The sequence below is a fragment of the Theropithecus gelada genome, chromosome 20 (genome assembly GCF_003255815.1).
Source record: "Theropithecus gelada isolate Dixy chromosome 20, Tgel_1.0, whole genome shotgun sequence".
NCBI lineage: Eukaryota > Metazoa > Chordata > Mammalia > Primates > Cercopithecidae > Theropithecus > Theropithecus gelada.
The window spans coordinates 13,217,546-13,361,724 of record NC_037688.1 but is presented as its reverse complement, the minus strand read 5'-3'; the positions used below and the strand labels follow the sequence as shown (position 1 = coordinate 13,361,724).

General features: G+C 38.9%; 2 protein-coding genes across 5 annotated transcripts; both read right to left on the bottom strand.

Moving 5' to 3' along the window:
- Positions 1 to 36,435: 36,435 nt before the first annotated feature.
- LPCAT2 (lysophosphatidylcholine acyltransferase 2) lies at positions 36,436 to 114,083 on the bottom strand. The gene is made up of 14 exons (XM_025369461.1): positions 112,544 to 114,083; positions 96,543 to 96,682; positions 93,301 to 93,518; positions 91,936 to 92,048; positions 89,929 to 89,989; positions 89,028 to 89,086; positions 87,432 to 87,466; positions 84,260 to 84,314; positions 76,031 to 76,113; positions 72,381 to 72,506; positions 70,848 to 71,001; positions 47,347 to 47,445; positions 42,518 to 42,653; positions 36,436 to 38,831 (listed from the first exon to the last, which is right to left on the bottom strand). Exons 1-14 carry the CDS (start codon positions 112,712 to 112,714, stop codon positions 38,647 to 38,649), a joined length of 1,635 nt encoding a protein of 544 aa, XP_025225246.1. The 5' UTR covers positions 112,715 to 114,083; the 3' UTR covers positions 36,436 to 38,646.
- Positions 114,084 to 115,635: 1,552 nt separating this feature from the next.
- Positions 115,636 to 142,881, bottom strand: MMP2 (matrix metallopeptidase 2). Of its 4 annotated transcripts, XM_025369456.1 has the most exons (14): positions 142,776 to 142,881; positions 142,421 to 142,663; positions 138,924 to 139,150; positions 137,904 to 138,052; positions 136,641 to 136,769; positions 136,291 to 136,464; positions 133,380 to 133,553; positions 132,270 to 132,443; positions 129,850 to 130,005; positions 128,219 to 128,354; positions 124,420 to 124,556; positions 123,022 to 123,181; positions 118,678 to 118,787; positions 115,636 to 116,536 (listed from the first exon to the last, which is right to left on the bottom strand). In XM_025369456.1, the coding sequence occupies exons 2-14, from the start codon at positions 142,571 to 142,573 to the stop codon at positions 116,433 to 116,435; spliced, it is 1,983 nt and encodes a 660-aa protein (XP_025225241.1). In that variant the 5' UTR covers positions 142,574 to 142,663; positions 142,776 to 142,881; the 3' UTR covers positions 115,636 to 116,432. The 4 variants fall into 4 exon arrangements, with proteins under 4 accessions (XP_025225241.1, XP_025225244.1, XP_025225243.1 ...); XM_025369459.1 differs by lacking the exons at positions 142,421 to 142,663; positions 142,776 to 142,881 and adding an exon at positions 141,998 to 142,055; XM_025369458.1 differs by lacking the exons at positions 142,421 to 142,663; positions 142,776 to 142,881 and adding an exon at positions 141,456 to 141,515.
- Positions 142,882 to 144,179: the final 1,298 nt, after the last annotated feature.

Here is a 144,179-nt window from a genome sequence, read left to right as displayed (position 1 = left end):
GGTTGCATCTCCCCTGATTCTTCCCTTGGAGTGGGCTGTCTGCATGCGCAGTAGCCTGCCAGCGCCTGGGAGGGGCTGCATGCTCAGTGAGTTTATTGAAGTTGCATGCATGCTCACTCGGGACTCTCTGCCCTTACTAGTCGATGGTTCCTATAAGGTCATATACCAGGTAAACTTTGCCATTTTGCCTCTTAGTATGTATGTTGGGTCCCCTCGCTCAACTCTTGAGATCTTATCAGAAGTTGCTAATCACCAGCTTCAGATGTTTTCTTTTTTTTTTTTTTTTTTTTTTTTTGAGACGGAGTCTCGCTCTGTCGCCCAGGCTGGAGTGCAGTGGCCAGATCTCAGCTCACTGCAAGCTCCGCCTCCCGGGTTCCCGCCATTCTCCCGCCTCAGCCTCCCGAGTAGCTGGGACCACAGGCGCCGCCACCTCGCCCGGCTAGTTTTTTGTATTTTTAGTAGAGACGGGGTTTCACCGGGTTAGCCAGGATGGTCTCGATCTCCTGACCTCGTGATCCGCCCGTCTCGGCCTCCCAAAGTGCTGGGATTACAGGCTTGAGCCACCGCGCCCGGCCTCAGATGTTTTCTATCTACTGGGAGACGGCTATTCCCTGGCATCAGCTGTGACTAAATATTATTTTAGAGAGTCAGTTTAACAACCACCTGACCATCACCTGATGGTCACCTGACATTCCTTTGTGGGGAAGGGGATGGCCCTTTCCTATCCTGTTTATGTCTGACTATCTACTATAACAGTTATACCCTCCTCTCTTTGGAATTGCAGCACAACGGACCAGCATTAACATTAAAACAGAGATCTTAACATTAACAACACATACTCTGTAGAAATAAGATAACTGAATTCCAACCTGACTCTAGACAGACATCTAGTATAGCATCACATGACAAATAGCAGGCCCTAAAAAAACAAGGTGCTGATTTCTGCCCCACCTTTTCATTCTTCAGGCTTCTCTCTGCTCTCACCAATGGCAGGACTTTGTTCATCATCGTATTCACCATATACCCCTAGCTGCTAGCACAGTGCCGGCACCAACCTACTTTGTTGACTGACTTGGCATTTAGGGTCTGACCCGATGTTGTGCTGTATAGTCAGGAGCGAGTGGGAAAGCATCCTTCTAATGTGCACACTGCCCAGTTGCCCCAAGAGTATGTGGGCATGCGCTTCTGCAGTAGAGGCCTGAGGATCTAAAGGGTTGTTGCTGAAGCTTGTTCAGCTCTATCTTAAGCTGGTGGCTTAAAACAACAGAAATGTATTATTCCACAGTTCTGGAAACTAGAAGTCTGAAATCAAGGTGTCATAAGGACCATGTTCCCTCTGAAACTTGCAGGGGAGGCTTTGTCACGTCTTCCAGCTTCTGGATTTGAAGCAATCCTTGGCGTTCTTGGCTATTTCCAAATAAGATCACATTTTAAGGTACTGGGGGGATAAGACTTCAACATATCTTTTAGGAGCCAGGGAGACAAAAGACGTTAGACTCATAACAAGTACCAAGGTCTCTTTTCAGAAACTGCCAACCATTGCTGCCTCCAAGCTGATGGCCAAAGGATGACTTCAATGACAAAATCAATTGAGACGCTGCCATGAATGACCCGAGCTAACTGGGTCTCTCAGCCCATGCTGGCTCACCCACAGGCCCACTAAGGGGCAAAGTGGGTGAAGCAGGATGCTGGCATGCTGGTGTGGCATTTCCTAATCCTGTTTCATCTGTACAATGTGACCCTGGTCAGGATGTGCTGACTCCATCAGACATACCAGTCCTATCTGGGTTGTAAGTGGTTAGGTATTATTAGCGTAGGTCCCAGAAAGCTGTCCTTTTCTCTTCCTTCCCTAAAGAAGTATCAGTATTGTGAGTTGCTCCAGATGTGGGCCAGAAGCTTTCTGGTTGCTTCTCCTGATAGGGCTCAGACTAAGGACCTTGAAACTCTGGTGATGTCCTAAGTGGGTGTGGTCTTTTCTTATGTGGCACAACCTTGGCCACAGACCAAATCCAGTCAGTTCAGATAATATGATGGAATTTAGATATTTTTATAGTACACTAGTTATAGTGAAAAAATGATAAGTTGATTCATATTGGAACGGATCTATTAGCGGATGTTGGGGATAAGTGAGAAGCTGTAACTTAGCTTTCCTTTGTAACTCAAGCGGGAAAAAATATATGGTTTGATTCAAACTTTAGAAAATAAGCTTGATATTTTTTCCAGTTTGGAGTTCTGGCTCACTTTGCTAAAGTATCCCATTTGACAAGACAAGAAAGCCTGCCTGTTCTGAGGAAGGTAATTTATACTCATCAGGAGTTGTCAACAGGCTGGTGAGAGCCTAGAATATAGTAAGCACTCAATCCACCCCCACCCCACACTGCCCCCATCCAAACTGAATTAAGAGCCCTCATTTATGCCAGGGATCAATCAGAGTGCATTCCTTCATTCCATTTCTTCCTGGCCATCGTTTGGAAGTGGTTTGGAAAATGAGTACACATCCTCCCAATCTCCTTGGTCCTACCTCTGTCTCCCTCCACACATCTGTAAAATGGGTATCCTAGAATATCTGAAGGACAACTTAGGCAAGATCTCTACTGAGCTCAGAGAACCTTGGAATAAAAAATATCACATTATATCCATTGGGGTCTCTGAATTTTCCAAAGCTCAGATAATAATGTCAGCTTCAAAGAAAATACTTTGCAGCCAGGCATGGTGACTCATGCCTGTAATCCCAGAACTTTGAGAGGCTGATGCGGGCAGATCATTTGAGGCTGTGAGCTTGAGACCAGTCTGGCCAACATGGCGAAACACTGTCTCTACTAGAAATACAAAAATTAGCTGGGTGTGGTGGTGCACGCCTGTAGTTCCAGCTACTTGGGAGGCTGAGGCATGAAAATCGCTTGAAGCTGGGAGGAAGAGGTTGCAGTGAGCTAAGAATGCATCACTCCATTCCAGCCTCAGTAACAGAGTGAGACTCTATCTTAAAAAAAAAAAAAAAAAAAAAAAAAAGAAAGGAAAAGAAAAGAAAGAAAAATACTTTGTATTTGCATAGGGTGTTATACTTCCCAAGGTTTTCTCTCACTCTATTTTATTTTATTTTATTTATTTTATAGAGGCAGCATCTCGCTATGTTGCCCAGGCTGGTCTTGATCTCCTGGACTGAAGCAATCCTCCTGCATCAGTCTGCTGAAATGCTGGGGTTATAGGCATGAGCCACCGTGCCTAGCCTCTCTCACCCTCATTCTCTCAGTTTCTTTCTGCCTCTGTTTCTTTGTCTCTCACCTGCACACAGGAGTGCACAGTCATACACACACAGAGAGACACACACATGAGTCTGGTCTGAACTGACCCTCACAAAATTTCAGTGACAGTATATAGATGAAGTAGTATCCCCATTTTGCAGATGAGGAAACTGAGTCCCAGGGAAGGTAAGGGACATGACAGTAAGTCTGTGGATTAACACAGGGACTAGAACCTACGTATCTTGACATTGGAGCTCTTTTCTCTGCGTTACAGGCTCACTTAGAAGAAGAACAGCTGAAGCACAGTGAAGGTGTGGAATGGGAATGGGGAAGGGTTAGGCTAGAGGGTCAGTGCCTAGATTTCTTCCCGAGCTGCTGCCCTCTGCAGCCTCTTCTGGGTGCAACACCTGACCTAAGGTGCATAGATATCCTGGCCCCAAGCCTGGCAGGCAAGCTCACTGGGAGTAAACAAGGCTTTTCCTCCCACCCCCACAACCCTCCCATCTCCCCTCACTGTCTCGTGATGCTGGCCCCATCCTGGAGCGCATGCGTCAGAGCTATCAGGGCACTGGGGCTGGGTAACCTCTACAGGAACTCATCCATAAACACACAAACAATGACTCAGGAAGTGCAAGCCTTTGATGTGGCTCAAGGGCCACCCTGTGAGCACGTGAGGCTCCCTTCAAGGTCATTTTACCCATGTGTGGCTTCACCAGTGTCCAAGAGCCCTCTCCCATCTAATTTCATCTGATCTCTCTCAGGTCCTGTGTGGTAGACAAAGCAATGATCATTATTTCCTTTTAGAGATGTGCAAACTGAGGCTGAGAGAGACTGAAGTGGCTCGGTGGTGGCGTGTAGGAATCAGAGCTGGCCGACAAGTTAGGGATCTTGGAATACTAAGACAACTGTGTCCTCAGAGCTGCGGGACCTCTGTCTGTATTCAGAGCTGGCTCCAAGCAGTTGTTCTGCCTCACAGGGCCTCACCTCCTTCATTTGTCAAAGAGAGTTACTGCTTCTTCCAGACATTGCTAGGATCCAAAAAGGTAGCTTCTTTATGATGCTACTTTGAAAACCATTAAATAACTAAAATGAAACAAACAAAACTTTTGGACCTCATGATTCCAACGATCTACTGAATCAATGACTGAATGAAAAAAAACTGGGGTATATTTATGGCTGTTATGAGTGAGCCCCAGCTAGAAAGCAAAATCATTCACTAAAAATGTCCTCTGAGGATCAGGGTGCCATAGAACATATCACAGGTCCAACTGTCTGGTTCCTTCTCTTCTGAGCCATTTGTGGATTATGTTTATATCTTCCCATAGCTGTTTTCCATTTGCCAGACTTCTTTATAATGTGCATGATGCAGACATTGTGGGCTAGTGATGGGGAAAGGGGCACTTTTGGGCAGTTTTAAAGGCAGCATCCGTACAGTTTTGGTTTCCATTTACATGTTACTTACATAATGAGTGCAACTGCCATTGGGAAAGTGACAGCACTCCTCTTTTAGGATTTCTATGTTTTGTTTTTCTTCTCCAGGAAACTTTCAGATTGAGAGTAGGTGGTTACTTCTTAGTCCAAAAATATCACAGCAGGGGTGGATAGGTAAGGTGAGGCCTACAAATGTGGCTGGATGTGGATGAGAAGGAAATGGAATTTGTAAAGATTAAACCAGTGCCATATGTATGATACAGTAAGAGATTAGCAAACCAATGTCTCATTTTGTTTCAGGTTGAATCTATTTACTGAAAAACACTTAAGTTTTACAGAAATTAGCTATACCAGGAATTTATTTTAGCCTTCCCAACCTTTCCATCCATTTTCTTTGAGCTTTCCTCTAGCCTATGCATCTGAAAGTTACCCCACATCCAGTGAAAAGTGACTTCAGCAGGCCCATCAGCTGTTCAGAAGGCCTGTGTTTACCTTTCAGAAGAAATTGATTTTTCCTAACAATTATGCCAAGAACAGAGATTTTGCTTCAGTTATCTCAATTTAATTTGTAGTGCCTTCTAGCCTGAAATGCTGACAAGCAGATGACTGACTCTAAGAAATCTAGAAAAATTTGCAAGTTTATATCACAAATGTTTTTCCACTGAATAAAACTTTGTGTGTGTATGTGAATAAAATACATTTGGGGAAACTTCTACTATAGAGAAGTGAATTAAAATTCAGCAATGCTAATTCAAGCAACCACCCTAGAAGGGGTTCTAGCCTTCTCCTAACTCCAGCTTCCCAAATTATCAATTAATCCACTTGAACCTTCTTCAACAGACACATATGCTCTATCTTTCTATGTGGCAAAAATGCATGCCACAGCCAAAAATGCCTGCAGCTGCCTACTGAGGAAGTAACTCTGAGAAACACAGAATCTCAGGGATAGAAGAAATACTAAAACTAGATGTTTTCTAGTGTAATCTTCTTAATTAACAGAGAAGACTTTCTTGCTTCATTTTCCTACTTTTGGCTACAGAGAGGAGGAGAGGGTCTTTTCCTTCTGTTTTGTTTTGTTTTGTTTTTTCCCCAATAGCAATAAGTGGTCTTTATTTTGAACCTGATTCATATAAAATATCCATAAAAATCAATGACATTTATGAGATTTTGAACATTGGATATGTGATATTAACAAAATGATGGTTACTAGTTTTAGTAAACTTTAAAATACTTTTTAAAAAGTATTTTAAAACCCTAAATTACTTTAAAAAGTATTTCATAATACTTTTTTTTTGAGTTCTTTTTTGGAGATTCTTTTTTTAAATTAATTAAGTTATTAATTTTATTGTACTTTAAGTTCTAGGGTACATGTGTACAATGTGCAAGTTTGTTACATATGTATACATGTGCCATGTTGGTGTGCTGCACCCATTAACTCATCATTTACATTAGGTATTTCTCTTAAGGCTATCCCTCCCCCCTCCCCCTACCCCACCACAGGCCATGGTGTGTGATGTTCCCCACCCTGCGTCCAGGTGTTCTCATTGTATAGTTCCCACCTATGAGTGAGAACATGCAGTGTCTGGTTTTCTCTCCTTGTCATAGTTTGCTCAGAATGATGGTTTCCAGCCTTATCCATGTCCCTACAAAGGACATGAACTTATCCTTTTTTATGGCTGCATAGTATTCCATGATGTACATGTGCCACATTTTCTTAATAATCCAGTCTATCATTAATGGACATTTAGGTTGGTTCCAAGTCTTTGCTATTGTGAATAGTGCCGCAACAAACATATGTGTGCAAGTGTCTATATACTAGCATGATTTATAATCCTTTGTGTATATACCCAGTAATGGGATGGCTGGGTCAAATGATATTTCTAGTTCTAGATCCTTGAGGAATCGCCACACTGTCTTCCACAATGGTTGAAGTAGTTTACACTCCCACTAACAGTGTAAAAGTGTTCCTATTTCTCCATATCCTCTGCAGCACCTATTGTTTCCTGACTTTTTAATGATTACCATTCTAACTGGGGTGAGATGATATCTCACTGTGGTTTTGATTTGCATTTCTCTGATGGCCAGTGACAATGATTATTTTTTCATGTGTCTGTTGGCTGCATAAATGGCTTCTTTGGAGAAGTGTATGTTTATATCCTTCACCCACTTTTTGATGGGATTGTTAGATTTTTTCTTGTAAATTTGTTTAAGTTCTTTGTAGATTCTGGATATTTTCCCTTTGTCAGATGGGTAGATTGCAAAATTTTTCTCCCATTCTGTAGGCTGCCTGTTTACTCTGATGGTAGTTTCTTTTGCTGTACAGAAGCTCTTTAGTTTAATTAGATCCCCTTTGTCTATTTTGGCTTTTTTTGCCATTGCTTTTGGTGTTTTAGTCATGAAGTCCTTGCCCATGCCTATGTCCTGAATGGTATTGATTAGGTTTTCTTCTAGGGTTTTCATAGTTTTAGGTCTAACATTTAAGTCTTTAATCTATCTTGAATTAATTTTTGTATAAGGTGTAAGGAAGGGATCCAGTTTCAGCTTTCTACATATGGCTAGCCAGTTTTCCCAGCACCATTTGTTATATAGGGAATCCTTTCCCCATTTCTTGTTTTTGTCAGGTTTGTCAAAGATCAGATGGTTGTAGATGTGTGGTATTATTTCTGAGGCCTCTGTTCTGTTCCATTGCTCTATATCTCTGTTTTGGTACCAGTACCATGCTGTTTGGTTACTGTAGCCTTGTAGTATAGTTTGAAGTCAGGTAGCATGGTGCCTCCAGCTTTGTTCTTTTTGCTTAGGATTGTCTTGGCAATGCGGGCTCTTTTTTGGTTCCATATGAACTTTAAAGTAGTTTTTCCAATTCTGTGAAGAAAGTCATTGGTAGCTTGATGGGGATGGTATTGAATCTATAAATTACCTTGGGCAGTATGGCCATTTTCACGACATTGATTCTTCCTATTCATGAGCATGGAATGTTCTTCCATTTGTTTGTGTCTTTATTTCATTGAGCAGTGATTTGTAGTTTGTAGTTCTCCTTGAAGAGGTTCTTCACATCCCTTGTAAGTTGGATTCCTAGGTATTTTATTCTCTTTGAAGCAATTGTGACTGGGAGTTCACTCATGATTTGGCTCTCTGTTTGTCTGTTATTGGTGTATAGGAATGCTTGTGATTTTTGCACACCGATTTTGTATCCTGAGACTTTGTTGAAGTTGCTTATCAGCTTAAGGAGATTTGGGGCTGAGACAAAGGGGTTTTCTAAATAAACAATCAAGTCATCTGCAAAGACGGACAATTTGACTTCCTCTTTTCCTAATTGAGTACCCTTTATTTCTTTCTCCTGCCTGATTGCTTTGGCCAGAACTTCCAACACTATGTTAATAGAAGTGGTGAGAAAGGGCATCCCTGTCTTGTGCCACTTTTCAAAGGGAATGCTCCCAGTTTTTGCCTGTTCAGTATGATATTGGCTGTGGGTTTGTCATAAACAGCTCTTATTATTTTGAGATACGTCCCATCAATACCTAGTTTATTGAGTGTTTTTAGCATTAAGGGCTGTTGAATTTTGTCAAAGCCCTTTTCTGCATCTATTGAGATAATCGTGGTTTTTGTCTTTGGTTCTGTTTATGTGATGGATTACATTTATTGATTTGCATATGTCAAACCAGCCTTGTGTCCCAGGGATGAAGCCAACTTGATCTTGGTGGACAAGCTTTTTGACTGCTGCTGGGTTTGGTTTGCCAGTATTTTACTGAGGATTTTCACATCGATGTTCATCAGGGATATTGGTCTAAAATTCACTTTTTTGTTGTTGTTGCATCTCTGCCGTGCTTTGGTATCAGGATGATGCTGCCCTCATAAAATGAGTTAGGGAGGATTCCCTCTTTTTCTATCAATTGGAATAGTTTCAGAAGGAATGGTACCAGCTCCTCTTTGTACCTCTGGTAGAATTACGCTGTGAATCCATCTGGTCCTGGACTTTTTTTGGTTGGTAGGCTATTAATTATTGCCTCGATTTCAGAACCTGTTATTGGTCTATTCAGAGATTCAACTTCTTCCTGGTTTAGTCTTGGGAGGGTGTATGTGTCCAGGAATGTATCCATTTCTTCTGGATTTTCTGGTTTATTTGCATAGAGGTGTTTATAGTATTCTCTGATGGTAGTTTGTATTTCTATGGAATTGGTGGTGGTATCCCCTTTATCATTTTTTATTGTGTCTATTTGATTCTTTTCTCTTTTCTTCTTTATTAGTCTTGCTAGTGGTCTATTTTGTTGATCTTTTCAAAAAACCAGCTCCTGGATTCGCTGAGTTTTTGAAGGTTTTTTTGTGTATCGATCTCCTTCAGTTCTGCTCTGATCTTAGTTATTTCTTGCCTTCTGCTAGCTTTTGAATTTGTTTACTCTTGCTTCTCTAGTTCTTTTAATTGTGATGTTAGGGTGTTGATTTTAGATCTTTCCTGCTTTCTCTTGTGGGCAGTTAGTGCTATAAATTTCCCTCTACACATTGCTTCAAATGTGTCCCAGGGATTCTGATATATTGTGTCTTTGTTCTCATTGGTTTCAAAGAACATCTTTATTTCTGCCTTCATTTTGTTTTTTACCCAGTAGTCATTCAGGAGCAGGTTGTTCAGTTTCCATGTAGTTGTGTGGTTTTGAGTGAGTTTCTTAATCCTGAGTTCTAATTTGATTGCACTGTGGTCTGAGAGACAGTTTGTTGTGATTTCTGCTCTTTTACATTTGCTGAGGAGTATTTTACTTCCAACTATGTGGTCAATTTTGGAATAAGTGCAATGTGGTGCTGAGAAGAATGTATATTCTGTTGACTTGGGGTGGAGAATTCTGGAGATGTCTATTAGGTCTGCTTGATGCACAGCTGAGTTCAAGTCCTGGGTATCCTTGTTAACTTTCTGTCTCGTTGATCTGTCTAATGTTGACAGTGGGGTGTTGAAGTCTCCCATTATTATTGTATGGGAGTCTAAGTGTCTTTGTAAGTCTGTAAGGACTTGCTTTATGAATCTGGGTGCTCCTGTATTGGGTGCATATAAATTTAGGATAGTTAGCTCTTCTTGTGGAATTGATCCCTTTACCATTGTGTAATGACCTTCTTTGTCTCTTTGGATCTTTGTTGGTTTAAAGTCTGTTTTATCAGAGACTAGCATTGCAACCCAAGCTTTTTTTTGTTTGTTTTCCATTTGCTTGGTAGATCTTCTTCCATTCCTTTATTTTGAACCTATGTGTGTCTCTGCATGTGAGTTGGGTCTCCTGAATATAGCACACTGATGGGTCTTGACTCTTTATCCAATTGGCCAGTCTGTGTTTTTTAATTGGTGCATTTAGCCCATTTACATTTAGGGTTAATATTGTTATGTGTGAATTTGATCCTGTCATTATGATATTAGCTGGTTATTTTGCTCATTAGCTGATGCATTTTCTTCCTAGCAGCGATGGTCTTTACAATTTGGGATTATTTTGCAGTGGCTGGTACCGCTTGTTCTTTTCCATGTTTAGTGCTTCCTTCAGGAGCTCTGGTAAGGCAGTCCTGGTGTTGACAAAATCTCTCAGCATTCACTTGTCTGTAAAGCATTTTATTTCTCCTTCATTTATGAAGCTTAGTTTGGCTGGATATGAAATTCTGGGTTGAAAATTCTTTTCTTTAAGAATGTTGAATATTAGCCCCCATTCCCTTCTGGCTTGTAGAGTTTCTGCTGAGAGATCTGCTGTTAGTCTGTTGGGCTTCCCTTTGTGGGTAACCTGACCTTTCTCTCTGACTGCCCTTAACATTTTTTCCTTCATTTCAACCTTGGTGAATCTGACAATTATGTGTCTTGGGGTTGCTCTTCTCAAGGAATATCTTTGTGGCATTCTCTGTATTTCCTGAATTTGAATGTTGGCCTGCCTTGCTAGGTTGAGGGAGTTCTCCTGGATAATATCCTGAAGAGTGTTTTCCAACTTGGTTCCATTCACCCCGTCACTTTCACGTACACTAATCAAACGTAGATTTGGTCTTTTCACATAGTCCCATATTTCTTGGAGGCTTTGTTCATTTCTTTTCACTCTTTTTTCTCTAAACTCCTCTTCTCATTTCATTTCATTCATTTGATCTTCAATCACTGATACCCTTTCTTCCACTTGATTGAGTTAGCTATTGAAGCTTGTGCATGTGTCATGTAGTTCTTGTGCCATGGTTTTCAGCTCCATTAGGTCATTTAAGGTGTTCTCTGTGCTGTTTATTCTAGTTAGCCATTCGTCTAATCTTTTTTCAAGGTTTTTAGCTTCTTTGCAATGGGTTTGAACATCCTGTTTTAGCTTGGAGAAGTTTGTTATTAGTGACCTTCTGAAACCTACTTCTGTCAACTCATCAAAGTCATTCTCCATCCAGCTTTGTTCCATTGCTGGCAAGGAGCTATGATCTTTTGGAGGAGAAGAGGCACTCTGGTTTTTAGAATTTTCAACTTTTTTGCTCTGGTTTCTCCCCATCTTTGTGGTTTTATCTACCTTTGGTCTTTGATGATGGTGACCTACAGATGGGGTTTTGGTGTGGATGTCCTTTTTGTTGATGTTGATGCTATTCCTTTCTGTTTGTTAGTTTTCCTTCTAACAGTCAGGACCCTCAGTTTCAGGTCTGTTGGAGTTTGCTGGAGGTCCACTCCAGACCCTGTTTGCCTGGGTATCACCAGCGGAGGCTGCAGAACAGCAAATATTGTTGCCTGATGCTTCCTCTGGAAGCTTCGTCTCAGAGGGGCACCTGGCTGTATGAGGTGTCAGTTGGCCCCTACTGGCAGATGTCTCCCAGTTAGACTACATGGGGGTCAGGGACCCACTTAAGGAGGCAGTCTGTCCATTCTCAGAGCTCAAACTCCATGCTGGGAGAACCACTGCTCCCTTCAGAGCTGTCAGACAGGGACGTTTAAGTCTGCAGAAGTTTTTACTGCCTTTTATTCAGCTATGCCCTGCCCCCAGAGATGGAGTATTCAGAAGCAGGCAGGCCTCATTGAGCTGCGGTGGGCTCCACCCAGTTCGAGCTTCCAGGCTGCCTTGTTTACCTACTCAAGCCTCAGCCATGGCGGACGCCCCTCCCCCCACCCAGGCTGCCACCTCGCAGATAGATGTCGGACTGCTGCGCTAGCAGTGAGCAAGTTTCCTTGGGCATGGGACCTGCCAAGCCAGCCACAGTATATAATCTCCTGGTGTTCCGTTTGCTAAGACCACTGGAAAAGTGCAGTATTAGGGTGGGAGTATCCTGATTTTCCAGGTACCATCTGTCATGACGTCCCTTGGCTAGGAAAGAGAAATCCCCCGACCCCTTGCACTTCCCCAGTGAGGCGACGCCCAGTCCTGCTTTGGCTCACCCTCTAAGGGCTGCACCCACTGTCCAACCAATCCCAGTGAGAGAACCAGGTACCTCAGTTGCAAATGCAGAAATCACCCGTCTTCTGCATCGATCATGCTGGGAGCTGCAGACCGGAGTTTTTCCTGTTTGGTCATTTTCCTTCTGTTCCTCTTTTTACTCACTTGATAAACTGATAACAGGCTAAAACTTGATATTCTTTGAACTACATCTTACTGGTGTGTCTGACCACAGGGGCTCCCTGTTAAGTGACATGGGTGTATGTGGGAGACACTGTTCTCTGTCACTTTCACACTGAGCTACTTAGGACTGGGCGCAAAGCCATTCTGTGGTTCTTTCAACTGCCAAAACAAGTGGATGCAGGCATTAGTTTTATATAAAATGGAAGGAGAATCAAGAAGATAATTCAAGTTTTAGGTTCTTACCTTGTCATGGTGGTACAGAGAGTTTGGCAGCCCAGACACTAAGGAATTAGGCATATACAGGAGCCAGAGAAAGAGATGTCACACACAAATCCTACAAGGAAAGGGCAGTGGTGGTTCCTCAGTGCCTAATAAACCTTGGTCTGACATCAGAGTAAAAAATGCAAATGTAGTACAATATCCTGGGGGCATTAATTACTTTAGGGCATCTTGCTGTTGCCCTGTTAGACAGTAATTTGTTAATCCTTAGGATTTCCTGACAAGATAAGGTTTGTATGCTCTTGCTGCCTTTAAGTTACAAAAAAGCTTCCAAGGTTCCTGGAAATGTTATCAATTGCAATATATTTTGAAACCAAGCATTATATATCAATCACACTTCTTGAGTTTCAAATTATAACTAACTACCATAGCACACAAGGCCCTTCACAACCAGGCTGCCATTTATCTCTCCATGCTTGACCTCATGCATTACTCTTAGGCTCTCATTTACTCCAAGTCGGACTAAACTGTGTGCAGTACTTAGACCACCAAGCCTCTGTGGATCCCTCCCTTGCTTGTATGTAGCCAATGCAAGCTTCCAGACTCAGTTTGGATATTGTTTCTTTTAGGAAAATATTCCAGGCCTCTCTCACAAGGCCAGACTTAGTAAAAACTGAGTATTTTTCTGGAGCACTCAGGGCTTATTTTAAATTCTAAATGACCTGAATTCTAAGGATCCCTGAAAGAAACCGATTGAACAGTCAAATTAGGGTAACTTATGGGGGATTTCAGAAAGGGTCTACTGCATAAAGATGTGTGCAAGATCCAGGGAAACCACATGGGATACAGTACTCTGGGACTAGTAACAGTGAAGGCCATTACTACCTTTAGGCCAGAAGGAGGAAGTGGTTATCAGAATTCTGATAGGACAGTAACATTTCATTTCCTTGAAATGAGCTGTGATCTTCAGCAAAGGGATGTAGTCAGCATAAGAACACTATAGGGAAAAATTAGGGTGATAAGTATTCTGACTTCATCCTCTTGCCATCCTCTGATCTCCTGCTAGGTCTCCACATGGGCTGAAACCAATAGGACATAAGAGAGCAAGGAAAATATTGCCTAAATAGCCTCCCAAGACTGAAAGCAGGCTGAGTATAATGGCAGATTACATACAGAGAAACAATAATAAAAATGACAGCTAACTTCGTATGCAAAACAATAGCAGCCAGAAGACAATGGAAATGGTATATTTAAAGTAGTGCCAAAAAGCCCTCTCAATCCAGAATTTTATATTTAGTAAAACTATGCTTCAGAATTAATGATTGAATAAAGAAATTTTCAAATCAACAAAGACAGAGACTTTCTCACATGCAGAACTGCATTACAAAACATGTTAAATGAAGTTCTGGAGGCTGAAGCGAAATGACAGTAGATGGTGACTCAAATCTATAGGAAGGAATAAAGAACATGAGTAATACTAAATAACTCGATAAATATAAAAGTCTGCATTTATTTTTTCCTCTAAATTTATTTAAAAGACATGTGACTTATTTTATTTTATTGAAGAAAAAACTAATCTGCTTATTGGCAACATAGTGTTTGGGAAGAAAACTTCAGGTTTAGAAACTCTAAGGACAAAGAACAGTGGGCACTAATGTGCATATGGAATGCTAGGCCAATATCCAAGTGGAAAAGTGGGATCCCTCAATCATGGACTGAAATGCAGAGACCCACACTGATCTCAAGGCAGTTATGATTTCCAAATTAAACAAGTATATGACATGATTCTTTGCAGCAAAAATTATAAAGAGTTGCTACACTTGTAATAATGTAGGTATATACATGCTAACAATTGCACAAATAATTAGAGTTATAAATGGAACTATAATGTTGAGAGTTCCTATATTGTACATGAATTACTGCAATACTGAGATTTTGATAAGTTGTATAATGTAAGCCCTACAGCAATCACCAAAGAATAATACAAAGAGGAATAGATAAAAATCCAATAGATGAGTTAAAATGAATCTTAAAGGCCATTCATTTAATCTAAATAAAGAAAAAATACACAAGAAAGAAAAGATGGCAAAATGGTATATTTTGTGTCAATAATTATAATAAATGTAAATAAACTAAGCACTCAAAAGGCAGAGAATGTCAATACTGGATACAAAAGCAAGACCCACTTATAGGATATCTAGAAAAGATATTCTTTAAATATATAGACATAAATAGGTTGAAAGTAAATGGTTTTGTGTGTTGGAGTCTAGTTCAGGAGCTCAGTCTAAAACAATGGCCTCCCACAAATTTTATTTAACATTTCCTAAATAAGCAATTAAATTTATGCATTTTTCTCTAAGCACTACTTTCATTGCTTTCCACAAATTTTGTATTTGCATTGTCATTCAGTTTCAAATATTTTCTAATTCCTCTTTTAATTTTCTCTTTGACTTTTGGCTTGTTTAGAAGTTAATTGTTTAACTGTAGAATAGTTGGAGTCACTTGTGTTGAGTACCACATAATCAAACTGAAATGTTAAAGAAGCAGGGAAATCTTCAAACAGACCAGTTATTTCTAAAAATAGGAGATTCACAGCAACCAATCAGAAAGACCAGTTAACCTGAGCTGGTATGATAATGAAATCCCTTGCTTTAACCTTTCCAAGGAAAGTTGCATGGAAGTAACCTGATTTTTACCAATTTGCCTTTTGTACTGCTCTGTTTCTTTGTTCCTGCTCAACCTACTTTATGAAAATAATCATTCAGCCATATTCAACAGAGCAATTTTCTATTTTTTTTTTAATAGATGGGGTGCTTCATGATTCGGGAATCACTAATAAAAGACAGTTAGATCTTTAAACTCAATTCATTGAAATTTTGTTTTTGGCAGAAATGAAATAATGCTTAAAAGTAATTGTCTTAAAATCCATGTTAAGTGGCTAGAAAAAATATGAGCAAATGAAAACCAAAACTTGAAGAAAGGTAATAAGAAAGATAAGAACACAAATCTATTGAAAAGAAAATAAGCAACAGTTATAATTCATAAAGTATAAGATATACTTTATAAATGTCAGCAATAAGAGAGAGTCTACCACTTAGATTCTGCAGATATCAAAGGAATAACACAGGAATACTATGAGCAACTTTATTGCAATAAAATAAAAAGCTTGGATGAAATAAACAAATTCCTTGAAAATCACAACCTATAAAATTAAAAATGATGACACCATCAAATGTTGGTAAGACTGTAGAGTGATCATGGCTCTTATCCATTGCTGATGGGAATGTAAATTGGCAAAGCTATTTTAGTTTCTTATAAAGGTAAACCTACAGTCACTTAATAACCTATCGATATTTCTAGGTATTTGCTCTAGAGAAGTATAAATGGAGGTCCACAAACACACGTGCACCCAACACAGGAGTGCCCAGGTTCACAAAACAAGTTCTTAGAGACCTACAAAGAGACTTAGACTACCACACAATAATAAGTTGGTACTGGTAGTATTAGATAGATCATTGAGGCAGAAAATTAATAAAGATATTAAGGTCCTGAACTCAACATTGGACCAAAGGGATCTGATAGACATCTACAGAACCCTCTATGCAAAAACAACAGAATATACATTCTTCTCATCACCACATGGCACATACTCTAATATCAACCACACTATCAGATATAAAACAATCCTCAACAAATGCAAAAGAACTGAAATCATACCAAGCACACTGTCAGACCACAGCACAATAAAAATAGAAATCAATAATTTAAAAATCAGTCAAAATTATTCAGTTACATAGAAATTAAACAACCTACTCCTAAATGACTGTAGGGTAAATAATGAAATTAAGGGAGAAATCAAGATGTTCTTTGAAACTAATAAGAAGAAAGATGCAACATACCAGAATCTCTGGGACACAGCTAAACGCAGTATTAAGAGGAAAATTTAGGCCGGGTGCGGTGGCTCACACCTGTAATCCCAGCACTTTGGGAGGCTGAGGCGGGTGGATCATGAGGTCAGGAGATCGAGACCATCCTGGCCAACACGGTGAAACCCCCTGTCTACTAAAAATACAAAAATTAGCTGGGTGTGGTAGTGTGTGCCTGTAGTCCCAGCTACTCAGGAGGCTAAGGCAAGAAAATCGCTTAAACCCAGGAGGCAGAGGTTGCAGTAAGCCAAGATCACACCAATACACTCCAGCTTGGGTGACAGAGGGAGACTCCATCTCGAGAGACAGAGAGAGAGAAAAAAAAGGAAAATTTATAGCACTAAATGCCCACATCAAAAAGTTAGAAAGATCTCAAATTAACAACCTAACATTACCATTATGACTAAAAGAAATAGAGAAAGAAGATCAAACCAACCCCAAAGCTAGCAGAAGGCAAGAAAACACCAAAATCAGAGCTGAATTGAAGGAGACCAAGACACGAAAAACCATTTAAAAGATAAACAAATCCAGGAATTTGTTTTTGGGAAAACAAAATAGTAAGATAGATAGGCTGACAGCTAGGCTAATAAAGACAAAAAGAGAGAAGATCCAAATAAACACAATCGGAAATGACAAAGGGGAATATTACCACTGACCCCACAGAAATGCAAGTAATCATTAGAGACTACTATGAACACCTCTATGCACACAAACTAGAAAACCTAGAAGAGATGGATAAGTTTTTGGACACATACACCCTCCCAAAACTGAACCATGAAGAAACTGATTCCCTACACATGTCAATAATGAACTCTGAAATGGAATCAGTAATAAATAGCCTACCAACCAAAAAAAGCCCAGGACCAGACAGATTCACTGCTGAATTCTACCAGATGCACAAAGAAGAGCGGGTACCATTCCTACTGAAACTATTCAAACAAATTGAGGAGGAGGGATTCCTCCCCAACTCATTCTATGAGGCCAGCATCATCCTAATACCAAAACCTGGCAGAGACACAAGAAAAAAAAAAGAAAATTTCAAGCCAATATCCTTGATGAATATTGATGCAAAAATCCTCAACAAAATACTGGCAAACTGAATCTGGCAGCACATCAAAAAGTGAATCCACTACAATCAAGTAGGCTTTATCCCTGGGATGCAAACTTGGTTCAACATATGCAAATCAATAAATGTGACTCATCATATAAACAAAACTAAGGACAAAAATTGTAAGACTATTTCAATAGATGCAGAAAAGACTTTTGACAAAATTCAACATTTCTTCATGTTATAAACCCTCAATAAACTAGGTATTGAAGGAACATACCTCAAAATAATAAGAGCCGTGTATGACAAATCCACAGCCAACATCATACTGAATGAACAAAAGCTGGAAGCGTTCCCCTGAAAAACTGGCAGAAGACAAGAATGTCCTCTCTCACCACTCCTATTCAACATAGTATTGGAAGTCCTGGCCAGAGCAATCAGGCAAGAGAAAGAAATAAAAGCCATGCAGATAGGATGAGAGGAAGTCAAATGATCCCTGTTTGCTGATGATATAATTCTATATATAGAAAATCCCATAGCCTTGGCCCAAAAGTTCCTTCAGCTGATAAGCAACTTCAGCAAAGTTTCAGGATACAAAATTAACATACAAAAACTTCCTACACACCAACAGCAGCCAAACTGAGAGCCAAATCAGAAACACAATCCCATTCGCAATTACAACAAAATGCATAAAATACCTATGAATACAGCTAACCGGAGAAGTGAAAGATCTCTATGATGAAAATTACAGAACACTGCTCAAAGAAATCAGAGATGACACAAACAAATGGAAAAACATTTAATGCTCATGGGTCAAAATAATCAATATCATTAAAATGGCCACACTGCCCAAAGCGATATACAAATTTAATATTATTCCTATCAAACTTCAATGACATTCTTCACAGAATAAGATAAAGCTATTCTAAAATTCTTATGAAACCAAAAAAAGAGCATGAATAGCCAAGGCAATCATAAATAAAAAGGACAAAACTGGAGGCACATTACCTGACTTCAGAGTATGCTGCAAGACTACAGTAATCAAAACAACATGGCAGTGGTACAAAAATAGACACATAGACCAATGGAACAGAGTAGGAAGTCCAGAACTAAAGCCACACACCTACAGCCATCTGATCTTTGACAAAGCTGACAAAAACAAGCAACAGGGAAAGGACTCCCTGTTCAATAAATGATGCTGGGATAACTGGCTAGCCATATGTAGAAGATTGGAACTGGACCCCTTCCTTACACCATCTACAAAAAACAATGCAAGGTGGATTAAAGACTTAAATGTAAAACCCAAAACTATAAAAACCCTGTAAGATAAGAAGTTAGGTGATACTGTCTGGACATAGGAACCGGCAAAGATTTCATGACGAAAATACCTAAAGCAATCACAAAAAAGCAAAAATTGACAAATGGGATACAATTAAACTTAAGAGCTTCTGCACAGCAAAGGAAACTATTAACAGAGCAAATAGACAACCTACAGAATAGGAGAAAATATTTGCAAACTATGCATCTGACAAAGGTCTAATATTGAGCATCTATAAGGAACTTACACAAATTTGCAAGAAGAAAAACAAGCAACTCCATTAAAAAGTGAGCGAAGGAAATGAGCAGACACTTCTCAAAAGAAGACATACATGCAGCCAACAAGCATATGAAAAAAAGTTCAACATCACTGATCATTAGAGAAATGCAAATCAAAATCACAATGAGATACCATCTCACACCAGTCAGAATGACTATTATTAAAAAGTCAAAAACTAACAGAAACTGGCAAGGTTGCAGAGAAAAATGAACACATGTACACTGTTGATAGGAGCGTAAATTAGTTCAGCCATTGTAGAAAGCAGTGTAGCAATTCCTCAAAGATCTAAAAACAGTGCTACCATTCAACCCAGCAATCCCATTACTATGTATATACCCAAAGGAATGTAAATCATACCATAAAGACGTGCACGTGTATGTTCATTGCAGCACTACTCACAATAGCAAAGATTATTAAAGGTAGATGGGATAATGAAAATGTGGTACACATACAACATGGAATACTATGCAGCCATAGAAAAGAATGAGATCATGTCCTTTGCAGGAAAATTAATGGAGCTGAAAGCCATCATCCTGAGCAAATTAACACAGGAACAGAAAACCAAATACTGCATGTTCTCACGTGTAAGTGGGAGCTAAATGATGAGAGCACGTGGACACAAAGAGGGGAACAACAGACCTGGGGCCTGCTTCAGGGTGGAGGGCAGAAGGGGGAAAGGATCAGAAAAAATAACTATTGGCCACTAGATTTAGTACCTGAGTGACGGAGTAATCTGTACAACAAACCCCAGTGACACGAGTTTACCTATTATAATAAACCTACACATGTACCCCTGAATCTAAAACAAAAGTTAAAAGAAAACACTTGTACATGAATGTTCAAAACAGATTCTCTGAATACTCTTATTCATAATAGGAAAAACTCAAAACAATTCAAATATCTATCATTAGGAAAACAGATAAACAAACTGAGATATATTCGTACAATATAATCCTACTCTGCAATAGTATTCATCAACATAGGTGAATCTCATAGATAATGCAAAGGAAGCTGGACACCAAAGGGTGCATATTTTATGTACTTAAAGCATGTACTGTATAATTTCATTTATATGAATTTCTAGAACAGGCAAAGCTAACTTGTAATGATAGAAATTAAAACAGTAGTTGTCTCTGTGGTGATGAGGATTATTGGCTGCAGATAGACTTTATGGAACTTTTTGAAATAAGAGTATGGTTTACATGAGTGTTTCCAGATAGATTTTTGCATTCCATTGTTTACATATTTTAATTAAAATAGCTACAAAAATAACAAAAATGCATGAACAAACTTTTCTCAGTCAGAAGTTTTATAATATTCCCTCTTCTTTGTGTATTTCCATTTCACAAGTTTTTGCTTTAAAATCTTTTATTTATCACCCTATCACGATATTCTTAGTTTTTGTGTAAATTAAGGCCATAAGCATTAAAATGTCTTCTGTATTGAATGTGTTGAATGGAATGTATTATATATTTTACTACTATCAAATACAAAAGCAAACTTTCATTGGAAGTGCATCTTTTTATGAGATGAGCAGGATTTCTTTCTAATTAGTTCATGCATCTGTTCATGAACATTGCTTATTGCTAAAAGGTCATGGTTTATCATTAGTACTATTCCTATTTTCATTTTTATAGATAAAAGCCCTGGAAAAAAATCATTCAAATATATAAAAGATGGGAATGGAAGAGTGTGTTATAAAAAATTTATTTGAATTACATTTATTTGCCAAAAATCATATAGTGATCAATTATCACAGATTATTTGTAATTATTCACCAGTTCATGAGTTGATTAGTCCTCCTCTAATTTTGTTGAAAACAATGAAAACCACCTGATTTACAAAAGTATTTGTTACCCAATTATTTGCCGATTATATTTTCCCACCTGTCACTATTTCAAATTGTTCCTTTGTTTCATGCTCAGGAAATTCTGACACCCCTGGATTAAAATATGACCTTAAGAGTCAGAATAGATGAGAAATATACCTTTTTCTCTGTAAAATATAGGAAATGTAAATGTAAAAGGGGTCTCCTTTGAAGCAAAGCAGATTAATTTTAAGAGGTCATTCTCCTTCTTATCTCTTCACCCCAACAAACTACATTGCTGTGAGTTTCATGAATAAACATTGCTTGTTCCTGAATATTTTGTTTCATCTGAAGAATGTGTTTCATAGTGTTGGCTTATGATTTTAAAAAATATTTCTCAATATGTGGTAGTGCCCATTTTTAGATGCTTAAAATTGTTTTTCTCTTAATTCATTTTTCTAGAAGTTTTAAAAACTGATCTTTTTATTTTGAGATAACTATAGATTCACAAGCAGTTGTAAGAAATAACACAGAGAGCTCCTGTGCATCCTTTATCCAGTTTCTCCGGTGGTAACATCTTGCAAAACTACAGTACAATATTACCACCAGATGACATTGATATAGTGAAGATACAGCACATTTCCATCACCAGGAGGGAGGAGTCCTCATTTTGTTTGTTATAGCCACTGCCACTTCCAACCCACTCCCATCCACACTACGCACCTTAGTCTCTGGAAACCACTAATTGGTTCTCCATTTCTGTAATTTTGTCATTTCAATAATGTTACGTAAGTGGAATCATGTAATATGTAAGTTTGGGGGATTGGCTGTTTTCACTTGGCATACTTCTCTAGAGGAGATTAAGTATGGTTTAAGGGGGTCTGTATGGGTACCAAGGAGTGGAGCTTTGATGATTAAATTTGTGTGTCAACTTGGCTAGGTCGAGGTATTCAAATGTTTGGTCAAATACCAGTGTGATGCAGCTGTAAGGACATTTTTTAGAGAAGATTAACATTTAAATCAGTAGACTTTGAGTAAAGCAAATTACCCTTGACAATGTGGGTAAGCCTCATTCAGTCACTTGAAGGCCTTAAGAGAAAAGAGACTGAGGTCCCCAAAGAACAGGGAATTCTGCTTCCAGGTTGTCTTTGGACTTCAACTGCAACATTAACTCTCCACTGGGTCTCCTTGCCAGCCAACATTGCAGATCTTGGACTTGCCAGCCTCCACAATTATGTGAGATCATTTCTTAAAATCTCTCTCTGTCTCTCTTTTCGTGTATCTATCTATCCATCTTCCTATTGATCCACTTATCTACTGGCTTTAATTCATTTTATATATTATATATATGTATGTATGTATATATATACACAGAGAGAGAGAGATACATATACATATATATTTTTGTATCTTTCCCACATGTTATTTTGATGTGTTTTGGGGGGTTTTGGTAAATATCTGCCATGGAATTCTAACTTGGCTAGATTTTAGTTAGAGTGTTTCTTGGTGCTTCAGTATGTGGTCAAATTTCATGTATGCTTGAGAACATATAGTCTCTAATTGTTGAGTGCAAAATTATATGTATTCTATGTATGTTCATTAGCTCCAATTTATTAATTAACTTGTTGTAATATTTTATAATCTTACTAACTAGTCTCTGCTTTATCTATCAATTACTGACAGAAATGTATTAAAATCTTTCTCTGTGATTATGGATTCTTCATTTTCCTGGTTAATTGTCACTTTTTCTTTGCATATATTTGATGTTAGATCATTAGATGCCTGTAGGTTTAGAATTATTGTATCTTCCTAGTGAATTATACCTTTTATCATCATATAATGACTTCTCTTTATCCTTCCTAATGTCTTTGAAGTTTACTTATTTTAATATAAACTTATATTTTGCATGGTATATTTTTCTCTTCTTTGATATTCAGCTTCTTTTTCTTTTTTTTTAATATTTATTTTAGTTTCAGAGTACATCTATAGATAAACTGCGTGTCACAGGGCTTTGGTCCATATACCATTTCATAACCCAGGTAATAAGCATAGTATCCAAAAGGCAGTTTTTTAAAATTCTTACCTTCCTACCACCCTCCACGCCCAAGTAGGCCCCAGTATCTATTGTTCCTTTCTTTGTGCCCATGTGTACTCAGTGTTTAGCTCCCACTTATAAGTGGGAACATGTAGTATTTGGTTTTCTGCTCCTGCATTTGTTCGCTTAGGATAATGACCTCCAGCTCCATCCATTATGCTGGAAAGGATGTTATTTTGCTCCTTCTTATAGCTGCATAGTATTCCGTGGTGTATGTATACCACATTTTCTTTATCCAGTCTACTGGATAATCAATTTAGGTTGATTCTTGTCTTTGCTATTGTGAATAGTGCTTCGGTGAACATACATGTGCATGTGTGTTTATGGCAGAGCAATTTATATTCCTTTGGGTACATATCCAATAATGAAATTGCTAGGTCAAATGGTAGTTCTGTTTTAAATTCTTTGAGAAATCACTAAATTGCTTTCCATAGTGGCTGAACTAATTTATGTTTCCACTAGCAGTGTATACGCATTCTCTTTTCTCTGCAGCCTTGCCAACATCTGTTATTTTTTGACTTTATTAATAGCCTTTCTGACTGGTATCAGATGGTATCTCACCATGCTTTTTATTTGTATTTCTCTAATGATTTGTGATGTTGAGCATTTTTTCATATGCTTGTTGGCTGTGTGTATGTCTTTTTTTTTTTTTGAAAAGTGTCTATTCATGTTCTTTGCCCATTTTTAATAGAGTTTTTTGATTTTTTCTTGTAAATTTAAGATTCTTACAGATTCTGGATATTAGACCTTTGTCAGATGCATAGTTTGAAAATATTTTCTCCCACTTTGTGGGTTGTCTGTTTATTGATAGTTTCTTTTGCTGGGCAGAAGCTCTTTAACTAGGTCCCATTTGTCAATTTTTGTTTTTGTTTAAATTGCGTTTGGTATCTTTCTCACAAAATTTTTACGAGGGCCTATATCTAGAATAGTATTTTTCTAGGTTTTCTTTAAGGGTTTTTTATAGTTTTAGGTTTTACATGTAAGCCATTAATCTATCTTGAGTTAATTTTGTAAATGGTGTAAAGAAGGGGGCCTATTTTAGTCTTCTGGATATGGCTAGCCAGTTATTTCATCAGCCATTTATTGAATAGGGAATCCTTTCCCCATTGCTTGTTTTTGTTGACTTTGTCGAAAATGAGGTGGTTGTGGTGTATGGCTTTATTTCTGGGCTCTCTACTCTGTTTCATTGGTCTATGGGTCTGTTTTTGTACCAGTACCATGCTGTTTTGGTTACTGTAGCCTTGTAGTATAGTTTGAAATTGGGTAATGTGTTGCCTCCAGCTTTGTTCTTTTGGCTTAGGATTGCTTTGGTTACTTGGGCTCTTTTTTTCTGGTTCTATAAAAATTGTAGAACAGTTTATTTTATAATTCTGTGAAGAATGTCATTGGTAGTTTAATAAGAATAGGACTGAATCTGCAAATTGCTTTGGGCAGTATGGCCATTTTAACAACATTGATTCTTCCTATTTATGAGCATGGAATATTTTTCCATTTGTTTGTGTCTATTTGTTGTGTCATCTCTGATTTCTTTGAGTAGGGTTTTGTAGTTCTCACAGAGAGATTTCACCTCCTTGGCTAGCTATATTCCTAAGCATTGTTTCTTTTTTGTGGCTATTGTGAATGGGGTTGTGTTCTTGATTTGACACTAGCTTCAACATTATTGGTGTATAGAAATGCTAGGGTTTTTTGCACATTAATTTTGTATCCAGAAACTTGGCTGAAGTTGTTTATCAGATCTGGGAGCTTTAGGGTAGAGACAATCAGGTTTCCTAGGTTTAAAATAATAGTGTCTACAAACACAGATAGTTTGACTTCCTCTCTTCCTATCTGCATGCTTTTTATTTCTTTCTATTGCCTGATTGCTCTGGCTAAGACTTCTAGTACTATGTTGAATAGGAATGGTGAGAATAGGAATCCTTGTCTTGTTTCAGTTCTTAAGGGGAATGCTTCAGCTTCTGCCCATTCCGTATGATGTTGGCTGTAAATAGTTCTTATTATTTTGAGGTATGTTTCTTTAATGCCTAATTTACTGAGGATTTTTAAATAAAGAAATGCTGAATATTATCAAAAACTTTTTCTGCATCTGTTGAGATAATCATGTGGTTTTGTTTTTATTTCTGTTCACGTGGTGGATCACATTTATTGATTTGCCTTTGTTGAACCAAACTTGCATCCCAGGGATAAAGCCTACTTGACTGTGGTGGAATAGCTCTTTGATGTACTGCTATATTCGGTTTGCTGGTGTTTTGTTCAGGATTTTTGCATCTTTGTTCATCAGACTTATTGCCTGAAGGTTTCTTTTTTTCCTCTCTTCGGCAGATTTTTGTATCAGGATGATGCTGGCCTCATAGAATGCATTAGGGAGGAGTGCCTCCTAATTCTTTTCTTTTCTTTTCTTTTTTTTTTAATAGTTTCAGTAGGAATGGTACCAGCTCTTCTTTATATGTCTGGTAGAGTTTGGCTATGAATCTGTTTTCACCTCAGTTTTTCTGGTTGGTAGACTTTTTATTACTGATTCAATTTTGGAACTCATTATTGGTCTGTTCAGGATTTCAATTTCTTCTTGATTCAGTCTTGAGAGGTGTGTTTCCAGGAATGTATCCATTTCTTATAGGTTCTCTATATGTGTGTGCATAGAGGTGTTTGTAATTATCTCTGGTGTTTTGTTGTTGTTTTTTTTTTTTTTTTTTTTGCATTTCTAGGAGTCAGTGGTAATGTCCCCTATGTCATTTCTGATTGTGTTCATTTGGATCTTTTTTTCTTTATTAGTCTAGCTAGCAGTCTAGCTATCTTATTTATCCTTTCAAATAACCAATTCTGGTTTCATCAATCTTTTGAATTTTTTTTGTGTGTCTCAATTTCATTCAGTTCAGCTTTGATTTTGGTTATTTCATGTCTTCTGCTAGCTTTGGGGTTGGCTTTCACTTGTTTTCCTAGTTCCTCAAGATGTGATATTAGGTTGTTAATGTGAGAAATTTCTAACTTTTTAATGTGGGTATTCAGTGCTATAAAGTTTCCTCTTAACCCTGCTTTAGCCATGTCCCAGATATTCTGGTATGCTGTATCTTTGTTTTCATTAGTTTCAAATAATTTCTTGAGTTCTGATTTAATTTCATTGTTTACTGAGAAGTCATCCAGGAGCCGGTTGTTTAATTTCCATGTAATTATAGGGTTTTAAGCAATCCTCTTGGTATTCATATCTATTTTTATTGTACTGTGATCTGAGAGTGTGGTTGGTATGATTTTGTTTTTCTTTGGATGTGCTGAGGATTGTTTTAGCCTGATTGTGTGGTTGATTTTAGAAGATGTGCTATGTGGTGATGATAAAAATGTATATTGTGTTGTTTTGGGGTGGAGAGTTCTTTGGAGGTCTATCAGATCCATTTGGCCCAATGTTGAGTTCAGGTCCTGAATATCTTTGTTAGTTTTCTGCCTCAATGATCACTGTAAGGGGGTGTTGAAGTCTCCTATTATTATTGTATGGTTTATCTAAGTCTCTTTGTAGGTCTCTAAGAACTTGTTTCATGAATCCGGATGCTCCTATTTTGGGTGCCCATATATTTAGGATAGTTGAGTCTTCTTGTTAAGTTGAACCCTTTACCACTATGTAATGCCCTTTTTTGTCTTTTTTTGACCATTGTTGGTTTAAAGTCTGTTTTGTCTGAAATTAGAATAGCAACCCCTATTTTTTTTTCCAGTTTGCTTGGTAGGATTTTCTCTATCCCTTTACTTTGAACCTATTGGTGTCAATGCATGTGAGATGGGTCTTCTGAAAACAGTATACAGTTGAGTCTTGCTTCTTTATCCAACTTGCCACTCTGTGCCTTTTAATTGGGGCATTTGGCCCATTTACATTCAAAGTTAATATTGATATGAGAAGATTTGATCTTGTCATTATGTTGCCAGCTAGTTATTATGCAGACTTGACTGTGTAGTTGCTTTATAGTGTCAACAGTCCATGTACTTAAGTGTGTTTCTGTGGTGGCTGGTAATGGTCTTTTGTTTCCATATTTAGCATTCCTCATGTAAGGACTTCTTGTAAGGTGTGTCTAGTGGCAACAAATTCTGTTAGCATTCACTTGTCTGAAAAGGATCTTATGTCTCCTTTGCTTACAAAGTTTAGATTGCTGAATGTAAAATTCTTGGTTGGAGTTTCTTTTCTTTAAGAATGCTGAATATAGGCCCACAATCTCTTTTGACTTATAGGGTTTCTTCTGATATTAAACTTTTCTTATATCTGTTACAAACTGCATAGCACTGGATTAACTTTAGCTATCTTGATAATTTAGTTTACATATTTAATCCATTTATATCAGTTTGCTTATTGGTTAATTTGGATTTATTTCAGTCATATTGTTTTTGTGATATTTACCTTGCTTCTTCCATGTTCTTGTCTCTTTTATGCACTAGTGGTTGCTTGATTTTTAATGAAATTAAAATTTTAAATTAAAATTCCCACAATAGTTTCCACATTTCACCAGCTGTTTCTGTTCTTTTCATGGTTCCCTTAAAATCTTAACACAGATAATTAATAAAATCTAAAGAAATCCAAATCTCAATCCTACTCCTGACTAAGGCTTTAAACCTGATCATAGTCCTCTCCTCTTTTATATGTTATGATTGTGTAGTATTTTAGTTCCACTTTGTTACTGATATTTATTCACTGTCCACTGTCTTCTCCTCTTCTTCCTCCTATTTCTTTTTCTTTACAGTCAATTTTTAAAAACGATTTATCTACCACTTATTTTATTTATCATTCTTCCTTGAATTTTGGTCTTTACATCAAGGTTCATTTTCTTTATTTTTGAAGTATATACTTAAGATGCTTCTTGAATAAATTATTTTTGTTACAAACTGTTTCTGTTTGTCTGAAAATAGCTTTATTTTACTCTCAATACTTAAAAATTATCTTAGTAGGATATACAATTCTAGGTCGACAGTTATTTTCTCTCAGCATTTTAAAGATACTATTCCACTGTCTTTTAGCTTTTGTGGTTGCTGCTGACAAATCTAGCAGTGCTACTGACAAGTTTGTTCCTTGGTAAGTAATATATTTACTTCTGGCTGCTTTAAAAATCTTCTTTTAGTTTCTGCAGTCCACTATGTTGAATTGAGGTACAGATTTCGTTTTATACATTTCCCTGGGGCTCATTACAGTTCTGAATCCAAGGGATTCACATTTGTTGACTCCAGAATAGTATTATCTATTAGTTCTTCAAACAATGCTTTTTTTTCCTCATTCTTACTACTCTCTTCTCAAATTCCAATGAAATCTGTGCCAATTATTCTTATTCTTGTATTTTTTTTAACCTTCTTTTCCTCATTTTTCTCTCTTTGCCTCTGTATGCTGCATTCTGGACAGTTTCTTCAAATCTATTATCAGTTTCCTAATTCTTTTGTAAAGCTGTGTCAGTATTTACAGTGTAACTAATCTATTTAGTGTAATATATAGTTCTATTTTCTAGATGCTCTATTTCTAGAAGCCTTTTTCAAATAGATCTGGTCTTTTTTATGGTACCATGTTCACTTCTCATAGTTTCATCATTTTATTAAACAGCCTTTAAAATCTTGCTTTAATTTTTATATTCAACAATTCTATAATCCAAAGATTCTGAGATTTTTCCCGATGTTTGTTTGTGCTGACTCTTGCCTTATCTCCTTGCATATTTCATAATTTTAGAACTTTGGTTTGGCTGGGCTTTACTTGGCAATCCATCACATGTTAGGTTGAAGATGTATCCTTCCAAAGATTTACATTTCTATCTAGTTGGTATCCCAGGGAATTCTTAATTTTCAGCATTGGGGATTCAGAGACCATATCAGTAAATTTCAAACTTTGAAAACATGTGAGGTCAGCTCTATATTTTAAAATGCTTGGGATGGAGGCAGTGAGGAAACTCTGCTTCCACCTATGATGGGATAGCTAGTACTTGGTTAGCCCTCTTGCTATAAAGTATTATTAAAATGAACAAAATATATGAAAACTATTTTCAGACTTCAGACAAGAGGCAATGCAGGACTATGATTCCCAAGAGAAGGAAAACAAATGAGGTGATATAATTACCACTCTGTTTTATTCTGTCTAGAAAATTTTCTGGACTGTTTTGTAGAGTGCAAGAGCCCAAACAGAATACAGAAGTGTCACTTAGCTAAGGAGACAGAGATTAGAGCCTGAGGAGGCTAAGTTGGTTGGAAAGTGTGGAGTATCGTACTGAGAAAAAGGAAGTTGGTTATAGATAGAGCTACAGAAATCTCTATAAGAAACCCCTTAAGTCTTTGGTTAACTATTGTTACAAACTGAATTGTGTCTTCATCCCCCTCACCTAAATTCATGTGTTGAAACCCTAGCCCTCAACGTGCCTGTCTGTGGAGACAGGGCCTTTAGAAAGGTAAGTTAAGGTTAAATGAGATCATAAGAGTTGTGCTCTAATGCAATAGGAATGGTGTCTTTATAAGAGAAACAGATACCAGAGTGCGCGCGCTCTCTCTCTCTCTCTCCAGACATGTATAGAGAGAAGAGATCATGTGAGGACACATGAGTAGGCAGCTGTCTATAAACCAGAAATCTTACCAGAAACCATCCTTAATAGCATCTTGATCTTGGACTTCTAACCACTAGAACAGTAAGAAAATAAATTTCTGGTTTGTTAAGCCTCCCAGTCTGTGTTATTTTGTTATGGCAGCCTAAGTAGACTAATATAGCTACTAAGCCACACATGCTCAGCGAAAGACTCCATGAGGCCAGATAAAGAACATCTATTGAAGAAACAAAAAAGTACTGAGGTAAGAATATCTACAAAGGAAGTTGTATATTGAATAACTACTGGAGCTCACATAAGGTTAGAACATAGAGCATAGAGCCAGAGCGTAGAGACTTTGTTGAATATCCAGGAGATTCAAAAGAGACCCTCAGAAAGGCTACACCTTAGGCACAAGGCTAATCTAATCCTAGAGTAAAGAATACTATGGCTCCTTTATTGTAAAACCTTAAAATAAGCCTAGAAAGAGCCAGGCTGATCTGCAAGTAAATTAACTACCTGGCAGAACAAAACTATACACTCGATTTAAGGATGACAGCCAAATCTAGACACTTAATAAAGTGGCATCCATAATGTCCAGGATATAACACAAAATTATCAGACATGTGAAGAAAAAGGAAATATGACCTATTACTAGGAGGAAAATCAGCTGATAGAAATAGAAACAGGAATAACAAAGACAGAATAGGAAATACGAATTTTAAAACTACATATAAATATATTCTAGAAATTTAGGAAATCTATGAACACAATGAGAGAATAGGAATTCTCATTAGCCAAATAGAAGCTAAGAAAAAAACTAAATAAAACTTCAATAAGCAAAAAAATGTGGTATCTGAAATGAAACATTTATACTGCAGTAGATACAATTGGTGAACTTGAAGAGCAACAAAAAATATGAAAACCAAAGCATACAGAAAAAGGAAGATGAAAAAAATTAACATAGACTCAGTGACCTATGGGGTAGTTCAAATGGTCTAACATATATGTAATTAGAGGAGAGAAATGAGAAAGATTAGGGGCAGAAAAATTATTTGAAAAAAAAATAGCTGAAAATTTTCCAAATTTCATGAAAACTCTAAACTTACAGATCCAAGCAATTCGATAAACCCCAAAAGCATAAAGAATATCACACTAAGGCAAATCATAATACAATTTTTCAAAACTAGTAATAAAGAAAAAAACATTAAAAGTAGCCTGATGATAAATTACATACAACAGAACTAGGAAGATAATTACTGTTAATTTATCATCAGAGACAATAAAAAGAAAAAGACAATGAAATCTGTAATGTACTAGAAGGAAAAAAAATCAACCTAGAATTCTGTATCCATCAAAAATATTCTACAAAAATGAAGCCAAATTAAAGACATATTTAGACAAAATAAAGTTGAGAGAGCTTATCAACAGAAGATTTGTGCTACAAGAACTCTTAAAGGAAGGTCCTCATGCTTAAGGAAAATGATGAAAAGTGGAACTACATAAAGAAATGAAGGGTGCCAGAAACAGTAAATATGTAGATAAATACAAAATACCTTTCTTTATCAAAGCCTTACTTTCTCTCAAGGGTAATTATTTATAACAAAAATAATTAAAGTGTCTTGTGGGGTTTAAAACACATAAATAACATATGACAATAGCACAAATAATAAGGTAGAGTAAAATGAAAGTATATTGTTGTAAGGTTCACATGCTATAGGTGAAAAAGTATACTATTATTTGAAAGTAGACTATATTACATTAAAGATACAGTTTAGATGTGAAAGATATTGTAAGCCTTGGAGCGACCATTAAAAATAGGTAATTATATCTAATAAGTCAAAAGAAAATATAAAGTGATAAAATGTCAAAAAAAAATGATTAATTCAAAAGAAGTCAGAAAAAGAAGAGAGAGTATCCTAGAACAGATGGAACAAACAAAACAAAAAGCAAGAACTAAGACTCTGTATGGTAGTAAACCTAACTGTATCAATAATTACATTAAATGTAGGTGGAGTAAATGCTCCAATTAAAAGACAGAAAGTGTCAGATAGAATAAAAAAATCAAGGCCTGAATGAGTCATAAAATGTTCATTTAAGAGATGTTTAAAAATATTTATTTAAAAAATAAGGACACAAGTTAATAGTAAAAGGATGAAAAAATATAAACCATGCAAACACTAATGATAAGAAAGTTGGCATGGTTGGAGTAGCTATGGTAACATTAGCAGCATTTATCAACATTATCAATATTTCATAATGATAAAAGGGTCAATTCATCAAGACAATGAAAATCATAAGTGATTATGAATCTAAGGGCAGGACATCAGACAAACTGACTGCTGATAAAACCATGGTTGCAGTTGACAATTTCAATATCCCCTTTTCAATAATTATAGAACAAGCGGACAAAACGTCAGTGAGGCTATAGAGGGTTTATATAGCATTACCAACTAACCGAACCTAATTTATATTTATTGAACATTACACTCAACAAATGCAGAATACATATTCCTTTCAAATGCACATGGGACATTCAACAAGACATACACAGACTGGGTCATAAAATGAGTTTTGAAACATTTTTTAATTGAAATTTTTTGAAAAATCAGAGATTCTTTCCCCCTGCTCCAACCAAGCACCCAGCCCAAGACGGAAAACTTTCCTCATTGTCTTTTTTGTCAGAAGATGGATTTTTCCAGTTCTTTCTTTTACTGAGCCTCTAACCCTTCATCTGTTTTTTCTCCTATGAGGTCTGAGTTTAACATTCCCACCTTATACAAAAAGCTTGTCTTTTGTCTTCCATAGCCAAAAAATACTAAGTCCCTTTGTTACTGAGATTGACAAATGTCTACAGGACAACTGTAACTTTTAGGCTTTTACACAGTTCTGGTTTTCAGCTGCTTTCCACTTTTGGCCATTGAGGAGTTCCCTCAGTATTTTGCATGTTCATCTTATGCATTTCAAAATACGTTTGTGATATTGTGTTCAGTATTCTAGGGGTTTTGTGCCCAGCAGGTTCTCAGGTTATCTAGTTTCCATGTTACTGGAAGTTAAAGCCTGTCAAACAATTGTTTGGTTATTTTAAGGGTTCAGGTTACTTTGGCTGAATCAAACAACCCTTTATTTAGAGTCAGGCAGACTTGGGTTTGAAATCTAGCTCTGGTATTCACCAGTTATGTAACTCTGAGCAAGTGATGAAACTTCTCTGAGCCTTAATTTACATATGAGTTTTAGAGATCATAAGTCTGGGTTTTCAAGTTTGTTGTAAGGATTGTCTCTAATCTTACACAATACAAGGCAGAATAAGCAAAAAAAAATTAATGTTATCATTATTCATTCATTCATCAAAGATCGAGTGTTTACTATGTGTCAGGCATACCTTCTATGTGCTAGGAATAACAGACAATAAATGTATAAACAAGTAAATAATTTCATGTAAGTTCAAGTGTAATAACAAAACAGGTAGTGGGATTGAGAATGTCTGTAGAAACATAATGGGCATTTCTAATTAGTGATTAGAGTTCCTACTGGATGATGTGACATTTGATTTAAAATCTGAACCAAGATGAAAACGTTCTGAAATTAGTGTGGTGATGGTTGTACAACTCTGTGAATATAGTAAAAACATTAAAATGTATGCCTTAAATGGATAAATTGTATGTATCTGAATTATATCTCAATGAAGCTGTTTGTTCAAAAGACTAAATGAAGAAGAGAAAGCCAGATAAAAATCCTGGGGAAGAACACTGTAGCTAAGAGAACAGCAGCACAAAACTCTGAGGCTAGAATAGGGCATTAGCCAGTTTGAAGAAAAGATTTGCTGGTAGGAGTTTAATGAGGGAGGAGATTGGAGACAGTTGAGATTTAGACTGTGGGTACGAGCCAGACTCAACACCCTATTTAAGGGTGACAGGGCTTTGTAGGCCATGTGGAATATTTTGATTTTTTTTCCAAAATGCAATGGGCCTTTGAAAAAAATTAAACTGGAGAAGTGATGTCTGGTTTATGCTTTGAAATAATCACTGTGCTTTCCATAAGGCAAGAGAATTAACAGGATAGAAAAAGCACAAACAGGAAGAAAAGGAAAGGAGATAATTCCACGGTAACTAGAATGAAGTCCTAGGTATCCTACTTTTGACTTAGTCCTCAGTTCCCTCAAACTCTACTTTTTTGATTATATTCTTATTTTGAGAACAGAGGTGTGACCAAAAGGGCCATGACAGCAGAAGGACTGATAAGAAGTAGAGAATTCATGCTCTACCACTACCCACAAAGGAAAAAAATTATTGTAGTATCCTGAAGTTCAAATTGTCTCTGATTTCCAGTACCTGGACTACTCAGAAGGTTTTGACATTTTTGGCTGACTGAAAATAGGCCATTCTAAACCGTCTCTGTCTTCCATTTAAAAACTAAGTCAACATTTGATATATATCATTCATCAGTAAGAAAATATATGGCAGAAGCTAAATCTATAAATTCTATAAATCAGGCAGCTGTATTGTTTTATATAAATGATTAAAAGTATGGCCTTTACAATCAGACAAAATTTGATTTAAGCTTTGTCATTTAATGAGTGACTTAGAAATAGTTTTAAATTTTGTTAAATAAAATAAGGGACAAACAAAACTATGAGTCATTGAGGTTCAAATGAGTTGAACTGTAAATAAGATGTCTGTACATCACTTAGCACAATGACTAATACATAGTAGGCCAATAGGTAATCCAAATAGGTAGCAATTATAATTATTATTGCTTATTGTAATAATTGTTGTTTGTTACTTTTACAAAGGAAAAAATATTTTGAAAAGATGAAATCTACTCACCTTTAAAAGACACGAACCTGTTAACTTCATATAAAATTACCTTCAGGCTAAGTTATGGTTAAAATTACCATACTCGATGTAATCTATAATAATATCAAAATTTTCCTGTAATAAAAGTAGTTTCAAACCAATTTTAATAATTATAAAATCTTCAGCAGATTTTTCAGTAAGTTTTAGCAAACTATTTCTAATTATGAACTACTATGGAATATTGAGTTGGATTTTTTAATAGATCCCAAATGAAAGTCAAACTCATATGGAGAGGTGAAGCCAGCTGGGCTTCTGGGTCGGGTGGGGTCTTGGAGAACTTTTCCGTTTAGCTAGAGGATTGTAAATGCACCAATCAGCACTCTGTGTCTAGCTAGAGGATTGTAAATGCACCAATCAGCATTCTGTAAAAATGGACCAATCAGCACTCTGTAAGATGGACCAATCAGCAGGACCTAGGTGGGGCCAAATAAGGGAATAAAAGTTGGCCACCTGGGCAAATAGTGGCGACCGGCTTGGGTCACCTTCCACACTGTGGAAGCTCTATTCTTTTGCTCTTCACAAGAAATCTTGCTGCTGCTCACTCTTTGGGTTCGCACCAACTTTAAGAGCTGTAACACTCACTGTGAGGTCTGCAGCTTCATTCTTGAAGTCAGCGAGACCAGGAACCCACAAGGAGGAACCACCACCTCGGGACACACCACGTTTAAGAGCTGTAACACTCACCATGAAATCCGCGGCTTCATTCTTGAAGTCAGCAAGACCAAGAACCCACCAGAAGAAATAAATTCTAGACACAGTATGTTTAATATTAGAAGAATGATTACACATAGTTTGTTACAGATTTCCAAAAAACAGTAGGTACACTTTTTAAAATTTACATTTGCAGAGAATTTTAATGACATTGAAAAATGTTATGCTATAAGTGAAAAAGTAGAATATAAAACAGCATATACACATTGTTGTTTTGAAAATGTAAGAAACTTTGAAAAAAGATGGAGTAAAATATGTGTAAAATTGGTAATAGTTGATTTAAAGTGGTAGAAGTAAACTTAATTTTTTCTGTTTATATTTTTCTCTACCTTTTTAATTTTGCTAATGTGCATAGGTTCCTTCAAAATAAGAAAATGATAAAGTTAATACGTTATAAAAAATAGGGAGCTGGCTGAAGTGCAATGGAGACAATTTGTTAGAACATGTTGGTTGTTACACAGACACTTGAGAGGTTTGTTGGGAGAGAACGATTACCTAGGAACAAGAGTTACAGTAAATGAGGTAAAAAGGGCAAAAGTTCTTCAGATTACTATCCTATTTACCAAAGTTTGTGATACGTATTTTGCATATATATGAAGAGTTTCACCTCTATCAAGCCATAGCACTTATTTATCACTCTGATATAACAATTTAACAAAAACTTGAGGCATTCATTCAAATGCGCAGAAAAGGAAACAAATGTAAAAAGTCTGCTTTCCCGGGAATGGTCTTGTACCAGTATCTTTCTATCCATGTTAGCATTTTCTATATAAGAAACAAATACCCAAAGACTTTTGTAGTAGAGAGTCCCTCTGTTCCAATATAGTCAATGCCCTTCTATTTGAGCATCAATTAATAGCCTTCAATGAACCACCTTGCATTCGGTAATAGTTTGAAGGTGAGAGTTCTGATTCTGGGAATCAGATAGCTTTACTGCTGTGCCTCATGCAGAGAGTAGAACAGATGTCTTCTAAAAGGGAGGCAGTCTCCTTTAAATATCCATAAGAGCTAGCATTATCATCACACTCAGCCTTATAAGGCTCTAAAAGCAGTGGCAGAGGAGGACTAAACACACATAATGCGAGCAACTTGGTCTATAAGCAGTCAGTATGTCATTATCCTTCAACAGAGCTGTTTCAATTGAATTTTTATGGTTTCGAGGTTTTAGGATAAAATATTTCTCACTTCAAAGAGTATTTTTTTATATTATTATATGAAACCATGGTGCATTTAACTGACTTAATAAAATGTAATTCTTACTTTAAATCTTAAGAGGAGAAAAGCCTCTGTGAAAGAAATCTTTGTTATTAGCAAGGCATATAAGCAGAGTCCTGGTCTGCAATAATATTGATGATCATGACTTGTGTTACTATATAAAATTCAACCAGTTAAAATTCAATGTCTATAAGAATATTGCTACTTTTGGCAAAATTTGAGTTTTTCATTAGAGTAAAACTATTTCTGACATTTCATAAAGCTTAATGCAAACAAAGATGATAAATCATATTCACAAATATGTAAACATGATACTAAAAAGGTATATTACATTCAAGACAAAATGGCAGAACCAGAATTTTTTTAATTGCTAAGAATTTTATGTAGCAAGTTTGTTTATTCAGTAACATAATCACAAAATAGAAATATCACATTCACAGAAATGGAAATAAAGAGCATAAAATATTATTCTAAAACAGAAAAGCAGTGGGATCACTTTCAAGAGCGTCATAGAAAACCTTTAATTTACAGTGCTATGCTTTCATGATTAATAGGATTAATGTGTGGTTTTTCTTTGATAAAAGTCATGATTTTTTAGTATTACATACATTCATTGCATATGACAGACACTATGATAAAGACATACTGTTCTAATTACTTAAACAATTATTTTGGCTCATTGAACACCTTGTTTAAATAGCTTTAAGACATATAAGAGGCAAATAATTACATATACCTAAGGATAAAATTTTCAGGTATTTAATTATCCAAACACACATTTACTCATTAAATTAGAACACTAACTGCTTCATATGTAAAACTAGTTTGAAATCATGACTCTTGATTAAACACATACTTCAACATCTCTCATGAGACTTCCCAACTTCAAAAATGACTTTAAAAAATTAGCTTGGAGGTGAATCACCAATACATTCAGAAACACAGACAAAACAAGGAGTTTTATTTCAAAGACTGAATTCAGAAAATAAGCCAACTATTCTTGTACATTATATTAATAAATTGGTTCTTTGTTGAAAATCTCAAAGGTGAATGATATTAGCAATATGCATGTATGAGACCCATTAAAAATGGCAATTCAGAAAAATTATTGCTTAACCTACAGGAAAAATGTTGCTGTTGGATTCCTGCCTGGGTCTTAAATTGTGGTCTTGCATTAATAAAGTAGGTTTTTTGATTCCCTAGTTTTGGGTGATACTTTGAAACCTTTTGTGTTTTCTGTGAAGATACTTCACACAAGTTCTAAAATTTGAGAGTCTACTTAACAAAATAAAATTCCCACTTGGAAGATAATATATTAATTCTAATATGATATAAATAGAACAAATCTGATTCATTTATAGGGCAAGTGCTACATTCTGAACTATCTAACTCAAATTAAATTCAACTCTGTGGCAAACAATTCATTTTCTCATTAGCCAATCAACGTTACCTTCAATAAGGCAATTCCCATTTACCCTCGGGCCATAGCAGTTGTCTTAAAACCAAGTTCTAAACCTGTAGTTCATGTAAAAGGATATGATTTCCTTAGCAAGTAGTTAAGAAAATCTACAACAGGCCGGGCACGGTGGCTCACGCCTGTGATCCCAGCACTTTGGGAGGCTGAGATGGGTGGATCACCTGAGGTCAGGAGTTCGAAACCAGCCTGGCCAACATGGCAAAACCACATCTCTACTAAAAATATAAAAATTAGTGGGTGTGGTGGTGGGCACGTGTAATCCCAGCTACTCGGGAGTCTGAGGCATGAGAATCACTTGAACCCGGGAGGTGGAGGTTGCAGTGAGCCAAGATCGCACCACTGCACTCCAGCCTAAGTGACAGAGTAAGACTCCACCTCAAAAAACAAAAGAGAAAAAAACTACAATAGAGATGTATGTTAAAGAGAATATAAGTTCTTAAGAAGTTGCATCTAATTAATGAAGCTCTCCCTTCCCATATTCAGTGATCCAAGACACTGAAATTTAAATGGAAAATGAATCTTTAAAGTTATAGATGTAAAATTCTCAGATTCTTCATTCTTATTTCCCAAATGGAAAAGGATTAGAAATAATAGAATATTATTGATTTTTAGAGGAAAGTAGATTAAAAAGTGTTTATATTTTTAAAACTTTATATAAGGTTGCTCAATCCTCACCAATAGTAAGACCATTGCATTCATTTGTATATGCAAATTAAACCGGAAAATCCATAAAAACATATGTATCACCTGTAAACGAATCAGTAAAGTACGATATAATATAAAAGAAAAAGAAATATTGCTTGATTTTTTCCAATAAAAGCAAGGTTAATAAAAACATTTTTAGTAAGAAAATCTATCATTTTTATTTAAAAAATCTTTCAATTTTAAACATCATTACCAACACATTAAAAGTATTATCAATAAGTGCCTTTACAATTTCAAGCAAAAGCTACTGTGTTTTCCTTATTGGAAATACTGCTTTCAGTCATCTTTTTTGTCTGAGGCACTCTCTTCATGCTTTTCAGGGCTGACTTTATTACTGGCAATGGAGGGGGTTGTCTGGACTTCTTTTGGTAATGAAAACACATGGCACGTCTGGAGGTCTAGGTATGTTGTAAATATCTTAGCATATTCTGGATGCCTTAAGGCAAAACTTTTAAATTCCTCTAGAAGAGAAAGAAAAAAAATCCAATAAGTTGGGGTGAATCTTCTTTTGACATGATGCAGATTAATAAATGACTCTAATAATGCAATTATTGCAAAATTCTACTACTCAACACACGAATATTGCTGATGAAAATAAAAGTTGTACAACCACTTTGGGAGATAGTTTTTCCATTATTTAGTCAAGTTGAAGATATACATACTCTTTGACCCATTAATTCTACTCTGAGGTATATATCCTAGAGAAATTTGTGCATATTGTACTCTGAGAGACATGCATGAGAATGTTCACAGCAACATTATTTATAATAGATAAAAAATAAAAACAACTTGGATGTCCATCAACAGTAGAAATGCATAAATAAATTGTGTCATACTCATGGAACATAAGGCTATAAGGCAATGAAAATGAATGAACAGCTAGTAGTCACAATGTGGATTAATCTTAAAGCCATAATGTTTAATGAAAAAAGCAAGATATAAAGTAACACATAATTGTATCAGTCTATTTATATAAAGTTCAAAAACTTAGACAAAACTAAAATTTAATATTTAAAGAGACATACTTTAGGGGTGAACTGTTAAAGTAAAATAAAGCAAGGCAGAGATTCCTTTTTAAGTCAGGATAACAACCCTCTTCTTTAAGAGAGAGGTAGAGGTGTGGTTGGGAAAGGGCACACAGAGGTTTCTGGAGTTGTGGAAAAGCTCTATTTCTTGACTTGAATGGTAGTTACACAGGTGTTCACTTTATAAAACTTCATTGTGCGTTATATGTTTTATTTAGTTTTCTGTATTTTTGTTATTTCTAGCAATTTAAAAAATTTTAAAAAATTCTATTACCCACCACTTTCTATAACTGGTTTTTAGAATTGTTTGAGCCCTTAACTCTGGTACAGAAAAACAGTCTTAAAAAGCTGAGCCTTGATTTATAATCAATAATGGATAGGAAAGTGTACAATATATAATAATCATACCACAAGACCTCCAAGTAAAGGAGTTCTTTTTATCTCAAGTGTTTTAGAAGCTGGGATAGGGCTATAAAAGGCTTAGTTAATTATCAGGATTTGAACCTCAATCCTCCAGTAACCTGGAGTTTCTGAAATATTATTCTGTCTTCTATTTTTAAATCCTTCTACTCTCTACTTTTGAGTGGATAAAACTTTATTGAGCTTATTACAGCAAAGACAGCATGGTCTTTGGATTAGTTGCCATTTGGCTCTATAATAAAATAATTTTAACTTTAATGTTTAAATTTAAATAAATTTAATGTCCTATTTCTAGCCATTTACTTTTTAAAAATCCTCTGATAAGCAAGGGTCTGCGTCATGACACATTAGACTACCTTACTCTTGAATATAAAAGGTCTTAGTCTGCAGTGACCTGTGATCATGCCATTGCACTCCAGCCTGGGCAACAGAGTGAGACCCTATCTCAAAAAAAACAAATATACAAACAGGTCTTAGTGATGAGGAAGTCACCAGATTGAACCCAAATCATTATTTGCAATTGCAATGTTGTTTTGCATTAATAAACCACTTTTTATTTCTAAATCAGGCGAACTACTAATTGTTCTTTATTAACTTCCAAAATAAAGTTTCTAGTTTCCAGGGATACATTATAGAAAAAAATAAAAATAAAGTTTCATCTACATGAGTCTGTTTCAATGACAGAGACACATAGAAGACTTAAGTGACTTTGAAGATAAGTGAGCATGACAGTTGATTTACTGAAACCAAGAACTTTAATTTCAAGACTTGTGCTATGGCCAAAAGATCAAGATCTTCTGTTGGGATGTCAGTGGCATTAAAGAGTAACTCATTTCTAGAAGTCCTGTGATTGACTCTACGTGGAATTTGAGCATTAATTTAGATAACAGAAAACTGAAAATAAAGTAATTTAAGGCAGCAGTCCCCAGCCATTTTGGCATCAGGGACTGGTTTCATGGAAGACAATTTTTCCATGGATGGTAAAGGGGATGGAGGAGATGGTTTTAGAATGAAACTGTTCAACCTCAGATCATCAGGGACTGGATTCTTATAAGGAGCATGCAACCTAGATCCCTCGCATGCGCAGTTCACAATAGGGTTCATGCACTCCGACGAGAATCTAACGCCTCCACTGATCAGACAGGAGGCAGAGTTCAGGCAATAATGCTCACTCGCCTGCCACTCACCTCCTGCTGTGCAACTCTGTTCCTAACGGCCACAGATCAGTACCGGTCCATGGCCCAAGGGTTGGGAACCCCTGATTTAAAGGATCACATTTAAACAATTTAAATGGTCACATTCATGACAGATATCAATATCTACTTTTTAAACAAAATTATACTTAAATACTTCAAACATGCTTGAAAAAAATAGCAGATTTGCCTATTTGCAGAATAAGGGGAGATATTCTATATTCTGCAAAGAAAAAGGTTGAACTCCAAAAAACAAAGCAGATTTCCCTGTAAAATTACTTAAATCAACAGGTTATAATGGGTTTTCTACAAATCATTTTTAGTATTAGCTTCCACTGAAGTAGTTATTCCAATAGTTTTTCAAAATGTAGTAGTTTAGAGTAATAGTCTTACTTATGAAAAGAAAATAGCCAGGGAAGAATTAGTACAAATGAGTTTATGACTCATAAGTTTCATTTCAGTATTTATACTTCCCATTTTATGCTATTTTTTCAAATGAACTCAATAGATTAAGTGCTCTAGGCATTTAATTATCTAAATGACAGTAATTAAAAGTAAGAGAAGTATGTGATCTACTTTTCCCATCCCATGAAAGTTAACAAGCTGAAACTCTTGAACACCATAAGGAAAGAGTAATTAAAGAAGAGTCTCCCTCCAGCCTCAGGGGAAAGACTGGGGAAGATAAGCCAGCTTGACATCCATGACCACATCAAACCCAAGATGGGGAAACAATTATCTTGGCCTCTCCATTGAGGTGTGTTTCTCAACAACTACACTGTGAATATAGAGAAACTTCAGCCCAGTGCAACTTGTTTTGATGGGTGGACTTGAGTCATCAAGAGAAAAGACAGTTACTGATGGATAGACCTGCCACTTTGCCACAGGGTCTTTCTCCCTGATAGACCCTAACTCACAGGCGCTGCTAGCAAGATGGCATGAGACAAGGAATGTGAAACGTTACATAGGTCACTAATAGTAAACATCAATAAATGGTTTAGCTACTATTATTGTTGGTGCCTCAGTCCATGTTCCTTTACTATAGTTGCAACCTATTTGGTTTACTTGTTCAGTTTTGCCTGGCCACACTGACACACTTTACAGTGAGAGCACTAAAGTATAGAGTCAATAGTGCAGGCTCCAAAGCCAAACTGTTTTGGTTTTTGAATTGTGGTTCTGATGTTCTTTAGCTAAATTATCTTAGATAAGTTACTTAAATTCTTTGCATTTTAGTAAAATAAGAATAATTAAGAATACCGATTAGATAGGCTTGCTATAAAGGTTAAATGGGTTAATATATATAAAATGTTTAGAAGAGTGCCTAGCATATAAGTCCTCAATAATTAGCTATTACTATTATGCCATTACTACTATTATTACTGTGGTCATCATTATTACTATTATGTCTATTATTAATGTAATTAGTTAAGACAAACAGCACTCATGATCATCAGTCCATAGTCTGGATGCCCTCCTTGTAAACTAAGTCAGGAGGCCAAATTGCCTACTCACCATAGGAAATTGAGTCCCCTTGGGCTATTTCCTTGAAGAGACCAGAAACATCAAGGTCAGGCACTCCAAGGGAAGCCTGTAGAATGGTAGAGAACTCTTCCTCTGTTATGTAGCCATCCTCATCAACATCAAAGAGCTGAAGAAAATAAAATGTAAGAATTAGTTCCCTCAGGGTCATAGTGGTAGGGAATAATCTTAGAAACATAAAGTCTTTAATAATTCAAACATCTACTGTGGCACGGGCTAGAAATATGTATATTAAGAAAGTATCATCTCTGCTACCCTCACAACACCTGTAGCTTGATGGTTGAGAGAGACAGGATTAAAACAGGAGCTATACTGATGGTACATAACAGGGGAGCTCCACGGGGAACATAATGAATCCTACCCAGAGAGGTCCAAGAAGGCTTCACAGGAGTTGACATTTGAGTTGGGTCTTAGAACATTAAGAGAAGTTCCCAGAATATACAGGGAATGGCAAGTGATTGCTTGGGGCTCCAGTCAGGAGATAGAGACAAACAGGAATCAGATCATGGTGTATATATAATTCCTCACCAAATCCTGTAGGATTATAATGGGAGTGAAGGTAGTGTGATCCCATGAGAACTGAGAAAACTTTGAGGCAGAGTATGGAGGATGAATTGGGAGCAAGAGGTTGATAAAACCAGAGGCAGGAAAACTAATTAAGAGTCTGATTTTGAGATGTAGGAAGGATAGGAAGGGATAGAATTCATAAAAAGCAAAGACAAGACTTGCATATCAATAAGGGGTCTGTAGTGATGGAAAGGACAGAAGTAAAAATGATATCTTCTAGCTTAGGCAACTGGGTGAAAGCTGATTACGTTAACCAAAGTGGGAAAACAGAACAAGTGCCAATGAGATCAAGAATTAGATCTAGATAGGTTAAATTTGAATCAGAGGTTCCAGGAGTAAATAAGAGATTCAGAATATCAGTTTAGGAAACTGAGGAGTCTTGAGATATGAATTTGGGTAAACATGGAAACTATAGGCATGTTTCAGCTTATCTGTAGAGAATGCACAAAGTAAAGCAAGGCCTGGGAACAGCAACAGTTGAGGTATGAGTAGTGAAGAGGAACTGACAGAAAAGGCTTAGAAGCAGCAGCCAGACAAGAGAACCAGGAAATAGGAGCATGCATCTTAGAAGCTAAGGGGGTGTGTTCAGGAAAGAGAAAGAGATGCTAACAGTGGTAAGGGCCAACAGAGCAAAATGCCATAGGAAGGCCAAGCAAGAAGCAAAACCGTTTGTTGGATTTGATTATCAGAGGATCCTGATGACTTTAGTAAACAATTTCAGGGGACCGGAAGCCAGATTGTAATGGGAATCATGAGATGAATAGAAGTGAAAAGCAGAGGCAAGAAATATGGACTCTTCATTTTAAGAAATTATGAAACAAAGGGAAAGAGATAATCGGGGTAGTACCCAAGCACAAAAGAGGTTATTTTAGGAAGGGAGAGACTCAATATGTTTTAGGAGGAGGGGAAAAGGCAGTAGAGTGGAGTAGACTGAAAGTCATGCAACCAAATAAGGATAACTGATGGATAATTAATATTCCATATTCAAAATCCTCTCCTGGGTCTTAAGAATTTTTAATTATATGAGTACTTACTTTTTATAAGCACTGATCAAAAGTGTTCAAATCACTTTACATGTATTAACTCACTCAACCCTCACAATAGTCTTATGGTAGGTGCCACTGTCAGTCCTATCTTACAGATGGGAAAGCTGAGGCACAAGGAAGTTAGGTAACTTTTCCCAAGGTCACACCACTTGCAAGTAGTACAGGGGGCATCCAAATCCAGGCAGATAATATCTAGAGTTCCTGATGTTGAGATTTCTACTTCTGACCAAATACAAGATCAAAAACGGAGAAAAACAGGTATTAAATAAGGGGTGATAACTATGAAAAAATAATAAGCAAATACTGAATCATGTTTTAATGGTCCCTAAAGGGTAGGAGAATAAAAAAAATGTAACTTGAAATTGAGATTTGTTGCCCCAGCAGACAAAGCTCTGGTCTCAATTCCATTTCTTACCACTCAGTCCCTAGTTAGGAGATACAATAGTTGAAAAGTGAAAAGTGAATTGGCATCTGTTTTCACAAGCTGCAGACCTCAGGCTCTTCATGTGCCTTGGACTTCACACAGTAATTGCTGGGACTCAGTCATAGCTCCCTCCTCACAAGCTCTAAGCTTTCTTCAGAGGCCTTCCATTTCTAAACAGTTTGCACCAACTCATCTGAACAGTCTAAATTCTTGCCAGGTTTGGTGCTTTGGTGTCTCTCACTTCTGTGTAAGTTCCTTTTACATGGTCCATACTAGAGACTTTTATTTCTTCTATATGTGCCCTTTGCCATAACTCCCCTCACTAAACTCTTCAATTTCCCTCACTTGCTCGTCACTACCCACTACAAAGTTCCTAGATCTAAGGTAAACCCCATGCATGATCCGGACTCTGGTAGAAAGTTTAACACCTCAGTTTCCTTTGAAATGGGGACTGATATCTCCCCATTGCACAGAATAATGTGGAATCTTAATGAAAACATTCTGTCTTTCCCATCAAGCACATGGCCCAAGACCAGCTGGACCCTCCCTGAAATGTGTATTATGAACAGAGTTGAAGTTTGCTCATTTTAACTGCAGTGCCCAGGGAGGGTGTAAGGATATTCCTGCAGCCAGGACCTCTGAATCTGCCTGGCTGTGAGTTTTCCCTTGAGTCTACTCCCTGGCCTTACAAATAATTCCACTTTGGCGTCAGTCAGCCAGTCTATCTTACTGCTTGCAAATGAAGAATCCTGACTACTATTCTACCTCTAAGTGTCACTGTGAAGGTGAAATAAGATAAAAGATGGGAAATTAACTGTGAAGTGCTATCCAAATAAAAGTGTGTAAAAGAATCCTATATATAAAAGGATACTACTAAATAAAAAGTATGCAAAAACACTTCCAAAACATAAAACACATTTGAAAAGGAGGGTTAAAAAATAACCAATGTAAAGCATAATTCTTGCCTTACTGGAAAAAAAAAGGTAATTATAGTTTTAAGCCTTCCTTTCTTCCCTTCCCCTTCCCCAAACCAAGGTCTAAGCTAGATAAAAATCTCACAGCTTCTTTCGAAACGTAATTACTGTGATTAAAGGCCAAATTTTATATCAGGTCTTTCATTGGTAAACCAAAAATGACCATTTGCTCAACTAAACTTACAATTACACATACAATCCCCAAACAGAAACAGAACTATCTAGATCAGAATAAGTTAGCTATGTGTGTAATTTTAGGTTTTATGATGAATAAGTCTGTAAAAGCTGAAGGATTTAAACTTTGGAAAAAGTCTGGCCCTTGCCTTATGACCATCTGCTAAGCATCAACCATTTAGGTTCTTTACAGGCCTAGCAGTTAACTCAGTTTAAACCAATCTGAAATAAAAAGCAAACTCAGGGGCTCTTCTATCAATGATAGTGCACATGAAAATTCCTAAGGCTCATCCCAAGTGGCCTCTAAGACATAAGAAATGAACTCTTGGAAGAAGAAAGTCTTTCTAGATAATAGAGGGGGAAAAGACTTCTTGGAAATGCAGGGAGACATTCTTCTCCAAGAAAGTCAGGAAAAGATGAGTAGAAAACAGAAACAGAAGGCCAGGCGTGGTGGCTCACACTTGTAATCCCAGCACTTTGGGAGACCGAGGCGGGCGGATCATGAGGTCAGGAGACCAAGACCATCCTGGCTAACATGGTGAAACCGTGTCTCTATGAAAAATACAAAAAATTAGCCAGGCGTGGTGGTGGGCACCTGTAGTCCCAGCTACTCGGGAGGCTGAGGCAGGAGAACAGCGTGAACCTGGGAGGTGGAACTTGCAGTGAGCCGAGATTGCGCCACTGCACTCCAGCCTGGGCAACAGAGTGAGACTCTGTCTCAGAAAAAAAAAAGAAAAAAAGAAAACAGAAACAGAGAAGGTCTGCAGCTCTCCTGCTGGACAAAAGCAAGGGAACTACGTGGCTGTACAACAAGGGCAAATATACACAGCTTAGCAAGACAACGAGAGAAATCAAGTTTATCTTTTACTTGAGAGACGACCTTAGAACTAAAAGGGCATATCATATTTAAACATACTGATTAGATGAAGCCCCTTTATTCTCAGAACAGAACCCACATTTTGGGAATGTATTCTTCCCTCTTCTTTTGCACTTGTAAGTAAATGGTCCTCAAAATTCAAACTTTCATCAAGTTCTGTGGGAACCAGGGATATGAATTTTATTCATCAGCTCCCAATTTAGACCCCTGTATTGCTGTGAAAATATATGCGATACTACAGAAAGCCATGAGGGGTGGGAACTTGGGACATTTATGATGGTGTTCACTTGATGCCACAATGACAAAACAAATGTCATTTAAAAAAAGTACCACTGAAAATATCACTGACATACAGAATGAGAAAATAAGGATAGATCAGAACTTTCCAGAGAGTGAATTAGGATGACTAGTGACAGGTGGTGTTTATTTATAAATTTCCCCTTTGGGGCTTCAAAATGGGGAAGCTGAAAAGAAATAATTTTTTAAGTTAGCTTGTGAAATCTCCTGCTCTTCAATCTTGATGCTGTTCATTAGGCTACTTCTAGAGACTTTTTGTGTAAACAAATGCTTGTGTTTTCTTTATTCTCAGTAGCAACTGATTTAATCACATTATTGTCCTGTACATGTCACAGCAGATCTATAAAATCATGTAATAGATTCACTGATTTCCAAATAATACACTTAGAGTCAACACTTGTTTACAAGGCAGACCAAGATGCTTTCAATGGGGCTGACATTACCTTAAATGCCACCTGGATGATCTCCTCTGTATTGGCAGGGTTGCACAAGACAGCCAGGCCAATCACATACTCTCGGAAGTCGATGCTGCCGTCATGGTTCTGTGAAAGGATGGGAGAAATTAATTAGAAGGGCCACTAGTGGAATTACTATTAATCCTACTACAAGGTGAAATTCAGGTATGTCTTATAGCTCAACATCATCATTCACTGTTCCTATTTGGAGAAAAGTCTCACTGAGAAGGAACAGCAAGCAAGTAGCCCAACTATTCCCAAGAAGGAAGAAAAATATATTTTCTGTTTAGCAATAAATATAAACTATTTATGACTGGGGCCATTTATCATGGCTCAATGGCACCCAGTGTGGGTTCTTGAGCTCAGCTTTGCCATGACTGGAGCCCCTCTGGGAGGCAGGACCTGTGAGTTTCATCCTTTGTGGAAGTGAAGTGTTCATTCCACAATTACTGGTGGTCCTGCCATAAAGACCAACATCAAAGGGTCATTAAGGGTCCTAAAGGGTTACTAAGCAATCTTCCACATGTGGAAAATGGAAAGAAAAGAAAAGGGGCAATAATCACGCTACATTTTTTCTTTCTTCCAGGCTTAATCTGAAGTAAACCAGGAGCAACTGAAGCAAACTTGGGCAACTTTAATAGCCCTGGGGGACATCAATCACCCCAGAAGATCTTGCACTTCTAAGCCAATGAAAATAAAGCATAACTAGTATAATACACCTTAGGAGACATTTCCTGATGGCAATATAAAGGAAGAAATTGATCATTGTAATTCGGGCTGATTAAATACAGAGTTTTCCCTGTACATTAACTGTTTACCTAGACAGGAGCACTAAGAAGATGAAAATGGAGAGAAGAAAGCTTAGGAGAAAAGGAAGAGAGAGAGAGACAGACAGAGAGAGAGAGAGAGACAGACAGAGAGAGAGATAAGGCAGACAATAGGGAGGACTGAAAGAAGAGAGACCAGACAGAGAACTAAAAAAGAAAGACGGAGAAGAGGAGAACAGACAAATGAGATGGAAGTGTTAGAAAAAGATAGAGAGGTGGAGGGAGTATAGGAGGAAGGAGAAAGAAAGAGAACTGTAAGTACTTGATTATAATACCAGGTGTTAGAATCATTTTGGCAGCAAAATTTTCAAGTGATACATTCCCAGATAAACTATGAGCTAGTAACAACAAAGCTAGGGCAGTACTTAATTTGATAGACTAATAATAATATTTGACACCACAAGAGTATGATAATTGTCTGTGATGAAGTATCTACACTTCAATCAAAAGTTTCTTAAAAGCAAGGGCTGTTTTCTTTGTGTAACAGTGTATTCTCATTCCACGGCACAGAGACAGGGGCTAAGGGGAAAAAAAAAAAAAAAAACAAGAACAAACTTTTTCTCATCTACCCTTACCTACTATTCTAGGTTCATAGAACTTTCACTTCAAAACACTAAGCCAAGAATTCTTTGCTGGAGTTTCATGGATGAATTTGGGGAAGGGAGGGCTGTGAAGCCCCTGAAATGGTATGTAATTTTTATGACATCTTTCTAGAGAAAAATGTAGCTTTTATCAGCTTCTCAAAGCAACCCAAACTTAAAAAGTTAAGAATCATTTTCACCATATTACTTTATCTTACTGCAGGGCGGAAACTAAAAAGAGCAATAATTTAATCTCACTTTCCCACCAGAGAAGGTAGAAACAGAGGTTTCGAGATTTCCCTAAAGGAACAAGGTTTATTTCTGAAACAAACATTCAGGTCCTCTGACTTCCTTTTGTCTGATTACCAGTTTGTCAGAGAGCTGTTTTTTCTGTTTGTTTGTTTGTTTTTTTCCTTTTCTTTAATCAGCTTTATTTGTGTTGATTACATTTACATTCAACAGAATGCATCCATTTTAAATGTAGAGTTTGACGTGTTTTTTGGTTTTTGGTTTTTTTAAAGATATGCTCTTACTCTCTTGCCCAGGCTGGAGTGCAGTGGCTATCCATAGGCACGATCATAAGCGCACTACAGGCTCGAACTCCTTGTCTCAAGAGATCCTTCCACGTCATCCTCCAGAGGAGCTGTAACTACAGGCGTGTGCCACCACACCCAGCTTAGTTTGATGTGTTTTGACAAATGTATACACCATGGTAACCAGCACCACAGTCAGTATCTACATTTTCATCACTCTAGAAGTTTCAGAGAAGGCAGAGTATTAAAGGAAATCTTTTCCATCTTTGCCACCACCATTTAATTTTCTTATGCACTCTGGAGGGCTGTTTTTACTGAGCCTTAGAGGCTGAGGAGCTTCTTGAAACATGGCTATATTGCTCAACATAGATACATTTCTTCTGCAATTAACTTTTTCCACTAAGCAACGTAGAAGTCTTAAATAGAAGTTCTTAAGAACAGATCCAAGAATGATTTATGGACACTGAAGTTACTATCACAGATTATCTGAATAATTGGAAATACTCCTTTGAATTTATGTTGTATCTTTATTGTGAGACATCCAGTTTTTATCTATACTACCAAACCCTATGTGTAACACAGGTCAAGCATCATTAAGTCATTTTGCAGATGGAGAAACAGCAGTGTGACAAACTCTTAACATTACCACTAGTCACAGAACAAGGTAATATTCTGGACCTCTAATTTCATTAACATACGAGTGGTTCTGAATGACAAAGAATGTTAAAGCAGATGATCACAAGAGAGGGTATATGAATGTTTTCATCCTAGTAATGTGAAGGAAAAAGCAGCATGGAAATTATTCTGAGAGATTATATTATTGGGTTAGTAAATCAATACACTGTTAAGATTCCAAATTCAGAATAACAAAAGTTAGAACTGGAAGGAATCTTATAAATCATCCATTCAACTTCTTCATTTTTACCAAGGAAAAAAATGAGACAAAACTTTCTCTGAGGTCACAAAACTAACTACTGCCATAGCTGCAATTAAAATTTAGTTAATCTGGCTGCTAACTAAAGCAAATGGCTTGATAAAATGTACCCCAAAACAGATAAAAATTATACAGCAAAATATACTATTTTTAATTCTTAAATATTGAATCAGTATCATGATAAGAATTATTCCACAATCTTTGGTTCTTTTCTTTAAAAACCTACTGAGGTCCCCAGGAAGAATTATAAACTTAATAAAAAAAAAATCTAGACTTGAAAATATTTCAGAGCCACATTTCAAAGGAGACCAGCTCTTTGGAGGGAGGCCATAATCCCTCTCCATAACCTGTCCTAATCTGGAGCCCAGAGAAGTCCAGAGTTGGAACTAAGGACTTGCATTGGGTAAGTACAAATAGAAAAGATAATGGTCTCATGGAAACTCCAGAGAATGGGCGCCATCCCTTTCCTGGAAGTCAGCAGGATCAGAAAAGCATGGAAGTGTGTGTGAGGGGAGGTCACTGTGAGCTTATGGCCCCCCAGCACATTTCATCTGCTCAGTCACACAACACCAGCTTTCAGGGCCAGCAGGAAGCTCTAGGCTACTTGTTCAAATATTGTCCACTTAAAACTCTTGAAAAAATACGTGGTGATTCTCATGTGTCTGATTCTCAGGTATCAGTTCCTTCCAGTTGTGTCACCATTGAATTTATTCAACATCTTTATTCATGTGGAATTAGATACTCTTTATAACTTTTTATGTTCAGCAAAATGTAAGGATATGGTTTTGAATACATTTTGCAATGATAGTCCCTCAAGAGGAGGGACTATTTTTCTTTGTTGTGTTATAACTGATATATATCATCCCTGTAAATGAGAGATAATCAATGTCGTCAAAATAATTTTAAAATGTTTACATAAAACAGAATTTACTTGATAGCAACCAACAGAAAAAAAGTCACATCTTGAAAGATACTCTATAAATCGAAAGGAGTATTAGTATTAAAATACAGTAAATTCTCAGTTATGCAGAAGAGTATGGGAAGAAGTATTCTATTTAACTGAATATTCTGATTAAGAGCATATTTCTAACCATATAAATTGTATCAATTTTCTAGGAATAAAATTGTTTTAATATACTTAAATATTTTTAAAAAGCAATTCAGAAGGTTCTTCAAGATCAGTAGGCACATTAAATATCCATACGTCATAAGTGCCTCCACAAATATTTTTTAAGTCCCCACTATATGTGTAGTTGTGTAATACTACTGATATGATTTTTTTTAATAATTGTTTTTTCAAGACAGGGTCTCCCTGTGTCACTCAGCCTGGACCTCCCGGGCTCAAGCGATCCTCCACCTCAGCCTCCTGAGTAGCAGGGACTATAGGCGTGTGCCAACTTGCTTGGCTAGTTGTGGGGATTTTTAAATTTTTTTGTAGAAACGGGGTTTTGCCATGTTGCCCGGGCTAGTCTTGAACTCCTGGGCTCAAAGCGATCAGCCTGCCTCAGTCTCCCAAAGTGCTAAGATTACAGGCTTGAGCTACCATGTCTAGCCAGTACTGATAAGATTTCTGACTGGGGTAGCTAGATAAACCAACTTTTAAAAACACATGCACCACTACCCAAAAATATTTTTAAAGTGACCTTTAAGATCACATACAAATTTTGAATGTTTTTGGAAGTTTGCTGTTCATAGTTACAGAGCACATGGTTCTTTTCCTTTTTTATAGGTTATAAAATTTAGTGGATTATATCAAGATAAAGTTACTTTTCAAAATCACATGGGATATTTTGAAATTTAAAAATGTAGATGTATAATTTCACATATTTTTATCACTGAGTATGATTTTCAATTTACACTGATTAAATTACTTAATGTTAGAAATTTGAAAATAATGGCATGGAGTTATATGAATGATCTTATATAAATCTTAGGCTATAAATAGTCTTGCATACAGAACAGGCAAATTTTTAAAAAGGTGTCAAGTTAAGTATTGCTTCTAACACTAAAAATGTGCCTTTACAAATATTGAATGAAAACTAAGAAATTCAATCACTTGCCAGGCTATTGGTTCTGCACAACGCTAAATATTTGGTTACTTGGGAAAAGTTCAGATTTTTTAGTTTCTAGTATCCACTCTGATGTCTGAGGTTACTTACACAAATTCAGAAGAGAACAGGAGAGAAACTTAGGTAATTTCGGGATGTTTTTCCGTGAGCATGCTAGAAGAGAATCGTAAAAGTAGGTAATCCTTTAACTTGAGGAGCAAGGGCAATAATACTACTCCTAGTGTGAGATGATTGTTTTAACTTTTATGAAACATTTACAATAAAGCGAGGAACAAAAATGTGGTTACACTGTTCTTTCCACAACCATCCTGTGGAAAGGTTAAATTATAAACCTAATATTCTGAGACCTTAAAAGATGTCTGGCAGCTTTCCCCTTTCTTGGCTACTTTACTACATCCATGCCTAACATATTCCTGGACTTATTCTAAAATAGAGAGATTGATATTAATGTGTGGTTGCTGGCAGCAGCCTCCTTCTTGTGTAACCACACCTGGTCTAAGTAGCATACCAGACCAAGGTTAAATTACAAGTCCCTTGCGGAAAGTGGATGTGATCTCTGTGCTTGGCTCCATTCAGAATTATATGTGTGTGGTGTTTCATAAATATTATATGATGGTGATGATGGTGAACACAAAGGCCAAAAGCCAACCTCTCCACATTTCACTAGGGATTTTTAACAGGAAGTTGAGGATGTTAACAGGCTAGTTACATCATTTCCATAGTTACAACTTTCTTCTAAATGAGTCCAAAGAGGAAGGAAGAATTTATCTGCAAACTCGGGATGACCCTCCAAAGTAGCCTGGGATAGAGATAATGTATTAAAAATCAGAGAAGCAGAATGGGTGGAGACCAATTAAATAGCAGACAGAGGAACTGAGCACTTACAATGCAGCCTCTCTAGCTGTGTCTACTGGCACCGGGATTCTGGATTCTGTTTGCTCTGCTATAATAGCCTGTTATCAAAATTATAAAGCCAAACCAAGGTCTGTACACAAGAAAGACACAACTACCCCAGCTTTTGGGTGGCAATTTCTTGGTATTTCTATCTTCCTTCTCCTGAATGCTGGCAACACTGACTCTCCTGTTTGGCCTTAGTTTTGGCTGAGACAGGCTTGAAAAATACTGTGAGGCGGCCCTACTTTAAAGCAATCGAGGCTGTCAACCTTGGCTGATCATCAGAATCACTTGAGGAGCTTTAAAAATATTCATCTCTGGGCCCCACTTCTAAAAAGTCTTATTTAACATATTTGGAGACTCAAGTATTAGTATTCCTAAAGAGCTCTCCCAGTGATTCCAAATTGCAGCCAGGGCTGAGAACAGTTGCAATAGTCAGCAATATTTGTTCTCTATATTGGTTTACATTCCATTTAACTGATTACTGTTCATGTGTTTTTCTTTTTTCTTCTTTGTTTGCTGCTTGTTTCCTACCTGTAGTTTTCAAAGATGAACGAAAGAATTTTCCTTGCTCTAAGGCAGGACAAGACACGACAAGAGCTGGCTAACGTCAGCAGGGCATGCCTGATTTTGTATGAAGTACGTGTAAGAGCGAACATTTTGATTCATTAAGGCAGCTAGAGACATTTTTGAACTATGAGTATACTGTTTTATTCCCCAATGTCTTTGACTGTCTTTACAAATGTATCAAAACAAAACAAAATTGCTATGTGCTTTTTTTTTTTTTACTAAAGAAACAGAATTAAAGAACTTTAGAATTTTAGGTAGTAGCTCCATCATTTTTTAAAAATGCTACCCTTATATAAAACTGCTTAATTTCATTGTCTGAACCTGTTTCTTTATGGTTAAATAAGTTTCCTAAAAAGCACTTTTCATTTTTTTACATAATGGAAAGACCAGGTGTAAAATTACAAGAAAAACAGATTTTGAACCTCTCTCCCCAACTTCTTAAAATGGAAAATGTATCTCCTGAGGGCTTTCTTGATTTATTCCAGGATTTAAAAAATTCATTCTTAACAACAATAACAACAATGATAAAGTTCCTACTCCTTGGAATTTATTCACCAAATAAGCAACACCTTTTAAAATCTACTCCGTTAGAACTCTACCCCACAACCTCCCCATCATATATATGTAAGTCCATATAAATCCAAATCTCAAAAACCTGATATACAAACCACTCAGAACATTTTTCATGAAATATCTGTTTTAATTCAGCAGTAAAAGGCAGCACACAATCAGAAATACGTAGGGTTGTGAAAGAGCTCGCCAGGAAATGACAGCTGTTGCACAGGGTATCAGCAACTGCGTACAGCATGGCAAGGTTTTCAGTCCTGTCCTCCTGTCCTCCTCTTGACTTCTCAGTGCTCACTTCAGGAATACATGGTCAACTGCAGCCACTCTTTGATAGACACTTGAATCAGGCCATCTCTATCTCTATCCAGAGACTTGAAGGCACGAAACATGGCATCCAGGCGGACCAAGCAGCTGATGAAATTGTTAAAATCCATATCTCCATCTTCATTAGCATACCGGCGGACAATCATTTGGTAAAGTTGTTCATTTAGCTGGAAGCCTGCAGCCTGCAGAGCTCCCCGCAGCTGAGAACTTCCCAGAGACCCAGAATGGTCCCTGTCATACTGCTTATAAACACACTGCCATTTCTTGATGTTGTTCCATAGATACTTAAATTCTTCAAAGCCCAGCTTCCCAGTCGTGTCACTGTCCATGACAGATACAATGCTCCGGCAGGTGTCAAGACTAAAACCGTCGGTCTTCAGATCCTTGTGCTTAGAAAGGACTTTGTTGAGAATATTCATCAGGTCAGTGGCACCCACCTCCATATCTGGTCCAGCCAGCTGGGTAAATTGTTGCCGAAATCGCCTAACTTCCTCACTTTCTGAGGCCTCCACATTGGTGAAATGCTGTTGAATAGGAGGCGGTTCTGGAGTATACTGAGCCGCTGCAGCCTCACTGATAAAATTCACAATTCCTCCAACTATCCCTCCAATATTTCTTCCTCCTCCTTCTCTTCTCTGACCACCTCCTCCAAAGAGGCCTCCAAGAGCTTCTCCAAGACCTCGATCTGCTCCTTCCAATAGAGCCTTTGCAAGAAACATGCTTTCAGTTTAACAAGCAAATGTGAAAGCTGCCGCAATCTTAGGGATGGTATGAGAAAAGATGAAATGGAGTTCAAGTGTTTACATGTGGAAGAACTGGCTTTTCTTTACCTGCTCACACTGCACCACGCCCCATGATGTGATGTTTCACATCCTCCTGAAGATACCTGAGTTCCATGAGGTCCTAGAACCTGCCATATTTTACAAGGCCTCAATAAAATTGTTTTCACTCTTCCAGATATTCATAAATTATAGTATGTATGACACCTTAGGATAATAGTTTTAAAGAAAAAATATTAAACTCTGCATTTTTATGTCATTGATTTCTTAGTCCTGTGTCTCAGCACCTAAAACATGATGTGCATTTTCCTAACAGGAAGAAGGTAAATGATGCAAGGAAATCAAAAATTTCTTTTCTAAGAAATATTTATTGTTAGGATAGAATTGAAGAAATCTTGGGCATTGGAAGAATATTTATCTAATCCTCTTCCTTTAGCAAAGATTCTCAAAATCAAGTAGTCCTAAGAAAAACTTAGGATGGAGATTTTTAAAATGCAAGGTCCTGAGTTCCCACTCCCAGATATTCTGATTCCATAGGTCTGCTGTGGGGTCTGTGATCGACATTGCTAAAATCTTTTTTGAAGTGTAATATTCATGTAAAAAATGTATCATATAAATCACAAATGGATAGCTCAAAGAATTTCACAGACTGAACACATACATGTTATAGCATCCACATCAAGAAATAGAATATCACCAGCACCCCAGAGACCTCTTCATACTTCTCTCCAGTTACTTCCTTCTTCCAAGGATAACCATTGTCCTGATATCTAACACTATAGATTTATTTCTGCACCTTAAATAAATTAAATCAGAAAGTACAGACTCTTTCATCTATTACTTTTTCATTATAAAAATTTTAAATATTTTAAAATTGTCATAAAATATGTATACCATAAAATATACTATTTTAACCATTTTTACGTATAGAGTTCAGTGGCATTAAGTATATTTGCATTGTGAAACCATCACCACCAACTAGCTTCAGAACTTTTGTCATCTGGCAAAACTGAAACTGTACCCATTAAAGAATAACTCCCATTCTCCCCTTCTCTCACCCCTGGTAACCATCACTCTACTTTCTATCTCTATGATTTGACTACTCTGCATGCCTTATATAAGTGGAATCGTACAGTATTTGTTCTTTTGTGACTTGCTTATTTCAATCAGCATAATTTCTTCAAGATTCATCCATGTTGTAGCACGTGTCAGAATTCCCTTCCTTTCTAATGATGAATAATATTGTATTGCATTAATATACTCATTTTGTTTTTCCATTATCCCATTGGTGAATACTTGGGTTGCCTTTTGGCTATTGGGAATAATGCTGCTATGAACATGGGTATACAAATATTTGTTTGAGTCTTTGCTTTCAATTCTTTTGAGTATATACCAAGAAGTGGAATTGCTGAATCATATGATGCTTCTATTTGTATCTTTTTAAGGAACTACCATATGCTTTTCCATATTGACGATACCACTTACATCCCCACCAGCAATACACAAGAGTTCCAATTACTCCATATCCTTGCCAACACTTGTTATTTTCTCTTTTGTTTTGTTTTGTTTTCTAATAATGGCCATCCTAATGGGTGTAAAGTGGTATATCATTGTAGTTTTGATTTGCATTACCTTAATGATTAATGATGTTGAACATCTTTTAATGTATTAATACTTACTGGCCAAAGAAGATCTTTGGAAAAGTGTCTATTTAAATCTTTTGGCCATTTTAAAATCTGGTTATTTGTTGGGTTTCTTGTTGTTGAGTTGCAGGAGTTCTTTAAATATTCTAGATATTAATCCCTTATCAGATATACAATTTGTAAATATTTTCTTTCATTCTTTCATTCTGCAGGTTACCTTTCCACTCTGTTGTTACTGTCCTTTGAAGCATAAAAGTTTAAAATTTGTATGCGGTCATATTTATCTATTTTTCTTTGGCTGCCTGTGCTTTTGGTGTAATATTCAAGAAATCATTGAGAAATCCAGTGTCTTGAAGTTTTTCCTCTGTTTTCACTGAAGAGTTTTATAGTTTCAACTCTTATGCTTAGATCTTTGATCCATTTTGAGTTAACTTTTGTATATGTGTAAGGTAAGTTCATTCTTTTGCATGTGGATATATAATTTTCCCAGCACAATTTGTTGAAAAGACTGTCCTTTCCCCACTGAATGGTTTTGGCATTCTTGCTGAAAATCATATGACCATATACACAAGGGTTTATTTCTGGGTTCTCTATTCTATTCCATTGGCTTATATGTCTTTCTTGAAACCAGTACTACACTGTTTTGATTACTGTAGGTTTGAAGTAAGGTTTGAAATGAAGAAATGTCAGGCTTTCAACTTCGTTATTCTTTTTCAAGATTGTTTTGGCTATTCAGGGTCCCTTGAAATTCCCTGTGAATTTTAGGATTGATTCTTCTATTTTTGTAAAGAAACATTGGGACTTCGAAAAGGATTGCTTTAAATCTGTAGATCACTGTGGGAAGTACTGACTCTTAATATTGTCTTCTAATCCGTAAATATGGAATATCTTTCCATTTATTTGTCTCTTCTTCAATTTCTTTTAGCAGTGCTTTGTAGTTTTCAGTGCACAAGTCTTTAGCTTCCTTCTTGAAGTCTATTCGAAGTATTTTAATTTTTTTCTATGTCATTGTAATGGAATTGTTTTCTTAGTTTCCTTTTCAGAATTGCTCATTGTTGGTGTATAAAATGCAACTGATTTTTGTGTGTTGACTTCATATCCTGTAACATTGCTAAGTCCCTTAATTAGTTCTGTTTTTTGTATGTGTGAGGGGGGATCTTTAGGGTTTTCTACAAATAAGATCATATCATTTGTTAACAGAGATAATTTTACTTCTTCCTTTCTAATTCATATGCCCCTTACTTCTTTTTCTTGCATAACTGTTCTGGTGATGATTTCCAATACCATGTTGGTAGAAGCATGAGAGTGGCATCCTAGTCTTATTCCTGATCTTAGAGGAAAAGCTTTCAGTCTTTCATCACTGCACATAATGTTAGCTATCAACTTTTCATATATGGTGTTTATTATGTTGGGGCATTTTCCTTCTAGTTTGTTGTGTGATTTTATCAGGGAAGAGTACTGAATATTGTCAAATGCATTTTCTGCATCCGTTGAGATGATCATATGATTTTTCCCCTTCATTCTGAGAATATGCTGTGTTACATTAATTGATTTTCATATACTGAACTATCTTGTATTCCAGGAATAAATCCCACTTTATCATGATATATAATACTTTTAATGTGCTGTTGAATTCTGTTTGCTAGTATTTTGTTGACTTTTGCATCCATGTTCATATGGCATATTGTTCTGTGGTTTTCTTGTCTCCTAGTGTTTTTATCTGACTTTGGCTGTTGAATTCTGTTTAATGTGCTATTGAATTCTGTTAGACAGTATTTTGTTGACTTTTGCATCCATGTTCATACAGCATATTGTTCTGTGGTTTTCTTCTCTCCTAGTGTTTTTATCTGACTTTGGCCTCATGGAATGAATCAGAAAGTATTCCCTCTTCTTTAATTATTTGTTAGAGTTTGAAAAGAACTGGTGTTAGTTCTTCTTTCAATGTTTGGTGGAATTTTCCAGTGAAGCCAACTGGTCCTGGGCTTTTCTTTGTTGGGAGGTTTTTGGTTACTGATTCAATATCTTTGCTAATTATAGGTCTATTCATATATTTTACTTCTTCATGATTCAGTCTTGGTAGTTTGTGTAGGAATTTGACAATTTCATCTAGCTTATGCAATCTGTTGCATACAGTTGTTCATAGTACTTACTCACCATCCTTTTTATTTCTGTAAAATTGGTAGCAATGTCTTCTCTTTCATTTCAGGTTTTATGTGTCTGGCTTTCCACCCCTCCCCCCCCTCAACATTGTATTTTTGAGATTTGATTTTATATTTTTAATAAGCATCTTCAGAAGTCAGTCTGTAACAGGTAGCCCAGATAATACTTTGAGAAATCCTACCTTTAATACTAGTTATAGTCAGAGTACAAATCCTCCAGAGGTTGTTGGAAGTTCTATTGGTGAACTTGGGGAAAAGTAGCTAGGACTTAATGATTAAGTCATAATATTACTTAGCATTTGGGGTCTCAATTTCAAATCTACAAAATGATAATAATAATATCTCCCTTGCTTACTTTAAATGATTCAATCTGATTTATTATGTATCAGGACTTGGGCTCAGTACTTAGGTTACAGAGGTGAATAAAGCAGGATGGCTGTGCTCAAGAATCAAGTAGAACTATAGGAAACTGTTACAATTATAATATGAAGTCTATGTTCACATTTCTACTATTAATACTAATCTATTGTATTTGTATGTAATATGTTTTAGAGCCTAGGTTTGATTGAATTCCTCTGAAAGATACAAATGTATTTCAGATAAGGTAAGAAAAATTCAAGAAAAGTTAAGCTAGTTATCCAAGGTCATGTAGCTAGTGCACTGTCCTATGATACCAAACCAGTATGGGCACGCAAAAAGGAATCAGTGAATTCCACTGAGGCAAAGGAAAGGAGAACATTTACCTATAGAAGAGATCATGTGTAGACCTGACTAGAGACTGAGTCAGAGTTCTCCAAATAGATAAGGGATATAAAAGGACAGTCTAGCAAAAATACAGAGGAGCTAAAGGATATGAGGTATTCAAGAGATGGTGAACAGTACAATGTAATGAGACTCTATTGCTAGGAGTGATGAGAGATAAAGAGAGATCAATAAGATGGAATCAAATTGGAAAGGGCTTTGACTGCTATGTGGCAGAGTCTCTCTCACAAATAATTGTAGAAACTGCTGACAGCTCAAATGTAAAGTCAAAAGGAGATTAGATGTGAAATTACTTTGGAAATTATGTAATTCTAGAATTGAATAATGATTATTCTAGCTATTATTAGGGAGAGAATAGTAGCGAGGGGACATCGCTCTGTCCAGGACATGGGAGCAATGTCCTGTCTTCTGCCACACTGAGTGGTTTGTATAATACTTTCCAACAACTGATTTTATTTCTCATAGGCACAATGAAATGGCCTCTGTGAACACCAAAAGCCAAATGTCTTCTTTAACTACTCAGCAAAAGTATCACAAAAGAACTGTCTTCCTTTTAGGGAATCACAAGGGGCCATCTGGCTTTAGACAGATTTAAACACATTCATATAAGCTTCTCTCAGAGAAAATTACATGAACTTTGTTTTTATAATATTGCAAATTAACTTGATAATATCGACTGTCACATAAAATGTGCCTCCTTGTGCCCGTCTGAAGTGTTTTTTTGCTGTGGTTTAAATTCAATTCTTCTCATTTATTTTCTGTGAAGATGGAGGGCATTTGGCTAACAATTTCTCATAAGCCATCATAGAATAAAAGACTATTATTAGATTAACAAGCTTTTTCTCCTCTGGATGATTTAATCCCCTATGGCTATTTATTAGAACATTAATAGCAACCTTAATTTCTGTCTGTGGGAACTCTACCATCCATATCTGAAAAAAAAAAAAAGTGTAGGACGGGAAGAGGCCACATCTGATGGATAATTTAGTCCCAATTTGGGGAACCAAGTTATTAGACTTAAAAAGTACACACTGAGACACAATGTTATTTAAAACATTATTCAAAATAGTCCAAAAGTGGAAGCAACCTAAATGTTCACCAATGGTGAACAGATAAGCAAAATATGATATATCCACATAAAAGAATACAATTCAGCAATAAAATCATGACTGATATATGCTACAAGATAGATAAACCTTAAAACATTATGCTAAGTGAAAGATGCCAGACACAAAAGACATACATTATAGGATTCCATTTATATAAAATGTCCAGAAAAGGCAAATCTATAGAGATAGAAAGTTGATTGGTGGTTGCCTAGGGCTAGGGGATAACTAGGTGACAGGAACTAACAGTTAATGACATAAAAAATCATACTGGGGTGATGGGAATGTTCTAAAACTACTTGAAAGTTGATGACTGCACAACTTGGTAAATTCACACAAAAAATTATTGAATTGTATACTTGGGTGAGTTATGATATGTAAAATATGCCTCAAGAGAATTATTTTTTAAAAAGTCAATAGTGACAGCTTGTAGTAAAGAAGAATACCAGACTAGGAATTCTAGTCCCAGTCCTGCAATTAACCAGCTGTGTGGCCTTGGGCATGTAACTTCCTCTCTTGAGCTGGCAATCTTCTGCAAAATAGAGAAGATAGGCAATTTGATACCCAAAGGTCTGTTTAGCTCTACAATTGTGAATCTAGATTTGTGACAGCAACATCATTCTTGTATTTAGTTTCCTTCTGGCGCCTAGACATTTTTATGCTATATATTAATTTAATTTAATCTTTCTTTATCTCAGTCTGGTTCCACAACTTTTAAAGACATGCTCACTTACCCTTATTCCCACTTTGACATATTGTCTGGTGACTGCAACCTATTAAGTATGTTGCTTTCCAAACAGAATTCCAAGGGGAACTGAACCTCATCTAGAATAACAGAAGGAATCACAACTCCCACTTTAGATGAAGCCTTTCTGTCAAGTGGGGCTTTCATCTAACTGCAACATGATCTGGACCAGACCTTCCTAATTTGTTGATAAGAATGTCATGTTGGATGAAATCAAAAGCCTTTCTAGAGTCCATATAGATGAAATCTATTTCATTTTCCTTATCATCTTGGACTGTCACTCTGTCATAGAGGGAAATTGAATTGATATGACACAATTTTCTCTTTACAAAACCTTGTTATTTACTTCCTTGTGCTCTTGGAGGAGGCCAGTAATTACTACCTTGCTCTAGTTTAAAAACTTACATTTTAATTTTACAGTCTCCTTTCTGTTTCCTCTATGCATCTCCCAAGTATACTTGCACTGAGAAGCCAAAAGTAAAGCATATAATTCTCATGTCTAAATGGACATTTTAGTTAACTACACTCGGACATAGGAAATACTATGATGGACTAAATGGAGGAACTAAGTGAACCTGAGAATTGAATAGGGAAAAACTCAGACATATAGAACCAAACTTTAAAGGCATGTAACCGAATAGAAAAGTTTATGTGTCCCACCCAGAAAGTTATAGCCTTTTTTTTTTTTGTAAACTATATCATATAAGTTGTGGAGTAGACTTCATATAGCAAATCCTGATTAACTGGGATTGGAATCAAAATGGTTCTTTTCATGTGAATTATGAAATACTACATTACATATAAAACCTTAACTGGAAACTTAAAAGATAGAAGACTTCACTGTTTATTTCCAGTCATTTAAGCCACCTAAGTGCCCTGTCCTAACTCTCGGCATGAGCAGAAAACCTGCACACTACAGCACCCTACCTTCTCTAACAGGAAGGAGCAGGCAAGAATGTTTGTTATTATTGGCACTCAAGATTTAACACATGAACTAATACCAAGAACAAGAACAGGGCAGACAGGAAAAACTTGGAATAAAGAAACACATTCATTCCACATAATGTGAAACAGTAATAAAACATCTACAGAAGTTTACAATAGCCAAGAAGGCTGGATTGCCAAAGTGCTAAAGTATACACAAACTTTTCCTGTCTAATATTTAAACAAAGTACATAGTAATGCCAGAAGAACTAAGTACTTGTTAGGAGGCAGAAATGGGAAAAATCATGACCGTTGTTAAATTTTTTACAGAATGGAAATCATAACTATCTATCTAAATTTTCCTAAGGAATAATCTATGATGCATATAATGGTGGTGGTAAAAAGAGAAAGTGAGCTCATGCCAGGCTACAGCTGAGAATTAGAAATCAATTTCCTCACTCTTTTCCTCTCATCTGTGAAGATGAATGATACACCACTACTTACAACTATGGGAGGATAGTTACAAGAGCTAGACAGATTAGTCAATAATAAAAAGTCTTAGTGATCCCTTTAAATCAGATGTAGAATACCCACGAATTGATAACAGTCACTATAAGTCAGACTTATAGTGACTTATAGTAATCCTTCAATCCAGTTCTTAAACCTACAAGCATGCTTTGTTTTCATCAGCTTAGGAAATACAGTAGGGACCAGCGAACTACAGCTGGAGGGGCAAATCCAATCTGGTGCCTGTTTTGTAAATAAAGTTTTATTGGGACACAGTCATGCCATTCATCTATGTATTTTTATGGCCATTTCTGCACTATAATAGTGGAGATGAATAGTTGTAACAGACACCATATGGTCTGCAAAGTCAAAAATATTTTCTATCTGGTCCTTTGCAGAAAAAGTTTCCTGACTGAAATACAGCTTTGCTGCTAGTGAGTATGGTGACAGTGTTAGATAGAAAATTAAGATGAATGCATCTTGAGATGTAGTGTGGAAGAGACATGACTTGCTTATGGTAGGAGGTAAGAGGCAGATAATATGGTATATTGGCAAGCTTGCAAAAAAAATTATGTGCTTACACAAATATGTGAGAACTGTTTTATAGGTACAGAAGATACTGCTGCCAGGGCAGCACACAACTGCTGAATAACACCATGCTGAAGGAGGATGAAATGAAGAATGATGTTGTTATGGACATTGTAAGACATTGTTATAACTGTAAAAATGATTGTATTATAATTAATTCTGATTTAGCCATTGTAAAACTTTCCTAATCTTGTGTTAAGTATCTTTGAATCCCTTCAAGTGTGCTGGCATAACATCTACTCTTAATCTGAATTATAAACATACAAAATGTTGAGAAGCCACTGTTTTAAACCATTGTTTAAGCCCTTAGCTCTCACTCATCTGGACATTTAACTAATCCCCAATGAACCTCTGAACCAGAGTTAAGAACACATTCACGAAAATAAAGAAGCTAACTTAAACCTAAAGTTGAAAAGGGTCTTTTTTGTTTTTCCAAGATATGAGACCTTTCCAAAGGAAATTATCCCAAACTAGTGAACTATGCCATGCTTTAGATCATGAATACCACATTTCTATTGGACCTTCAAATTGTCTGCCATCAAATATCTGAGAATCTAAAGACACGTTAGAAGGAGCTAATAGCATATTTTTGTAGGATAAATTGAGATAAAAAATATTATGAAGTTTTTGTAGACTAACCAAGAATGTAGGTGGGAAGAAGAAGTAAGGGAGTGGTGGAGAGATATTGAGGTTTTCCCTCCATCCCCTAAATGCCAACCACAACAGCATTAGACTTGAGAAAAGATGAGAAAAAAAAAGAAGAAAGGGAGAAAGGAGGATAAAGTGGGAAGGGAACATGGGAAGGGCATATGGGAGCATTTTCCACTGCAGGAATTTCTACCTGCTGAAAGAGCAACAGGGACACCTTACCTTTTCTCTTTCCCATCCTTCCTCCCTTTCCTCCCATTGTGCACTTAGTTTAGCAAGATAAACTACCCTGAGAGAAACAAGCTATGGAGCTGCTGAAATGTCTTGCCTTTCCCATCAAACGTCCCTCTACTAAATCACTTACAGAGACTGAGAAAACAAGCCTAGCATGGAAAGTGGGTATGTGTATAAGGTGTGGCATCAATTGCACAATTCAGCTTCTCAAAACAAAGTAAATCTTCACAGGCACAGACATTCAGGTGTGTTCAGAACAGAAAGAGAGAGAGAGGAAGAGAGAGAGAGAGAGAGAGGAAAAAGGAAGGAAAGAAAGGTGAAAATGCATTAATCATTAATTCTCCAGACTATTTTCTCTACCTTCCAGTATGTTGGAGATCAAAAAAAAAGTGTTTTGAAGAACAGTTATGGTTTATATCTAAACCTCAGACATATCATACAAAGAAGTAAAACAAACAAACAACCAAAAAAACCCCATGATTATAAAATAATATGTCAGCCTACCAAATCAGTTCATGCAAAACTGTGGTAACCAAATAAGCTACAAAGGCTCACCAGTCTTCCAACTGCCTGGGCCAACTGTTATCTCTAGTCTGAGTTAGTCAATCAGCTAGCTGGCAGATATTTTAATCTTTGGTTTATATCCCCTTCCCCACTCAAATCTTCCTATACTCAACAGTGCTGTACAAACAGTGAGGGTGTTGGCAGGTATCATCAATCATCAAAAGACAGAACTGGTGTCATAGCAGTTCTGTAACTGCTAGCTATAATAGTTTGACACCTGAAGGACAGGGAAAGCTCTACAGATATTATTTTTAATTTTGATTAAAACTCCTTATGAGCACAATGTCTAAGATACGCTATAAACTTTGTCCTTTGTCCCTGTTTCATGTCCCTTCCTATTTCCCTGCCTCCTGTCCTGGTTTGTAGGTCCCTGCCATATTCTTTCCCATTACTAGTTTCATATATATAGAAATGTTATTTAAAATTACTTGCATGGTTTCCAAAAACATAGTGGAAAATTCTATATAAATCTTAGAAATATTAGTAATCATACAAGTAAAAAGGTACCTCTAATTTTCCAACTTGCACAGTTACATCCAATAATTTACTTGTGGCCAGTGCAGTAACTCATGCCTGTAATCCCAGCACTTTGGGAGGCCAAGGTGGGCAGATCACCTGAGGTCAGGAGTTCAAGACCAGCCTGGCCAACATGGTGAAGTCTTGTCTCTACTAGAAATGTAAAAATTAGCCATGTGTAGGAGTGCATGCCTGTAATCCCAGCTACTTGGGAGGCTGAGGCAGGGGAATCACTTAGACCTGGGAGGCAGAGGTTGCAGTGAGCTGAGATCATGCCACTGAGCTACAGCCTGGGGGATAGAGTGATACTCAGTCTCAAGAAAAAAACAAACAAACAATAATTTACTTATTTCTTCCCCTAAATCTTCATTGCACTTTTTAGTAATACTGCTGCAGTCATACATTAGTATTTAATACATGAAAACAGATTATTTCTATGCTGCATGCAAGCCCAGAAGAGAGGTCCAGGCACTACACCTAAAAGAAGGTGGCTTAACAGCATCTTGTTAAAGAATAGTTCATCTATGAGGTCACAGAATAAGTCATTAGAAGAATGTACTATGCTCTGGGAAAAAAGAAAAAAGCCCTGGTTATTTTGGTCATCAAGTAATGTTTTCTTTACAAACTACTTTTTTTTTCCAATAGTAAATATAAAGCTGGAACTTTTGTTACATGCCAAGATGGATGGAATCTTTAGCCAGCGTATCATTCTCCACTATCACTGGAAACTTTGAACAAAATACAAAAAGCAACTACCTCTGGACAAAATAGCATAGGAGGAGGATTGGTGAGGAAAGTCAAAACTTGAACAACTAGTAGGGCTGCAAAACCATGGAGGCAACTTAAAGTAGGAAATTATTAAACTGTTGAAAGAAAAGAACAGTCAACTCAGAATTTTATATACAGGCTTATCTCATGTTATTGTTCTTTGCTTTACTGAACTTCAAAGATAATGTATTTTTTGTAACTATTTGAAGATGTGTAACAACCCTGCATGAGCAAGTCCATCAGTGCCATTTTTCCAACAGCACCTGCTCACTTCATGTCTTTGTGTCATGTGTTGATAATTCTCCTAATATTTCAAAAAATTTTGTTATTATTTTATCTGCTATGGTGATATATAATTAGCAATCTTTGATGCTGTTTTATAATTATTTTGGAGCACTACAAACTCTGCCCATGTAAGATGGCAAACTTAATTGATAAATGTGTGTATTCTGATTGTTCCATGAACTGACTGGCCATTCCCAGTCTTGTTCCCTCTCCTTGGTCCTCCCTGTTCCTTGGACACAACAATACTGAAATTAGGCCAAGTAACAACCCCACGATGGCCTCTAAGTGTTCAGGTAAAAGAAATGGTTGCACATTTCTTACTTTACATCAAAAGCTAGAAATGATTAAGCTTAGTGAGGAAGGCATGTCAAAAGCCCAGACAGGCCATAAGCTAGGTCTCTTGCATCAAACAGCCGAGCTGTGAATGCAAAGGAAAGTTCTTGAAAATTAAAAGTGCTACCCCAGTGAACACACAAATGATAAGATGGTGAAACAGTCTTATTGCTGTTACGAAGAAAGTTTGAATAGTCTGGATAGAAGGTCAAAGCCACAACATTTTGTTAAGCCAAAGCCTAATCCAGAATAAGGCTCTAACTCTCTTCAATTCTGTAAAGGCTGAGAGAGGTGAGGGAGCTACAGAAGAAAAGATTGAAGCTAGGAGAGGTTGGTTCATGAGGTTAAGAAAAGAAGTTGTCTCCATAACATAAAAGTACAAGGTACAGCAGCAAGTGCTGATGGAGAAGCTGCAGCAAGTTATCCAGAAAATCTAGCTAACATAATTGATGAAGATTTTCAACATAGATGAAATGGCCTTTTAATGAAAGAAAATGCCATCTACAACTTTCATAGCTAGAGAGAAATCAATGCCTGGCTTCAAGGCTTCAAAAGACAGGCTGATCCTTTTGTTAGGGGCTAATACAGTGGGTGGCTTTAAGTTGAAGCCAATGCTCATTTGCGATTCTGAAAATCCAAAGGCCCTTAAAAATTATGTTAAATCTACTCTGTCTGTGTTCTATAAATGGAACAACAAAGCCTGGATGACTGCACATTTATTCATAGGATGATTTAGAGATTATTTTAAGAACATTGTTGAGACCTACTGCTCAGAAAAAAGATTCCTTTCAAAATATTACTGCTCATTGAGAATGCACCTAGTTACCCAAGAGCTCTGATGGAGATATAGAAGGAGGCTAATGTTGTTTTCATGCCTGCTAACACAATATCCATTCTGCCACCCATAGATCAAGGAGTAATTTTGACTTTGAAGCCTTATTAAGAAATGCTATAAGGCTATAACTGCCATAAGAAATGCTATAAGGCTATAGCTGCCATAGCTAGCGATTCTTCTGATGGATTTGGGCAAAGTAAATTGAAAACCTTTTGGGAAAGATTCAGCATTCTAGAAGCCATTAAGAACAGTCAAAATATCAATATTAACAGGAGTTTGGAAGATGCCAATTGCAATCCTTATGGATGACTTTGAGGGGTTCAAGACCTCAGTGGAGGAAGTAACTACAGATGTAGAAATAGCAAGAGAGCTAGAATTAAAAATGGAGCCTGAAGATGTGACTGAATTGCTGCAATTTCTTGATAAAACTTGAATGGATAAGATGCTTCTTATGGATGAGCAAAGAAAGTGGTTTATTGCAATGTAAACTACTCCTGGTAAAGATGCTGTGAACATTGTTAAAATGACAACAATTGATTTAGACTATTCCATGAACTTAGTTGATAAAGCAATGACAGGGCTTGAGAGAACTGACCGAAATTTTGAAAGAAGTTCTACAGTGGTAAAATGTTATAAAATGGCATCGAATACCACAAAAAAACTTTTTTTTTTTGAGATGGAGTTTCGCTCTTGTTGCCCCAGCTGAAGTGCAATGGCATGATCTCGGCCCATTGCAACCTCTGCCTCCCAGGTTCAAGCAATTATCCTGTCTCAGCCTCCCAAGTAGTTGGGATTACAGGCAAGTACCACCATGCCCAGCTAATTTTGTATTTTTAGTAGAGACAGGGTTTCACCATATTGGTTAAGATGGTCTCAAACTCATGACCTCAGGAGATCCACCCACCTTGGCCTCCCAAACTGCTGGGATTACAGGCATGAGCCACTGCACCCAGCCTACAAAGAAATCTTTCATGAAAGGAAGAGTCTATCAATGCAGCAAACTTCACTGTTGTCTTATTTATTTAAAGTACCACAACCAGCCCAGCCTTCAGCCAACTACCATCCTGATGAGTCAGCAGGCATCAACACTGAGGCAAGACAATCCATCAGTAAGAAGATTACAAGTTGCTGAAGCCTCAGATGATTGCTCACATTTTTTAGCAGTGAAGTATTTCTAAAATAAGGTATATACATTGTTTATTTAGACATAATGCTATTGCATACTCACTAGACTACTCTATATTATAAATAAACTTTTCTATGTACTGGGAAACAAAAAACTGCATATGGCTCACTTTATTGTGATACTCCCTTTATTGCAGTGGTCTAGAACCAAACCCTAAACATCTCCAAGACCTGCCTGTACAACAAAAATATCCTTCAGAATGAATGCAAAATAAGCTAATTCTCAGATAAGATAAAATAAAGGGTTCTTACTCTTAAGTATTTACCCAAGTGAAATGAAAGGAAAACCTACATTTATGTAATAACCCATACACAAATGCTTAGAATGACAGCTATAGTCATATTTGTCCCCAGCTGTACACAAACCAAATTGCCTCAACTAGGGAATAAAGTAACTATGGTACATCCATACAATTGAATACTACTCAGCAGTGAAAGGGAATTAATTATTGATCTATAAAACACCATGCCTGGATCTCAAATGCATTATACTCAGTGAAAGAAGCCATACTCAAAAAAACTATATACTGTATGATTCCATTTATATGGCATCTGGAAAAAGATAAACTATAGAGATGGAGAACAGATCAGTGGCTGCCAGGACTTAAAACTGGGGGAAGGGCTTGACTACAAATGGAATAACTGCAAGAAAATATATATATTTTTTCAACTGTTGTGTATCTTGAATGCAGTGGTAGTTACATGCTTCTGTGCATTTGTTAGAACTCATAGAACTGTAACCAAAAGAGTGCATTTTACTATCAATTTTTTTTTTTTTTTTGAGTATAGGGTCTTGCTCTGTTGCCCAGGCTGGAATGCAGTGGCATGATCTTGGCTCACTGCAACTTCCGCCTTCTGGGCTCAAGTGATCTTCCCACCTCAGCCTCCTGAGTAGCTGGGATTACAGCTGTGCACTACTATGCCTGGCTAATTTCTGTATACTATCAATTTTATATATTAAAATACAAATTAAAAAATAGAAAACCTGAAGTCATGATACAGTTTTCCTAAGGAAACTTTTTGACAATTCAGTTATCTAATTGCATGTACTTAAATATTCATAAGCAGCAAACTGTATCCCCAATATAATGGCAAATGGCCAGATTTTAATTAAAATCTTTGTTACAAAATGTCACTTGAAAATAAAAATCTATTTGGTCTTCATCCAGGTTTGTGGAAGTCTAAAACCTTCAGAATAAAATTCTAACATGCATGTCATCAATACATGAGTTTTGATATAAATTTTAAAATTTCTGCCAATTATATAAACTCTTTCAATTCCATACCACAAATGTGGTTATATGGCCACAATATTTATTTCTGACCTGGTATTTAAAATAATAGATATATTATATTATATTATATTACACTAAAATAATAGATACATATATTATATTATATACGACACTATAATAAATGTTACAATACACACACACAATTATTAATATTGCTATGAAGGAGAAAAAAACAAAATCATGCAATTAAACCATAGGCTCAGCCTTGATTCTTCTAACACTGACCTATCAAGTTTTTCAAATTGTCTACCATATTGATTTATTCACTGTAGGACTGACAGAGTAAAAATGTGAAAGATTAAATTTTAACATACCCTGTCAAAGAGTGCAAAAAGTTGTCTCAAGACATCTGAAACAGGCAACTTTAAATACTTGGCAAATTCGTCAATTCCAATTCTTCCTCCTTTTGAGGAACTCGCGATAGATGCATATTCATCCAATTGCTTACGAACACCATCCCAATCTAATCTAAACACACAAAGAATTATAGATACATGTTATTAGCCCTTTACAATTCACATGGACATTTTATGGGCATTATTTTACTAATGTATCTGAGAGAAAAATATTAAGTGTTAAATTTGTAAAGGAGAATAAAATAGGTACTTAAAAGCACATATTGAACATATATGCAGGCATTTAATCTTTTAAAGGATACTTATATAACTGACAATTATCTTAAATATCTCAGGGAAAGAAAAGTAAATAAAAAGAAGAACATTGTAGTGGAATAATAAATTATTCATGAGAAGAAAATAAGAAAGCAAGTATTTTAAATCTAAACATTACTTAGTGAGTCCATAGCACGTTACTAAGTTTTTAAAGGTGAAATAACAATTCTTGCTTTCAAGAAGCTTTCAGGCTGATAATGAATTCATATTTCACAAAACGTTATGATAGGGGGATTCATTAGACTATACACATGTCCTCCAAGATTAGTTATGAGAAACCACTGTGATAAAACACTGGAAAATGTACTGTAGCTTACATCATACCCTATCTCTGCTTTGTTGAATTAAACAAATGAGCTAACACATACTTCTTAGCCCAATTTCAGTGACTATCTAAACTTTTTAAATCTACAGAACATTGTGACCATAATACGCAAACAAAAGCAAAACATTTTTATCTTACGATATAAATAATATTTTCTATACCAGTTATCAAAATATTATACTTTAATACTGAACTTTTATATAGTAACTGGTTCTTCATCTCCTTCATAGACAGGATGTTAATAAATTCTGCAAATTCCAGATAGGGCTGAGAACAGAATGAACTGCAATAAGGGTAGAGGGAGGTTGAGGGTTATACCTTTTACAGCAAATAGCTCAACAAGAAAGTTCTCAATGGTTTAAACTAGATCATAAGAGCACAAAGAAGAATTTTTGCCTTTTTTAAAAAATAGGTATCCAGAAAAAAAGGTAGATCTAGGGCAAGTATTTAATATTCAGTGATGGTAAGAATTGCAACTATACAAATCAATTCATGTTTCACATGTGAAGTTTTGACTACCACATGCCAGTATCATCTAATGATGCTGTCCTTGTAAGAAGGTGGCAGGACTAACTTCTCTGAGTCACTAACTCCCTCTGAAGAAGGAGGCAGATCTGTGTGGATCCATATTTATTATCCCTTGGTCTCCTTCTGTGGCCAATGCACATATCTCTGAGTTAACTGTTCTTGAAAAAGCAAAAGTAGATGAATAAAATGTGAGATAAATTCACATCTCCGACTTTCCTAATAAACACCAAGTGGGAACTAGAGCAGGAGAAAATAAACAGATAGGATTTCAGATCCCCTTTGAACAACTTTATGAAAGTACAGTCATTTTAAAATACACTTACTTCAATTTCCGGCTAATTTTAGTAAATTCCACCAGCCCAGCTTCCATAGGCAATGTTAGCTGTCCTGCTGAAATCATCAATCTGCAATCTTCGTAGGTATGATCTGTTACTGGTATTCCCAGAGCTCTGAAAGTATTAAGAAGCAAACTAAAATTCATTTTTTTTTTAAAAAAGTAATCATATTTCATTAGGCTTTAACTGGTTCCAAACAACAGCAAATGAAAAAGTATTTACTACTTTTTAAACCAGTAACTCTCGCTTTTCTTGACAAAGAGACATGTTTCTCCATTTCTTTGCAGACTTACTAAGGATCAGGTTAATCTCCTTATATCTACATGCTTCTGTCTGTGTTGCTGATAATTTTTGTTTTGTGTTTTAACTATAATGATAATAGTTGCCTTCAGTCTCATCGAAAGTAATTAGAAGACTTAGGTTCGAGTCCTATTGGAATTTTTTACCAGCTGTGGATGAAGCCTCACTTTTCTCATCTGTACATAGGAATGATTACTGTCCTTATTCCAAATGGTTACTGTAAGGACAAAAAGAGAATGCCTGTGGAGGGTACTGTTTAAACAGATAAATGGAGCCGAACGCAGTGCCTCACGCCTGTAATCCCAGCACTTTGGGAGGCCAAGACAGGCAGATCACTTGAGGCCAGAAGTTTGAGACCAGCCTGGCCAACATGGCGAAATCTCATCTCTACTAAAAATACAAAAATTATGCGGGCATGATGGTGGCACACCTGTAGTCTCAGCTACTCAGCAGGCTGAGGCAGGGGAACCGCTTGAACCTAGGAGGCAGAGGTTGCAGTGAGCTGAGATTGCACCACTGCACTCTAGCCTGGGTGACAGAGGGAGGCCCCATATCAAAAAATAAATAAAATAAAAGAAACATATAAATGGCATTTGTATATAGTGTAAGTAAACAGTCTATCCAAATTGCTAGCTGTCTATGTTTTTCATCTTTTATAGCTAGAGATCACCTTCTTGCTACATAGCAATCTTCCAAAAATACTGAAGCAAATTGATAAGTTAATATTTCTTCTAAACCTAAACATCCTCCATCCTTAAGTGAAAGTATAGCTCCTAGTTCCTACTTCACTACTCACAGATTAAATGATAGTGAATTAAATTTGAAAAAATATATATATTTATAAGAACTGGAAAAACACTGAATATCAAAAAACAACAACAACAACAAAAAATGCAGTACATGAGATAAAGATTCCTCTTCACTAAATTTTTATTCACAAATATTCAGTGAAAATCATAAAATTATGTCTTTAAACTGTATTGGATTTTGTTGAATAATTGCTAGAAACATTAAATTTTGAATGAATACAATCAGAATAAAACATTTTTTTCAGCTGGGTGCGGTGGCTCAAGCCAGTAATACCAGTACTTTGGGAGGCCAAGGCAGGCGGATCACCTGAGGTCAGGAGTTCGAGACCAGCCTGGCCAACATCGTGAAACCCCGTCTCTGCTAAAAATACAAAAATTAGCTGGGCATGATGGTGGGCACCTGTAATCCCAGCTACTCAGGAGGCTGAGGCAGGAGAATCACTTGAACCCAGGAGGTGAGGTTGCAGTGAGCCAAGATCGCTCCATTATACTCCAGCCTGAGTGATAGAACAAGACTGTCTCAAAACAACAACAACAACAACAACAAATTTTTCTGTCTAAAATATTTTTTTCTAAGCTCTTTGATTAATAAGTGTTTTGGTATAAGAATATATAAGATGTAAAATTAAATTTTAAAATATTTTGGGACTTATAATAATAAATGATACAGTATAATAGTTAAGAGCTTGGGCATTGGTAACAGGAAATGTGGATTTGAGTTCTAGCCCAGACAGTCACTACCTAATGTGACTTTGGGCAAACTACTCACCTCCCTGAGTCAGCTTTCTTACTTGTACCATAGAGTTGATGTAAGGATAATGTTAAATAAGTTGAGGGCTTACCACAGTACTTGTGTTTTCAAATGCTTTCATCGTATACTTTCCTACTTGAGTCTCCTAATAATCAAAACCATGAGAAAGACAAGGCAATGATTTTAACTCCCATTTCACATGTGAGGAGAAGGGGATTTGGAGGAGACTTGTCCAAGGTTGTGCAGCTAATCAAGGTCTTTCTTACTCTTTATCACAAGTCATTATTACCTCCACACCTTTGAATTCAGAAAAAGGCTGTCTAAACAAATCCCTTCTCTTGTTTCTAAGCACAATTTGGGAAGCCAAAATATCTGATATAAGTTCTCTCATTTTTTTTTTTTTCTTTTTTGAGACGGAGTTTCGCTCGTCGCCCAGGCTGGAGTACAGTGGCATGAAAACTCAGCTCACTGCAACTTCCGCCTCCCAGGTTCCAGCAATTCTCCTGCCTCAGCCTCCTGAGCAGCTGGGATTACAGGTGCATGCCACAATGCCTGGCTAGTTTTTGTATTTTTAATAGAGATGGGGTTTCACCATGTTGGCCAGGCTGGTCTCGAACTCCTGACCTTGTGATCCACCCACCTTGGCCTCACAAAGTGCTGAGATTACAAGTGTGAGCCACTGCGCCCGGCCCAGTTCTCTCAATTTCTGATAATTATCTTGCTTTCTACCTTTTGGATATAAGCTGGCATGAAAACATAAGAAAGGAAGAGAAGAAAACAACATAAAAACTAACTTTGTAGCTGATCTAGAAACTAGATAAAACAACCACATCTATATACACTTAATAGCAAATTTTTTGCCAAACATTTATTCTATTTTGAAAATAGTTATTCTGCAGAAAAATATTAAGATACATATATTAGAATAAAACATATAGAGACACATACACATACATATATACATGGCTGGCTATATATATGAAATCTGGCTATAAAGCTAAATTCAGCTATGAAGCTAAATTCAGAGTTCTCATTGAATTTTTACTAAGAGAATAAACACTGCTGGTCTATTAGCTCCAAACTTACTACTGGGAATGACGGAGGTGGTATGTGGGAAGAGGGTGCACACCTGGAAGGCTCTGAGGCTGCTTGGGTGGTGGTATAGAATAAAACATTCTTTCATTACAAGATAGGGGTTGATTTATCTAGTCAGAATAATGGCCAGTTACAACTCTCTTATGTGCAGGAAAATATTAACCTTATGTTTTATAGTTTCTAAATCCTAATTTATAGCCATCCATGAAGAAGTGACTTTTTCCCTCTTCTATGCATCTTTTTACATGGCAAACTTTCTCCTTTTTGGTGCTACAGTCAGTAACACCTTAGAAACACTCAGCCTTGGGCAGCTATATGAAGGTCGAAGGAATAGAAGGTGGGCCACGTCAGGAACCACTGAGATCATCACAATGCTCATTTGACAGTGGCGGGCCAGCTTAGGAGAATCCACCCTGTGCAAGGCACTGACTGGTCTTTTCTGGTCATTGAACCCTCCCCAGTCTTTCCAGTAAAGACATATTTCCTTATTTGTGGTATGCAGCTGGGGAAAATATTTATAGATTGTTATACTGACCTCATCCCTGGGCACATTATTTTATGTATCAAAATGAGTTGGGGAACGAGGCCTTCAGGGGTTAAAAAAAATCCTTAAAACGAGTTAAACAACATGTACAAATAATTTTCAAATTATTTACAAATTATAATCAAATATAGACACTTACTCTGCCATTACATTCCGGACTTTATTAGCAAAAAGGACAGGATCATTTTTTTCTTCATCATTTGGTACTTGAACTGGCATAAACTGAAAGACAAATATACCTTTCTATAACAATGTCTTAAGCCTAAGACATTAAATGCCAAGTAAATTAATTTATACATTATCAAAATATTAAATCATCTACCTTTCTAGAACATAGCTTATATGAGGTAGTGGGGCACTGGGCTTGGATTCAGGAGATCTGTTTCTAAGCCCTGGGTCTGCTTGTGTGTTAACTAGTATGTCATTTAACTTTGCTGAACCATCTCCTCAACTCTAAAAACAGGGCTATGATCACTACTTCCCTGGTGACTGTGAGGGTGAAACAAGCCAGTGTCTGGAATTCTGGAAGTGTAAAGCTATAGCTACTAAAATCTTTCTCCTCGAGCTGCATTTTCAACTACTCCCATCCCTTTATGTGAACTTTTTTTTTCTTTTCTTTTTGTCTTTCAACTTCTCTATTTATTCTAATGTCAACCATATTTTTACTATTCGGTTGAACTTTAGTCATTTATTCTGCTTTTTAAAAAAAACTCTTAGTATTGGCTTTACAGCTTTTTGCTTACCACCATTTTTTGCTTTAGCATTTTTAATTGTATTTTTTCTCCACTTGATGTTCTGTGATGCCTCAATTGTACTGTTCTTGCTTTTATTTATGGTTTTCTAACATTAACAAGGTTTTAGTGCCATATTCAAGTTATTACATATTTTTCAGCACCTACTATATACCAGGCAAGATTAGTAGGACCCTATTGCCTGCTCTAAAGAAGATCAATATTTTAATAAGATAGAACAACACATTAATAACCCCATATGCTAAGTGTCATTACCTCTATTGCCCCCAATTATAGATGGGGCTCAATAGCTTAATTAACTTACCTAAAGGCATACAAGTCACATGGCCAGAATTCAGCCCAAGATTTGTCAGATTCAAAAAAACCTTATTTTCTCCACTAACCATCCTTCCTGGAGTATGAGAGCAAGGGGTAGGAAAGTATTAATTTTGTCAGGGGCCAAGGAAATGCAGCCAAAGAGGAAGGTGGTGCCTAGGGAGAGAGTCCACACAAGAAAGCTAATTCGGTTAAGGGTGCTCTACAGAAGAACTAATACCTGATGGTGGCTTTTTAAGGATAAGTGAGATTTTTGCCAATAGTTACTATTTATTGAATTATAACTAGAAACCAGGCATCATGCTAGGTGTTTTACATACATTATTTTATTTCATTAATTTTTCCCCAAAATAGGTGCTCAGGTGCTGCACTAAGCCCTAAAAACATGACAACAAAGTCCCTGCCCTCAAGAAGCTCTCCATTCAGTAGGGTAGAAATTTATGAAACAATGAGCTAAATCCACCAATAAGAGTTACCATCCATTAAACATCTACTGTGTGCCGGGTATTTTATATTAGGGGCTTTATATGATTAACTCTCTAAACAATTCCTTGAGGTAAATCCCACCACTTCCATTTGATAAATAAAGAATGTAACTAAAAGTAGTTGAAAATACCATTTTTTCCCCAAATGGACCTGTTTTCAAGTCTTGTCAATCATATTAAGAAACCTGTGAGCATTGGTATCTCAGAGGTGACATTTAAGCAAGGGAATGACATGACCAGGTCCAAGTTTTTGAGTGGTAACTTCAGCAGTAAGGAGTAGATGCATCAAAGAAGAGACTAAGAGTGGGGAGAATGTCTGGAAGCAGCTGCAATCGTGGGAGAGACAATAAGACCTTGAGTAGAGGGAGTGAGGATGTGGAGGATGACATAGATGCAAGTGGCATTTTTAAGAGAAAATGTATGGAATTATAGAATAATGTGCTATAGGACATTTTTACTTTTCACATTTATCTGATTATTTCCTCTCTAAGGGGGCAGCTGCAAGCTGCAGAAAGAGTTCTTGGGTTGGGTTGCTGCTTGAGATCTGCCGTGTGATCCTGGAAAAGTCATTTAGCCTTTAGGAGCCTCAGTGCCTTCTCCTGTCAAATGAAAACATTTAACTAAATGATCTCTGAAGTCCTTCCCATTGGAATTCTGTGTGTGACTCTCTATTTTGCATAGTTGTTTTTTAAGATGGAAAAATAAACTAAGCCACCAGAGGTCCCCACATCCTTATATATTTAGAATAACTATCTTTGCAAAGAAATATTTCTAAAAATTCCCTGCATCCTGATCTAGTAAAATTTCTTGAACTTTCTTAGTATAAAATCCAAGAAAAAAAACAGTAAGTTGAAATTAATGTTCACAAAATCTCTAACAAAACAGTGTAAGAAATTAAAGTTTTTAATTGCCATATAATTCTTCATCTTTTAAAGAAGCCAAACAACCATTTGTAATACACTTGATTTGTAGGTCATAAAAGCACATACTGAAAACCTTGAAAAATAAATTGCTGCTACACTGTTAACCAAACATAATACAATGAAATACAGGTTTGGTTTCTATTAGTGCAGGTAGTATTTTTCATAAAATGATTTTTAATAACTCTCATATTGGCATGGCATCTTATTCTTGAGGAATAAAGATCCACTGAGAGTACAAAATAATTAAAATCCTAAATTTGACACCCATGGGCCTTGGAGGCCCTATTCCTCCTAAGAAGCAATTCAATGGAAATTCTAATAAAAAGTCACCTCTCCTAGGATAAGACCTTGCCCTCTATATCACATTTCCATTTTGTACAGTCATTCAAGACTCACAGTATGAATGTATCCTTTATTTGGAAAGGAAAATCAATCAAAGAAAGGGGAACATGATTGCCACTATCTTTTATGGTTCCCAACACACACCTATATACCCTAATGACTTCAAGCCCTGAAGTTTTCCTTTCTAACTTCATCTTTTCTCAGTATCCTCAGTACTCACATTGACGACTCACTTGACATCTTGGCCACAGATATTCTTCTAGACTCTACTTCAGCCATGGAAACAAACTTATGACTCTAATTTCTGATAAGTTCTTCAATCAGTTTCCCCTCATTATCCATTAGTGTTTATTTCTCCCCTAATCTGGTCTTGCATAGACCATGACAACCTAATGGTCACATCTGGATCTAATCATCCCTCTTTAATCATTCCACTCCCTCTGGCAACATCTCCCTGCCTATCTACACTGGACGTGGGAGTCGGATACTTCTGTATGACCTGTTACTTAGAATCTTTCACTTCTGCCATGCCCACAGTGCCAATCACACATCCTCAGCCACCTCTCCTGATCTTGCCTTCATATTCCTGTTAGGGACCACTGAGAGATGCTAAAAATGTTAAATATGTTCCATGCTTTTCAAGTTGCAATTCCACTTTTACCTCACTCTCCCTGGACAAATGGCATTTCACTTTCAACTTTATAAAGAAGACAGCTTACGTAAACTTACTCCCTTCTTTTGCACCTGAAACTGGCTTCATATCTCCACTCCCCTCGCCTTTCAAATACAGTATTCTCTGTACCTTCACCATACTTAACTTTGCACCATCCTGTCCCAGATGAGGAGCAGACTAAGTGACGTGTTTCTCAGATTAACATCTCTTGTTTGTGCTTTTGGTCCCAGAGTCCCCCACTTCCTCTTGGTCCTTAAATTGCATACAAGCAAAATACAAAATTCTTCAGCCTACTATTTAAGACATCCATCAACCAAAGCCAGTCACTTACATAAATGTTCTGTATCACTAAAGCTAGTTTATTCATTTTTTCTTGACCACATCAAGCACATTCCTTTCTACTAAAAAAAAAAATGATGAGGAAGATTGAGGAATTATGACACTATAATCAATCTTTTATTTTTTCCTTGCAACAAACAGAAAAGAATTTTAAAAGGACAATCTTAACAAATGTGCAGTTCTAGTTCTTTCTATAATTCTTTTAAATCTTCGAAGAGAAAAAATGCAAAATAAGGAAGATATTTATAAACAATGCTTGCTGCTTCCTTCCCAAAAGAACAGAAACATCCAGATGAGACAGAAAGTAAAAGTTAGTGCTTACTGAACACTTACTATGTGCCAGCACATAAGTAACCTTATTACTCCTCAAAACTCTATAAATTAGGTGTCATTATCCCCATTTTTGTCAGTGAGAACACAGGCTTAGAAAAGTTTCATTTTCTCAAGCACATACAGGTAGGTAGTAACAGGATTAGAACAAAAACTCTAGTTAATACCCTTTTTATATCTCTATTAGTATTCACACATTCCAGAATTTTACCAGGTTCCAGAAGAAATTAGCTTTGTTAGAACAAGTATAAATATAGGGTGTGTGTGTGTGTGTGTGTGTGTGTGTGTAGTTGTGTGATTGAGGTTTTCTAAAAGGCTCATTTTAGATTAAAAACTACAAATAATTGTAGTGCATTTGGATACTTAAATAAACTATATAAATGTCTTTGAATCCTCCCTAAGTAATTAACTCTCTACAGATCTTAAAAGTGATATATGCATGTAGCTGTTGATCATAATACTCATCATTAATTGCAATCTTTCCCTAAATCAGAAATTCTTTCTAAATAAAAAAAACCTTTCTATTATTTTAAGGAAATGAATTGCCCATTACAGAGCATTTTAGGCCTAAAACTAGCTACTATAAGCTCACTATAAGCTTTGTAAATGAATTTTCCTAATGAAAATACAGTAGTGTCCCTTATCTGGGATTTTACTTTCTGTGGTTTTAGTTACCAACAGTCAACCATGGTCCAAACACATTACATGAAAAAGTCTGGAAATAAACAACTCATAAGTTTAAATTGCATGCCATTCTGAGTAGGGTGATGAAATTTCATGCCATCCTGCTCTACCCTTTCTTCATCACAAGGAGAAGAGGGATGAGTATAGTACAATGAGATTTTGACAGAGAGAAAGAGAAAGACCACGTTCACATTCAACTCTTATCTATATTGTTATAACTGTTCTATTTAATTATTAGTTATCACTGTTAATCTCTTATTGTGCCTATTTTATAAATTACATTTTATCAGAGGTATGTATGTTTAGGAAAAAAGTGAGTATATATAGGGTTTGGTACTTTCTGCAGTTTTAGGCATTCACGGGGGGTCTTGGAACATATCCCCTACAGATAAGGGGGGACTTATTATATGTTTAATATACCCACTACAGACAATTTTTATGTATCTATAATATATACTAGATGGCTTCTAAAGTCAACATGCTTTGAATACAAACTGAGATATAGCCTATGAAGGAAACTGACTGCACAGTCAGTGTAAATGACTTGTTTCCATTCATAAACTAGCAGAGGCCCACTTAGTGCTTTATAGTGTGACTTAGCATGTATTCTCTCTCATGAGATAAACTAGCAGACTCTTAATTCATGTCACATTTTGCAATGTTTCCTACTAGCTATTTTATTCCCTATGCCCTAAGCCATATCCTTATAAACGTATACTTGTGAAGTAGCTGGTTAATAAAAGTATGACTAAAAGATACTTTAAGAACACCCATTATGCCACATTACAATTCAAAGAATAGCTTTTAGTAGAACCATACTGTAGACAGACGTCTTCATCATTGCTCAAGGATGCCAGCAGAACAGTTACACAGGACATGCGGTTTAGAACTAACTATATTTTTAAGATCCAAGAGTCGAGAATATAATAACCTTTTCAAAAACACTGTATGTTTCTATGTTGGGAAGCAGAGAGGGCTGGGAAGAGGTGGTAAGAAAATATTCCTAAATATTAGATTCATTACATCTTAGATATCTAATGATTTTGGTAATTAAAGAGTTCAGTAGTCACCATTACTGAGGGAAACGTGTGAAACTAAAGGATATGGCAGTCAACATAATGGGGTGTCATGTGACTCACAAAAGCAAGAGTGTCTAAAAGGGCACTTTAATAATTCATTCAAAGTTCATTTGAAAAACCATAAAATTAATACCATATTCTTGAATAATACATCTTACATTAGGTTTACCTAATATTCAAGAAGTTCCAAAACCATGTTTAAAATAAGATAGTAGCAAGGATTTCCATCAATTTTAAAGAAAAAGAAAAAAGGGGGTTACTTGAGAACAACCAAAACAATTGAAACTGGAGCAACTAAATGTACTGAGACCACAAATCAATCTCAGGCCGGGCCTCGTCAGACATAATGGAAAAGCTGGAACCTCAGAGATGGCCCAGCTCTTACCGAGCTTCAAGCCAGGGCATGGTATACTTAGTGTCTGAAGGGCTGCTGGGATACATTTCGGTTAAATCCAACAGTGAATATTAAAATATTAAAATATCATAAAGTATTCAGGAGTCACCTGGGTGAAAGGGGGAGTCATAAATTTAAAGTAAAAGTAATTAAAATAAGAATATCTGTACTAAATTTGAAGTCCACAAATTCCCATCCTCTTGTTCTGCACCGCAATTCTAATTCATCAAATCTCTGTCCATGCGGCTATTTTCAAGCAGCTGAAAGTCATTTTATTTGTGAAGTTATGGAACAAATAATACATTTTTTTCTTTGCCAGAAAAATATGATCCTAACAGGTCTCAGAACTGACTGGAGAATGCAAATATTGTATTTTTTTTTTTTTTTTAAGAAAGAAAAAAAAAAGAAAGCCATGACATAGAAAGGAAATGTGGTAATAATGGTCATGACAAAAAAACAAAAAGAGGACTCTGAATACCTCTGTTGTAATGCAGTTTGACCACTGACATGCTACAGCAAAAAAGACAGCTTTGTGTACATTCTATATGTGCTGCCAGATCTTGTTTGAGCTACAGAGGGGTGCATTGAGAGGAAGAGACAATATCTTGCAGAGAAGATAGCATGGCTTTTTTAAAGTATGAGTTTTCTTTTTTTTTTTTAGAAAAGTAAAACAGGCCTAGACTACCTTAGCAGCTATTGAAAAAGCAAGAGCAGTGCTCAGAGTATTTAGAAATATTATGATATAAGGCTTCCTGAAGTGTATTCTATAGAACACTGGTTCCGGGAAATATCCAGAGAAAAAGGTTCTGTAAGTCAGACATTTCAAAGGCACTGAGTAGTCTTGAGAAAAAAAAAAAAATTCATTTTCTTTACCTTGATACTTTCTAAACTTATTAGTTTTTGTTCCCCAGGAACCTCTAAGAAAAACCCAAGAACAAGTGTGTGTTTTGTTTTCTGTTTGTTTGTTTGTTTGTTTGTTTGTTTGTTTTTTGGCCACAGTGAGAGATACTGAGCTGGTTTTAAAAGTGGGGAGGTGTGAAATATAATTAATAAACAGATATTTTCAAGACAGGCAGAAAACATGCAAATCTCAAGAAAATTTCACTAAACTCATTCTGAAATGTAATTTGCCCTCCTAAATCATTTGGTATTGCTAACAATCTCTAAATGGCCAAATCACTAAGCTATCCAACAGAGCAAAATAGTATTCTTGTGAATTAAATTCCACAGTCCTGTCACTTAGGCACTAGACCCCACTCAGAACTCTGTATGACACAGGCAAACTTAAGGTTTTCATTACACAATCCATGGATGCATTTAGAAAATCCAGGAGACCCATGATCAAACCGTCTCTCTTCAGAGACTACCTGAGGGTATTGCTAAAACCCACTGGATTCTGAATTCAGGGGTCCATTCTACATCATATCTAGAAACTAAGAACAGCTCTGGAACCAACCTTTAGAGCCTTAAAAACCTGGTCGAAATTTTCAGAATGTTATAATAACTCCTCTCTCACTACCTGCCACTGTAACTCAAACCAAAAGACTGTCCGGTGAATGATAATATGTGCTGCCTCCCGGACAGAATTTCCTTGGACTTTTCATGTGCAGGGTGATTTCACAGTGAAGTCTTCTGACCTCTATGTCTCTCCCCTTGACCCCAAGTAGCATCTCTTAGCTTTCATAAAATATTTTCTGTAAAGAGGTATGGGGCTCTATCAGCTATGGTCAGCTCCTTTTGTCAGGATGTGAAAATATATCATTCAATTTGGCAGGTGTCAGCATTAAAGGAGTAAAAAGATGAGAGCAAGGTGATGCCCCTCTGGCCAGCCAGGGTGGGGTGGTTACATGTTTCAGAATCTAGAGGTGTTTTCTAACATGATTTCAAGGGCTAAATCTGACTGACAGGCTAGGTTTATATACACAATTTGTAAAACACCAGGGTTTATGTTATGGGTGATGGACCTTTATATCTGGTCTCTCTAGACTAGAAGTTCAAAATTAAAGGCAAGGCCAAATCTCAAGTTCCAAGGCTACATTTTGAATGACTTACCTCAACTTCTACCTTTGTGAAGAGCTGGCAGAAAGTAAGCATGCAAAGCTGAATGCTGAAGAGAAAAAAGAAAAGGCTATTTTTATACAGTAATGCAAGTATCACCTTACATTATTCAACAACCATTTCTTTATACAAAAATACCCCCACATCACACTTCACACATATTTTGCATTTATAAATGCTACACTGCAGCTATAACACTTTTTGGGCCTAGACAACTAATCTTTTTTTTTTTTTTTTTGAGACAGGGTCTTACTCTGTCACCCAGTCTGGAGTACAGTGGCATAATCAAGGCTCACTGCAGCCTCAACCTCCTGGGCTCAGGTGAGCCTCCCACTTCAGCCTCCCAAGTAGCTGAGACTACAGGTGTGAACCACTGTGCCCAGCTTAGACAAGTATTCTTGACAATTATTATTCAAAAGTTAAATCACCAAATGAATACCAAATACGTATTTGAGTCAGACCCTCAGCTCAACAGACTAAACCACAAATTTGAAGTTTCCTTGACAACACAGACTCAAAAGCCCAAGTCCCTAGAGAATATACCCAAGGCCACATTTTAAGGTACGTAAATCTGTTTATAAGAAAACTCCTAGGTAGATCATTATATTTCTGAACTCTTTTTTGACATTAAATCAATGGGCCTTTCTGTAAAAGCGGAAGCTTTATCAAAATTGTCCCAGTTATTAATAAATGTTCTAGTCATGAGGAAATCTAGAAAGTTTCAAATTTCATTGTAAAGGCAGGCAAAGGCTGTCTTCAAAGTAGTTAAGCAACCCTCTCAAAGAAAATGTTTGAAAGAGCTGTTCCTACTTATAGCTTTCCAGTACATATTTAGACCCTCTGGATAAGATTTCTACTGGATTTTTAGTTTAGTCTCATTAGACAATTGACCCAGAAACCAGGCAGAATGGATTAAACTACACATTTAAGAAAAGAACCAACCAATCTCCTTTCACTGTTAAGAAATTAAAATATAATTTATCTGTAAAAATTACCTGAGGCGACTTATTTAAGGAATTTAGGAGCTTAAGAATTTAGTTAAAAGAAAGAATTTAGAAAGTAGATATATCACTTTCATAATTAATTATAAATTGTTAATGTGTCAGTTCACAAGTCTTCCATTTGAAAGAAAAATATTTTTTACTATCTATAAACTCTAAAGTCAATCCACACTATCTTGCATAAATTGTTTTTAATTATTTAAATGGAGTTGTAGAATTCAATTACTTTAATAGATGCATATTCTATTCTGAAAATTCTGAATACTGTACAAAATATGAAACCACACATAAAATCTAACCTGTCTTGTCCACCCTACAGACAGACCAAATACTTCTTAGACTGATACAAAACTTCTCTAAGTTTATTCCAAGTCTCCTTTCCCTTGGGATATTTGTTTTGGTATAAAATCTGTTTCTTAGAATCCGTATCTGGAGTAGCACTTTGAGCAAGGGCAATTGAGAAAATAGATTTAGAAGTAACAGACACAGTGCTAACAATATTAAGTAGATGAGAAGACAAAAGTGGACGTGAGATTTGCAATAGATAGGTGCAATGTGACATTTGAACAACACAAAGCTGTGCCTTTTAAAGATTCTGTGTTTGTTTAAAAGTCCTGAAAATTTTTTGACTTTTGAAATATTTTTTCTCCCTTTCATTCCTGAATTCTTTGTCCTAATTTCCTTTTCCTCTTCTCACATAGTTGAGAAGGCTAGATTAACTAAACCTGTCTATTATATTTTCTATTCTCAGTTACTCTTCTAGAAAAGCTTTCTCCTATTTGATCACCACATTAATCTGGACTGCTGGGCAACCAAAAAAAGTCTTGTTGGCCACATCACTATCTCTGTAAGGAACTTAACCTGTAAAGGCCCAAAGGATGGCACACCTCAGGAAGTGGAAGTATGCTACGCATCCATTGTTAAGGCACTTTGTTTTCCCAAATACTTTCATACTACCTGTTTCTCCCAATTATCCCATGTCTAAAAGCAATCAGGAATTCAAAATAAGTAATGGCATGAAACATGTATTTTAGTTAAATGAATAAATTGATTTCTTGGTAAGTGAAAGATAATATGCTGTTTAGATATCCTTTACAATTTATGTTCTTTATTTTTGGTGTTGTTTGCTTATCTTTAATTATCAAGGACTGGAGCATAACAAGAATATAAATGTTTCATATGTGTTAATATTTATTCTATTGTCCCATCAGTTACATATTCTGATTTAAATTTATTATTTCAAAGCAATGTATATATATACAAAGTGGAGAAATTACACAGTTTTGATTTCAGAAGTTGGCTGGATTACGCTGAAGGTATCTAAAAAAAGCCTACAATGTGTAAGACAACTGATGATTTCCTTAAATATTTCCAAGTGATTGTCAGCTATCCATCAACAATGTTATCTGAGTTTTGTGCTTAACAATATGAAAACTGGGTAAGACCCTAAAGGAAGTCTTCAAATCCAGGTGTTTCATATGGCTCTCACCAAAATTTAAACAGGCTCACTTATTCAGAGGGAACTAAACAAACGATCTTGAGAGAAACCAAGTTTCTACATGTTCTGTTCTTTGTAAAGGCCTACTTCACATCAGCTTGCTTAATAATGAAACTGTATTCCTCTTCTCTCTTAAGTAAAGCGCTTATAGAAACTGCTGATTCCAATGCTTTTCAAATGCAACAACAGAACTGAAATCTTGGTTAGCTATTTTTTCAACTCATATCAGACACATCATAGCTATTTCAGGCCATATGACTAAATTTTTCTGAATGGCTTAAACCAACATAGTAAGTAAGGATAGAGACATTGGATAATGCCAAATCTGCAATGGAAATAAAACTGCAAAATTAAAGCTAACTATGATGCAAACTAGGTCACTTACAAACTAGCAGACAAACACTTGAGACCCATTTGAATGAGACAGATGACTAGAATTTTGCATACAGGGGACTTGAGGGGTTAGTGGTCAAGATAGTGCAAGACAGTGATGCTCTCTACAGAGACTTATCAGTTATAAGACTTAGGGCTCTGATCAGAAATCTTTATGTTTTTAAATATAATAAGAATTTAAAATAACACTTTTTAAAAGAATGAATAAATGATCTTTCTTTTTCTTCACTAAAATAAAATGTATATAAACTAATAATGGACATAAGTGACTTACAATGTATATCCTTGCCATGTCCAGGTCACAGTATCCTATAATAACAAAATTATTTTAGCTGTTAGTCTGGAGGAAAAACACTAAATAAAATAAAGATCTTATTTTAATATGGGGATTCATTTATTTTTTTCTGAAACTAAAAGCAACATGTTGAGAAGTAAAATAAATACATTATTATTAAAGAACAGTGAACTGACCTATGAATTCTTGGATTACATATCTGCATAGCAAAGATCATCCTAATGTTAACAACTTTTGATGAAATGACTTGCTCTAATTTTTTAAAAACTATTTTACATGCTTAGCCAGTTTTCTCCTAATATGAATATATCTGGATAATTAATTTGCTTACAAAAAACTCAGAATATATCAGTTTTCAAAAAAAAAGCTTATTTGGGGGAAATAAAATAATAGGAACACAATAAATCAAACCTATAGGCAGAAGTACAATGAATAAAAGTTTTATAGATTTTAATTCTTTTTTTAACCATAGATGTCCAAGGTTGAAAAACCAGCCTCTAAATACAAAACTGATTTGATCAATAACCCTTAAACTTACATAGTAGAGATAACTAATAATTATATCCTGGCATTTAATATAAATTCTCTCATAAAGAAAGTTCCTCTCAGAACCAAAACATCCCCTCAAAAATCTTTCTCTAGGAAAATGGTGGTACAATCAATATCTAGAAGACAACAATGTATCCAACTGGAACAGAAGAGACTACTTCCTGAATCAACTCTGGACTTTATATAAGATGTTAAGTTAGGCCAGGCGCGGTGGCTTATGCCTGTAATCCCAGCACTTTGAGAGGCCAAGACAGGTGGATCACTTGAGGTCAGGAGTTCAAGACCAGCCTGGCCAACATGGTGAAGCCCTGTATCTATTAAAAATTCAAAAATTAGCTGGGCATGGTGGCACACGCCTGTAATCCCCACTACTCGGGAGGCTGAGAAAGGAGAGAGAATCACTTGAACCCAGGAAGTGGAGGTTATAGTAAGCCAAGATCGCACCATTGTACTCCAGCCTGGATGACAGAGCAAGACTGTCTCAAAAAAACAAAAAAACCCAAAAAACAAACAAAAAAAGATGTTAAGTTTTCTCAGGTGTTTTCTTATTTAATTAAGCTACTTATTACCAAGGCTCACACAATTAGTAAGTACTGAGGCAATAATGAAAGACCAAGCCTCTTCCATATTTATCCTGCTATTTCAATACTTCTTCAATAGCAATGAACCCTGAATCAAGAAAAATTTCCTTCTAGAGTTAATGAAAATCACAAATTTGTAACTATTCATTCTAATGAGACCCTAATCTGGGAATTAATCACACCAACATGGTGACAACAGAGTAGAGGCTAAGAAAATATCTTCCTGAAGTTCAGTAATAGCAAAATAATATTTAATATTAGTATCAATGGATATGTGCCTATCTTGCAAAATTTTAAAAACTAGATGTGGTGAGCAGAATGAGCTCTCCCATTTGCTTCCACCATTTATCTGTTCACAGCCTTATTTATATATTAAAAGGGGTTCCAGAGAATCTGTGCTACTTGGAATACTGAAATTCTTCCTGTGGTGAAATACTATGCTTACCAGCTTGTTTGGGTATCTGAGGAGGACTGGCTGCACTGGAACTCCTGGAATGAAGGCTCCTGCAACAATGTTGAAATTTTATAATGTGTTTTTATGCGAATAAAAGTTTTATGATAAAGACAAAATTAATAAATAGTATAAATAGACTGAATATTTTAAGAGTATGTATAACAGAAATCGTTTGCTTAATGTTGATAAATCCCTAGTACTTACCAAAATGAGGGATTTTTTTTGAATTAAGAACTACTGAAGCAAAATATTAAATACTGTGCCTATGCCACTTAAAATATTTGTTTATTCACTGATTTATTTCTCCACTTTTTTTCATTTTCCAAGTGTTAATATTCAACAGAATTTTTTAAGTAATGATAAAATCGAGACAAAGAAAAAATAAGAACGCCTACATGAAACCAAATGCTTGAAGCAAGAACTACCATACTTGCTAGAAGTGAGTCATAACTTTGCTGCTGAGCATTCTAGCAGCTAATACAAAAACATTTTAAAGTATTACAAATTATAATGAAAGCTGCATTCACTGACTTCTAATGTTAAAAAAGAAATGAACCTCAGAAAGCAACTGAAGACATTCTAATGATAATGAGATAGGTTTTCTACTTGATGGCATAGAACCTCACGTGTCTGTGAGGGTTCCCAAACATACACACAGCCACACATCCTAAGCATACATGCATGGAGTGGACACTCCAAGGGGAGAGGAATTATGACACCAAAAGAGAAAGCAAAGCAGTAAGTTCTGTGGATCCACAGTGTTAAAAAGTTGCAATCAGAAAAGAAAAAATTGTTCAGAGCAAGCTCAAGAGTTATTTTGTGTATTTCTATAAAATCATTTGCGAAATCTTCCATATTACTTTGTTAGAATACATAATTTAATTTTTCTCACCTGGTTTAAAAGTAATCAAACAGGAACGATTAGTACAAGTACCTTCTGGGAAAACTAGTATCTTGGGAAAAAAGGAATAGATTTAATATTTCAATCTAATTAATAAATTACCTCTTTACTTGCTTTCTTATGACTTCACAAACAGCTGCCAATGCTTCAAAAACAAAAATGAAATAAAAGGCTAACACTTGATTCTAATGAAAGCTACCATCAGATTATTCAATTTTCTTGTAAAGAAAGTGTTGTCTATTAATTTAATTAGAAAATGGATTTAAGTTTTAACAAATGTCTCTTAATGATAAAACTAATGATCTGAATAAACTTAAAAGATGTAGAGCATAATTCATGGTCAAAGTGTGCATTAGGCTACATTAAATTCTTTCTTCTGCTATATATGCTTAACCAAATAATTTCCAATTTTGTTTCAGTTTTCCCATTAATATTTACCCCCACAACATATAGTTCAGGCATGTCTTGAGGACAAAGGAAAAAAGATATGTGTACAATGTGCTTTATGTTTACTTGAATTAGTTGACATGTGGAATACAACTTAATATCTTTTTTCTTTTTGAGGCAGTGTTTTTAGCTTTTAACATACTTCATGTTTTCAAAGTAAAAGATAAGCAGCATGTTAGCTTCCCCATTAACTAAGTAAAATAGCAACTTAATTTTCTGATGCTTTTAAAATTTAGCCATGAATAAATTGCTAAGTGAATAAAATAAAGTAAAATCCTGCACTCACAGCAGTTAGCAAAGTGTTTTTATGATAATTAGATAGGGAAAACATTATTGGGCTACATTGCCACAATAACAGGTTATTTATAAAATAAAAATTATGAATAGATATAATTCCATTTTCCAATTTAAAAGTGGGTTTCCTATAACAATGGGATACAATATCAAATATATTTTATTCAGTGAAAATTCAACAACTAAACTACTAACAATTAATGGATATACAGTGAATTGTAAAATCTCAGAGCTGGAAGGGGCCATAAAAGTCATCTAGCATCTCTAAGGCTTTAATTCTTTCTACAATAGTGGTAGTTCAGCCAATGCCTGAAAATTCTAGAAAAGGATTCCACATAGACCATTCCACTTTTGGACAGAAAGTTCTTCCTCAAGATGAGCAAAATGAGCTGAAATTTATCTATTTGTTATCTCCCACCTACCACTGCTAGATATATTCTTTGGATCCACAGAGAAAAATCAAACCCTACTCCCAATGCCACCTATTCTCAATTCTCTTTTTAATCATTCCTTCCATGCCTTGGTTTCTAAAACAACCTGTTTGGTCACGTACTTTCTCTTGGACTTTAACATCTTCATGTCATCATGTGTGGCCAGATAACTGTAGGACTATTAGTCTGCTAGAGATGAGTTGTTTTCAACTGGGCAAAGATAAAGGGGTTCCTATTAGAATCACCCTTGGCTTATTTTGCAGTAAATGTTACCCCCCTCAACCCCCGCATTCAAGGGAAGGGGGTGGTGAGATGGTAAAGTTTGAAAAACAGTTCTACAGGTGATTTTGATATGCCCCTTGAACTGAAAAGCACTATCTAAATATACCTCAGGTGAGATTAAAGATCTTAATCAATTACCCACCACAATATTGAGTATAACTGAGCTTATATAATTAAGCTTCTAAAACATGAAATAGGAGACACTTTAGTATAATGGTAATAGATACTAAGGTATTTCCTATCTCATCTTTAAAGTGGTAATTAAATTTAGAGTTAGAGAATCAAATTTTTATAACACAAAGAGAAAATTGCTTCAAAGAGTTTGGAGAATAAAAAAGAATGATACATTTAATTCCATGGAGTATCTCATGGGGAAGAGGACTTCTTAATACTTGCTACTGTATTTATTCTGCACTTATTATGCTAAAGATACCTAGTATAGGTGTCCACAGATAGCAATATCTGCGGATCCAAATGAATAAGTCTACAGACATACAATTAACAAACTCCCAATATGTTTAAATTAACATCTACCATGTTTTACCTGGGGCCATTCTCCTCCTGATGTTGTTCGCTTTATTATTTCATTTATTGTGTTTTTTCGGGAATCTGGATCTACACGGGACACCAAAATTGGTTGCACAGCCCGTAACATTCCTTTAAAACAAATGAAAAGTCACAGGCAAGCCATTTTTTTGCTAAAGCAACCACAGCAATAATGCTGGATATATAACACATTGTACGGAAAATTTAAATGAGCAAATCAAAGAGAACCATTCAAAAACAATTTATTAGAACTTAGCTTCTAATTTTGAAAGGAGAAGTGGATATTTACAACTAAACACATTTTATTAATTTAACAGAAGTAAGCAGCAAAAATACAAAAGAAAGCAAATATAATTTTCTCCCTAAAGGTCTCCTAAAGGTCTTCTTCCTCAGTTGACATTAAACCTTTGGAACATGCTACAAGATTATTGTTTTACTTTAGGAATACCTTGAAAAGTGAATTCATAGTACACATAAGTAGGAGTAACCATTACTCATAATACTGCAATTTTCAGCACAACATTTTTTTGAAATAGCTTCCTAGCACATGAAAAATCAACTTCAATTTACCAAAAATCTATTGCTACACAATTTTTCAGGAAAAAGCCACATTACACAAAGCATGGAAGTTACATTAAAAAAAAAAAAAAAAAAAAGTGTCTTAGCTGAATGACAAAGCTGCAAGAACTACTATTACTTTTCCAGAGCACTGAGGCAACATCAGGGAACTTTCACACTCTCTCATCATCTGATGTTTGCAATAACCTTGGGACAACAGGGAGTAGTTACTTGGAGACAATTCTTGAGGGAGACCAAAGCATGTGGTAGGAAAAACACTTCACTTGCGTCATTATTTTTTATGGCAGGAAGTACCTATTGTTCCACATCATAATTTTCCAAGAGCTACACATAGGTCCCTCATGGAGATTTGGGGGGCAATAATGAAGAAAACAGAGTGAGGAGAAATCACTTACTGCATTTAGCAGCCTAACATCCTGAAGATAAATTCATGAAACAGCATATACCTGTGTTTTCACAGATTCTCTCAAATCAAACATGGGTTAAATTCTCTCAAATCAGGCATGAGTAGTATCTGAAAACTAGTCTTTCTGGCTATACACAAGAACAGAAAGACATAATGATATAGTGATAAAAAGTTTTAAAGAGTTATGAAGCTATAAAAGGGAAGTCTAATCTTTTTTCATAAATATACTATTTCCATGTAGTAACTTATTACAATAAAGTAAATACGTTTGAAATGTTTAAACTTTTTAAAAAGTTTATCAATAAACTATATATGATTATTTTAATTTAAAGCATAAGCATGAAAATATTTTATCTACGTTACCTTACAAGTACTTACTGCCAATCAGAGGGACTTGTGCATTCTCATTTCGAGATACCATAGAAGGTAACCCAGCTACAACACAGGCAATTCCATCAAAGAATGTTGAATGAGGGGCAGCAACAAAAACCGGTGCTTCCAAAGGACTTGCAATCCTTCCTTTTACAGAAACTATAAATCCCATTGAAAAGAACATAGCACGACCCAGAAATTTCAAAGCTGTTTGAGTAATTTTTCTTTGAAAATATAGAAAAGACATAATTAGCTTTGTTAATTAAAGCTAGCAGCAAGGTTTTACTCTATAATACAATAAGAAAACCAAAATATGTCAGAGTATTTCATATGAAAATATGAGCTGAGGAGAATAATAGCTAACACTTACATGGAGCTCTTTCTGCCAGGTGCTAGACACTATTCTAAATGCTTTACATACAGATTAATCTCTTTAATCCTCAGCCTAATCTTTTGAAGTAGGTATTTTGAAATTATTACTCCCGTTTTATAGATGAGAAAACTGAGGCACAGAGAAGTAATTTGCCCAAAGATATGTGTGGCTAAGAAACTGCTCCATCATTCTGAGACTATAAAGTGTTAAAAATGAATTTTCAACACACATCCCCTACTGAGATATCCAAATCAGTACTGTCCTTCAAAGTGGTTATCTTGGGAATCCACATTTGTGTAATGAAGATGCTACTATCTCCTAAAACACTTTTGGAACTGTCACACTGAAACTGTTCTCAGAATTATTTTAGGAATTTTTTTAAAAAGTCTTGTAATCCGTATTGTTACAGTTTTTAGATATCATTAACAATCATCAGAAGTGAGTTCATCATCTCACTTCCCTGGAACAGAGATGCACTTAAGCAATTCCAGAAACTACTTTTTTAAAAAACCTTTAAAAAAGATTCTGACATTATAGATTAGTTAATTTATCAAACTGTGTCAGGAACTATGCCAGACACACAAGACAAGTAAGATCCAGTTAAGCAGGGAAACAAAAATGTATTCCTAGAAGTGCAAACACAGGAGGGATATCTTGGTATGTGAATAAGCACATAGCTTTTTATGAAAAATAAAATATGTACATCATCCAGGAGGTATCTAATGAGAGTTTTTTTTTTTTTTTTTTTTTTGGAGACGGAGTTTTTCTCTGGTGCCCAGGCTGGAGTGCAGTGGCACAATCTTGGTTCACTGCAACCTCTGCCTCCCAGGTACAAGTGAGTCTCCTGCCTCAGCCTCTCGAGTAGCTGGGAGTACAGGCGTCCACCACCAGGCCTAATTTTTGTATTTTTTAGTAGAGATGGGGTTTCACCACGCTGGTCAGGCTGGTCTTGAACTCCTGACCTCAAGTGATCTGCCTGCTTCAGCTCTTTTTTGTTTTTTTCTTTTTTTTGAGACGAGTCTTGCTCTGTCGCCCAGGCTGGAGTGCAGTGGCGTGATCTCGGCTCACTGCAAGCTCCGCCTCCTGGGTTCACGCCATTCTCCTGCCTCAGCCTCCGGGGTAGCTGGGACTACAGGCGCCCGCCACCACGCCCGGCTGATTTTTTTGTATTTTTAGTAGAGACGGGGTTTCATCGTGTTAGCCAGGATGGTCTCAATCTCCTGACCTCATGATCCACCCACCTCGGCCTCCCAAAGTGCTGGGATTACAGGCGTGAGCCACCGCGCCCGGCCTTCAGCTTTTAAAAATAGGATTCTCCTCTAATTCTCTCCACATTTTTGTAATAATATAGCGAGGAGCTATTAGCAACTAGCTCCAAAGAAGTTTCTGTGACTTTTATTTCACAAGAAGGAGATAAAGAAAACCACAATACTTTTCCAGAGGGCACAGAAACTGTACCTCCCTTTCTTCTCCTTTAGTTTAGAGATGAGATTTCTACTAATGTAATGAGACGAAGTATATTCCTTTATCAAATTTTCACACCTCTTATTTTTTATCCATAGTGATGTAGCTTCTGATAACTATATTTATCCCATATTCCGAGCCATTAAACACTCCTATTTAACATATTTAAAGAATGGCTCTAAGTCTGGTCCCACATAATAACTTCGACATTACCTGTTTGAGAGGAGAAAGAGATACTGCTTTAATTGACAAAAGTAAAACTTTCTTTTCTGACATTTATTATATCTATTGTCTGGATTACTTAGACTATTCCTTCTATCATCCTAAGTTTTCATAAGCCACTGACAATAAAAACCAAAGAGGTAATCTGAAAAGAATTGGTGAGTCATAAAAACATCCCTTGAAGCATTGTTTTATACTACACAACCTTGAGTTATAAAACAAAGGAGTATGATTTGCAAGAACTGAGAGTTCTCTGGGGCATTGCCAGCATTGAATCCATTTCCACTTTGATAGTGACATTTGTTCACTGGAACGTGAACTGAACAGCAAACTACATATTTCTTTAAAAGTTTCTATAACAGTCTTTCTCAAAATTTTTGGAGGATGCATTCACATTTGAGATTTAAATACAAAAATATCCTTGCGTGCAACAATTTCAAAGAGTTTGACAATGCCCTAAAACCCATGTACAGATTTGGAATTCACATGGAATCCGTGGAGTCCACATAAGAGGCTGCACTTTTAAGGCATACAGATCACAACAATTTGGTTCTGTTCAATAAAAATAAACTTTTACCAGTAGCTTTGTTAACTCATGATCAGTTTCTCCTCTATTACCATCTTAATTAGATAATGCCTGAAAAGCAGTTCCATTCTGCCTCATGCTAATGTTTAAAATAACTAGACTATATTGGTTAATAATTATTATTAATAATTGTTATAATAGAAATTACTACTAAAGTAATTAATAAAAATAATATAACTAATCCACTTATGCCACTGCAGAAAGCTGTAGAGGGAGAAAAGCAAATGTGAAAACTGAGGAAGAACAGAAGAGAGCAAGGTATTTTGTAGCTTCAGTGATTTCAAGTACAGTAGTTGGGTATCTTTCTGAACTAGGGATGTATCGCATTTGGCAGTAACTCAGAAAACAAAATATTTTAACATCAGGAAATTACAACTTTTAGGAGATTATCATAATGTAGTTGGCATTTGGGCAGTACTTTCTACATATTTCATATGAGAAATAAAAATAAATTATTTATTATTGAGTAGGCTGATAAAACTGTAAAATTTATTATTGAGTAGACAGATAAAATCACTGACTATGATGAACTCTTTTTACATTGATTTAATATATGTTAATTTAATATTATGTCCTAATATTTTGGACAAAATCATTTCTTACCTCCTCCAACCAGTTACTGGGTGGGTCAGCTTTTCAGGACAGCATACTGTTGAAACTGCAGCAAATGGCCATGCAAGTAATAAAATTAAAGCAACCAATAAGACACGAATTGGAAGCAGGATAATCCCAAGAAGAAAAATCTGAAAGTCAAAGTTGGTAAAAATAAATGAATGGACATTATTTTAATTCATAGCTATCAAACAGAAACATGTAACAGGAGACTTTTATGGTGTTCATGCATTTAGTCAAGGATGAATTGACTACTACCCTGTACCAGACAAGGATTTAAGCACAAAGAAAAAAACAAATTATATCTGACTTCACAAAGCCTACTGTGTAGCAAGAGAAACACTAAAGAAAACCATAAGACAAATGATCTGCATACCCATGAAAGTGAATAGAGAATGTTGGGGGAACAAAGAAAAGGTGTATTTGATTTAGCAGCCAGGGAAAGCTTCCTGGAGGAATTGTAGCCTGAACAATCTTGCAATAAGTAGGAGCTAGCAAGGTAAAAAGGAGAAATTGCTTTTTGAGAGCTTTAGGTAGAAGAGTGAAGGCATCAGAGTGTGAAGAAGTAAATACATTGTTTTATATACCTGCCAGAACTTTATAACCAATAACAATAAGGAGATAGATGCAAAAATAAAAAAATTAAGAAGAAATGAAAAGTAAATAAATAAGAATAGCAAATAATACATGAATCCTTACTATGTAATATACCAGCCATTCTAAGCACTTGGCATGTAGTAACTTTTTTAGTTTTTACAACCTTAAGTTTCAAATTTTACAAACCAGAAAGGAGTAACACAGAGGAAGTTAAATTGTTTAAGATCACAAGTGGTAGAACCAGGATTTGAACTTAGTTTGGTTATGAAGTTTGTGCTCTTATTCTTTTTCTGCACTGCCGTTTGAGTAAAATAGATTGTGCTTATGTATGACACATTGTCTTTTCTTCTATAAGCTAATTATATTACTCAAACAGTAGCCTTCTTTTTCTGTCTCTACTGGCCCTTACATGATTCTGAGCACCATCAAATAATTTAGAAAAAAAATGCCAAAATATTCTAATTATCTGATCTTTAGAATATTAAACAGTAACACAAGCAAATGTACAGATCTAAAGTATACAATTCAGTGAGCTTTAATAAATATATACTCATGTAACCACCACCACAATTAAGACACAAAACATATTTACCACTCCCAGTAAGTCACCTTGTGCCTCTTCTAGTCAAACCCTATATTCTTAGGTAACAAATGCTAGATTTCTATCACCATAATTTAGTTTTATCTGTTAAATGTCACATAAATGGAATCATACTTTATGCATTCTTCCACTTAATACTTTTTATTCCACTATGTTGTTTCATACATCAGTAATTCATTCTTTTTAATTGCAGAGTATTATTCTACTATGTGACCATATTACAATTTGCTTATTGATTATCCTACTGATTAACATTTGAGTTGTTTCCAATTGTGGGCTATTATGAATAAAGCCACTATGAATATTCTTGTACAAGCCTTTATGTGAATATGTTTCCATTTCTCTTAAGTAAATACCTAGGAGTGAAAATGCTGGCTCATAGATGTTATTTAACTTTATAGCAAACCACCAGTTTTCCAAAGTTGTATCATTTAAAAGTATCAGTGGAAATGTGTGAGAATTTTCAGCTGCTGTACATCCTTGCCAGCATTTGGTGTTGGCAGACTTTTAAAAAGCTTTATTAAGGTATAATGTACATAAAAGAAAAAACATCTATTTTAAGTTTATAGATTACGAGTTTTTCAAATGCATACCCCTATGCAATGACCACCACAATCAAGATATTTACATCATCCCAAAAAGTTTTCTTTTGCCCTTTGCAATTAATACACCCTCCCCAAACCTAAGCAACCACTGATAGGCTTCTTTCACTGTAGTTTTACCTGCTGTAGATGTTCATATAAATAAAATCACATAGCATTTATTTACCCTTTTATATCTGGCTTGATCACTTCATATTTTTGAGAGTCAACCATATTGTCATATATATCAGTATTTACTCTTTTTAATTGGAGAGTACTATTCCATTGTATGAATATATTACAATCTATTTATTTACTTGTTCATACACATTTGGCCTATTATAAGTTCTCAGCTATTATAGCTCATATGAACATTAATGTTCAAATCTTTGTGTGACCATACATTTTCATTTCACTGAAAATAAAATCATTGGGTCATAGGGCATGTTTAACTTTATATAATACTATAAAACTGTTTTCCAAAGTGACTTCACCAGTTTATATCCCCAGCAAGGTATGAGAGTTCCTGTTGCTCCACATCCTCACCAACATATGGTATGGTCAGTTTTTTTATTTTTAATGTTAGCCATTAAAGTGGGTATAAAAGAATATCTCATGTGGCTTTAATCCGCATTTCCTTGATGAACAATAATGCTGAATACATTTTTCATATACTTATTGGTCATTCCTTTAACTTCTAATATTAGTGTCTGTTCAAGTCTTTGGCCCATTTTTACTGGTTTGTTAGTCTTTTTCTTATCAACTTGTAAGAGTTCCTTATATAAATGTATACAAGCCCTTTGTCAATATATGTGTTGAAAATACTTTTTTCCTCATTCTGTGGCTTGCTTTCTCATTTTCTTAGCGGTATATTTTGATTAAAGCAATTTTAATTATGATGAAGTTTAATTTATCAACTTTTATTTTATGTTTAATTCTTTTCTGTGTCCTTCTGAAAAAATCTTTACCTCAAGTTCCTGAAGATACTCTATATTCTTTTCTTCTAGAAGCTGTATGATTTTCACTTTTACATTTCAATCTATGGTCAATCTTAAATGACATTTTTTGTGTGGTATGCAGTGTGGATTAAGGTTCATTTTTAACCATAAATTTATCCAGTTGTTGCAGCACCAAAAGACTTGACATTCCTCAATGTTCTTGGCAGCTTTGCAAAAAATCAATTGAATATTAATGTATGGATTTTCTTTCTGTTGCATTGATCTGTTCATCATACTTCTGTCAATACTCTGCTACCTTATTTACTACAGTGTTGAAGTAAGTCTTGAAATCAAGTAGTGTGTGTCCGCCCATACATTCTTCTTCATCATTTTTCTGAAGGCATTTTAGATACTCTGCATTTCCATATAAGTTTTAGAATTGTCAGTTTTTACACATACACAAAAGCCTGTTAGGATTTTTACTGAGATTTCAAAATGAATCTACAGAACAATTTGGAGGAAATTGTCATTCTAATAATATTGATTCTTCCAATTCATAAACATGGTATATCTCTCTATGTAAGTCTTCATTAATTTCTCACAGAAATATTTTGTAGTTTTCAGTGTAGTGGTCTTATATGGTTTTTCCTAAGTATTGAATGCCATTTTATTGCTGTTATAAATTAGATTACCTGATCTCATTTTGCAATTGTTTGCTCCTATAGTATATAAATGTAAAATTGACTTTTGATCTTTTATCCTATGACCTGGTCAAGTTCACTTATTGGTTTTCGTAGTTAGTTGTTCTGTTGATTCCTTAGGAAGTTCTTCATATACAGTCTATACCATTTGTGAATACGACAGTTATACTTTTTCCATTCTAATCCATATGTCTTTTATTTCCTTTCTTTTCTTATTGCACTGGCTATGATCCCTAGCATAATGTTGAACAGAAGTGGTGAACAAGATATTTGTCTTATCCCAAACCTTTGAGGAAATAGATTCAATATTTTACCACTATGATATTAATTGTGGGTGTTTTGTAGATGCCCTGTATCTGATGGAGAGAGTTTCTCTTTATCTCTATCTTACTAAGAAAATATTTTTATCACCAGTGGGTATTGAATTTTGTCAGGTGAATTAATGAAATTTCTGCATCTATTGAGATGATCACAGGCATTTTATCATGTGTTCTGCTTATATGGTGAATTACATTGAAATTGGAATTTTATGTTACATCAACCTTATATTCCTGATATAAGATAAACTTGGAAGTGACATACAGTATCATCCTTTCTATACAATGCCATATTTGACCTGCTAATATTTTGTTAAGAGTTCTATGGCTATGATCATGAGAAATATTGATCTATAATTTTCTTTTCTTATAATGTCTTTTTCAGATTTGGTATCAAGGTAATATTAGCCCCATAAAACTAGTTGGGTACTGTTCCACACTTCTCTACTTTCTGAAAGAGCTTGTGTGAGTGATTTTATTGTATTCTTAAAAGTCTGACAAAATTTACTAGTAAAATAATCTTGGTGAAACGTTTTCTTTAAATGTATATTTGTGGATACAAAATAAATTCAAATTCCTTCATAGATAAAGGGCTATTCATATTTTCCAGTTCTTGTGTCTATTTTTGGTACACTGGATTTTTGTCCATTTCATGTATGTTTCAAATTTACTGGCATAAAGTTGTTAATAATGTTCCCTTATTAGCCATTTAACCTATAATGATATATGCTGTTTCATTCTTGATACTGGTAATTTGTATTTTCTTTCTTGTTTTCTTATCAGTCTTGGTAAGGATTTATCAATTCCATTAATCGATTCTATTAATCTATTAGACAAATGTTTGATTTTAATTTTCTATGTAGTTTTCTATTTCACTGATTATTGCTCTTATCTTTATTATTTCCTTTCTTTGACTTACTTTGTGTTTAATTTGTTCTTCCAGCTTCTGAAGGTAAAAACTTAAATCATTAATCTTAAACCTTTCTTCTTTTCTATGTATTTAAATGTATTGGTTTACTGGCAAGCACTGCTTTAACTGCATCCTACAATTTTGATACGTTGCATTTTGTTCACATTTAGTTTAAAACATTTCATAATTTCACTCGTAATATATTTTTGACCCAAGGACTATTTTAAAGTATATAGCTTGATTTCTAAATATGTGGATTTTTATCAGATATATTTGTTATTAATTTCTAATATAATTTATTGTGTTCAGAGAACATGCTCTGTAATATTTCAAACTTTTGATATTTATTGAGATTTTTTATGACCCAGCCTTTGGTCTATGTTGGTAAGCATTAAATGTGTACTTGAAATTATATTCTGGTACTTTTGGAGGTAGTGTACCATAAATGTCAATTCAGTGGAAGTGGTTACCAATGTTCAAATTTTCTATATTATTAATCTTTGGTTTGATTGTTCTGTCAATTACCAAGAAAGGTGTGTTACCATCCTCAATTATGTTTTAGTTATTTCTTTGCTTAGTTTTCTCAATTTTAGCTTCAAGTTTTCAAAGTTCTGATATTAGGTACATAAACATTAAGTGCTGCTAAGTTTTCCCACTGACCTTTCAAAATGTTCCTCCTTATATCTGATGTCATGACATGTCTTGAAGTCTACTTTATCTGATATTAATACAATAACATCAGCTTCTTACACTTACACTATTTCCACATTATCTTTTCTTCCTTCTTATCTTTGTATTTACATTTGTAGTGTATGTACTGTGGATTAATGTAGAGCTGGGTCTTATTCTTCTGTCCAGTCTGAAAATCTTTGCCTTTAAGTTAGGATATTAATGTATACTAAATGTAATTATTGATGTATTTTGGTATAAATCTACTGTTTTGCTATTTCTTTTCTATATATCCCATCAGTTCCCATCAGTTTCATGTTTCTATTTCTCATTTTCTGTTTTCTTTCTTGAGTTCATGAAATTTTTCTTTAGTGATCCATTTAAATTTCTTTAATGGCCCCTTAGCTATACCTTCTTATACTTTTAGTCAGCAGTTGGTCTCAAGATTACAATGTGTGCTTAGCATAAGATGAAGTACTCAGAGTTAATACTGTACCACTTCACAGAAAGTGTAAGAAAAGTACAATTCCATCCCATCCACCACCCTTTCAGTATTGTTATATGTTTTACCACTAAATATATGTAAGCCCAAGAAAACAATAATTTTTGTATTAAATGGTTACATTTTCTAGCTCTTTGATGAAATTAATATAAAGAAAAAAGTTTTATATCATTCTTTCCATATTTACCATTTCCAGTGTTCTTCATTCTTTCCTGTATATCCAAGTCTCAATCTGGTGTTATTTTCCTCCAATCCAAAAAACTTTCTTTACCATTTCTTGAATGCAGGTCTGACAACAAATTCCCTCCATTCTTATCTGAAAATGTCTTCATTTTCCCTTCATTTCTGAATAATATTTTCATCAGATATAGAATTATGGGTGGATAGTTGGGTTGGGTTATCTTTTTATTGGTGAGTTCTAAAAGTTATTTATATGTTTTGAACACCCTACTCTTATCAAATGTATAATTTGCAAATATTTTCTCTCATTCGGTAAGTTATCTTTTCAATTTCATTGTAGTGTACTTTGAAACACAAAGTGTTTTATTTTGATGAAGTCCTCTTTACCCATTCTTTCTCTGGTGGCTAGTACCTTTGTTGTACGTCTAGAAAACCACTGCCTAATTCAAGGTCATGAAGATTTACACTTACGTTCTCATCTAAGAGTTTTATGATTTTAACTCCTACATTTAGTAGTTTAATCTGCTTCGAGTTAATTTGTGTATGTTATGAGGTAAGGACCTAACTTCCTTCTCTTGCACATGTCAATCCAATTGTCCCAGACCATTTGTTGCAAAAACCACTCTCTCCCCATTTTATCGTCTTGGCAATCCTGTGGAAAATCAGTGGCCACAGATGTATGAATTTACTTCTGTATTGTCAATTCTATTTCATTGATCTAGATGTCTGTCTTTTTACTAGTACAATACAGTCTTGATTACTGTAGCTTCACAGTACGTTTTGAAAATGAGAAATGTGAGTTCTCCAATTTTGTTTTATTTTTTTCAAGATTCTTTTGGTTGTTTGTGGTCCCTTGCATTTCTGTACAAATTTTAAAATTAGCTCATCAATTTCTGCAAAAAATAAAGAAGCCAGCTGATATTTTGAGAAGAGTTATACTAATCTGTAGATCAGTTTGGGGAGTGTCATTATCTTAACAATTTAAGTCTTCCAAATTTATGAACACAGGATGTCTTCCCATTTATTTAAGTCGTCTCTAATTTCTTTCAATGATATTTTGTAGTTTTCAATGCAGAATTCTTCTGTTGCTAAAATATTTAACTCTTTTTGATGCTAACTTAAATTGAACTGTTTTTAAATTTCATTTTTAGATTGTTGCTTGTGAAAAAATATGCCATGATTTTTGTATATTGATCTTGTATCCTGCCACCTTGCTGAACTGATTTATTAGCTCCAAGTGTTTTTGTGCATTCCTTAGGATTTTCTGTTTAAAACATCATGCCTTCTTGATGGTTTTACTTCTTCCTTTCCAATATAGATGTCTTTTCTTTTTCTTTCCTAATTGCCCTTCCTAGAACCTCCAGTACAATGTTGAACAGAAGTGATGAGAGTAGGTATCTTTGTCTTGTGCCTCATCTTAGAAGAAAACTTTTTGGTGTTTCGCTGTTAAGTATAATGTTAGCTATTTTTCACAGATGCCCTTTATGAGGCTGAGGAAACTCCTTTCCACTCTTAGTTTATTGAGTGGTTTTTATCATGAAAGTGAGTCAAATCATATTTCTGTGTCTATTAAGATGTTCTTGTGCCCTTTATTCAATAAATATGGTGCTCATGTTAATTTTTCTATGTTGAACCAAAATTACATTTTTTGGATAAATACCACTTTGCCATGGTATAGTTCATTTTATTAGTTGATGGATTCAGTTTGCTAGCGTTTTATTGTGGATTTTTGCATATATATTCGCAATGGATATTGGTCTGTGTTTTTCTTTTATTGTAATGTCCTTTTTTGGTTTTGGTATCAGAGTAGGCCTGGCCTCACAGAATGAGTTGGGCAGTGCTCTGTCTTCTTTCATTTTTTGGAAGAGCTTGTGAAGGATTGGTGTTAATTCTTTGTTAAGCCTTTGGTGGAGTTCACCACTGAAGTCATCTGGTCCTCAACTTTTCTCTGTGGGATGTTTTTAAGAACTAGTTAATCTCTATATATTATAGGTCTATTTGATTTTTTATTTATTCTTGAATCAGTTTTGGTATTTTGTGTCTTTCTAGAAATTGGTCCACTTGAACTAAGTTATTTGTTAGCATGCATTTGTTTATATAATTCCTTATAATCCTTTTTATTTTGGAAAGGTCAGTAATATTGTCCTCTCTTAATTTGAGTCTTCTTTCATTTTTTTTCTTGGTCAGTGCAGATAAATATTTGTCAATTTTTTTTCAGAGTACCAACTTTTAGAGTTGTTATTTTTCTCTATTGTTTTATTATTACTTTGGAATCATTGGTTATTTAGAAGTAATTTAATTTCAACATATTTGTGAATTTTTTTCTGTTATTGATTTCTAGTTTCAATCTACTGTGGTCAAATAACATACTTTGTATTATTTTAACCACTTTGTATTTATTGAGAATTGTTTTATTGTCTAACATACAGATCTACCTTGGCAAATGTTCCATGGGCACTAGAAGAATGTGTTTTCTGCTGTTGTTGAGTACTCTACATACATATCTGTTAGATGTAGTCTGTTTATAGTGTTCTTCAAGTCTTCAATTTCCTGATTGATACTGTCTCATTGTTCTACCTTCTATCATTATTTGGTAATTGAAGTCTCTCGTATTGTTGAATTGTCTTTCACCCTTCAATTTTGTCACTTTTTCCTTTGTGTATTTCTGGACTCTGCTGCTTGATGCATATATGGTTATAATTATTACATCTTAATGAATCAATCCTCTTATCATTATGTCTTTCGTTAGCAACAATTTCTGTCTTGAAGTCTATTTTATCTGATAGTAATACAGCCATTCCAGCTCTCTCTCGGCTACTGTTTGCATGGTATATCATTTTCCATCTTTTACTTCCAACCTATTTGTGTATTTGAATCAAAAGTGTGTCTCTTGACCAGGCATGGTGGCTCACACCTATAATCCCAGCACTTTGGGAAGCCAAGGTGGAAAGATTGCTTGAGCCCACGAGTTCGAGACCAGTCTGGGCAACATAAGGAGATCCCATCTCTACAAAAAATACAAAAATTTGTTGGGTGTGGTGGTGCATGCCTATAGTTGCAGCCACTCAGGAGGCTGAGATGGAAGGATCACTTAAGCCCAGGAGGTCAAGGCTACAGTGAGCTGTGATTACACCACTGCACTCCAGCCTGGACGACAGAGTAAGAGCCTGCCTTTAAGTAAGTAAACGAATAAATGAATAAATAAAGTGTGTCTCTTTTAGGAAGCGCACAGTTATGTATTTTTATCAATTCTGTGAATCTTCATTTTAATTGGATTGTTTTATCAATTTATATTTAATGTAATTACTAATAAGGTAGGATTTATATATGACATTTTGCTATTTGTTTTCGATATGTCTTAGGTCTTTTTAAATTTCTCTATGTCTACATTGCTGCTTTCTCCTGTGTTAAATATTTTCTAGTTTATCATTTTAATTCCCTCATTCTTTCTTTTGCTATATTTAAAAATGTATTTGCTTAGTGATTGTCCTAAGTGTTGCCATGTTAACTTATAATAATTATCTGGTTCGGATCAACCAACTTAATTTCAATAGTATACAAAAACTGTGATCTGTTCCCTTCTTTCTCCTATTTGCTATTATTGTTATACAAATTATGTCTTTATACATTGTATGTCCATCAACACAGATTTATAATTATTGCTTTATGTAGATGTTTTTAAAGTTGGATAAGAGAAAAAAAGATTTACAAACAAAAAAAAATTACATTTGTACTGTCCTTTACATCTAACCATGTAGTTACCTTTACCACTGCTGTTTATTTCTTCATGTGAATTTGAGTTACTGTCTAGTATCCTTTCATCTCAGCCTGAGGGACTCCCTTTATTATTTATCTTAGGGCATGTGTGTGCTAATGACAAATTCTCTCAGTTTTTGCTCGTTTATAATTCATTTTAAGGATAGTTTTCTAGCTATACAATGCTTTATTGACAGTCTTCTTTCAGCACTTTGAATATATCATCCTGCTACTCCCTTCCGGTCTCTGTGGCTCTTGAAGAGCAATCAGTCATTAATCTTGTTGAGGATTCTTTGTACATAATGTACATAACGTATCTGTAGATATAGGTATATTTGAGTTTATTCTTAGAGTTCCTTGAGCTCCTTGGGAATGTAGATTAGTGTTTTTAATCAAATTCATTAAGTTTTTGACCATTATTTCTTCTAATATTCTTTCTGCATCTTTCTCCTTTCCTGGAACTCCCATTATGAATCTGTTGGTAAAATTGATAGCATCCACAGGTCTCTGAGGTTCTGTTCATTTTTCTTCATCTTTTTTTCTTTATGTTCCTCAAACTAGATAATCTCTGTTGACCTGTTTTCAAGTTTGCTGATTCCTTTTTTGTTAGATATAGTCTGCTGTTGAGCCCCTCTAGTGAATACACACACACACACACACGCATTGCATCTGTATTGATATTCTCCATTTGGTGATACCCTGCTCCATACTTTCTTTTAGCTCTTCACACATGGTTTCCTCTAGTTATTGGACCATATTTTAAATATCTGATTTAAAGTCTTTGTATAGTAAGACTAAAGTCTGGGCTTCCTCAGGGAAAGTTTGTATTGACTGCTTTTTAAACTACTTATAAGCTATACTTTGTTTTTCTTTACACACCTTGCAATTTTTAAATTAAAACTAAATATCTTAAATAATATAGCAACCCTGGAAATGATTCTCATCCCTTTCCAGGGTTTGTTGTGGTTGCTGTTTGTTGTTATTTGTTTGTTTAGTGTCTTTTATAAACTAATTTGTAAAGCTTGTATTCTTTGTCATTGTGGCTACTAAAGTTAAAGTCTCTGACCAGTTAGCTTAGTAATCAGCTAATGATTACAGATTTTTTTAAGCACCTGAAACCAGTAAGTTTCCTGATGCTTGCAAAGAGTCTCTTTGTGCACATAGGGGCACATCATAAACAGTCAGGTGACAGATGACAACTCTGCCTTAGCCTTCACTTTCTGCTTGTACAGTCCCTCAAGGTTAGTCAGAGGTGAGAGCTTAGGGTATTTTTCGATATTTTCAGGACATGTGCATAGCCTTGAGCATGAATAAAGCCTTACTCAGGTGGACAGCCTTCTAGATTCCTAGGAATATGTCAAAGCTTTTAAAGTCCCCTATGATCATCTCATCCCTTAACTTTTCTTTTAAGGTTTTTGGCTAGCCTACTGTTTGCTCCAACTGTTACTGTCTCAGGCAGCTGTGATGTTAAGCAATTGCCTTTGATTTTTTTATTTTTACTTTTTAAGAAGCAGAGTCTCCCTATTTTTCCCAGGCTGGCCTTGAACTTCTGGGCTCAAGCAATCCTCTCACATAAACCTCCTGAACAGCTGGAACTACAGGTGTGCACCACTGCATTCGCTTTCCTCTGATTGGTTTTGACAAACACCCTTGAGAAAAGGCTATTTGCACTGTGTAAGCACCAAGACAAATCAAATAAAGACAGTCTCGCAAATGAGGCCTTCCAGGCAGCCACCAGACTGGCCAATAATGACAGTTCCTTGGGAATGGGGCTTTGAAAATGCTCTAACACTATTTTTCCCCCTCTAGTGGCTGACAGGTTGCTGGTTTTCATTATGACTGTAGGACATTGGTTTTTAAGGCTACTGCAGAGCTGAGGATGAGGGATGAGAATAAAATTAAACTGTAACAAAGCCTACTATTTTAACTAAGAGTCAGCACTCTTAAATAAATGCTCCTTGGATTGTTGGAAGCCTTTGGTTAATTTTCAGAGCTAAGACAAAGTTGATTCTGATCTTTTTTTGTGTGTTTTCATTGCTTTATGGAGAAGATAATTTTCAGAGGCCTTTACTTCACCAGTTTTGCTGATGTCTCATCTCAGTTTTCTTCATTCTGCTTTCTAGACTGAATAATTTCTAGTAACCTATCTTCAAGTTCACTAATACTTTCTTCTACCATCTTCAATGTGTTGCTGAGCCCATTCAGTGAATTTTTCATTTCAGATATAACAGTTTTCAGTTTTAGAATATCCATTTGGTTCTCTTTTACATTTTCTATTTATCTGCTAAGCTCCTTCCAACTATTCATTCATTATGCTTCTTTACTTTTAAGTCCTTGAGCATTTTTATAATAGCTACTTTAAAGTATTTTTCTGCAAAGTCCTACATTTGATCATCTTAGGGTCTATTTTTATTGCCTGATTTTTCTTTTGATCATAGGTCACATTTTCCTATTTCTTTGAATGTCTAATATTGTTTTTATAGTATTTTGGCCATTTTGCGTGACATATTACAGATATTCTGGATTCTGTTATCCTTTTCTCAAGAATGTTGATTTCTGTCCTAGTAGGTAGGTAAAATTCTGGCTGATTGCATTCACCTTGTGAAGCCTTAGTTTTATACTTTTTAAGGGAAAATTTGTTTGAAGCTAGCCCTTAGACTTAGATTGAAGCCTTAGTCCTAGGGTTAGGACTAGCTTTTCTCCTATGGTATAACCTTTGTGAGGTTTCAGTGTAAAGCCTGAGATATTTGCCAAGGTCCTCTTAATTTGGTGGGATTCGAACTGTGCCTTCCCTGTAGTGTCTATCAGTTGAAATGTCTGCTCAGTTTCTTCTTCCTTCCAGCTGTTACTTTCCTCCAGGGCCCTTGAAGGCTCCTTTGTAAATATACAGTTCAGGAATTGACCAACGTTTTGAGATAATTTATATGCCAATTTAGGGGCTCCCTCATTTCTAGCTTTCTCCTTTCTGGGACTTCCTCCTTCAATTTTTAGCCACTCTGATAGTCCTGAACTTTGTGCTCTGATATATCAGGCCAGTAAGACTGAAGCTTTCTAACAATCCCTTCACATGGTGTCAAGTGACAACCTTCAGGGAAAAAAGGGGGTTGGGGTAATGTTTCACAGTACAGAACTATTATTTCAAGCAACAAATCCCTCCAGTTTCTGTCTGATTTGTGTTGCTCTATAGTGCTTTCATGAAGTTTTTCCTATTTTGACTACAGTTTATAATTGTTATGCATGGAAAGGGTTGTCTACATTAAGCTACTCCACCATTCCTGAGACTAAAACTAGTCCTGTTAAATTATTTTTCACTTGAAAACTGACTTACAAATATAATGAAACTTTGCTATCAGTCTTATTTCCTATAAAACAGAATATGTTTTAAGATGAGTAGGAGTTTCAGAACTATAATATAGAAGGGATCTTGGATCCAGGAGATTTTTCTTGAAGCTCTGTGTACATGGTAAGCACACTATTTTTAGATAATGTTATATTTATTTGAATGGTGGTACAATGAAGTATGGTGGTATACTGGGGAAGAGTACTGTGGAGAAAGATGAGATGACTCAAATTCCCAAGTCACTCTGGTAGGTCACTGGCTGAGATTCTCTTTGAAGAGGTATCATTATTAAAAGACCAAGAAATAATCTTGACTGAAAGAAAGGACCATATAGCATAGACCCTGAAGAAAGAGTTGGAATGAGGTTAAAGTATATTAGCATAAGAGTCACTCATATCTACACTGAGCAACCCATATGGATTTTAACTGAACAAGTTGCGAAATATTAGGCAACTTTTTTTTTTCTGTGCCATCTTCAAGGTTTGCAACAAATAATAGCGCTTAATAGTAAATCAATTTTGAGTTAACTCATTGACAAATTAAGAGAATTCCCCATCATATTTCCATTTGATAATATGTCATCTCCATTGGGTGGCCTCCTCTCAGTGTTATTCTCTGGTTTTCCTTCATTACACTTACTAAAACATGAGATTATATATTTTTGTACTTATTTGTTTAACTTTCTTACTGAAATGTGAGGACAACAGTCCTTAAGCAAGACATTGATCACCATTAAAGATTAAATTTAGCCTAAATTAATTATAGTAAGCCATACTTAAATGAAAGTATGTCCATCTTTTAAACTGGATAATATGGACATTGTTTTTCTACCATGCCTATTCAAATCTTCCCTTTACCCAGATGACTCAAACCATTGAAACCTCTTTGGTATCTCTGATCTATATAAATTTAAAAAGTATTTTTAATATCCAGACTTTGTTAAATCCCATTTAATCCAAGTAGTAAATTTTAAGTACAGTATATACTTTCTAGAAAATAAATAGGATAACTATCAATATTATCAATATTAAGATCAACAAACAATAACAGATTATTTCACTTAATTTTAGCCCTCCTTTGAGTTATTAATATTCCAATGTAATAGACGAGAAAAGTGTAGTTCAGAGAGGTTAAGTGACTTGGCTAAAGTCACACAACTAATAAATGACCAGGTCCTATAATTGACTAGCTATCATTCCATTATACTATATCTCTCAGAGAGTTATTTGGAAGAGACCTTTAAACAGTAACCAACCAGGTGATGGAAAAACTTAATAATTTATTATAGGTTCAATATAAATATTTATCAACATTCCATTCTGATTCTTTCCAAAATATGAAGTCAAATAGATGGGCATATTTTCATTTAAGTATGATTTAACTAAATCAGACTAAATTTAATATTGAACAATGGTCTATGTATTTACAAATGTTTCAGAATGTCAAGACACAAAAAGAATATCTATTCATTTAAAGACATGAAGATCACATTTTTAAACGTTTAATTTCCTCACAAAGCGGTATTACCATATTCTTTATCTTCTTCCTCTCTCACATTCCTCTTCAACCAGACACCCATTTACCATTACTCAAGCCGCCACCTGTGTTGCTTAGCTCTGCACTTAACCTTCCCCCACTGTAGAAGACAATGGTGTTAGTGCATACAAGCTGATTGCAAATATTATACGACTTCAAATCCAAAGTAATGTGTGAGATGGACATGAAAACTTCAAAATTGTTCCCCCTGCCCCCCTGCAGAACACACAGGACAAATGTGGTTAGCAGGGCCTATCTTGTTCTCTGATCACTAATTTCAACAAAGAGGAAGTCCAAAGAGTGCAACTGCCAATGGTAAAAGGAACCCTTTACAAGAAAAAGGAAAGGAAAGGAAACTTTCTTTGTGAATAACAGTATAGCCATTTTTAACAATGGAAAACAGTCTGGGCTACTACTTCTCACGCTTCTACTTAGGAAACATTTTTAGGTGAAGACTGATTCTGGACCAAAACTTCTTGAACACCCTACGCTGACTCAGTTGTCCCTTTTCTTTGATTCTGACTTCGCACCTTCCATCATGCTCCTGCTCGGCTAAATCTTTCCAGCCTTACCTGTTGTTCTAATCACAGACCTGGGCTTTCTGCCTTCTGCCTCACTCTTATCCATCCCATACTGACTTCTCTCTTTCCTAAGGCAAAAAAAAAAAAAAAAAAAAAAAAAAAAAAAAAGCTTCTTCAAGTCTACTCTCCCGTGGTAGATCTGCCTCCCACTACACTCTAATAAACTCAAGTTGAAACTTCTGTCACAGATTCAGATTCCTTCTCCCTTCTGGGGCATGGACTGTAGCCTGCGCCACCAGCCAGCTCTGTCTCTTCCTGTTTCGGATCCTCCTCTCAGACCCGCATCTTCCCTGCATCTTCTCCCCTCCCCTCCTGTGCCCGCTCAGACCATCCTCTAAATGTCCTCAATTCTCAGACGCACATCTCTGCCCCTTTCAGACTCACGGTCCCTCAAAAGTCCTCTCCTCTCAGATCCACTGCTCTTTCTTTCTCTGATTCCTTTGCCTCCCAGACCCACACGCCCCTCAGACCCACGCGCCCCTCGACCGCCCTCTCCTGTCAGACCTACACCGGTCACCTGGACCTGCCTCAGACCCTGGCTCCCCTCGGGCCACCTCCCTCCTCAGACCCACGTCCCCTTCAGGCCACCTCCCTCCTCAGACCCACGCCCGCCGCAGACCACCTCCCTCCCTCAGATCCACGCCCCCGCTCGGCCGCCCTCCTCTCTCAGACCCACACCCCTTACCTGGACCCCCCTCAGACCTAGGCCCCCCTCAGACTACCTCTCCCCTCAGACCCACATCCCCCTCAGACCACCTCCCCTGTCAGACCCACGCCCCTCACCTGGACCCGCCTCGCGGAGCCGATATGCGTCTGCTGCACGAAGGGGTTAGGCACCGGCGGCGGGAAGAAGGACGCCTGACGGGGCACCATGGGTGGCCGCAGCCCTACGTTCCCGACGCCGGCAGCTGGCACTGTGGCCGCCACTGCCGCCGCCTGGGCGCACCGGCTCATGGTCGAGCCGGGCGTGGAACCCGGCCGAAGCGACCTACTCGGGCGCTGCAGCCACTACTGAGCCGAAGACCCACTAGAGTCCCAGCCTACGGCGACGCTGGGGAGCCTCTGCGCAGGCGCTGAAGTTACCTAGAAGCCAGCTGCTGCCGCCCTGCCCCTTCGGCTCTGACACGCCCCAGGCTCTGGCCACACCCCCTCAGGCATCTGGCCCCACCCCCTTGGTAATATAGCCTGTCTCCTCGGAGAGGAATGCTTTTCCTTCAGAGCCAAGACCTTGAAGGGTACCCCAGGATCCCTAACACTCCACAGAGAGACACTAGGCAGAGTTCCCTGCTTTAGCGTCAGGCGGACCTGGATTTTCAGTCCCTTTTACTGGGCCTGTGACGTTGGCCAAATCACTATCTCCATGAACCTCAGTTGCCTTCTGTAAAATGGAGATAAATGTATTCTCAGATAATCAGAACTTGGATCCAGTAATGCCATTGAGCAACCACTTCCCCCGGGCTCTTCCATTAAGTGAACTAATATTAATACACCCATGATGGCACTAGGAGTGGAATTTGTTTCACTCAAAACATAATGGACTGACAGGGGAGAGATGGTCCTCTAGAGGAAAACTGAGCTACTATTACCGGAAAAGGCAAAAATTACAGTTGCCCTCCTCGCTAGATGAGGAACCTGACCAGAAAACGGAAATGTATTGGGCTGTGGCTCCATTTCACACTGAGGAAGTTCAAGCCTGTTTGGACCTATGTAGGTGCTCATGGGGGTGGGAGGGCAGGGGTTTGTCCCATTATCTGAGAACAGTTGATCAACCCTGAGTGGCTGAGAGTTAAAGGAAGGAGATGATAATCAACTCATCCCTACTGATCAACTCTGCTCACAGCAGGCAGGAAGGCCAGGATGAAAATCTGAGTCTGAGCCCTGGAGTTCTCCAAAATTATCTTCTGAATCTCACAATCTTCCAGCCCGACCACATAGATGTGTGGCTCTGAGTCAGTCACTTAACCTGAGTTTGCTTCCTTGTCTAGGAATGAGAGATTTATTCTAACTCCATAGAATTGTAGCAAGGATTAAATAAAATAATGCATGTGTAGTGTTCATAGAGAAACACTGAAGAAATGGCATGTTTTAAGCATTATTATGCCACTGACTTTTCTCTCAATGTAACATTAGTAACAGTGTATTACAGCCATGACAGAAGATTCCCCAGTCTAGGGGGTCTTCAAGTTGGGACTGGCAGACCCTTGAGACTCTATAGCCAGATACCTGCACAGAAAGATGTGTTTCCAACTGTCAACAACCTAAGCCAGGCCAGGTGTCGTGGCTCACGCCTGTAATCCTAGCACTTTGGGGGCTGAGGAGGATGGATCCCTTGAGCCCAGGAGTTCGAGAACAGCCTGGGCAACAAAGTGAGACCTCCCCCTCCCACCGTGTCTCTAAAAAAAATTAAAAAGTTAGCTGGCTGTGCTGTTGCATGCCTGCAGTCCCAGCTACTCAGAAGGCTGAGGTGGGAGGATTGCTTGAGCCCGGAAGATCGAGTCTGAAGTGAGCTATGATCATGCCATTGCACTCCAGCCTGGGTGACAGAGCAAGACGCTGTCTCAAAAGAAAAAAAAAAAAAAAAGAAGAAGAAGAAGAAACAAAAAGAATCTGAGCCAGAAGGGGCAGGCCATGGGAAGATAAAAGAAAAGATGGGGCCGGGAGCGGTGGCTCACGCCAGTAATCCTAGTACTTTGGGAGGCTGAGGTGGGTAGACTGCCTGAGCTCAGGATTTTGAGACCAGCCTGGGCAACAGGGTGAAACCCCATCCCTACTAAAATACAAAAAAAATTAGCCGGGTGTGGCAGCGTGCACCTGTAATCCCAGCTACTTGGGAGTCTGAGGCAGGAGAATCGCTTGAACCTGGGAGGCGGAGGTTACAGTGAGCCGAGATTGCGCCATTGTACTCCAGTCTGGGCGACAGAGACTCCGACTCAAAAAAAGAAAAACAGAGAGAGAAACAATGACATCAGGTTCACTGAGGAGGTCACCTGTAGAGTTCACTCCTTACCCGCCTTCCTCACCAGCCCCATCATAAGAGGCCAGAAGCAATATACTATCAATCAGATTATCGGAACCAGAAAGGGCCTCAGAAAAACCCCAGGCCTTCCATTTCTGTTCAGCAGTAGCTCCAGAACTTCTATGTAGATTAGGGGTGGGTAGACTGGTAGGGAAGGAGTAAGGAGCTTATCCATTAATACCAGTTGTGTTTAGAAGCAAGCACATTATTTCTCCCCTAGCTGTGTTTACCCAGCATGGTTGTGGGGGTGGGGGAGGGTAGCAGGAGTGGTTCTGAGGGTGGCAGAGGGTGGTGGAGATTCTGGTTTGAGGGCTAAAGCTCCTCTGCTAGGCTATCCTTTGGCCTCGTAGGTCCCTAATAGCTATGGGACCCTGGAAAAATCACTTCTCTTCAGCCATCAGTCTCTTCATCAATAGGATTCAACTAATAATAGCCTCTTTCTATTTATGTGGTTGGAAAGGTTAAATTAAGTGATACAAGAAAAGTGCCTTGCACATAGAAAGCACTCTATTAATGGAGGAGGATATTATCGTTGCTGTTCATTGTTATTAGTAGTAGCATTAAAACTGATATGATTGCTAATGAAGAAACTGAGACTTAAAGAGGAAACAAACCTTGAACAGATGCCACAATAAAGCAACAGAATTGCTGTTTCCTGGGGGCTCTTTCTACAGGACAGAGGGACTAGAGCTGACTCTCCCTGAGGTTCTCTTGCTGTTTACTTTGGAAGCTCTGACCTTTCCAGCAGACACCATCACCTGTGCCCTGCAGGGAGCAGAGATTCGGACTTCTTAAGTTGTCGCTTCTGGCTGGGTCTGTGGCCCTTGTCTAGGCTCTGCTAAAACAGATGGCAAACACAGCCACTCAATAGGTGTCTTTATTCATACTTGTTGACATTTCCCATGGGGAACGGTTGAAGGGAGGGGCGGGGAGGGCTGAGCAGGAAGCCACGGCTTGGTTTTCCTCCATCCAGTGGAGGAAGAGACTCGGTAGGGACATGCTAAATAGAGTGAACAGGGGAACGATCACTATGTGGGCTGAGATGCACTGTGCAGTGACTTCAGACAACCTGAGTCCTTCTGTCAGGAAATGCAATTTCTAAGTGGAAAAAAAAACAAGACCCAAAGAAAAAAACAAAGTGCATACAAAGCAAACTGCTAATGTAAGAAAGGTTCTAAGGCAGCCAGCAGTGAAAAGCCAGGGTTCTGGAGTGGCCACCTGGCCATGCCCCATCCCACTGCCCTATGCCAGGCTGTCGGGCCACCAGTGCCCTCTTGAGACAGTCTCCATTGGCTCCAAGGGTGCTGTGAGCCACAGAAGGTTGTGGAGGGAGAAGAGTCTGAAGTGTGGCAGCACCAGGGCAGCCCAAAGCAGGGCTGCATTGAAAATATCAACGTATCTCTTTAGGGGTGGCTCTGAGGGTTGGTGGGATTGGAGGGGGAAGCGGCACCTGGGAGGAGTACAATCAGCATCTATTCTTGGGCACAGGGAGGAGCCACTCTCTGGAATCTTAAATTACCAGGTAGGAGTAAGAATGCTGATTAGCTGTAGAGCTGAAGGCACAGCTGCCAGGCCCCTCCGGGTCTTTCTCTAGTGCTCTAGGCCCGGTGTATGGAAGGCAGTGGAGAGGAAGGGCCTGTGGGAGCCGGGGTCAGCTCAGCAGCCTAGCCAGTCGGATTTGATGCTTCCAAACTTCACACTCTTCAGACTTTGGTTCTCCAGCTTCAGGTAATAGGCACCCTTGAAGAAGTAGCTGTGACCTGGGATAAAGAAGAGACTGTGACCCCCTTATCCTGACATTCTGGCACACAGAAGGTTCCCAGGAACTTTGAACTTCTGCCTGGCATAGGGAAGAAGTTTTTAAACCAGAAGAGAGCTTTAAAAGGCTGAGGCAGGAGGATTGCTTGAGCCCAGGGTTTCGAGACCAGCTTGGGCAGCATAAAGAGATCCCCGTTTCTATAATTTTTTTTTTTTTAATTAGCTGGGTATAGTGGTGGATTCCTGTAGGCCACGCTACTTGGGAGTCTGATGTGGGAGAGTCGCTTAAGCCCAGGAGTTCGAGGCTGCAGTGAGCTATGTTTGTGCCTCCAGCCTGGGTGACAGAGCAAGACCTTATCTCTAAAAAAACAAAATTCAATTGTTTCAGCCTGAGCTGATTGAAGAAAATAAAATAAAAACAAAACCAAAACACAACAAAAGCCCAGAAGAGCCCCCTCTGGGACTGGAAGAAGGAAAATGGCTGTGAAATAAGCTCTCTTATTCCCTGTTCACTCATTTCTGAGAAGAGGATAAAGATATCAACCTTCTAGGGCTTGCAGTGAGCATTAAGTCAGATAACATATGCTATTATTAAAAACAATAGCCCCACTTAACACAAACATCAAACTAAGCACAGTCCATGTACCAGAGGTGGCAAAACTGGATACGTCCAGTCCTATCAGGCCCACAGATGGGTTTTATTTGACTCTCACAAGTTTTTTTGTTTAGTTTTGTCTTTAAATCTGAATAACTTGCCAACATGTAAACATCCAGAAAAGTCATACAAAAATACAGATTTCCGGCTTCTATTAAAAAAAATAGAATGTCTAATATAGAATATCTAACAACACCAGACTCCATTCTTTTTTTTTTGAGACCGGGTCTCACTCTATCGCCCAGTCTGGAGTGCAGTGGCATGAACACGGCTCACTGCAGCCTCAAACTCCTGGGCTCCGGCGATCCTCTCTGCTCACCTTCCCCACTAGCTGGGACTACAGGTGTGTGCCGTCATGTGTAGCTAATGTTTTTAAAAACATTTTTTGCAGAGATAGAGTCTCACTGTGTTGCCCAGGCTGGTCTCAAACTCCTGGGCTCAAGCAATCCTCCTGCCTTGGCCTCCCACAGTGCTGGGATTACAGGTGTGAACCATGGCACCTGGCCTAAGCTCCTAATCTTGCCCGCCAATAATTATGTGAAGGTGAGAAGCAACTGTCTCCTGTAAATGAGGCATGTGCTCTCTGATTCAGCGCAGACTCCACAATTCCCCACTGTCTGCCCCTGCCTGCTTTACTCATTTGTGCTACCCGCCTGATCCATGGAGCTGTTGGAATTTATGACTCCTGACATACATAATTCATTTACTATTAATATGCTAGCATGCAGTAGGTGCTCAATAGATGTTTATTCTTGAAGATAATCCCTAGTCTAGCATCTGATTGTACACTGCTTTTTCTTGGACATATAAGACCTTCAGCTACTGGAGGTCAGGACCTGTGCTTAGCATACAGTAGGTGCTCAAAAAAAAAATTCTGTGGAATTTAGTTAAAATCTCCTCTAAAAAAGCCAAACTGGATCCATTTCCAGGACCCCAGAGAGCTCACAGATGCCTCCTCAAGAGTATGACTTTCAAACTCCAAATTCTATCCCTCGCTGCTACTGGTTGTGTTTTAATCAGCAAGGGGCCAGGGGCAAACTGGCTGAGTAGGGGATCTTTGCCACATGAGCAACAGAGCATGACAAAGTTTGCCTTGTCTCAAATGGAGCCATCCTTCTGCTAATGGGAGGTGGTCACAGGCCTACGAAACCCAAAAGGGCCTGGACCAAACCCCAGAATGAATCCACAGCACGGAGCCCATGTTCCTTCCTCTTCCCCCAGCCCAGGCCTTCCGTCCTCCCCTGCCCTGGCTCCAGGCCCTGCAGCTGTGAGAAGCCTTTCTGGGTCTTACTGCCTGGAGCCAGGCCAAGGAGCAGAGGTCAGGGATCTGGAAACCTTCCCAGCACCAGGATGAAGGAGTTGATTTGTTTTCCCGGGCGCCGCCTGCCTGCCTGCCCTGCACAATGAAGAAGTGTGTGTTTGCAAGGAGCTGGGCCCTGGCTAGGGGCGGGGAGTCCTAGAAAGCGGAGACAGTCCTGGGTGGCTCACCACTGCCCTGCAGGTCCACGACGGCATCCAGGTTATCCGGGATGGCGTTCCAGGCATCTGCGATGAGCTTGGGGAAGCCAGGATCCATTTTCTTCTTCACCTCATTGTATCTGTAAAGAAACAGACACAGTGAACCAGCAGGGCCTCTCTAAAAGACACTTCCCCCCTAGCCTGGATGGGAGCACCCAGCTGATGACTCCTGGCTAGGCCTGGGAAACCAGACCTAGCCCTTCAGGGAAGCAGCCGGCTGCAGTGAAAGGAAGAGCATGGAATCAGACCTGAGTCTGAACCTCAAATCTACCACTTTTAATTATATGACTTTGGATGACCCCATAAAAACAATCTCATGATTACTGCTAACATTTATAAGGCACTTACTACATGCCAAACAGTGTGTTAACCGCTTTCCATACAGCCTCAGTTTTACCAGCTGTAAAATGGGGTTGTGTCTAATTTAGTGTATTTAATTTAATGCATGCATTAAATAAAATAGCACATGCAGAGCCTCTATCCCCATGTCTCATAAATATTTAGTAGGTATTTAAGAAATGTTAGCTCCCTTACAAGCAAATCCCTGCTGTAATCCCAGGAGTGCTAAACTAGAAGCCCAGGGATGGGAACCTGCCCCACCATTCTTTCCCTTTGTGGCTTGGAAAAATTGCTGCTTCTTCATCTATCAAGGGAGATGACAATCCCTGCCCTGGGAGATGATCACGGCTGGGGCAGTGAGGTTACAATGCAAGGTGGTAGGTATGTGTGAGTCTAAGGCCTGTTAGTCACAGGGTGCCACCTCAGTTCCGGCCACAGCAATCCTGGGCCCCACCTTTAATTTAGGTAGATACTTTGGGTGCCGGTTGGTATGTTCTTCTCCCTGGCTAGCAACCCTTCTGTTTTTTAAGATTTTTGGAGAACTTTTTAAACGCTGCTGTCACGTTGATTCCTTTGCTTCTCCACTTCATTATTCCGTAAATATTTACTGAGCTCCCACTATGGGAGCTATGGATATCCTAGTAAACAAGATCAAGTCTTGCCCAACTGGAGCTGTTTCTAAACGGATGTTTCAATCCCATCCTGGTAGCAGCCACCCTTTGCTCCACAGTGCCTCCTAGTGGGCTCTCTTCCTCTCTGCAGCCAGCCTTGACCACCTCCACCCTGGACCCCAACAGCAGCTTTCCCTATATGCTCCCTTCTAGAGGGAACTTCTCCCTCAGCCATCACCCCAAATAACTGCCAGAAAAGCCTTCCTTAATCCCAGCTGCAGCATTAGACTCGTTCTTACAAAACCTGGCATGCTTCCTCATGGCCTGGGGCACCAAAACCAAGTTCCCTAGCTCAAAATCCCAACACTCCCATCCGAGGCACCTCCACTGAGCCCTCAAACTACATTCCCTAGTGTTAGGATGGTTTGGAGATGTGTGTCCCACGCTTGAACTTTATTTCTTTCTCATTCTACCCACAGAAGGTGGGGATGGCAGAAGTCAAGCCCGCTTTTACAGATGAGAAAACTGAGGCTCAGATAAGAGAACTATTTTGCTTCCAAGTTCTTTTCATCCAGAAAGAATGCAAGCACTGTGGTGTCCGAAGATGTGGTATTCTCTGCAGCTTTAGAAGTTGCCGCGTATAGCAGGTGTTAAGAACACAGACATTTGTGTCCCAGCTTTTCCTTCAGCCACTTTAGCCTCAGTTTCCACACTTGGGAAAAGGAACTAACAGTATCTACCTCAACTGAGAAATATAGGTGATATGCATAGTCTCAGGCTGGGCTGTGGTAGAGGCCTGATACTGACAGCCATCATTATCCGATTCAAATGTGTTTACATAATTTTCCCTCATTCTACTACATGAGGGCAGGGTGGAATGATTTCTTGACTCCGTCTCTCCAGCAGCTAGCTAAGTGCCTGGCACACAGCAGATGTTGAACATATATTTGTGGCTTAGTGAAAGCTTCTATAAGCAGGGCCTGAGCCTTTCCTGGCATGCTGAAGACAGCTGCTCAGCCTCTGTCACTGTGGGGCTCTCTCTCCTTCTCCAGCAAAGATGCCTCGGGGGCCTCTGCAGACTCCTCACCACTTCTCTTGGAATAGAGATCTGTCTCCTTTGGAAGCCAGCCCAGAGCTTCTGATAGGCCTTTCAGCTCTGCCCCTTTTCAGGAAGTCTCAGGGTGGTTCCTCTGTAGAGCAGGCTGTCTGCCCTGGCTCTGGCTCTGGGAGGTGGGCTTGCATGGAAAAGGACTGGGAGGCAAATAACTCTGCCTGGAAACCCAGCAAGGCACTGCCACAACCTGCATGCCTCTCTGTGTGTGTGTGTGTGCGCGCGCACGTGTGCACACAATCATGCTCTTACATGCTGGGAACAGGTCTGTTTTTGCATGTTTACATAGATACAGTGCCTGGGAAAGTGATTTTAAAAGTCCTTCCAACACCGTAATCTGAAAACATCAGAGCTTTAGGATTCTAAGATTCACGTTTCTGTGGGTCTGTGCCGCTCACCAGCCACAATTCTAAGATTTGGAGATTGAGGGCTCCTACAATGCTGAGATGTCATTCGCAGTACGTGTGTGTGTGTATGTGTGTGTGTGTGCACACGCGCCTGCTAGTGTCTGGAGCCTGTGGGTGGAAAGCCTGCTCTGTGGTTTCCTGCCTGACTGTTTTCTTTCTTGAGGCTTGAGATATCAATCAGCTTAGGTTGCTAAGTGTCTTAGCAATATGTCTGGAATTCCACCCTGACATGGGCAGGCCTGGGATATAAAGAGTTTCTGAATGCAGGGCAGCTGGGGGGCAGAAGAGTGGGGAGGAGAGAAGGGGGAGAAGACAGAGGCCTTGGGAAGTAAATGGGATTGTTTTAGGGATGGCAGACAAAGGCCTCAGGGAGTGCCCTCTGAAATTCTTGGGTAGAGCCCAGATGCAGTGGCAACCACGGAAGGAATGTGGGGATACCAGGAGGGAGGGGATAGAAAGACACACCACAAGTCTTTGTGCCCCAATCACTCTTTCCCCACTAATCAAATGGACTGGCAGGTATAGTGCAGGGGGCACTTGGTTAGAATACAAGAGAAGTAGCTATAATCCTGGCGTTGTGCAAACACACATATCTCAATAGCTTGGACAAGTTATTTAATTTCTTTGCACCTCTGTTTCCTTTTCTAGAAAGTGTGAAGAATTACAGTCAAACTCCTGAGGTTTGGGCTACCTCTCACCAGCCATTCCTGGGTATTAGGTTCCCTGGTCATGACCATAGCCCCTCAGAACTGGACCCTTCCCTGTAGATAACCTGGAGCACAGAACCACCTGCTTCCAAACTGTTCCCCTGCCAACCTGTACCCACAGCCACGGGCCTGCTGTGGCCATGCCACAGGGTGCCTGTTCCTTCCAAAAGGTCTGATTTGGATGCTGGTTTCTATGGATGACTGTTGCACTCATCTCTAAGTCTTCTTAATATTTTGTCCTCTGCCATCATGTTCCCCTATATCTTGGAATCCCCTACCCCACCATCTCAGGTACAGAATAGTAGTGAAGACTAACATGTTTTCCCAGGAGACAGAATGCCAGGGTTCAAATCCCAACCTGTCCCTACCTGGCTGTGTGACTCCAAGCTGGTTACTTAACCTTTCTTTTTTTCTTTTTCTTTCTTTCTTTTTTTTTTTGAGATGGAGTCTCGCTCTGTTGCCCAGGCTGGAGTGCAGTGGCATGGTCTCGGCTCACTGCAACCTCTGTCTTCCGGGTTTAAGTGATTCCCCTGCCTCAGCCTCCTGAGTAGCTGGGATTGCAGGCATGCACCACCATGCCCAGCTAATTTTTTGTATTTTTAATAGAGACAGGATTTCACCGTGTCGGCCAGGCTGATCCGGAACTCCTGACCTAAGTGATCTGCCCATCTCGGCCTCCCAGAGTGCTGAGATTATAGGCATGAGCCACTGTGTCCAGCCACGGTTACCTAACCTTCCTGAACCCAAGTTTCCTCATCTGTAAAATGGGAGGAGTAATAATTCCCACCTCACAGAGCCCTTGGGATAGTCTCTGGCACACAGTGTCAGTAGGAGCAGTTACTATCTTTATTTTTATTACCCCCTTCTTCAGTGAGTCATTTCAAAATGTGGGGGTCCAGACCAGACATGGGCCAATCAAAGGAATTCTGCAAAGGGAAAGGATGTTCCAACCAGAATTATATCAGCAATGTGACAAGAATGGTTCACCTTTGGCAATATCTCAGAGGTTAGAGACCAGAGAGAGGGCATCCAGAGCCCACCGACCTCTGAACTCGACCCAGGAGGCTTGAAGCCTCAGGACGGCTTCTCTGTCTCTCACAGCCAACTGTGCTGCTGTCCTACCCACCGCCCTCCCTTACCTCCAGAATTTGTCTCCGGCAAAGATGTATGTCTTCTTGTTTTTGCTCCAGTTAAAGGCGGCATCCACTCGCTGGACATCAGGGGGCAGTCCCAGGCTGGTCAGTGGCTTGGGGTATCCTCGCTCCAGGGTGCTGGCTGAGTAGATCCAGTATTCATTCCCTAGGGTGGAAGCAAAGGGTGTGTTGGCTGGTGCTGACATGCCCTAGGTCAGCCTGTTCCTCCCATCATCTGTCTGTCCTCGGGCCCCACTGCAGCCATTCCCAACAGAGTGCAACTTCCTGCTCACTCCTGGTTGCAGTGCCCAGAGTCAGGGCTCACACAGAGGACTTCAGAAGTCAATTACAGAAGGTGCCTGGTCAAGGAAGTGAGTTGGGGGATAAATCCAGCTCACACTCTGCTCACCAAGTCGTGCACTCTAAGGGCCTTGCCTGCCATGAAGAGGCACCTTTTGCTAATTTGCAAAAAGGTGCCGTAGGAGCCAGCAGTTGTCCTGGCCAGGACCCATGATTATGGTGGGATGGGGGAGATGGGAGCCAGGTGGTGGAGACAATAAGTACCCATAGTCTTGGCTGAGCCTTTATCTTCTGTAGGATCCCACCTCAGACCAGGGCAGGGACCTCCTAAGTCCTTCTTTACCCCCTCACAACCCCCAGCTGTCTGTCTCCCCAAGTAGTTTGTGAGCAACGTGAGGGCAGAGCCTGTATCCCCAGGGTCTGGCAAAGCCCAGCACATGGAAATGCTCCAATAAATGTTAAACAAGCAGGGCTTCCCAAACCTTAGCCATACAGACCTCACCTTGATGATTTTACCACTTCTAGGAACTCCTTGTACTATTATTTGCTTAACATTCAGCTTTCAGTGAATTCATTTGCTTTAAAAACAAATTTATTAAAAAATGTTTTTTGACTGTCAAAATATCGGTTACTGAATAATCCGTTTCTGTCCTGATTTGAAACTTCACCCTGTTATAACTAACTACCTGTTAAAATCAATTTGTGTTTAAAAGTAAAAATGAAAACAAATCTTCTTTAAAACATTCGAACTAAAACTGTTACCTACCAAAGACTGTATCACTACAAACGTGTTAGAACACACCAGCACTAAACTGAGACTTTTTTTTCTTCTAGAAAAGAAATGAGATGATTGAAAAGAATTAAGAAAATGAAATGTGTACACTGAAGGTTAATGCTATCTAATGTTGGGTGTCGGAACCAGTCTCCCAGATGAGTTGCACACTTTGGGAAATGATGTTGAAAGAATGAATCTATAAAGGAGAGGGAGCACCCACGGGTGCATAGGAACTGTGGTTTGGGAGGGGGAGTGAGCCTGGGACACGCAGGAGCCCTAGTGCAGAGTCCTGTGGAGCTGAGGGCCAAGGAAGGGTGCTTCCCACACACCTGCAAAGAACACAGCCTTCTCCTCCTGTGGGGCTTCGTATACTGCATCAATCTTTTCCGGGAGCTCAGGCCAGAATGTGGCCACCAGCAGCGGCCCCATGGGCTTGTCACGTGGCGTCACAGTCCGCCAAATGAACCTGGCAGGAGGCAAGGGGGCACAGGAAACCACATCTTCAGTCACCCTGCAGCTCAAACCACACGCACCCCCCAAACCCACCCAGAAACATCGCAGAGATGATTCCTTGATGGGAGTGGGAGGCAAGATCAAAGGAAGGTTGGGGAAGGACTGGAGAATGGGCAGAGATTCTGTCTGCAATCTGCCGGAGCTGAAAAACATCCTCCTACCTTGTTCTCTCCCTCTACCTCCTCCAGGAAGCCTTCCCTGACTACCTCTGTCCATATTGTGTTTTCCCTCTCTAAGCCTCTCAAAATCATCAACTCTGAGTGCCTGGAACAGTAGTGTCTGTTTGTCTTAACTCTCCTGTTTGATTAGAAGCCAATTGGGGCAGTAGCTGATGACACTCAAGTATTTCCTGAATTAAAATGAAATGAATTTGTATACTTTGTCAAGAGTAAGAGTTATCATTTATTGAGGTCCTGCTAAGTGCCATGTGCTTTTTGTGCCTTGTAATTTAATCCTCACAATCTTATAAGACAGCATGCACTCTGGATGGTCTACCTAGCATTTATTATCTATTTCCCCACCATCCTTCCTCACAAAACTCCACATTTATGATCCAGCCTTCACCTCCTCAGACCCTGTGTCCCCGACTCCCATTCTAGGGGTAGATACTGATTGGTCTAAGCCACTGGTTCTCCAAGTGCAGTCTCCTGCCCAGCAGCATCTGTGCACCTGAGAACTTATTAGAAATGCAAATGATTGGGTCCTTCCAGAGATCTACAGATAAGAATCTCTGGGCTCGGGGCCCAGAATCTGTGTTTTAACAAGCCTTCCAGATGATTCTAATGCATGCCAAAGTTTGAGAACTGGTCTAAGCCAGTCAGAGTTTAGCATTCCCTGGCACTGTTACTGATTCAGCAGTTGCCATATGACTTTACAGTAATGTTAAGATGGAACACACAGACTTATTTCACATCTGGGGGTCTGTGTGTGCGTATCTGTGCGTGTCTCCTTCTCTCTCACTTCCTGGGAAAGGGGAGGGATTAGAGCCCCAATTACCACTGCTAGCCTTCTTATGACCATAAGGGGGAACCGGCCTTAGGATGAATTCAGTGCAGAGGCTAGCAGTGGACAAAGACATCAAGTCACTGACCCTCTCTCTGCCCCTGCAGGCAGTTCTACCCCTGGACTTTGTACCACATGAAAGCAATTTCTTTCTACTGTTTAGGTTGGGTTGAGTTTGCAGAGGGATCATCTCTCTTTTTGCAGCAAAACATCCTAACATAGGAAGGTGTCACAATTTTTATTTAGCAAATGAAGCTCAGAGAGGTTAAGATTCAAATTACTTAGTTATTACTACATCAATGACTAAGTAAATTAGTTATTACCAAGATTCAAATGCAGATCTGACTCCAAAGTCTGAGTTTAATCACCCTGTGATACTGTCCTTCACGACCCCTACCCTCACCAGTGTCTAGCAGCAATTTTTGTTCGTGGTTGATGTTTAATATTTACTGGTTAATCAAACAAGCCCATTAAACATTCATCAAGTTCCTTTTGAAAGAAAACTGTGATGTGGTAGGCCAGGGATGGCTCCAGCCAGGGTCTGGGCTCTGCATCCTTTCCTAGGCCCCACACATCTGAGATCTGCGTGTGTGGTCAGCGCTTTCTTAGTGGGAGGTGCTCCAGATGAAGGACATTGCCAGATCCTTACAATGAGGACTGCAGAGCAGCGCTGACATCTGCTCTTATATACCCTGGTTTGGGCATTCGAGGCCTGATGGGACCTGATTTCTCACTACATTCTAAGTCTCATCTCTCATTGCATTCTTGCCATTTCCCCACTGGCCAGCAGACCCTGTGAAGGGCAAAGCATCGGCACCCCAGAATCTGGCCCAGTGCCTAGAGTCGAGGAAATCCTTCCTGAAAGTTTATGGAACATCTTCTACCTTCACCAGATTCTCGCTGGTTAATCCAGAAACTTTCACATCACTATGGCTTGGCTCTGCAGGTCCCTCTGTCTCAAAGAACCTCCTAACTTGTCACCCCCATCAGATTATCGCTTCTCCTTTAAAGGCTCTGCTCAAATGCTGCTGCATCTGTGAAGTCTTCCTTGACTGGGATGTGCCCACAAAAGCACCTAATGCCTCTGCGATCACTTTTCTTTGATCCTGCCATTCAGTTCTCTATATGCCTATTTCTCAAACTGTACTTGTGATGCAGACTTCAATGTGCATCAGAATCACTGGGAGAATCTGCTATGATGCAGATTCCTGGGGCCTATCCCCAGAGATTCCAGTCAGGAGGGTCTGAAGCTGGGGCAGAAACTCACCTTTTAATACTCACACTCTGGGGGCAGAAACCCACCTTTTAATACTCACACTCTAGGTGGTTCTGTTAGGGGAGGCCCACACTCCTGTCTTTGAGAACACTGATCTAGCAGCCCCCAACCCCACTGTCCCAAGAACATCATTCTTCCTCCTCCAGCTACTAAAGCCTAGCCAAGTATTTGGCACAGTAGATGTCAAACAATTATTTGTCAATAATAATAGCTAATATGAATACACTTACTCTGTGTCAGGCATTATTTTTGTTCTCAGCGCTAAGTTCATCTAATCCTTACAACAACTCTAGGAGATAGGTTGGAATATTAGCCACATTTTATAAATGAGGAAACCAAGGTACAAAGAAGATACTTAATTAACGTGGCTATGATTACATAACCAGTAAGTAGCAGGTACAGAATTCTAACCCAGACAACCTGGCTTCAGGGTCCATTTTCTCAACTACTACGCTCTATGAATGAATAAACGGATGAATAATAAATAATGGATGGCTGGATCATAAATAACGGATAACAGATGGCTGGCTGGCTGGATGGATGATGGATGGAAAGATACAGGTATGGATAGACGGATGGGTAGATGGATGGATGATAGAAGAATGGAAGGACAGACCCTTTAATGAGGTCCTAGATACTGCCTGCCATTCTCCAGGGAGCTAGGACATTACGGTAAACCTCAGCCGTTAGTCAACTGAGTGGTGATTTTTATCTATAGCAGGTAGAATACCACCTCTTTCTACTCTGCAGTCGCTCACCACCCATACACAGAGTAATCTGGCCATTTGAGGGCAACGCCATTCTAGAAGAAGGCCTGTTGTAGTCTGAATTATTGTTCCCAATTCTTCCCTCCATTTCTATTTTAGGATTATATATTCATGTGCATTTCCATGTGACTTTGCAGTACCACCCTCTAGGGTATGTGTTGGGATTTGCCATGTGATTTATTTCAGGCAGTGGAATATTCTCAGACAAGATGGGAGTAGAGGCTTTAAATGCACTTGTGTAGTTCAATTTGGCCTCTAGCACCATGTCATCTGCCATGTGTAGCTGCTAATCCCATGAGAACAACAGGCAGAGCATACCTGAACCCAAACTGAAGCTGGAAGCCAAGATAACTAGTAGACCCACAGACTATAGGAGAGTAAACAAAATGCTTGGGTGCAAAAAATCTACTAAAACCTGGAGGCTGTTTGATACACAGCAGAAACTGCCTAATACAGGTCATTCTGCGAAGCACTTGGTGGGGTCTTCAGAAAAGAGTGAGGGAAAAGAGTAATGGTATAAGAGCAGAGGACAGGAGACAAGGAGGACAAGAAGCAAGCTCCTGCACTCACCGGTCCTTGAAGAAGAAGATCTCACCACGGATCTGAGCGATGCCATCAAAGACAATGTCCTGTTTGCAGATTTCAGGAGTGACAGGGCCCAGCGTGGGGGTGGGGCCGGTGCCAAGGTCAATGTCAGGAGAGGCCCCTGGGGGAGAACACCTGATCTTAGACTCTCTGCAGCTGCAAAGGTTCTCCCCACCAGGCTGAGCCCCCAGGTGTGCCCACCCAATCTGCTAAGAGTCAGAAGAAATTGTCTTCTGGCCTTAGTGTAAGCTCCGTAAGATAACAAGAAGATGCCTGGACTTTGGGAGTCCTGGGGCCTTTTGTACTTTAGATTTGCTTTTTACTGATATCACCCAAATCGGTCCTCTCTATATCCCTGAGAGTGGGGTATCATTATTGCACCATTTCACAGGTGAGGAAACTGAGGCCCAGAAAAGTTGAGTGACTTGCCCAAGGACGCAAACCCAAAGCTCAGATTCTTAGACCCACAAGAGTCAGGGCAGTCAGGGGGCCACTGGTGTGTCCAGCACTGAGAGTGGGGCACTCTTCATGATAAGCAATTCTTTTAGAGATGAGGAAACTGAGTCCAAAGAGATATAAAGACTTGCACAATATCTTGTAGCTGGTGAGGGGCAGAGGCCACGCTTGAACCCAGCACCCTTCACGGCAGACCTTGGGCTTCTTCCTGAGTCTAGCGATCCCCAAACTTCATCACCATTTTCACTATTTTGGCCTGGCTCAGATATCACCAGGACCATTAAATATTTCTTTTTTTTTTTTTTGAGACAGAGTCTCACTCTGTCACCCAGGCTGGAGTGCAGTGGCCGGATCTCAGCTCACTGCAAGCTCCGCCTCCCGAGTTTATGCCATTCTCCTGCCTCAGCCTCCTGAGTAGCTGGGACTACAGGCGCTCGCCACCTTGCTCGGCTGTTTTTTTTGTTTTGTTTTGGTTTTTTTTGTTTGTTTGTTTGTTTTTTTAGTAGAGACAGGGTTTCACCGTGTTAGCCAGGATGATCTCAATCTCCTGACCTCGTGATCCGCCCGTCTCGGCCTCCCAAAGTGCTGGGATTACAGGCTTGAGCCACCGCACCCGGCCGGCTAAATATTTCATTAAAAAAAAAAAATGAACAGACTTTTTAAACTCTAGCCTCACTGTAAGCACCAACAATAAGTAAATCACTGGCTTAAGGCACTGGTTGTTCTGTTTCTATTACATACTAAAATCAAAGCTTATTATGAAAACCAGAAGCTTCTACCCGCCTACTGTTAAGGTAATGCCACATGACGGAAAATTCTGTCCTGTACTTGGCTATTCTTCTGGATTCTAAACTCCACTGGGTTGCTCAAACCTGTGTAACCTTGCACCAGGTGACCTTACTCACCTAGAAAATGGGAGAAACCCAGAAATGGAGAGCTAAGAGTGACATGGATATTAGCATTGTTCAGATAGGGAAGAGTTATCCAAGTATCCCCTTGCAGAACTGCTCTGCCTTCCCAGGACTAGGTCAACACTCCCACTTCCTGCCCTTGTCTCCAGCACTCCTGGCTGGATGAGATCTTGCTGATCCCAACCCCTGGGCCTCCATCCCAGGCTACATGACCTCCCCCCACCCTAACCCCCACTCCCCAAGGTTTACCGTAGAGCTCCTGAATGCCCTTGATGTCGTCCTGGGACAGACGGAAGTTCTTGGTGTAGGTGTAAATGGGCGCCATCAGGGCCCCAGGGTCCTGGGAGTGCTCCAGCCCCATGGCGTGGCCAAACTCGTGGGCTGCCACGAGGAACAGGCTGTACCCTGAGGGTTGCAGGGAGACGAGAGGGTTGAAAGACAGGAGGAGAGATGAGAGAGAAGTCAGGATCTGACCCAGTGAAGCAGACTTTTGAGGACAGCCCCACAGTAAGGCTAGAGAGCCCTGGAAGCGGCATGTATTGATTTGTTTTTTTCTGGGATTAATACACAATTTTGGGATTAGTGCCTTTTGCCTCCAAGTGGGGTCAGCCAAAGTCCTCTTGTCTCTTTCCAGGTTAGTATCAGGACAGATGTGCTATAAAGGAACAGGACAAGTAGTATCTGTGAATTTTTTATTTAAAACCCTATTCATTTTAAAATCCTGCTTCCTGGCTTTTTGTGTCTCTCTACAAAAAGATGAGCTCTACAAACCCAGCTCCTCAGGTTCTCTGAAGAGGTAAGATAGTGGGGACAGGCTGGCCCCATGTTACTACCATTTCTGCCCAAGTGAAAGCAGTAGAAACCATTCCCGCTTAGCGTGGTTGCACAGGCTGAGCCACAGCCAGCGAGCAAAACCTGTCACACCCTGTTGTGGTTAAATGTGTCCCCCCAGAAAAGATTTGCCCAAGTCTTAACCCTAGGGACCTGTGAATGTGATCTTATTTGGAAATAGGGTCTTTGCACATGTAATTAAGATGCAAGTTAAAATGAAGTCAGATTGGACCAGAGTGGGCCCTTAATCCAATATGGCTTGTGACCTTATAAGAAGAGGAGAGAGGCCAGGTGCGGTGGCTCACACCTGTAATCCCAGCACTTTGGGAGGCCGAGGCAAGTGGATCACCTGAGGTCAGGAGTTCAAGACCAGCCTGACCAACATGGAGAAACCCCGTCTCTACTAAAAACACAAAATTAGCCATGTATGGTGGCGCATGCCTGTAATCCCAGCTACTCGGGAGGCTGAGGCAGGAGAATCACCTGAGCCCAGGAGGCGGAGGTTGCAGTGAGCCACGATCGTGCCGCTGCACTCCAGCCTGGGCAACAAGAACGAGACTCTGTCTCAAAAAATAAATAAATAAATAAAAGAGGAGAGGCAGACAGAGGGGGAAGACGACCATCCATATCATGACAGAAGCATAGACTGGAGTGACACATCCTTCAGAGGGAACATGGCCCTAATGACACCTTGATTTTAGACCTTAGCTCCCAGAAGCATGAAAGAATACATGGGATTTGTTTCGAGCCATAAGTTTGTGGCACTTTGTCATGGCAGCCCTAGGAGACTATAATATTCACCCTGGGTGAGTCACTGAGCTCTCGATCCTTGAACTACTCAGAAGATGGAGAATCCCACCTTTAGGTAGAAGGCTGGTAAAATCAGAATGTGTCCTAGCAAGGAATTTAGCAAGGGATAAGAAAACCTCCTTTGGCCAGCCTCTGTCCACTGACATCTGCCAAGTTCCATCTCATGATGATTATAAAGAATGAAAGTAACATAAAGACAGGCTTGCCTAATTCTGACAGGCCCTGGACCTGCCCACTCACCTGGCCACTGTGGGCCATCAGGGAGCTTTAAGTAACCCTGTAACCCTGGGCCCTGCGCCTGGAGTGGGCACAGGACCCCAAGCACCCTGCTCACTGCACCAAGCACACAGTGAGGTTACAAGCTGTCTCCTGGGCACTCTCTCCCCCAAGCTTGTGAGTCCTAGGGGGCAGAGAATTGTCCCAGCCAGCTGCATCCTCAGCACCCAGGACTGACAAGGACCCACCATTTACACCTGGTAACAGATGGTGTTGACTGATGGGGGAGGGAGGGCTCTGGGGGCTCCCCCAGGGCTGTGTGGACCATGGGGTCAGCTCAAGCATGAGGCTGTTCCTTTTTTCCTTTCTTCTGCTGCCCCCCAGCTCCTTGAAGGCACCTCTTTGTGCAGTGGAAATGTCTCAGGAGAATTGTCTCTCTGGTAACCTGTGCTCAGAACTCAGCCATTTTTTGGTAGTTACAAGCCCACCTGGAGGGTGGCTGAAGGGGAAGGCAAGAGCAGTGACTCCTCAGGAAGGCCGGTTCTTGCCCAGGAGGCAGGTAGCAGCATCTGGTCTACCAGGGTCTGGTTTTGGAGGCTGTGCCTCCACCTGGATGGGCAGTATCTAAGCAGGGACCTTGGTTCCACCAGAGATGGGCATTGTCTCAGCCCAGATGGGCGGGTCTGGGTAGATGGGTGTCTGAGGGGCAGTGTCTATGCTTGCAGTGGGTGAGGTCTCAGGAAGGTTTTGGGAGCAAGTTTAGGGGCAAGGGCGATGTCCAGGGTCTCTGTCCAATGACCAGGGCCTCGTACCTTGGTCGGGGCAGAAGCCCCACTTGCGGTCGTCATCGTAGTTGGCTGTGGTCGCACACCACATCTTTCCATCACTGCGGCCAGCACTGGTGCAGCTCTCATACTTGTTGCCCAGGAAGGTGAAGGGGAAGACACAGGGGGCACCTTCTGAGTTCCCACCAACAGTGGACATGGCTGTGGGGTTAGGGATACAGGTCAAGGCACAGCAAAGAGTCTGAGGCTACCAGCAGGAAGCAATGACATGATGCTGATCTTAGCAAGCCACACCTAAATCAGACTCAGTCCCAGGCACTGTATCTTTAGACTCATCTCACCCCACCCCTGACAACAGCCTTGTGCAGGAGGGACTGAATGGCACCCCGTTTCATGGATGGGAAACAGGAGATCAGAGAGATGATGAAATTTCCCTGAGCCAACACTGCTAGGAAGTATCAGCTGCAATTCAAACCCAGGAAGCCAGATTTCAGAGTTCTAATGAGCCTCCCAAGGAAAGGGACAGATGGGCTAGGGGCAAAGGGAGTTGGATGAAGCTGATGGCACCAGCACACGCTCCTCAACTGTGAGCCCCCTTGGGCAGGGCTTTTCTGAGACCAACCTCTGCATCTGCTGCACAAAGCAGGCACTCAATAAATTCCTGTTGGAGGAAGGGAAGAAGGAAAGGAGGGAGAAATGGAGAGAAGGAGGGCAAGAGGGGGACAGGGAAGAAAGCAGGGAGCTTTTAATAAAAAACAGACTAAAAGGTGGAGATACAGACCAGGAAAGGCAGGGGGAAGAGAGACTGCAGGGTCAGAGGAGGAGAGAGAAGTATCTGTCAGAGAGTCTGAGAGAAAAGGGATGCAGGTCAGTCAGAGGATCCTGAGCAGGCCTGACATTTAGGTGTCACCAATTCAACTGTTGATACCCAATGTCTGTTCTGATTTCAGTGTCCAGGCCATACCAGGTGACAAGTATCCTGACCAGCTGCACGGACATCTTGGGTGTGGATGTCATTCGCACAGATGTCTTAGCATCCCTGTCTTGGGGAAAAGAGGTTGGCACAGGGAGTCTTATGGGTTTTTTATCAGACAGCAGGTGCTGGGCCCTGAGGGAGGGAGAGGTAGTGGCACCCACCGGTCTCAGGGCAGAAGCCATACTTCTTGTCGCGGTCATAGTCCTCAGTGGTGCCGCACCAGCGGTAGCCATCCGTGCGGCCCTCAGTAGTGCAGCTGTCATAGGATGTGCCCTGGAAGCGGAATGGGAACTTGCAGGGCTGTCCTTCAGCATTGCCGCCCATCGTGAACAGGGCTAGGGGTAGGGGAGAGAGAGAAGGATATGAATGAGACATGCCTCCATGGGCATACAGCTGGCTGGCTGCCCATCTGCCGGTTCACATCAGTGAAGTTGATGCATTGTTAAAATATTAAGAAAACATCTCTACTGGTTGGTAAGGAGCTGCTTCTCTGAGCTCCCAGAGAGAAGCCCTGCTTCCCTGGTTATCCCAATCCCTCCCCTGGGATCTTATGGACCATCCAACAACAAAATAGTTGACACCTGGGACACAGCAAGGGCTTCTAGAACCCTGCCTCAGCCCCAAGGTCACTATCCACACTGCCTGGTCCACGCCTGTACCATGCAAATTTCATGTAATAATGATGTATGACATGAATATAACAGTCATGGCAGGCAGGACCACGAGAATCTCTCTCCGTTTGATAGGTGGAGAAATCAAGGCTAGGACAAAGCTGGTTCTCAAACTGCTCATGGTCACATAAATGAGAGAAGCGAATGAAGGTTGTAACTAAAAACTACAAAACACACCAATCTCAATCTCTCTTGCTCAGTCTGTCACTCTCATACATGTAGATGTGTGTGTGCACACGCATACACAGAAAGAAAGCTTTACCTCCTGTCAACCCCAGGCCCCTTCCTGGATGGCCTTGTTGCAGTCTCTGTAGGAGGGAGAGAAAGAGAGAAGAGGAGGAGGGAGGAGAGGGAGGTGGTGCCTTCAGGTTCCTTTTATTAAACACTCTGGGCTTCTACTTTGACATCTTCAAGACAGGGGCCATAACTGCAAAGCTGGGGGAGGCAGTGGGGTTCAGAGCCTGGCCTGTGTGTCTTGGATTCTCCCCGTCTTCCCCTCATCCACCCAAAGCTAAAAAATGGTGTGTCTCTGGAATTGCCAACTAGCAAAACCACAAGTCCATAACAAGGACCATCTGTGCACAACGGCGCCAGAGGTGACCTCACCAGCCCCCGTTAACTCCACCATGGCCAGAATGGAGCCCAGTGCCTGGCCTCCCACCACAGAACTTGGAGTCCTGTATCCTCACTGCTCCCCTCTCTACCAAAAGACCTTGTCCTGCAATGCCAGAAAAAAATGTCACCTAGAGAAAAGGCAAGACTGAGTCCAGATACCTTAGTGGCCTCAGAGTTGAGAAAGGCGAAGTGTTAACTTTGACCAATGCCAGCCCCCTGCCTCTGACCTCCCATCAGCCGCATTTCTACCACCCAGGAAGCCCCTGTCTCCTCCCAAATTTCCCTGACAAGGATGGCAAGAATCAGACACTGACTCAGCAGTCAGCAGGGGCTGAGTAACAAGAATCTCTGCCTCGAGACCCAGACACGTGCGTGTTGTGCGTACTTGCATCTGGCTAAGCACAAAGTAAATAACTAATGTCCAATGCAGGGAATAACCCTTCCCAAACTTATGAAATACAGCTGTTTCCACATCTATCTATCATCAAAGCATTCTGTTCCTATCAGAGGGGTGACACAGGGAAGGGTTAATGCCACATGTAATCCCTACCGGGAAACGCAAGATACAAAAAACATTTTTATTTCAAAATTTCTGACTTATTAATGGTGAATGACTTAAACTCTTACTTAATATAAAGTTTAGCTCTGGTAATAAAAGCGTAAACAGGAAGGGGATTAACTAGTTCTTTGTTTCTTTCCTTTTGTGAAGATGGTTGGTGCTTAGTTTTCAGTTACAATGGGGTTAGGGAGATTCACAGACGTAAAATTACAGACAAAAAGACAGTCTTTAGTCTATGTAGATTAAAGAGTCTTTGTGAGATGGGAAAGAAGATGGTGTTAAAAATTTTTAGACGTTTTTCCGTTTTCCCCAGGTTTTCTGGGCTTTCAATCTGCAGAATTATCAAATATGATGACTTCATAGACTATGAAGTTACATACACCGTCATGACTATGAAGTGTGTTAAGGATATTTTTAGAAAGGATTGAGTGTGTATGTCAATATCTATACCCCATTTTAAAAGGTTTCCCCCATGTGGCTTCAAAATCTCTGAAAATGTTGTGTCTCAGGCACTGACAAGCACACAAACACAAATACTGAGTCAAGCCTAAAGTATTTATCAAGACACAGAGATGCAGACACAAGCTACACAGGAGGCAGAAAAAGACAGTGCCCAAGAGAGGCAGATGGTATAGCCTCTGTGCCCAGACACACACACACACACACACACGCACGCATGCACGCATTAGCAGAGGCAGCATCAGGACCAAGGCTGGAGCAATAGGTGAAATTCCTCGGTTGGAGTTCGCAAACCAGGTTGAGTCCAGCCCTGGTCTGAGTCCTGCCTCCTTATCACACTGCTAGGTTTCCAGCTACCAGCAAGCCTTTCCTCATGCCCTTGAAGTATCAATCTTGATTGAAGTATAAAGACTGGTTCTAGAGAGAACCACTGGGCATTGTAACAGTTCTAAGTTTACTCCAACATATATAAGAAATAAATAATTAGCACATCAAATCTGTGACTCCTAAATGATTGCTAATGGTGAAACTTAAAAAAAAAATCGACTTGATTTAACTAAAGTATTATATTCATCATGGTACTGGTGGGAGAAACAACAATGGCTCAGATCAGGTTGGGGGGGGAACTGAGTGAAGGATGTTGGAGGGATGCTCATTGACTGGCAGTGCCAGCCAGTCCTGGAGAGTGCGGAGGGTGGAGCACAGTGGGGAGCCGGGGAAGCTGGAAGCTTGGGGTGGAAAGTCTTGGGGACTAGAGTGGATGCTCACCTTCGTGGGGACAGAAGCCATACTTGCCATCCTTCTCAAAGTTGTAGGTGGTAGAGCACCAGAGGAAGCCGTCGCTGCGGCCAGTGTCAGTACAGCTGTTGTACTCCTTGCCATTGAACAAGAAGGGGAACTTGCAGTACTCCCCATCGGCATTCCCATACTTCACACGGACCACTAAAGGGTGACATGGAAGGGGGAGGTTGGACTTCTCCATGCCTTCTTTGGAGACCAAGATTCTGACTCACCCAGATGTGTGACTTTGCTCCCCTCCCACCTCTCCGGTCCAAGCAGATGGAGTGGAGAGAGGACAGGAGAGAAGGTCTGGGGCATGCAGAGGGCCCCTTTCTCACCTTGGCCTTCTCCCAAGGTCCATAGCTCATCGTCGTCAAAGTGGGAGTCTCCCCCAACACCAGTGCCTGGGGCAAAGGCATGAGCCAGGAGTCCGTCCTTACCATCAAAGGGGTATCCGTCGCCATGCTCTGAAACACACATTGGGTCTTAGCTTCTAGCTGTGCCACCTAGACCCTGAAACCCCCCCCACCCCATCTACATGTGGAGCCTGTCAGCCCACCCAGCATCTGTCCCCTTCCCTCATCCCAGTGGGGTTATCCAGGACTGCAAACACTGGGGCTCGGTAGAGATCTGCTGACCCGGTTGTTACCATCCTATGGTCTACACTGCTCTCCCAGGTTTACATGACTCCCAGTATCCATACCCTCTACCTTCATTGTCTACACTACCACCATGACACTATACCTACCACGTACACACATTACCACACTAGTGTCCTCACCCCATCCTCATCATCCCCAGTGTCTATGCCATCCACCCTCTTGTCAATACTGCCCTCTTAACCACAATCCTGCCTTTATGTCACACTATCACCAATATCTGCAACACGAATCCTCATGCCCACCTTGTCACCAAGGCCTGTACCACCCACCCACTTGTCTACACTGTTTCCCATGCTCTTTACCTTCATCACTTACCACTCAGTGTCTATACCACCTACCTTTATGTCTGTGCTACTGGCAATGTTCACACCATAAACTCACATGGCCACCTGGCCCCGGGTTCTATGACCCTTCCTCTCATGTCTACACTGCTCCATTGTTTTCAAACCACTCTCATATATCTACACTTCCTCAGTATCTACCAGCATCATCCAACAGAGCTTTCTGTGATAAGAGGAAAATTCTTTGTCTGTGCTGTCCAAAATCAATAGCCACTAACCTCTTGCGTCTTTTGAGCACTTGAAATGTGCCCAGTGTGACCTGGAAACAGATTTTAAATTTTTAACTAATTTAAATTTAAATAGCCATGTATATTCTACCTAATGGCTGCCATATTGGACAGCATAGTAGACCACTTGCTTCGGGTTTAGACGGCCTCCAGGTTACACCACAGCACACCATCTGCCCCTATGTCAACGTGGCTCTCCAGTGTCCACTCCGTGTTGTGTTGCCCCCATCTAAACCACCCCCAGGGTCCACACCATCTACTGTCCTATCTAAGCTGCCCTCAGGATCCCCACACCCCTCTAATGTCCATCTCGCCCCTTCGTCTCTACGCTGTTCCCTGCTGGCCCCTCTTCTGCCCCATCTTCTGCCTACCCCAGCGGCCAAAGTTGATCATGATGTCTGCCTCTCCATCATGGATTCGAGAAAACCGCAGTGGGGTCACATCACTCCAGACTTGGAAGGCACGAGCAAAGGCATCATCCACCGTCTCTGGGTCCAGATCAGGTGTGTAGCCAATGATCCTGGAGGTGGTAGAAATGCATGTGAGTGTGTATGCATGGGCATAAGTGTGTGCATATGCAAGTATGTGTGTGTGCACAGATATGTGAAAAGGTTTTGAGTGTGTGTGTATGTGAACATACAAGTATATGCACAAGCATGGGAAGGGTGCACAAGTATGTGAGCATGTACCTGCATGTATGTGTGTGTAGGTTGGGCAGGGCTCACTGCCAAGAACAAACTTCTCAGGATACCTTGAAGACCCAGGGAGTCCCAGGCCAGCCAACATTTTTAGGCCCCAGCTCAGGAGTTCCATCTGTCACTTCTGGCTGGTGGGGGAGGGCCATAAGTAGTGCATTACGGGGCATAAGGCAAAGATCTCACCATTGGAACCCAGCACCAGCCAAACAGAGCACAGCTCTCAGCCCAATTAGCAACAATTTATAACCCAATTGGGCTGCTAAACCCAATTAGCTACCAATCATCACGTTCCTTCTGCCCATCCCAATGACCTCATCTAAAAACAATAACAATGGCTAGCATTACCACACTCTTGCTCTGTGTCAAAAATCATATAAGTCGTTTGTATTAGTTCAGTCTAGGTTAGTTCCCCAACCAACCATGTGGGGAAGGGCATTTTTAAAGCCCCATTTTGTAGACGGGAAAGCCAACATTCACAGCACTGAAAAGGAACCCAATGTCTGATGGCTAGCAAGTATGAAATTCAAGTCTGTCTGACTTCATTTTCTAAGAACTGTGTATTGAAACTCCCTAAGATGCCAAGCCTTCACAAAAGACACTTCATGGATCCCCTGAGTGGAGAGAATGCATGGGTCAAGGAGACTCGTGTCCCTCAGCCCAATGGCCCTGCCTCCCCAAGCCCTGCCCTGGCACCTGTATGTGATCTGGTTCTTGTCCCACTTGGGCTTGCGGGGGAAGAAGTTGTAGTTGGCCACATCTGGGTTGCCGCAGCGCGGCTTCCGCATGGTCTCGATGGTATTCTGGTCAAGATCACCTGTCTGGGGCAGTCCAAAGAACTTTTGCATCTTCTTTAGTGTGTCCTTCAGAACAAACAGGTTGCAGCTCTCCTTGGGGCAGCCATAGAAGGTGTTCAGGTATTGCTGAAAGAAATGCACACCCCCAAGGCAAGCAGCCACATTAAGATGGCACAGTATTAACCAAAGCAGGCTGTAGCAATCAGCCCCCAACCCAGTGCCATAGTCCAGACAGGATATAAGCCAGGGGTCCCAGAGCACTGGGTGGAGTACCGGGTTCCCAAATCAGCACTGGCACCCCTTAGTTGAGCGACAGGACATACAGCTATAGAGAGCATAGCTACCGCTTGTTGGTGCTGGGTGCTGACTATATGCCCAGGCACGAAAGTCAGACTATGTTAATTCATTTAATGCTCAAAACTCTATAATGTAGATATACTATCCCTATTATACAGAGGAGGAAACTGAAGCACAGAGAGGTTAAGAAACTTGCTTACGATCACACAGTTCACAAATGGTAGATTCGGATTTGGGACAAAGCAATCTGGCTCCAGAGCCTGTGCTAGGAAACGTGATACTCCAGTATCCTTCCTTTACCTCTATCAACTCTTTTATCTACCTTGCAGCTGGTGACTTGGGGACTTTTTTCTTCCTTTTTTCTTCTAAAGAGATTCAAAGACTATGTGCATGGGCTCTGGCAGCAGACAAACCTGGGTTCAAATCCTGAATCACCCATTTGCAAAAATAAAGCAGTCCTGTCCTTCAGGAGCCATACAACTGGCCTTGCCCAAACTGAGGCCAAAGCTGAGCAGGTCCCTGCAAAGAGGTTCAGGGAGCAACGGACTCATTTATTTAGTCAACAAATACTTTTTAGCACCTACCACGTACCAAGCCCAGTGCTACTGCTGAGGATAAATTGGTGAACAAGATAGACAGCTCTGTCTCTAAAGTTCAATCCTAGCAGGGAGGCTGATAGATCACAAATAAAACCAAAATGAAGTATGTGATAAGTGCCCTGTTGGAACGGTGAAAGGAGCCAGGAGATCTTCTGACAATGGTCCTAGCCTTGTTGGAAGTAGTTAGGAAAGGGGAAATCAAGGACATAATAATAATATAATAGGAATAATGGCTAGTGCTTATTGAGTACTTACCATGTGCTAGGTAAGCACCTAAGATTACCTCTCTTTTAACCCTGAGATATGGAATTTCCCAGTTTGCAGATGAAGAAACTGAGAAGTCACTTGCCCAAGATCATCACTAGGCCAGCTAGTTAGTTCACGCACCCTTTGATTTGAAGCCAAGCGGTCTAAGTCCAGAGCTATCTTCTTAAGCCCCCCACTGCATTGCCTCTGGACAACACAGACTTCCATTTGTCAGTGGTGTTCAAACCAGGCACCTCCATCTTGAGTAGGGGCTGGGTAAGATGAGGCTGAGACCTGCTGGGCTGCATTCCCAAGAGGGCAGGCATTCTTAGCCACAGAATGAGACAGGAGGTTGGCAGGACTGATTTCACAACATACAGGTCAGGTCACAAAGACCCCTATGGTAAAACAGGATGCAGTAAAGAAGCTGGAGAAAGCCCACCCAAACCAAGACAGCAATGCAAGTGACCTCTGGTCGTGCTCACTGCTCATTATATGCTAATTATAATGTATTAGGATGTTAAATACATTAGACACTCCCACCAGCGCCATGACAGTTCATAAATGCCATAGCAACATGGAGAAGTTACCCTATATAGTCTAAGAGGGACAGGAACCCTCAGTTCCAGGAACTCCCCATCTCTTTTCCGGAAAACTCCTAAACAATCCACTCCTTGTTTAGCATATAATCAAGAAATAACCTTGTGTATACTCAGTCAAGCAGCCCATTCCCTGGTCTGCCTATGGAATAATCACCCTTTTATTCCTTTAGCTTCTTAATAAATTTGTTTTCACTTTACTCTGTTGGCTGGCTCTTGAATTCCTTCCTGTTCCACGCCAAGAACCCATGTGGCCCCCAGGCTGAGCCTCAATTTAGGGGTTCATCCTGTGACCCATTGGCTGGAAAAAGTGTAAGGAACCCAAGTAGCTTTGTCATTGTCCCACAGCTCCACTCTCAGCCCCACCCAACAGCCACATCATTATGCTAGCCAGCTCCAGACCCTTGAAAAAAGTAGCCCTCTAAAAATGTACAGAGCTTTCCCAACCCATCTATCCAGAGGGGGCTGAGACTTAGCTGCTTGGAAAGGGTGAGAGTTGGGAGAGGGTAGGTGTCATCTCCTGAAGGAGTTCCTAGGGTGACCAGAGGTCATGGGCGTCTTCTCCCGGACAGGTTGAGGGGGAGGCTGGAGGGCAGGGTGGCTGAGGCAACAAGGGAGCAGATATCCTCCGGAGTGGAAAGGACATCTTGAAGGGTCCCTGGCTGGCCTCCCTCCTCAGGCCCTACTTACGCAACACTGCGGCCAGGCTCAGTGTCCCTCCAGCCAGGCGCGCGCACGCTCACAAGACAACATCTGAACCGCAGTTTGGGAACCCAGCCAGGAAGGAGGACTCGCTGGCCGCTCTCCGACCCGAGCGGAGCGCAGTCCGCCCCCGCCCCACGCGCCAGGCCCTCCAGCGCCTGCCCCACTCCTCCTCCCTCCTGCCGGGCAAGCTCTCTCCTTCTTTCCTCCGACCCTTTGGAGAAGTTCGAGGAAATTTTCCGAGGCCCAGCCCTTGACCAATTTGTCCATTAAGCCAGGTGAAAAAAGATGCGCTTTCTGCTTCTCTCCTGCCCCAATCACTTCCCAAATGGACCCCTTGAGCTGTTTATTTAAAGGCCCCTCTCCGGATCTGTGCTGAAGGTTCCTAGAAGTTTGCCAAGCCCCGCGTTGGCCAAGCTCCCTCCCATCCTTATGCGCGCATAAATTTACCCAAATTGTGTGCCAGAGCCCCGTTCCCGAAGTCCTACATTAGCAAAAACGACCCCTTTAGCTGTCTGCCAAAGGCCTACCAAGACGCTTGGCGAGAGCCCTTAGCAACTGCCCAGATGTGTCCAAAAATTGTTTACAAAGACCGCCCCCCACCCTTGCCAAATGTCCCAGATACTAGAGGAGGTCCCCGCCATTTATATAAGAGTCCCTTTCCAGTAGTTTGCCAGGTCACCCCTCTCCCGCTCTCTGGCTTGTTTTTCGCCCCACTGCTGTATCCTGAAGGTTGCCAAATTGTTTATCAAAGGTCTTCTCTGCTTACAAAAGATCCCCCACCGTTTGCAAGACATCACTCCAATAGCTTACCAAAGACCCCCCAAGCTGTTTACCGAAGCCCTTCCCCCACACTGTGTGCCCACCGCCGAGGGCAGGGGGAGAGACACCCCGATCTTTTGCCTCCGAAGTTTGTCTAAACTTGGTTCCTTGAGGCCAGCGCAGCAACTCACCACTGCCAACTCTTTGTCCGTTTTGGGAGCAACATCGCCGGGGAACTTGATGATGGGCGACGGCGCGGCGGCGGCATGGCTCAGCAAGCAGCCCAGGAGGCAGAGCGCCCTCAGGGGACCCGTGAGCGCGCCCCGGGCCATTAGCGCCTCCATCGTTGCGCTCCCGGGCCCCGTGCGTCGCCCGGGGGTCGCTGGCTCCGTGCGTGTGGCCGCCTCGCCGCCTGGTTGGAGCCTGCTCTGCGGCTCAGGGCTGCGCTCCGAGGGTCCGCTGGCTCGGTGGCCTGGGTTTTGCCCGGCTCAGCGGCTCATGGTCCGGCCCCCGCGCCCCCGCCGCCGCCGCCGCCGCCGCCGCCGCCGCAGGTCCTGGCAATCCCTTTGTATGTTTAAAGCCCCAGATGCGCAGCCTCCAGCCACCGCCTGAGGAAGTCTGGATGCAGCGGAAACAAGGGAGGGCAGCCGCCAGATGTAGCCGGCTGGGCTGGGAGGGAGCTGGCAGGGCCGGGCTGGGGGTGGGGGGCGCACTCGGGCCCGCCCCTCTCTGCCCCACCCCCTACTCGCCCTCCTCCACTTTTCTCTCTTTTTCCCTTTCTCCACCTCTTTTCCCCGGCCGCCTGCTACTTCTGGCCTCCGCGTCCACCCTCAGTGCACGACCTCGTCACCCCACTTCCCTCTCTCGAGATCTGGGCGCACAGCCTCAGAACCCCTTGCTGGGAAACATCTGGCGCTGTCGCTCTAGGCCCTTGACGTCCTGAGGTTAGAGAGTGGTACTACTTGGAGGAATGCCGGCTGGGCCAGGACTCCCTGCACTCCCTGGGGTCAGGAACGGGAAGGAATGGTCAGAAACAGATGATCAGCCACATTGATAGATGGTCAGAGACAGAAATTTTCGATATTTAGAAATGGGGACAGAGAGGAATGAGATGAACAGAGATGGAAAGAGATAGAGAGATGGAAACAGAAACAGTGGAACGTCCCAGGTTGCTGTGCTACCTCTTTCCTTCTGCAAATGTGTAAGCCTTAACTTGGCCTCGCATAGTGCGAGATGCTAGATACACCTTGGGAAACAGAGTAGTCACGGGCCCCGCGTTAGAGACGTTTGAACCAGAGCGACTCCATCTTGAACAGGGGGCTGGGTAAAATGAGGCTGAGACTTGCTGGGCTGCACTCCCAGGAGGGTCCGCATTCTCAGTCACAGGATGAGATAGAAATTGGTCAAGACTGGTTTAATAAGATAGAGGTCACAAAGACCCCACTGATGAAACAGTATGCAGTGAAGAAGCCAGCCAAAAACCAAGATGGCAAAGAAAGGGACTTCTGGTCATCCTCACTGCTCATTTTATGCTAATTATAATGCATTAGCATGTTAAAGGAAGCACCCACCAGTGCCAAGGCAATTTATAAATGCCATGGCAATGTGGGGAGGTTTACCCTATATGGTCTAAAAAGGGGAGGAGCCCTCAGTTCCAGGAACTCCCCACTCACTCTTGAATCCTTTCCTGAGCCAAGCCAAGAATCCATGTGGCCTCTCAGGTTGAATGCCAATTTTGAGGTTCTCCCCGTGACAACATTCTCTGAGGAATGTCCTCTCCCTCTGTCAGGAAAGACAGTTGAGAGATAAGCTGCGATGGGAAACTCTCGCAGGCTATTGGGAACACCTGACTTCAGCCCCTAAACTAGCAAAGACAGTCAAGGAAGGCTGCCTGGAAGAAGTGACTTCTGAGTTGAGACCTGAAGAGCTAAAGATGTGGAGTGCTGGGTG

Excerpts from the sequence above, each read along its gene's own strand:
- LPCAT2 (XM_025369461.1), bottom strand. The coding sequence starts at position 112,714 with ATGAGCCGGTGCGCCCAGGCGGCGGCAGTGGCGGCCACAGTGCCAGCT. Across the intron at positions 42,654-47,346 it reads TCATCCAGGTGGCATTTAAG|CTCTTTGATGTTGATGAGGA; the intron begins GTAATGTCAGCC and ends TATTTTCTTCAG. Across the intron at positions 38,832-42,517 it reads AGGGGACTCAATTTCCTATG|AGGAATTTAAAAGTTTTGCC; the intron begins GTGAGTAGGCAA and ends TTTCTCTTCTAG.
- MMP2 (XM_025369456.1), bottom strand. The coding sequence starts at position 142,573 with ATGGAGGCGCTAATGGCCCGGGGCGCGCTCACGGGTCCCCTGAGGGCG. Across the intron at positions 136,770-137,903 it reads GATCAACTTTGGCCGCTGGG|AGCATGGCGACGGATACCCC; the intron begins GTAGGCAGAAGA and ends TGTGTGTTTCAG. Across the intron at positions 130,006-132,269 it reads GGGCTTCTGCCCCGACCAAG|GGTACAGCCTGTTCCTCGTG; the intron begins GTACGAGGCCCT and ends TGCAACCCTCAG.